We start from the raw sequence: 144,179 nt of genomic DNA, 5'->3' as shown, positions 1-144,179 counted from the left end.
AAACGACGGTGAAATAGGTGAACTAATAGCCGACGCTATGGAGAAAGTTGGGAAAGAGGGTGTCATCACAATTCAAGTAAGCTGCATATAGTTACTCTTTAATCTTCATTATCAGGAATTTAAATTGTTTAAAATAAGATTAAATAATTTACTTAATTAATGCTTTGGCAAATTTTGTATTGTGAACTAATAATGTAGGAAGGAAAAACCTTGTATAATGAACTAGGCCATGTCAACGGAATGAACTTGGACAGAGGCTACATATCTCCACAATTCATTACAAACCAAAAAAATAAAAAATGTGTAAGTTCATGTGATAATTACTTTGTTAGAATATGTATACAGGTTGTGTTGTATTTATCTATTCAAATACACAATATATTCATTGATGTTCACAGGAACTAGACAACCCTTATGTTCTAATTTGTGGGAAGAAGATTTCGTACATTAGCTCGGTTAAAAAAGTGTCAGAGTTGGCACTACAGGTAGTATAACTATTTTCCCCAAATGTGCTTAACCCAATTCACTAGTTATATGAGTTTGTTTACCTTTTTTAGAGTCAGAGACCCATGTTAATTGTCGCTCAAGACGTGGAGAATGTTGCATTGGCCGCCTTAATCCAAAACATGCTTCTTGATTGATCATGGATAACTATTATTCTTAGTTTACTGACTCTTATAGGTGTGTGCTATAAAAGCACCTGGTTTTGGTAAGAATATGGAGGCAAGCTTGCAAGATCTTGCCATTCTTACTGGTGGTCAGGTGAGTTTTAACTTTTAATGTTGTATAAATAGATCAAAACCGGGTCATTTTAGGTAAACGGGACGTTTGATAGATAATTTATGATGTGATGCATTGCATTTTCCTGCAGCTTATAACTGACGATCTTGACAATATGACGCTAGACATGCTTGGCTCTTGTAAAATGGTTTGTTACAGCAATTCAAGCGTTACTTTTAAGAGTGACCGGTAACTAACTAATGTCGTTAATGTTTTAGGTAACTGTATCCAAAGATGATACTGTTGTGATTGATGGTGCTGGTGATGAGAATTCTATACTAGCACGAGTTGCACAAGTTCAGTTTCATGAAAACAAATTTTTATAATATGTTTTAAAATTTAAACAAAAAAATAAATAAATGTTAAGTGTGATTGCTTGATAGATAAGGTCAGAAATTGGGTCTAGCACATCTGATTATGAAAGAGAGATATTACAAGAAAGGTTAGCCAAGTTGTCTGGTGGTGTTGCTGTACTCGAGGTCTCGTCATTTTTTCAATTAGTATTTTCTTTATGCTAAAAATGACCTCTGTTTATGTTTAAATGATGATTTAAAAAAACATAATCAAATTGGAGGAGTTAGTGACACTGAAGTTAGTGACAAGAAAGACAGAGTTACGGATGCTTTAAACGCAACAAAGGCGACTATCGAAGAAGGAATTGTTCCAGGTAAACTGGTTAACATTTTTTGTCTTGATGAATTATTAAAGAATTAATATGAATAAAATAAATATATTTTTACGCAGGCGGTGGTGTTGCTCTTCTGTATGCATCTAGAGACTTGGATAAGCTGGTAACAACCAATAATAATCAGAAAGCAGGCGTTCAGATTATTCAAAATGCACTAAAGGTCACCCATAAACATGTTTTTGTCTATTTCACAAAGTTGTTAACATGGTTATATGATAAATAAGATAAAAAGTTGCTTGTTTTATTAACTCTACTATTTGCAGATGCCGGTTCAAACAATTGCTTCTAATGCTGGAGTTCAGGGTTCGGATGTCGTTGATAAGCTTTTAGAGCAAGATGACCCGAATCTTGGTTATAACGCAGCTACAGGTTTGATCACATTTTTATTCTTTTTTTTTTATTTTGAATTATCACTAGTAATTAACTCTTTTGGAATGAAGAAATGTTTATGTACTCCCTTGGCTGGATATGTAGGTGAGTATGTGGATATGATGGAAAATGGAATCATTGACCCATTGAAAGTGATTAGGACAGCCTTAGGTGGTGCAGCAAGGTTAGTTAGTTAGTTAAACTAACCATAGTTGGGTCGTGTCGGGTTTGATCATATTGTATCTAATTATTAACTCGCTTTCATGTCTGTGTGTAGTGTCTCTTCTTTGATGACTACCACTGAAGCTATTGTGGTTGAACTCCGCCAACCGGCTAGTTAAGTGGCTCCAGGAATGGGCGGCGGCATGGGCTTTTGAGCCACCATGAGAAACTGATACTGCTTTCATTTCAATAACACAGTCTGTCTAAGAAGTATGGTTGGAAACCAATTCGCAAAACATCTATTTCTTATGCTTGATCTTGTTCCTTGTCATACAATTATCAATAATATTTCTGAATAAATAAAGCCATCTTCTCTTTTATTGTTTTATTACAAGTTATGTTTTATCTTATTTCATGCCTAATGGAATTGGTACCAGGTATTGAACATGAAAACGCACACGAACACGAATATTATTATTGAGAAACTTCACAAGATCAATTACAATCTCTAACCCCAAAGCACGGGTATTTATAATCTAACCTATCACATTTAGACTATAACTAGGATTGCTAAATAATAGGACATAATAATTATACTAACAATTAAATCTAAGCACATTTAATTATCTATAATTATCCACTCCTTAAATTTTGTTACTTAACCTTGCACGTCAAGTAAAGCACTTGAACTGAAATTCCCAACAATGTCGACTATGTGTTTTGCATTGACGACCTTAATTATTTGAAACAACATTAACTCGTATGCAATGAAATGTTGTGTTTTTGTGGCTTCTTACACTCAACTTTAGCATCTCTTCTTCACATCTCGATGGCTTCTTGCAATCAACCATCTACAACTGCATGTCCACTCCAAATCCTTCACCCTTTTCATTTTTGTTAGCACCTAACAATAAAATCTAGTTTTCAAAAATGTAAATATTATTTGGAGTTAATTACACGGATGCTTCTTGTGGTTTACACTGATTTCATGTTTGATTCCTAACTTTGAAAAATTGCATTCATGCTCCCTGAAATTTTGAACGGGTAACACTTGTGCTCCCTAACGTAGATGGACATTAAGTTATCCAATTAAGTGGGTGTAAAATTACTATTATACCCTTACTATTTAAACATAATTTTACATGCATTTAACTATAAATCTTAAGGGTATAATAGTAATTTTACACAGTGTTGTAAAATCCCGATTGGTGTCAATTAATCCCCGATTAATCGCTAGTCCCCACTTCACTGATTAATTTTAGGCTAATGGGCCTATTAATCAGTCAATGTCAAATCCAACTGAAATCGGTGGTTTCTGGCAAAATTCTGGCAAAAAATCAGCGGTCTCCGGTAAGATTTCAGCCAATTTCTGGCAAAAATGTGTGTGTGTATGTATAAAACTAAAAAAATTACATATAAAAATGTTGCATGTATATATAAAACTTAAAATTATACATTAAAGTCTGATCCGATTAATCCTGATTAATCGCTAGTCCCCACCTCCCGACTAGCGATTTTTACAATACTGATTTTACACACACTTAACTGGAAATCTTAACGTCCATAGGGAGCACGAGTGTTACTCATTCAAACTTCCAGGGAGCAAGATTCAATTTTTCAAAGTTAGGGACCAAATGTGAAATCAGTGCAAACCAAGGAAAGCATATGTGTAATTAACTCTATTATAGTTGCTTCTTTGACAAGTAGCCAATCTTGAATCTTATAAGACATGAAGGTTATGACTAAACGTTTGAAACTCTAATCTTGCCCAGTAGCTAGTTGTTAAGCTCGCTGAGGTAATATGTGTAGTATAACCTCAAATATTTTTACAAGGTTGTGACAAAGATTCATCAAGAGAAGATATATATATTCAAGATATAATTTTTTCCCGTAACAAAGATAAGCAACGCGTGCCCTCTCATGATAATAAGAATGATATGTTTAGTCTGACTTTTATTTTTTTCAATATCATTCTTTCATAGAGAAATATGACAATTTTTTTATACTCACTCCGTCCAATTATAAGTGTCCACATTTTATTTTTATTTGTCACATTACAAGTGTCCACTTACAAAATTTATTAGCCAATTTTCATATTTGCCCTTAAACACACACAATTAACATTAATAAAAAATATTTATTGACCCACTTTTCAATGGCATTATTGTCATTTGGTAAGAAAAAAAGTAATAATTCAATTCATCTTAAACATTGTGTTTTTCAAACATGGACACTTATACTGGGACGGAGGGAGTATATATTATCAAAATGGGAGCGGCAAATAAGAGATCTATACGTTTAGTATGGCTTTTACTTTATTTTTTTCCTTCATAGAAACTAAATATATTAAAACCAAAACAAGAAACTCCTATCAAGTAGATAGAAGATCTAGTTTTGGTTGGATTGGTGGTTAGGCCCGATTCCATTGTACTTTCGATTTTCTAAACTGTTTTTGATTGAGAAAAGGAAGGATTGTGTTGTTGCTGATAGATTGTTTATGGTGGATGGTTGGGTGTGTGGCCGGTGGGACTGGACCCGTGATCCAATCGTAGGTGAGGAAGTGGAGGAGTTGCGGGAACTTCTTCAATTATGCCTTTAGGTAAAAATTAATTCAAGGAAGGATAAATTGCTTGGAAGGTTGGTGATCTGGAAGAATTTTCAGTTAAGAGCATTAAAGAATGGATCTCGACGAATACTTATACGGCTCCGGAAGTTGCTTTTGTTTAGAACCAGTTGGTTCCAAAAAAAGTGAGTTTTGTGGCTTGGTGGGCGGCACTCGCTCGACTGCCGACGTTCGATGCTTTGGAAAAAAGAAATATCCCGGTTGTTTCGAAGTTTTGTCCGTTTCATGGAGATTTTGAGGAGTCGGTTGAGCATATTTTTGTTTCATGTGGGTTGGTTCAAAGAGAACTTTTTTTCTAACATATCTTTAACTTTTATTTTTGTATTATATATTATTATTATTATTATTATTATTATTATTATTATTATTATTATTATTATTATTACTTGTAGAAAGGGTTAACAACTTAAACCCTCGTATCTCAACTCATCTCTTCTCACTTTTCTAAAACCCTATTCGCCTCTTCTTCCTTCCGGAGTCTTCTTCTTCTTCTTCTTCTTCTTCTTTTCTAAAATCAAGAACAATCATGTATCGTTTCGCCTTAAATCTTGCTTCTAAATCATCCAGGTACTATTATCATAATATCCTTAATAATTTCTCTTTTTCTTCATCTAATTAATTAGCTTATAATTTTCTCTTTTCAGGATTGCAAGCAGAACTCAACAGGTAATGTATCGATCTGTTTTTATACATATATATATTTGTATGATTATTATTATTATTAATTACACATCTGGGTATTCAGATTGGAAGCAGGTTGAGTTCTAGCAGAAACTATGCGGCTAAAGACATAAGATTTGGAGTGGAGGCTAGGGCTTTGATGCTTAGAGGTGTTGAAGAGCTTTCGGATGCTGTTAGGGTTACTATGGGCCCAAAGGTACTTGCTTTATTCTCACAATTTTATTTTCTACTTGATTTACTTTCATTACTGTAAATCTCTGTTTTTTTGACTTTTTCTAACCTGTGGTTTAACTTGTATGTGTCAAAAATCAATTTTTGCATGTAAAAACTCATTTTTACATAATCCTTTTTTTTGAGATTTTGCATATAAACACGCTTAGAAGTCGTTTTAATAAAAAAAGTATATATATATTGATGAGTAAAAACAATATTGAGTTTTCATTAGTCCGGTTTCTACATGTGTTTATACTTCAAGCTTGGAAAAAAAAACAAAAAAACAAAAGCGAGTTTTTTATGACTTTTTAACTTGTAAAACTTATTATTCCTCACTTTTTTGTGGTTCCCAAATGAAATTAAAAAAATTTTGGGCACCTGCAAGATCGGGCCTTAAGCGGTGGCTGGGGCCAGCACACCTCACACTCGCTCCTAATTGGAGTTCTAGTGGATCGTTATACGTTGATTACTGTAAATCTGTACTGTTTGTCGCCCGGATTTTAATTTTAATATTTGGACTTGCTGTTCAAGGCCTGAGACTCTGATTGATCAAATTTTGAGGTTGAATGTTTTAAAAATTAGAGGAAGTATGCTATTCAGTCACTGTATTATGATAAAAATTATATTTTGCAATAATGTTATAGGGGCGTAATGTGGTGATTGAACAAAGTTATGGAGCACCGAAAGTAACGAAAGACGGTGTCACTGTTGCAAAAAGCATTGAGTTTAATGATAAAGTCAAGAATGTTGGCGCAAGTCTTGTGAAACAAGTTGCTAATGCTACGAATGATGTTGCTGGTGATGGTAATATTTCACTTCCTGATGTATATATGCATTGTTATTTTAGTAACTGTAACAATCTCTTGTGACAATTGTTTTGATGATTTGTGTTTCAGGTACCACTTGTGCAACGGTCCTTACATGGGCTATATTTTCAGAAGGGTGCAAATCAGTTGCAGCTGGTGTGAATGCAATGGACCTCAGACGAGGTGTTTCCATGGCAGTTGATGCAGTTGTAACAAACTTGAAGAGCAGGGCCCGCATGATAAGCACATCTGAGGAAATCACGCAGGTTAGTGATTTGGTATATTAAATTTGGTGTGAAATGAGTCTTTTGATGGGTAACTAAATATAATATAACAGGTGGGTACAATTTCTGCAAACGGAGAACGTGAAATAGGTGAATTAATAGCCAAAGCTATGGAGAAAGTTGGGAAAGAGGGTGTCATCACAATTCAAGTAAGCTGTTACTCTTTATTCTTCATTATTAGGAATTTAATTTAATTTGTGTAAATTAACATCAGATAATTTACTTAATGTTTTTTCAAAAATTTTATTATGGACTGATGTAGGATGGGAAGACATTATATAATGAACTAGAAGTTGTTGAGGGAATGAAGTTGGACAGAGGATACATATCTCCATATTTCATCACAAACCAAAAAAATCAAAAATGTGTAAGTTTATGTGATTATTACTTTGCTAGAATATTAGTATACAGATTGTGTTATATTTATTTTTTTAAATTTAAATACTTACATTCATTGATGATTCACAGGAACTAGAGGACCCTATTGTTCTAATATACGAGAAGAAGATATCAAACGTCAATTCGGTTATCAAAGTGTTAGAGTTGGCACTGAAGGTAGTATTATCCCCGAATCTGCTTTATGTGATTAACAAATTGTTAACCAGTTGCGTTTGTTGATCTATTATTTTATTATGTTGCTTTTACAGAAACAAAGACCACTCTTAATTGTTGCTGAGGATGTGGAAAATGATGCATTGGCTGCTTTAATTCTTAACAAGCTTCGTGCTGGAATTAAGGTTTTCATAACTTTCAAGACATTTATCTTTAGATTCATTAATAACTGTCATTCTTAGTTTATGTAACTGACATTTTTTATAGGTTTGTGCTATAAAAGCACCTGGTTTTGGTGAGAACCGAAAGGCAAACTTGCAAGATCTTGCCACTCTTACCGGTGGTCAGGTGAGTCTTGATGTTGTATAAATGTGTCAAAATTTTGTAATTTTTAGGTAAACGGGTCAAAATTGCCATCTATAACCACACGTGTGATGCCTGCAGCTTATAAGTGAAGAACTTGGTATGAATCTTGAAAATCTGGAGCTAGAAATGCTTGGTTCTTGTAAAAAGGTTTGTTACGCCAATTGAAACATTAATACCAGTTTGGTGATTATTTTAAAACTGGCAACTAATTAGTGTGATTAATGTTGCAGGTCACTGTATCCAAGGATGACACAGTTGTGCTTGATGGTGCTGGTGATAAAAAGTCTATCGAAGAACGATGTGAACAGGTGCACTTTCATTAAATTAATTTGTTAAATATATATTTTTAACCAATTGTTATAAATAAAACCTTAATGATATTGTTTAACAGATAAGATCAGCAATTGAGTCTAGCACTTCTGATTACGATAAAGAGAAGTTTCAAGAACGATTAGCCAAGCTTTCTGGTGGTGTTGCTGTTCTCAAGGTATTGCCATTTTCTTTTGAATTAATATATATTTTAGTTTATGTTCTAATGATGATCTTTTAAAAACAATTATCAGATTGGAGGAGCTAGTGATACTGAAGTAGGCGAAAAGAAAGACAGAGTTACAGATGCGTTAAATGCAACAAAGGCGGCTGTTGAGGAAGGAATTGTTCCAGGTAAATTTGTTAACATTTGCTGTCTTCTGTTAATTATTAAATAATTAAATACAGATAAAGCAATCTCATTTTAATGCAGGTGGTGGTGTTGCTCTTTTGTATGCATCTAAGGAATTGGATAAATTGCAAACTGCCAATTTTGACCAGAAAATAGGTGTTCAAATTATTCAAAATGCACTAAAGGTTAGAACACTCGCAACTAATTACCACAGTTTTGCATTTTCACACGGTTGTTAAGTTTGTTATATGGTAAATAAGATGATAAAGCTGTCTGTTTTTACTTGATTACTTGCAGATGCCAGTTCATACAATTGCTTCTAATGCTGGAGTTGAGGGTTCGGTTGTGGTTGGTAAGCTTTTGGAGCAAGATGACCCGGATCTTGGATATGATGCAGCTAAAGGTTTGATAATTTGTTTTCTTTTAATTTATTTCTTTTTTTGTTTTGAAGTACTGTTAATAATTAACTCTCTTGATGTATAGGTGAATACGTGGATATGGTGAAAAATGGAATCATTGACCCACTGAAGGTGATTAGAACCGCGTTAGTTGATGCAGCAAGGTTAGTTAAACTAACTGTGGTTGGGTCGGGGCGGGTTTGGTTACATTATATCTGATTTACTTAACTGCTTTTTTGTTGTGTGTAGTGTGTCGTCTTTGATGACCACCACGGAAGCTATTGTGGTTGAAATCCCCCAACCGGCTAGTGAAGCGGCTCCAGGAATGGGCGGTGGTATGGGTGGTGGCATGGGCGGAATGGGCTTTTGATCCACCATGTGACACTGCAACCGATTGACATACATTCTACTGACAAAATAAACACCAAAGGTTGGGTTAGTGTGATTTTAATGTGACTTTGCTCCTTTTTCTTAGCATTTGGCTTATGAGTGAGTTGATTGACACGCGGATGTTTATTTAAGGTTAAGTTTTATGAACAGCTATTGATCATTAGATTCATATTTTGATATAAGCCCAATGTTTTCTTGATGGATGTTTTTTAGTAAGAAAAAAGGTTGGTGTTGGTTACCAACCAACTTTGAGCTCTGTGAATTATATTCTTTAGTGTTTTTTTTTCTTTTGTGACTTATGAATGATCAAATTCGGTCCCAGTAATCGGTACCAAAGTTTTGAGTATCGGTACATTATGGTACCGGTATTTCCCGAATTTTACCTTAAATACCAGACCAGGCTACCAGTACCAAACCAAAAATCTCGGTACCGTTACCAAGAATTTACGATTTTTGGGATTGGGATTTTCGGCATCGGTCCGGTACCGATCTCATCTCTAGTGTGAGTGTCATGTGCATAAAATACATATATAACATTAGAGGTGCACAAATCGGGTATTTAAAAAACCCGGAACCGGGTAGGAACCGGTTCCGGGTATGGTCAACAAAAGTCAAACCCGGTTCGGTTCCGGAACCGGTTCCGGGTATAGTCGGGTATTTGACCGGGTTTTGACCAGTTCCGGGTCGGGTTTTGACCGGTTCCTCCAGGTTTTTTTCGGGTTTTTGACCGGTTCCTCCGGGTTTTTTCCACCGGTTCCGGGTCGGTTCACCGGCTCCGAGGAGAAATCCTATACCCGGTCAGGAACCGGTTCCGGGTATGGGTTAGAACCGGTTCCGGGTCGGTTCCACCGGTTCGGAACCGAACCGGTTATTTTGTGCACGTCTATATAACATAACAAGAATAGTAAAATTTGATATTTAAGGGAGTATTTGCTTAAAGGTTAAATAAAATCTTCATTGAACGGCCATTGTGCGCTAATTCTACATCATTAAGTGCTATGTGATTTGAATGCTCAATCTCATGAAGAGAGAGATCGGTCAGTACGGTCGGGTGAAATTCGTTTAGGTGGGTCAATCAGGTAGGCTTAAAATCGAGGGGTCTAGAGTAACAGTAAGCTTGCTGCAACGTGATCTAAAGGTCATAGGCTCAAGCCATGGAAACAATCTCTTGCACAAATACAAAGTCTTATATTAAACTCGTTGCCAATAACTCTCATGTATGCGGCGGCTTCATGCATTTGATTTGCCCTTGTAGATATATAATTTTAAAAATATGGGCGGCTTCATGCATTTGATTTGCCCTTGTAGATATATAATTTTAAAAATATGGGCTTCTCTTTGTCATCTTTTTTTATATTTACAAAGTTACGCCTTGATCAACATAGGTTTTTCCGAATCTATATTCACTTCAGATTCAGTTTCAAAGTTTGAATAATTCGATCCGATCCAATTAAATTCGAAAATTTCTGAAATTAGATTCAGTTAACAGTTAATACTCTTGTTTAAAAGTAAGAAGTGTGGCATATTTGATTGATTTCTTGAATAAATAAAATAATGTAACGTGTGATATGTGGTTATGCTTTAAGTTTTTAAGGGGTGATTGTAGAAGTGACCGACACACTTTCAACCACCCCTTTGATACTTCAAACAGGTTGAAACTTGAAACAGAAGGAATTGGTCAGAAAGTGTGACAATCTTTTTATATATATTTACAAGATTTATTTCAACAGATGAACTAACTGAAAGATGCCATTAAATCTTGTTACATATGATCCAACTGAACTCGCAACTCTTTTTACTCATCAAAAAAACCATTTCGATTCATCTATTTCGTATTTTTGGTTAATAGAAATTAAAAATGAGTCTTATGGTGAAGTATTGTAGTTACTCAAAAGGACAAACAAACCTAAACTCAATCATGCAGCACCTAACAATATTAGCATGATTCATCCCATTTATCAACAAACAAAAAACAGCACAACACATTCACAAAAGGAGGCAAGTAACAATCACATTCAGTTTCACCAAAAAGCTTTCATTAAGCAATGAGATTATTTATGATGTTAATTAATCAAATCAGCATGTGGCCTGCATTTGATTATTATTAGTTAGTGAATAGTTTAACTTTAATTAATTTAATTTCTTGAGCACCGTACCGCTCCTAACAACGGTCCTTAACGCTTAATTAGCATTGGGTCAACCTGTTAGGACCTACCACCTTTGTCATCTTCTATTTGGTTTTTCACTTATGGCACTCAAAGCAACATTCTTCATCTTCACATGTACACTTTTCTCATTTTCCCCATTTTTTTAGTATCTTGTGGCTAACATTTTTCACACCATCATACATCTTTGACAGTTGTTATAAATATTTGAGTAAAACTTTACAAAATCTCTTTTTCATGTTCACATAATCTTGAGTCACACCTTTCCTGCTATGGTAAAAAAAAAATAAAGAACACAACTTCTTTTATTTTCTGTTTCCTTGATGGGTTTTGTTTATTTTCATTTCCATAACATGGGTTTATTTTCTTTTATAAATGTAACATGTTTAAAGCAAAAATCAATCCAAACCAAGAAAATAGATAACAAATGGAGTGTCTGCTAATTAACAGTATCTTCTAACCTTACCGACTTAGTTGTTGAGCTGACTTTATAACCCAATTATTACTCTAACCTGACAAATTGTATTCTTGCTACCTTCTACTTGTTTATTTAATTATTAATTAATTAAGGGAAAGTTAATGAGATCCAAGGAACCTCACTCATCACTCCCCTTAACTCCTTAAGAGACACTGCTAAGTTTCAAAGAAATCATACTGCCACAAGTTCAAGACACTTTAAAGGTTTGTGAACCTTCTAATACTCCTTACTCTTACTTTAACCATTTTTTGTTCATTAAGCATGATCACCATTCATGTGCATCGGCATTATAAAGATAAAACCTATAAATTTAATTTTCTTGAACATGAGTTTGATTTTTAACCGTAAAACTTGCTTTAGGATGGTTGAGCATGGAGAAATGATTGAAGATGATGTGTTAGTAGACATCAAACTAACCAATGATGAGCTTATTCAATGGCAAATTATGCAACATAGGAGCATGGAGTGCTTAGTAAGGAAGAAGAAATCATTAAAAGCCCGCTTTACGTATGGCATTATCTTCTCATTGGTAAATCTTGTAGCTTGGTTTCTGCGCGACTATGGCCTAAGGGTCTGCCTTCACTTCAACAGTAAGTTGCTCAAACCAAATTCATCGCCACATTTAATGGTTAGATTTCGGTTACATGTCTTCAACTTTTTTTTTTTTTTTTTTGGTAATTTTGCAGTTCTTGAAGCTTGTGGACCCGAGGGTCATGAATGTTTCCAAACAGTGGGAGTTCTTCGTATGAGTTTGGGATGCTTCGTATCTTTTTTTAAATCTAATGTAATGCAACAAACTTACTATTTTTACTAGACTATTATAATATGTTGAATTAAACGGTAAAAAGAGTATGTATGTTGCGTTAAATAGATACACTTGCATATTAATATTGGATATAGTAATATGTTACATTTAGTGGTTAAATTAAAATATGTGCATAAAAGTGAATCAGTAGGATATTGCATTTTCTTGATGTTGGCCCTAATGTTTTTTACAGAATTCGGGTTGAATCTTTGATTTATGCAATGTGGTGTCCTTAAGTTACATTTCTAGATATTCTTCTTTATATTGTTTATAACCACATGTGGAACAACAAAGTTATTCGAAATTCGTAGTACATGGCATTCTGGATGGTGGACAACAAAGTTTGCTATATTAGTGATCACACTAGTTTTTTCATTCTTAATCCCCTCCGATTATGTTCATTTATACGGTAAGTTGGTCAAATTACTAGACGCTATTAAAGCCAACTTGATCTAATAGTTTCGAGTTTATTGTAGGTGAATTTGCTCGAGTTGGTGCAGGGTAATCCTCTAAAAATCATTTTTTTAAGCGGGTTATAATCTTTTTCATCAAAATCAGTTCTTACCATAATCTATGAACAGGATATTTCTCATTCTTCAACTCATAAGTGTAATCGAGTTCATAGCGTGGTGGAATGCTTATTGGATGCCTGATGACCGAAAGAAACAAAGGTTCATTTTTTTTTATTTTTTATCTTATCAATACCATCGTCAAACTTAACAAATGTTCAACAGTCATCACGCTTTTTATGTCATGCAGCTCGTGTTTTGGATTATTCATGTCCACTCTGTTTTATATGGCCTCTTTATGCGGGATCCTCGCGATGTATACGTTGTACGCCTCCAAACTTACATGCACTCTCAACATATTTTTTATCACATGGACTGCGGTTTTGCTTCTTGTCATGATGGCTATATCCTTGCATTCAAAAGTATGCATGTCCTCCATTAAACTTTCTTAACATTAATCATTAAAAATAAAAGAAAAAGAAAAATAGCAAATAACCCCTAACCGCCACAAGACTTGAAACAGGTGAACAAAGGACTTTTGTCATCAGGGATCATGGCATCTTATGTTGTTTTCTTATGTTGGTCTGCTTTAAGAAGGTTTGTTATCATCTGCATAAAGTTTAGAGTACTTGAAGAGTACAAAGTAATTAGAACACAAATACAAATAAATATATACAATACAGAACCTCTTTAACAATATATTTATATAATTTTACAGTGAGCCCGCCAATGAAATATGCAGCCCTCAAAAGCACGAGAAAAGGCATGTCGATTGGATAACCGTGCTAGTAATTAACCTTAGACCCTCTCTTTTGGAACAAAAACATTAGATAATCAATCTAAGTTGAAGATTTACATTATTATTATTAAATTCTTGTACTTCCAGGGCTTCTTGATCGGTGTTTCAGCGATTGTTATCGCAACATTTTCAACTGGGATTGATTCAGAAACATTTCAGGTTCTTTCTTTATATATATTTAACATAACAAATTTGTTTTTCTTCACAGTTTGTGATTGAATTCTTTTTAAGTTTAGCTCAAGAAACAAGAAGATCAAACGGAGGATGACATCCCTTACAGTTACGGATTTTTTCACCTGGTATTCTCGTTAGGTGCTATGTATTTTGCTATGCTTTTCATCAGCTGGAATCTTGATAGTTCAACCAGAAAGTAAGATCCAGATGCCCTGCCAAATTAATATTTAACAATTATTTACCATGTTTAAGTTTTCAAAATAATAGATGGAGCATCGATGTCGGGTGGGCAAGTACGTGGGTGAAAATTGTTAACGAGTGGTTCGCAGCCACGTTATATTGTAAGTATACATACACTTATGATTTATGAACAAATGTGCATTACCAAAATATGTTGATGTTAACCTTCATAAATGGTTGAATATTATATGCAGTATGGAAACTGATATCGCTGATTGTGAGACAACCCAAGATCATGAATCATGAAGAACCTATGCAACAAGAACACCTGCAGGATTCAGATTGATAATGATAGATTCTAGTTAGTTTATCACTATTGGCTATATTGTTGTTAAATAAGTTGAGTTTCATTATTTTGTTATTTACTAGAACCATAAAATCATAATCTTTTATGTCTGGTTAGTTACAAATGATTAAACTTTTCCATATAATATATATTCATGGTTTTGTTAGAACCACTACAATATAATGAACTAATGGTTTAGATGGATTTGCATATTAATTAATACAAGTCAAAGATTAATACAACTAAATTAAAATATTAAACCAACTCCATCTTTATATTTTGTATATTTAAGCACCATTACCATACCTCATAACTATCCAAAACAACAAGCTTCAATCTTTCACTAACTAATTTCATACAATATCCAAAATGTCAAAGCAATCTTTACCGTTGATCATCGCGATTCTCATCATGCACACCCAAATCTTGAAAATAATCGCCTTAGACCCGCCAACAACAGCGGGTGAAGACCATGTTTTCGAGCTACACATGCACGATATTCTAGGTGGCAGCAACCCAACAGCTAGACCAGTAACCGGTCTATTAGGAAACATATATAGCGGTCAAGTCCCCTTCGCGAGACGCATAGGTTTCCGTGCCCCACAAGGCGGGATCGCCATCCCAAACGCTAACGGTGCAATCCCAACCGTAAACGCCAATGGAATCCCACTTGGAACCGGCTTAGTTGGCACCCAATTCGCGGGAAATGTAAACCAAAACAATGTTCAAAACCAGATAGCAGCCAGCTTGGGACCAGACGGGCTCGGGCTAGGATTTGGTACCATAACCGTGATCGATGATGTCTTGACCATGGATGCTAAGTCTGGTTCACAGATGTTAGGGAGAGCACAAGGAGTTTATGTTGCCAGCTCAGCGGATGGTAGTAGACAGATGATGTCATTTACAGCCATGATGGAAGGTGGTGAGTATGGAGATAGTATTAACTTCTTTGGTGTTTATCATATTGGAAGTGCAATGTCTCGGTTGTCTGTGACCGGTGGGACTGGGAAGTTTTTGCATGCGTGTGGGTTCGCTGAGGTTCGGTCGTTGATACCGGCTGGTCAGATTGTTGCTGATGGTGTGGAGTCCTTGCTGAGGTTGACTGTTCATCTTTCTTATTGAGAACTTGATGTATTAAAGAAAGGTGGCAATGTGCATTCATGTGTGTGGTTTTGTGAACTAAATGTGTTATTTGCTTGTATACTCCATTTGTATATCAATGTTTTCATGAATTGAATGATATGTTTTAAGAGGTTGTTAACTATTAAGAGATAACATTTTAATGACTGTTAAGAGGCTACCAAACAACTCTCTGATCACCTTCTTATTATATATTAACGAATCAAGTTCTTTTTAGTTTATGCTTTTTATTTTTAATCAGCCAGTCAATCAATTCTCAGCGTTTGGTTGTTTAGTTTATTTTGTCAAGTTAGTATAAATAATTAGACAAATAGTGCAATATTGATCATACTATTGTGGATACGATATCCTACTTGTCATGTCTATCTAGATTAATTATGTTTTTGCATGACTTGATCAACGATAATCGGTGTCGCAGATGATGCAGTTTATGTCGTCGCAGTTATGATTGTTTTGGTTTCCACCGCTCAGGTTGTGGCAATTTGCCATATCTATCTAGGTTAATTATGTTGCTACAAGAACCAATTTTATGTTAGGGCAAGAGGAGTGGTTACTCAAGTTACTTCTTTTTCACTAATTTCATGATGTTATGTCATTTACCTCATATGTTACCTTAAAGCCATTCAATAATATGCAACGCTCTACTCAACTACCCCAACTCTCTCTCTCTCTCCACACACACACCCACATGCCATCTTTCTCCTACTAACTTAGTAGTCCACTATTTTTGATACCTTAAAAAACCATTTAAGGTGACAACGACAATGTTAACTATGAAGTATGAGTACCCGATTTAAGGTTGCCGTTGGTGTCTCTCTCCCTTTAAAAAAAATATAGGTCACACGTAATGGCCTTAATATGCTTGAAAAACAAAGTAACCTATTTTATTATTATTATTATTATTATTATTATTATTATTGTTGTTGTTGTTTTGCTAATTTAGGCAAGCTTCTCCTTTCTTAATCAAATTCCACACCCACACAAGAAAGCCATCGATGTCATCAAACTAGTAACCAAACACCCACCAGAGAATGTTGACGGACAATTCACAGCATCACTTTACACCATCTCTCCGACCACCATCCACCACCTAATTACCACCACCACCACCATCAAGATTCAACCTTTACCATGCAAAACTCAACCCCATCATCCACCACCACTCTCTTCACAATCTTAACCCTCACCACCCTCTTATTCCTCCTCTTATTCCTCTCATCCTCTCTCCACTCACCACCACCATCATTCTCCGACCCATACCTCTTCCCACACCGCCCAATACCACAACCACCAGCTCCTCTTCACCACCACCAACAAAACCACCCCACCCACCATCGCATACCTCATTTCCGGATCCTCCAATTCCTCCAACCGGATCATCCGACTCCTATTATCCATCTACCATCCAAGAAACCAGTACCTGCTGCATCTTGACCGCTCTGCCAGTCAGAAAGAACGAGACTTTTTAGCTTTACAGGTGCAATCGGTGCCTGTGATTTGGGCTGCACAGAATGTCAATGTGATTGGGAAAGCTGATCTTGTTACGCCGAATGGGTCGTCTTCGGTTTCGGCTACTTTACATGGTGCTGCTGTTTTATTGAAGCTTAACCCTGATTGGGATTGGTTTGTTAATCTCTCACCTGATGATTATCCACTTGTTACTCAAGATGGTATTAATTAATTCATTTTGTATACCTAATTTTATATATTTACCCTTTTGTTAATTGCCCCCATTTTTGTTGTTCTAGGGTTTATTTGAGTATATTTTGGGCTTCTTTCAAGATTCTTTTTTTTTTTTTTTTTGCTAATTATGAACTAGAATTGGTATAAATTAGTGTTCTTAGAGCCCTATCATATTGTAGCAGTTAGCTTGGATTAATTTGTGTTCTTGTCTTCTTCAAATGATTTTGATTTTTGAATCTTTTAGGTGTTTAGTCACATTCTAGTGTAGCAATTTCTGGTATTTGTTGGTTTTTAAGTTCTTTCACAAAGGCATTTATCTATAGTTATTTTTTTGTTAAATGGGATTTTTTTTTTAAAAAAAAAAATTGAACCTAACTTTACCCTTTTCACAATTGCCCAATTTTGTTGTTCTAGGGTTTATTTGAGTATTTTTTTGCTTGTTTCAGGATTTCTTTTTTTTGCTAATTATGATCTTGAATTGGTTTAAGTTTTTCTGCTTTTAGAGCCAAAACACTGATAATGTGAACAATTTTAGCAGTTGGTTTGGATTAATTTTGTGTTCTTGAATTGATTTTGATTTTGAACCTTTTAGGTGTTTAGTCACATTTTAGTGTAGCAATTTTGTGGTATTTGTTGGTTTTTAAGTTCTCTTTCACAAAGGCATTTATCTGTAGTTATTTTTTTGTTAAATGGGAATTTATTTAATCTTGTGAACCTAACTATACCCTTTTCGCAATTGCACAATTTTGTTGTTCTAGGGTTTATTTGACTATAGTTCGTGCTTGTTTTAAGATTTCTTGTTTGCCATTTATGATCTAGAATTTGTTTAATTTTGTGTTCTTAGAACCCAATCACCCATAATGTGTTCAAATCTATCAGTTAGTTTGGATTAAAGGCTTCTTGATGTGTATTTTTTTTTTCTGAAGTTATTATCCTTGCATTGATTTTGAGTTTTTTGTGTGTTTGGTCAAGTTGTTGGTGTATTTGTGGTATTTGTTGGTTTTTGAGTTCTTTCACATGGGCATTTATTTATCATTATTTTTGTTAAATGGGATTTTTTATTTCATTTTCTTATTTGCTTCATAAAGTACTGAACTTGCATTTACATTTGGTTTTTTTGTTTGTTTGAAGATCTTCTTCACATTCTATCGTACCTGCCTAAAGATCTCAACTTTGTCAATCATACAAGCTACATTGGATGGAAAGAGTATGTCGATGTTATTCTTACTTACTATAACGGGTAATTTGGTAGCTATTATTGAGGTGCATGATAACATGTGTTTTCATTTTTAACAGATCAAGGATTTTGAGACCTGTGGTTGTTGACCCAGGCCTTTTTCTTGATGAGCCGAGTGAGATCTTTTATGGCACCCAAAAACGGCCATTACCAGATGCCTACCGGTTGTTCACAGGTAAGTTTTCAGTTCTTCCAGTTTATTATTATAGTCTGTATACTAATATACCTTTGCAACATGTACAACTTGCCTAATGTTATGATTTACTGAAAACCTAATGTGTGGTAGTAGACACTTTACAATGTGATTTTTATAATCTTTGTGGTAGTACAATTGATGCTGTAAACCTGTTTTTAAAAATATGAACAGAAAATTTACACAGGCAACGCGTAATAAAAGCATTTAGAGTGCTATTTAATTAATTTTACTTTAGAATTTTCTAAAAGAATATATTTTATAACAACTGAATGTTATCGTAAAAGAGGAAAAAGTGGAGGTTTTATATTAGTTCAGGGGCTGTTTGGTCATTTTAGAAAGGGGTAACGTGTAAACAGGTCAATCCGTAAACAGCATTTTTTTATCAAGGCAACCAAACTATTGGATCTACTTATAAATCACTCAAGTTTGTATCCAGTTTCGTTTATACCAAATCAGGCAAAAAAATCTGAGTTATCAAGATATTCAGATAATCGGTTGGATTTCGATTGGTATAATTTTTAATCCTACTACAAACCTAAATCTGAACCTCATTAATTTTAATAAACAGCTTAAATTTGGTCAAATCTTGTTAAAAAGGACATGCTGAACGCATTATTTGAACTTTACATCAAACATTTGATATAAAGGTAGAATCTTTTTATTCTAAATTAGTTTTGTGAATTTGCTTTAGCTATAAAATAAACATTTGCATAAATTGTAGTTTTTTTCTCCCAAATATACACGATAAATATTAAAATCAAACTCTTTTATCTGTTTTAACATTATTATTCAACTTTTAAAAGCACAGTTTATATAAAACTCTGTCACTAGGATTCAACCTCATAACCACCTGAATTACCGAGGCATGGAAGTTACGTGTAATTTGTTTATTATTTTCTCAATTCACTTCAAAACCGTATCTCAATTAGGAAGTAGATGACATTATTTATATTGTGTTTTGTGTGAAAATCATAAAATTCATCTAACACGTAACAAATGTTTTATTTTATGTTCCTGCAGGTGCACCGACATCTATATTAACCCGCAAGTTTGTGGAATATTGCATTTTAGGAACAGAAAACTTACCTAGAACCCTACTCATGTACTTATCCAACAGTCTTTCATCCCAATCTATATACTTCCCGACCGTTTTATGTAATTCTCCTCAACTAAACAAAACTGTTGTAAACCACAATTTACTATATTCAGCGTACGACGCCAAACGCGAACCTAGACCGCTCAGTTCAGATGATTTTGACGATCTAGTCAACAGTGGTTCAGCTTTCGGTTCTATGTTTATTCGCAATGATCCGGTTCTTGACCAAATTGACCAAAAACTACTGAACCGTGGTCAAGGTCAACCGGTTCCAGGTGGGTGGTGTTTAGGTGGGTCTGGTGATGAAGCTTGTAACATTTGGGGTGATGCTGATGTTTTGAAACCGGGAGCGGGGGCTAAAAGACTGGAGCAGCGTATGGTTGAGTTACTGTCGAATGAGACGTTTAGTTCCAGTCAGTGCATCGTTGAATGACGTGGTTTTGCCCTTTTGAGTCGGGTGTCGGTTTTATAGATTTACAGTTGAAATTTTTTGTATATGGGTGGGTATCTGCATCAATCAAAGATGATTTGGTCTCCTTTTCTGTTTCTGTTCTTTGAAGCAATATAGGATTGTAGTTAGACCTCAATTTTAAGAAAACTTGAACCCAAATATTGTTGTCAAACAAAACCAATGTTTTTACCCTGGCTACAATATTTTAAACTGAAGAGATAGGAAGTTACAAATCGCAAAATTATGTTCTCATGCACTAGAGCCAACAAATAAAAATGACTTCTTGGTACAATGGAAAGAGTTTTTATGGAATTAAAAGTCATATGTTCAAATTTCATTTGTGATTATTTTATTTCGTAGCCACTAGCTTGGTCTAGTGGTAAAATGTGTGTGTTATAACTAAATGGTTATGGGTTCTAGTCTCACTTGAAACATTGGTAAAATCTGGAAAAAGAATTGGCTAAACTAAAAAACTATCATGCGTCTCAAATGCGACTAGAACTCACAACTTAATGGTTGTATGGCATACACTTTTGTCACAAAACCAAGCTAGTAGTTGTTAGAGCCAATAAATAAATCGAGCAAGTTTGATGTATCGATAATTTTATTCTTTTAAATATTAATTAATATCAAGCATAAATGAATGTTAAATTTATTGAGTATGATAAATGAATGTTAACATAATAAAACTATTATTTTATAATACAAACAAGAAGTTTAGTGCCACAAAGTTCCGATTGGGCAACTTTGCGGCACATTGTTGGTCATTTTTGGCTTGTTTTAGATTATGTCCATAACAAACGTAACGAAAACCAACCGAATGCATATTTTGTTTTAGTTCTGATACCGTAACGAACATGATGAAAGCCGATCGAATTCGAGTGGACTCAACGCGTTTTGTTTTGGTTATAATACCGTAACAGACGTAATGAAAATCGACAGAATGCTAATATTTTTGTTTTAGTTCTGATACCGTCACAAATGTGACATAAGACAACCGATTTGCGTAGACTCGTTGTCTCAATGCACAGTATCAACAACAATCGGGTTTTACCAACGCCCGATTTAACCGGTTGATGTCACCCTATTGGTCCATCTCAAATTTATTTTGGTTTTGTTTCTTGTACAATAACGCACGTAACCTGAACCAACCGAATTCGCTTCAACTTACCACCTCAACACTTGTGAGCGACAACGCTTGAGTTTTACTATTGCCCTTGCGCCGGTAACACACTAGTTAAATACTAAATACATTAGATGTCATTAAAAACAATATACAAAACTAAGTAAAAAAAATTAAACGATGCTCCTATAGATCCACCGTCAGTTGTTATGCATGTTGTGTAAAATTAGGCAGGTAATTTCTGACATAGTACACCTAGAGGTGCACAAAAAAACCGGTTTCGGAACCTAACTGGTGGAACCGAACCGGAACCGGTTCCAGTTCCTACCCGGTTGGCCCAATACCCGGTTTGGGTATTTTTGTACCCGAAAATCGTACCCGGTTCTCCTATTTGTATGTCCCCATCGGTTCCAACCCGGTTCCTACCCGGTTCTTAATTGTAACCGGTTCGGTTCCTACCCGAAAAAACCGGTTCCGGCGGGTTTTTTTTATTAGTCAAACATTGGGTCAAATTAGCCGTTGGAACCGGTTCCAACGGTAATATAGCCGTTGGAACCGGTTTTTGAGACACAAAATAGCCGTTGGAACCGGTTCCAACGGTAATATAGCCGTTAGAACCGGTTTTTGAGAGAGAATAGAGCCGTTGTAACCGGTTCCAACGGTAATATAGCCGTTGGAACCGGTTTTTGATGCCCGCCGGAACCCAAACATCAGGGCATCTTGTTGTTTCGATCACCATAACAACGTCGTCATTAGTTGCCATTTGTTGTCGGTTTAAGCTTAATTGTGTTTTGGAGTGTGTTTTATAGTTTTGGAAGTGATTTAACAAGTACACACTCATACATTGGTATTTATAGAATGAAAAATGGCTAAATATAGTAATAAAACCGGTTCCAACGGTCAAAAACGGCTATATAGCCGTTGGAATCGGTTTCTAACGGCTATATTGTTTGAATTTCAAAAAAAACCGGTGGAACCGGTTTTTACGTAATAACCGGTCCGGTTCCAACCCTACCCGGTTCCTAAAAGTTTGCATTTCTGGGCATCGGTTCGGGTCCGGAACCGAACCGGTTCTTGACTGGAACCGGTTTCATTTTCTACCCGGTGTGAAAAAAACCGGTTCCGAACCGGTTCGGGTTTTCAAGGTGAACCCGATTTGTGCACCTCTAAGTACACCATTGCTACATCTAGGGGTGTTCATAGTTCGGTTCGAAATTGTGAAACCGTCCAAATCGATCATCGGTTCGGTTTCATGGTTGGTTTATTTTCTTAAGTTTTGGATGGTCGGTTTCAAAAATTTCAAACCGTAGCGAATGGTTTGGTTTACGGTTTATACCGAAAACCAACCGTATAAAACCGGACCGTACTGTATAAGTTAATTATATTTAATTTCTTAATATATCTAAGATTACATATGAATATATTTGTTATTTTAGAACTAGTAATGTGTATAATATATATTAACTGCATACTTGCAATGAATTAGAAAATGTGCTAAGCCAAACCGTTAACTTTTTGATGTATTTTGGCATATTGAAGTTTGGTCACATAGTTATTTTGATGTGTGTTTCGAACAACTTGTGTTTAAACTTAGGCCGTGAACGTATTGTGGTTAAACATGTTTGATATTTGAAAATTATTGACAACTTTACTATAAATATAGCATACCTTTGTTGAACAATTTGTGTAAAAATCCAAAAGGCCCAAACCGTGAAACCAAACCGTTAGTAACGGTTTGGTTTAAAAGTTCTACGGTTTGGTTATGGTTTGTGAAAACTAAAAACCGTTACTAAAGGTTTGGTTCGCGGTTTGACCCAAAAATCGCGAAAATCGGACCGTGAACACCCCTAGCTACATCCATCATTTTTAGCATTGTTAGAGCATTTCTAACCCATTCTCTAAAGTAATCAAACTCACAAAATTTAGGATAAATTTTGAGAAAACCATCAAAAACATCTCTACAATCCATTCGATATTATATGGATGAGTTATATGGCAACTAAAGTAAAACCCTAAATATAGGGTCTCACTTTTGATCCATACCATATAAAAGCATTCACAGCCTATTCCCTACCATATATCCATATATATCATATAATTACACTAAGGGGGTGTTTGACCTAGCTTTTTTAACCAAGCTTATAGCTTTTTTAGCTTTTTTTTACAAAATAAGCTTAACTTGGTATTTGGCTTAGCTTTTTAAGCTTATGCTTATTAGCTTATATAAGCCCATTTGAAGAACCTTAATTGAAGATGGTTTTTTAGCTTATTTGTTAGATGCTTATTTGTTTAAGGGTGTAAATTACTTATTTGTTCTCAAATGGTGGTGGATTAGTAATTATTACTTTAACAAATTAAAGAATGTGGGATTTAACAACTTATTAAGACACATAATTAACTTATAGAATATAAACTAATCCAAACACTTAAAAAGAGCTTATCAAATAATAAAAAAATGCTATATGCTAATTTTATATATAAGTATAAGCTTAAAAATAGAAGCTAGGTCAAACACCCCCTAAAAATCATTGTATTTTCTCTTTTTTGTTTAATTAAATAATACTTTTTATATCTTTATCATTATCTTTTCTCCCTCTTTCACTCACAGCCACTTTTAGAAAATATTATATTGTATGAACAGTGTAACCCCAAATTTAACTTTCTTATATAACATTTTCTCTCTCATCCACTCATAACCATACCATATAACTTACAAAACCCTCTCACACAAATATAAGGAATAGGCTGAGAATGCTCTAATATATCAACTATTGTCCAACCACCATATACTATATAACAAGACAAAAGAGATACAAAATAATAAAAAAAAAATTTATGAATATGAATAGAGAATAGAATGTGGAAGATTTTTGAAAAATGATAGATAAATTTATAGAATGATGTTTTTTAGCTAAATTATATGGAAAATATATGAAATGGGTTGAAAATGCTCTTATATAAGCATAACTTTGGCAAGCTACCCTAAACAATTCATATAACATGTATAAAACTTCATTTATTGTTTTAAAGGTATGGATAACCTGTTTCATATATCATATATGTCTTACGTCTGATAGCCTTATATAACCCGTATGATATGTGAAAAATGTTAAACAATCTGTCAACTTTTTAGTGATTCATTTTTCTTTCTTTTAAGGATTGCTTCATATCAAGTCACTCTACACATTTCTCAACATTTCAAAATTGTAACGAAACTTGTTATACGATTCATTATAAAGGTTTCATGTTTTTAGACGAGTAGGACACTAGACGATTCTTTAATTGTAACGAAACTTGTTATACGATTCTTTAATTTGTTACCGTACGGCTATCTAAATTCAATCACATATATGTTAAATGTATATTAATATATTATAGTGTGCAAGTTTAAGATCACGTATAGAATAATCGGAATAATTAGGGATGAGAAAATGGTACCGTGTACCTATACCGAAAGTAGACATTGTCAATACCAATTTAATACCAAGTGTTTGATGTATCTAGATCAATACGATACCGGTATCCATTACTGAATAAGTGAATATTCCGGTATAGATATTTTAGATACCGGTACCAGTATCTGTACTGAGTTCTTCTGTAGTTGTAACTACAGATAATATTGAGAACCCGATAGAAGTCCAAACCATTAGTATTTTGATTGAAAAGTGAGGTTAGAAGTTAGAATGAGTTAAAGGTGAAAATTAGCGCATGCACCGGGGGTCAAATATATACGACCTTAGAAAAGAATAATTCCAACGTGTCAACATCCCGTTGGCTGACTGACAAGCGAGTTGCATCACGGTTTGGAGTTAGAGCGTAATAGGCGGCCCAACACTTCTATCTTAACTATTATACGATAACCACCCTTATTAATATATCCTCTTAACAATTTCCACCCTTTCACTTTTTGAGTAGCATCACTCTAACTAGGTAATTCTAATTGTTCACTTTTGTTACAAATAGTAACTTATTTAGATAGCACCAAACACACCTAATCATAAATATATGTTTCAAACACTTTTTTTTAATTTATTATTGAATTTTAAAAAAATTACTTCTATCGTCCGAAACTATACCGTATCAAATTTAATTTACAGTTCAAGTCACTATAATAGACAATATTAGTACCGATAAGTTTGCTTCATATATATACTCTTTTTAAATTGTTCTTTTGTGTTGACTAACATAAGCTCAATATTTTCGATAACATATTATAAAATGGAAATTGTATATAATCTAAAACTATTGAAATAATGCTTACATTTTTATAAATGTATTAAGTAGCATTCACCGTGCTTTAGACAAGGGGTATCAAAACGTACGTAAGTCGTTTATTTGTGTACATGTAATAAGTAAAGCAATACACACACCAAATTACATCAAGCACATTTGCAAAACAAACACACACAATAAAAGCTGTACACATAAATACAATAAACCTATGTAAAGAACTAATGTTAAAGATATCATATAGGTTTAAACTACATTGTATAATTACCTACCTATGCATATTAATTTGCTTATGCCTTCCCATTTACATGACAAGCATTCGCTGCATAATTAAAAATGATACAAGGTAAACCCAAATTTATCATTTGTAGTCCCGATTTTAGAAATCCGAATTTGAACATCCTACTAAACTCCAGATATAGTGTAAGTGTACATGTGTTTGTTTAGTTTAGAGTGCAAGTGAGTAGGGTTTGAACATGAGTGTCAGGAAGTGAATATTGAAAGGGGTGAAAGTGAAACCAATGAGTAGTAATGTCCAGAAATGAGACATCCTTTCCTTGCCATTCATCCGTGTCACTCACAACACAATAATAATGTTATGTTGTTGATAATTTAAAACACCCCCAAAACATTAAACCAACCCACCTTATGGCCTCCTCCGACCTTGATTCTTGTCTGATTGTTGACGATGATGACCTCCTTAACTTCTCCTTAGACGATGAAACCAAACCCCCTTCTTCCTTCACCAACCCTAAAACCACCCTTGATGATGATAATTACAACCCTTCTTTTCCTGTAAGTTAATTCTTTTATTAAAGTAATATTAATATTATTATGCTATTTCTTGTTATGTTATGCACTTGTTTGTTATTTATTATCTATATGGTTTTATTTTGGGGGAAATGGTTAAGGATTGAAATAATGTGGTTTAGGAATTAGCAGAAGAAGAACTCGAATGGTTATCGAACAAAGACGCCTTCCCCGCACTCGACGACATCTTTTCCAACCCGAACCAGACCGTTACCCTTTCCGTTATCGACAACAACAGCAGCAGCAGTGGAAACAGCAACAGCCATAGCCATAGCATCACTAGCTGCTGTGGAAGCCTTCAGGTGCCGTTAAATTACCCCGTGCGTAAGCGGTCTAACCGCAGGCGCAGAGGAAGGCAATGCTGGTGGTGGAATCAGGTAATGGAGGTAACGAGTTCGAGTTTGAGTTTGTTATCTAAGCCACAAGCAACGGGTGCGGCTGGACTCGGGAGGAGGTGCCAGCATTGTTTGGCGGAGAAGACACCGCAGTGGCGGGCGGGGCCTATGGGGCCGAAGACTTTATGTAACGCATGTGGGGTGAGGTATAAGTCGGGGAGGCTGGTGGCGGAGTATAGGCCGGCTAACAGTCCGAGTTTCTCGGTGAAGTTGCATTCGAATTCGCATAGGAAGATAATGGAAATGAGAAAGAAGATGCAGGCTGGGTAGTAGTTTTAGGTTTGGTTTTCTGGTTGTCAGCGAATAGTTAGGTTTAAGGGTCAGGGTCAGCATTTCTTCGAGTTACTACTTCGGTTTTATTATTTACTTGTATTCATTGATTTATAAGAAATGGCGAATCGAATGATTTCGATGAATTAACCATTTAGGGGTTTTTCTTCACAAAATATTTGCAGTATGTGATTTATTATTTATGTTTGGTTTAAAAGTAGCAAGCGTAGTGTCACGAAGTGATTTGTTTAGGCGGGTCGTGACATTAGGATAAACGGGCTTGATCGGTTGGGACTGCTTCTTCAAATTAGGACCTGACCAGAACTATTTAGGTGTGAATGTTGTACTTTGTGGTGAACATGTGAAGGGTTGACCAGCTAAGAATGGTGGTTGTCTTGTGAGTTGATTAATTGCTAGTCACACTTTGGTTAGTTGGTTTGCTTTGTGGGTTTTGGTAAGGTAGCATGTGGCCCGTGACATATGGTTACTCGATCAATCTAAGCTAGCCACCTAGGTGGAGTACCAACTGAATGTAAAAGACTAGTATCACAAAACATAATTTGATAATTGTAATGAAAAAATTATATTTTTAAGTACACAATATTAATCATGTATCCTGTTCTCTCTAGCCATCAAAGTCGCTTATAACAATGTGCTCGACTTTCAAGCTCTGATCTTTAAATGAGTTTTGATTACGCTTTTGTGCATCTAACTCATTACAATGATGTGGCTGACTCATTGCATGTGTCCAACTTATTGTCACAAGTAAATTTCCCCAAATATCAAACATTTACATGTAACTTACTCTAAAGTCTTCCTGGGTTTTTTGTAAACAAGAAAAAAAACGTTTATTTTTTACAAAAGCCGGCCCGATATTTGTGGGAGAGCTATGAAATAATTAAAGAAAATTTGAACGTGGACTGGTAGAAGAAGAAGAAGAAAAATACTCCGAAAGATAAAGACTTCAAATTTTTTTATTGCATTATACAATCAAATGTATCCTTCAATGTATATTACTAGTTTGATGACTTGGAAGATTCCAAATAACAGTAACGTTATTCAAGTTAGATTGTGGTTTGTAACTTGAAGGATTAGCTGTGGATGTAGTGGTGCACAAAAAAGCCGGTTTCTCAAACCGGAACCGACTGTTAACCGAAACCGGTTTCGGTTATTAAACGCTAGCACAAAAACCGGTCCCAGCCCCCATTCTAACCGACGTTTCCTAATCGATTTTGAGCATTGAACATCAAACCGGTTAATCAAAACCGGTTATTTTAGATTGTTAATAATTTTTTTTATTAAAATGGCGGTTTTTTATCGGTTAACCGGTTTCGGCTATAGCTTAACCGGTTTGATAGGTTAAGGTTTTTAAGACACGAAAACCAGTTATAAAACGAATCTGTTTTTTTTGCCAAACAGGTTTTGACTATGTTGACAAAAAAACTGGTTCAGTTGATAACCAGTTAACCGTTTTTTGCATCCCTATAAATATAATGGATCATATTTTTTACCCAGGCCCAGCTAAATCATAAACTTCTAAAGCTCTAGGAATAAAATTTAATGGGTTGAAACTTGAAGCCGGTTTAGGCCCAATCAAGTTAGAACAAACCAACAAACAAAAATAGGGGCCCAAAAGCTATACCAATTCAAACAACTTTGATTCCGGCTATTGGCTTATACCCGAGCTTAGAGGTGTAAAAAAAACAGGTTTGGGACTGGTTATATGCAAACCGAATTGAACTGGTTTGACTGTAAAACCGGTGTCACCCAACCGGTTTCCAAACCGACCCAAACCGCCGGTTTTGGGACCGGTTCCCCTTCTGATCTACCAAACCAGTTTTAAAACCGAACCGGTTCTATTAATGGTTTTAAACTGGTTCTAAACCGAACCGAACCAATCTGGACCATGTCGACCTTTTTTACTCTTAATTCGGTTTGGGTCAAACCGGTTCGGTTTGGGGAACCGGTTTTGTACACCTCACCCGAGCAAGTCCTAGCTTGGCCCATAAAAACCGAATATCTCTTGGAGTCAGGGGTTTCTATATTGAAAAATGTATACATCAAACAATTTCAATGCCCGTTTTTTGCTGTAATTTGTTTTGTTTAATGAAAGTTTGTTTTGATAGTTAAAAAAACAATTAATGCAGGTTTGAACTCAAAAGATTTAAGCAAACGGGTTTTAAATAGATTCATAATTCAGGGATAGAACTAAAGTAAAGTTAATGTTTTTATAGCCACTCAAATGTCACGCAAAGGGCAGTGTTGACCAACACCATACAAACTAGTTTCTTCGTTTTTGCTAAGTTTTTCTGCTACAGCGTAAGAAGGTGGTTTGATCTATTGTGAGTTAACTTCTTCCAACCCGCCTCGTACACTTATAGCTTGATTCTTCAGTTTTCATATTCTTAAATTCCATTTATATATATATTGCAAGTAGACATTAAATAAAAAGGTCATAGATCAAACTTCAAAGGCTTTTCGCATTAAAATTGAAATCTATCCAATTATCCATTTATATTCTATTTTGTTGAGTGTATGATGCTTTATCTGTTGATACTTCAATTTTAGAAGTGGAATCATCACTAACATCCAATACTAACCTAAAAGTAAAAGTGAAACAATAACATTAGTCTAGATGTTAATTCATTCATATATTTATATTGTCTCTTTAATTTAGTGTCATCAAAATATCAGTTTCATGTATATAAAATTAAAGTCAGCCTATATAAAGTTTAGCCTAAGACATTTATTTATTAGAATCTCTATTTGATAAGATATTAATAACTTTGGTCCCATATCTAATTAAAAAAATTGTGTCCCTTGCATGATCTTATACATGTCAAGTAACCAAGTGGTCCGAGTTGAGTATGTTGTGGGTATTGTATATATCCGCTAATTTACCCATTGGATTTTTAACTAAATTTATTTATAATTTTTTTTTACATAATTTAATCATAAAATAACTAGAAACATAGAAACCAAAAAGTAGCATACTCACAATTTATTTTATTATCTAAAGAAAAAAGAAAATACAAATAAAGTGAAAATATTTGCGAGGTAGTTAAGATAAACGAATATTATGTTTCGGGTAATTAGAGTAGGTATTATCTAGCTAATAGCATATTTGTCTTGTACCAAAAAAGAAAAAAAACAAACTAAAACTACTATTATACACGAATGTCTCTCCCAACTACTTAGAATTTACCCATTGATTCGAGTTCATTTGCCATTTATTCCTAAAATAAATTCAAAATAATTATCTTCACGTAAAAATTGCTGGTATTAATATCACTTTACGACATGTATACTTGTTTTTAACCAAATACAATATAAACGAACTGAATAATATATATGTAAATGATTTATGCAATATTCTTATTATACGCGGCTTTGATCATTTCAGGTAACCTAATATAAATTATTGATTAAAAAGTACATAGGTAATTATTTAATCTCTATATAATATTAGATTAAACAGAAAAAATATATATATATATATATATATATATATATTAAAGAAAAGATTGGTTGTGACTGGCTAACATGGAATAGGTCTTTAATTAACTTAGATTACAAATTTACAATACAATAAGGAAATCTCAAGACCGGTTTATATTTTGCAACGTATTGCCACAGTCGTAGATGCTTCATGTGTCACCAATGACGTCATTAACCCATCTTTTTACATATTTATAAATTGTTTTAGCTCCAGTTGGCCCATTCACATCCCCTTCATAATTTCCTCTCCAAGATAATTAATAATTGTTTTTCTAATTGATCATTATTATTTATTATATAAACAAATTTATTTACTGTGGAAAAAAACTTACTGAACTTTTATTAAAAGACTCAAATGAAACTTATGAAATTTATAAGTTTTTTATATTAAGAAACTTTGCATAATTCTTTAACATACAAAACTTATATATGTTTTTTTAATATTTTAAAATTTATGAATCACAAAGTTTACTTTTCTCTCAATTGTTATCTACAAAATATTTTTTATTATATTATATTTATTCTTACTACATTCAAACTAAATTACTTATTAAAATAAATAAAATAGTTATAATAACAAATGCAAACATAATGATTATTTAAAAGTTTTAAAAAGTTTATAGGATACAATGGTATGCTTAACAAGCCCTGTGAAGATTAATGAATTTTTCTAATTCGTGAGAAAAGTATAATGTTTTATTAAGATTTTTAAGTTGTTGAGTATCCACAACGGTTGGTTCATTGTAGGCTTTGCTGCTAAAAAACTGGGCTGCATCTGGACTTTATCATTGTGGAAGAAGTTTCCTCGAAAATTTGTATACATAGTGTAAATTTACCTGTTTTTTTGCCCAAATTTTGAGGCCCCCCTCGTTTATGGTTTTCTAAAATACATTTAAGTCCGGTTCTCCGACAAACTCGTTCAAGCTTCGTCATTGTGTGAGAGTTTTTTAAAAATTAAAACGACAGATTCTCTAGCATAATCTAATTTATGAATTAATATATATTAAGTCATGTAAAACTCGGAATCGCATTGAATAAGATGTTGCGATGAAATCAAGGAAGTAGCAAAATTATTTATCACTAAAAGTAAAAGACGGTGTTCACACTTGTACACACGCTGCATGTGATTTTACATAGATAACAGTATATTAAAGTTTTTTCATTTGTGTGACCGTACGCCTTGGATTGCATGACTAATTTGGGAGGAGAGATTTTGATTTCTTGAATAAAATTTCAATGTTTTTATTGAACAAAACGAAAGATTTTCAATCAGGATAAAAACATATAATAATTAAAAAAAACAGTGTAACAAACACGGTTCATGGCTAGGTTTGAGCAGCAACTACGTTCATAATAAGCTCAAGCCTAGCCTAAAACGAAGACGAATTTCTGAACGGCTAATATGAACGTAGTTGCTGCTCAAGCCTAGCCTAAAACGAAGACGAATTCCTGAACGGCTAATTAAATTCCGTATGATTTAAGATTTTAGCAAATCAACCTCAAGTGCTCTGACTAGGTTTTTATGAGCAGCAACTACACTCGAAACATCAAAATAATTAAAAGCCTTACATGTGTAGCTATATAAATAAATTGAATTGGATTGTTACTTGGTGACTATATATTGAAAGCAAGTTGCAAATAGAAATTGTGATGGTACGGAATGAGATACCCCACCAATACACAATATATAATGTTAAACATCAATCTCAATATTAGCCGTTCATAAAAGAAAAAAAAAAGAAAAAAAATCAATCTCGATATTATTAGTGCTATGACTATCAAATATTCACATTATCTTTTATGCTTTTACAGGCATGATTTTGACACTAGCCCACTGTCCATTTCGTATTTTTCATTAGCAAAAGTGTGTTTATTTAGTTCATTGAATTGATACATTTTTAACCAACATGGCTGCTTAGGTGCCCCTAGCGTCGCGTCTCTAAACCGAGGAGTGGCGTTCTCGTTCAACCCGTTTCTCCTCCAGCTTCTCTATTCTTCTCTTTGTGTGATATTATTTGTGTAAATTAAGACTTCAGATATTGTTTTTCTTTTAATAAAGTTTAAAATATCGAATTGTCATATGACATGTAATTAGGATAACCATGTGTCATATAACAGTGACGATATGGCAAACGTAATTACTTCATTTTCATGTTAGAATCTTATTTCCTCTTGTTTCTTGTCGTAACATATAAGATTATAAGACATTCGTCTAACACAAATAATTTTGTCGTGTTCACTAAAAAGTAGTATTAAGGTTTTAAAAGTTAAATAATTGGATGAGATTTGTTTTTGGCTTATAGATATGTGTATCTAAAACAAACACAATCTCTATCAAAATAATGACAAACTAGATCTAGTCATGATGTATTTACTGACTTAATTAATATTAAATTTTAAAACTGAGATCCGGTAGAGATTAATATTTATGTAAACAAACGTAATTGGATGAGAAGCAAACCAGCTCACATGCTATAATGTTGCTAGAAAACGACACCGTTGCAGACAAATACCATCTTTCACTTTCAACTGGTATATGGATCTCTCACTACCCAACCCACCCAAAAACACTAACATGTCACAATCCTGGTAATCCTACATCTTCTTTGTCTTTAAAGAAAAACAATAATGAAAATAAATTATGAGCCAATTAAACCTCCCCAAAATGGCCAAATGTTGCATTTTTATGTTAGAATGTTTTTTAAATCTTGGTTTTGTAATGGGTAGGTTACCCCATTTGTAAATATAAGTTGTTTTAATGCACGTTAGTCACATTGAAGTTATGCTTAAATACTATACTATCAAAGATATTAAGTGGAGATTTAGGATTATTGGTCAAGGAATATATCTTTTGATATTGTTGGATACAAGTTATAATTACTTTTGATGCTTAATTCATATTGTAATCATCATTCTCAACCTTTTTTATATCAACAAAGTATCTAATAATTGTATACTTAGATTTCATCCATATATGTTTCAACTAGTGCACGAAAACCGGCACACCGATGGTTCGATTTTAAGTAAAATTTGTATTAAAATGTAGATAAAAATAATTACACTGTGATATACAAAATTTTGTTTATATTTAAGAAGAAACAAAATATGTTACATCGATCAAAAAAATAAAAAAGAATACTGGCATGGGTTATGATGGAACCGATACGGGTGTCGACGTTGTTTGGTTTCGATGACAATTGGTATTAGCTTGGTTAGTAATGTAACTGGTACGGTATGGCACATGCATTCGATATGGTTTACGAGTTGCTTGCCGAACCTTATCAATATATGTTGTTAGTGTTACATTTGTCCTCGTTGTAAAATAGAATCGTTTTCTTTTTATCACTCTAACATTATTATTTCACCAATCTAACAATCTTCCCTATGCGAAGTGGGCCATGTGAAAGGACTGAATAACGAGGGAGCACCGTCCCCGTCGCGTCTTCATGATGATTTTTCTATGGAATTTGGGATATACAAGTCGTTTTATCCCGATTTCATTTTGAGTAATCTTTGGCCATAACAAAACCAACACTTTTCAATAGAGGGGTCACAGTATAATTTCTTTTTTACTTCTGAATAATTCTTCGTTTGGCTTCCATTTTCGCCTTTTAGGCTCAGTTTATACATTTTAGCTTCCATTTGTGTGTTTTGACTTCTATTTATGTCTTTTGTTCGGGCTCCATTTGTGCTTATGGGCTTTATTTGTGCATTTTAACTTCTATTTGTGTGTTTTGATTTCCATTTGTGCATTTTGGACTCTATTTTTTCATTTAGCTTTCATTTGTGCATTTTGACTTCCATTTGTGCCTTTGAACTATATTTGTGCCTTTTAGCTTCCATTTATTCATTTGTGCGTTTTGGCTTTCATTTATGCCTTTTAAGCTCTATTTGTGTCTTTTGACTTCCATTTGTGCCTTTTAATTTTCAATTGTGCCTTTTGGGCTCTATTTGTGTCTTTTAGTTTTCATTTGTGAGTTTTGACTTTCATTCATGCCTTTTGGGTTCTATTTTTGTCTTTTAGTTTCCATTTCTTTGTTATGTTTCTATTTGTGCGTTTTGGCTTTCATGTTTGCCCTCTAGGCTCTATTTGTGCCTTTAAGTTTCCATTTATGAAGTTTGACTTCATTTGTGCCTTTTAGGCTCTTTTGTGCCTTTAAGCTTTCATTTGTGCTTTTTGAGATCTATTTGTGCCTTTTAGCTTCTATTTATTCATTTGGTTTTAATTTGTGTGTTTTGGCTTTCAATTGTGCCTTTTGAGTTCTATTTGTGTCTTTTAATTTTCATTTGTGTCTTTTGAGCTCTATTTGTGTCATTTAGCTTCTATTTCTTTGTCTGGTTTCCATTTATACGTTTTGGCATCAATTTGTGCCTTTTAGGATATGTTTGTGCCTTAGTTCCACATTTTGACTTATATTTGTGTCCTTTAGCTTCCGTTTCTTCGTTTGGTTTTCATTTGTACGTTTCGGCTTTTATTTGTGCATTTTAGGCTCTGTTTGTATCTTTTAGCTTTTATTTGCGCGCTTTGACTTTCATTTGTGCTTTTTGACATCCATCTGTGCCTTTTAGCTTCAATTTCTTCGTTTGGTTTTTATTCATGCGTTTTGGCTTTCATTTGTGCCTTTTGGACTCTATTTGTGCCTTTTAGCTTCCATTTATTCGTTTGGTTTTCATTTGTGCCTTTTAGGCTCTATTTGTATCTTTTTGCTTCTATTTGTGCGTTTTGAAATTGTTTAAAGGTTCTTCACATTAAGTTTATACTTAACTTTTTATATAAGGTTAAAAAATGATAAATAATAATAATGACATTGATAAGAAGTAGATCAAAGAATTATAAGACTCTTATTTTGGACCATTGAATAAGAGAGAAAACAAGTCTTTAAATTTTTTTGAAACTTCAAAAGAAAATAACTTGGGCTAGAAGTAGAGTTACGAGACACATGACCAGCTAATGAAAATATCTCTATTGGTTAAATCACTTGAGTGTTTAACCCTACAACTTGAATTTTTCGATTTAAAGCTCTAATTTCAGCATACATAGTTTCCCAATTTTATCGATCTTTGATGCTTTGTTGTTTAACTTAAAACATGTAAATTATTAATTAACATAATTTACCCCCCTATTTATGGTTTTAACTTTAAAATTTTCTAGTCAATTTATAATTCTTAAAAATTTGACAAACTAGACAAACTTAGAAGATCTATATAAAAGGTCAATTCCTAGGTCAATTCTTGTAATGATTTATTCATTCAATCTTTTTTTTAATCAAAGTTACATAAATTTATCCTTTGTGCTTCCACTCTGCCTAAAATATTATCTAATGCTCAATAACACACAAATAAATTATACCTAGCAAAGTGATGTTATATATCTTAATACTTAACAAAAACAAATGTACATAAGTTTAGTTGAAAAGAAAGTTTCCAACTTTTTTCTGCCAACCTTTCTCTAGCACTCAAAGAGGAGCTTTTGCCTTTGCCTTTGCCTTTTAGAGAGAGGTGATTCATTCATTCATTGCATGCTTGGTCGGCCATTGCAACTTCATTTCAACACTTCTTAACCCATATCTTCAATTTTCATAATAATAAATAAATAAAACTGTAGCTTCACAAATCATTATTCCAGTTGCCAACAGACGTTTTTTTTTTTTTTTTAAATGTTCAAGCTTTCCTCCTACTATTTACATTATACCGTCAATGCCAGGAATCGAACCCTGGACCTCTCACCCAAAGGCCAAAGCCTTTACCATCCCACCGAAGTGGAGATGGCGAGTTGCCAACAGACGTGCCTGTGTGTAGTTTTGCTTCCTTATTAATCTTTCAGTGCCCCCATATAAATTATTAATAACAATATTTAATAATCTCTTTCTCACACTAATCAAAAAAACCTTTTGATTCATTGCATTTCATTTCTTTTTGGCTTCAAAAGGGCTGCTTCTTTTACCAAGATCATATATAAAGCTAGCTAGCTTCATGGATCTTTTTTCTTTCTTCTCAAATGGGCTTTTTAGCTGCTGCTGATTCTAACATCCCTCAGTTCTTGGATGGTATCTTTCATACCATCTTCTTGTTTCTTTCAATCTTTTTATAGGTTTCTTGAATTTTAACTTTTTTAAATATTATTATTCACTATGGAAAATGACAAAGTTTGCAACTTTTTCTTGTCTTTATGAATCTTTAAACTTTCTTGATTTCTTTGTTTGATCAAAAAGGACAAAACTTTATTTGATTTTCTTGGTTATAAGTTTGGATTCTTATTACCCTTTTAAATATATATATGTTGCAGATTGATTCATCTTGATTCTTGAAGATAATCATGTTGATTATGATAGTTTGACCAAGATTGAAGAATATTATTCACAATGTCAAATGTTTGTTGGTTAACACTGGTGTGGACCATCAAGATTTTGGTTGCAAGTTTATTGATTTATAATTGCAAGGGATTAAATTCAGATGGCAAGTTTCTTTTGGAGTTAAAGAAAAACATTACTGATGAATCTGGTTATTTAAAAGACTGGAATCCATATGATGACACACCTTGTGGATGGACTGGTGTGAGTTGTACATATGATTATTACAACCCTGCTGTCTGGTCTCTTAATCTTTACTCCATGAATCTTTCGGGAACCTTAAACCGAAACATAGGCGGTTTGGTTTCATTAACTTACCTTAATCTTTCATCCAATAGTTTTACTGGTCACATCCCAAAAGAAATAGGAAATTGCTCAAATTTGGAAAATCTTTTGTTAAACAGTAATCAGTTCGATGGAACCATACCGGATGAGATCGGTAAGCTCACTCGTTTAACTCGTTTGAATATTTGCAACAACAAGATATCCGGGTCAATCCCCGAAACGTTTGGTCAGCTCTCTTCGTTGGTTGAGTTTGTCGCATACACGAATAATCTCAAAGGCCCGCTTCCTCATTCGATTGGGAAGTTAACGAATTTGACTACGTTTCGGGCCGGGCAAAATGGTATGACTGGAAGCATACCTGCAGAGATTGGTGGTTGTGAAAATTTAGTATATTTCGGTGTGGCGCAAAACAGTTTTGATGGGGAGATACCGAAGGAGTTCGGGTTGTTAACAAAGTTAACTGATTTGATTCTTTGGAGTAATCAGTTATCCGGGTTGATACCGAAAGAGATTTCGAATTGTACTTGTCTTGAAACACTTGCTTTGTATCAAAACAATCTTGTTGGTGAAATCCCAAAAGAATTGGGGAAACTTAAGTACTTGAAGAAGCTGTACTTGTACCGAAACGGGTTAAACGGGACAATCCCGAGAGAGATCGGGAATCTTTCGTTAGCAACCGAGATTGATTTTTCTGAGAATTATTTAACAGGTGAGATCCCGACTGAGATCAGTCGAATAAGCGGGCTTACATTGCTGTATCTGTTTGAAAACCAGCTTCATGGGGTGATACCGAGTGAACTTGGTACCTTGAAGAATTTATCGAAGCTTGATCTTTCGATAAACTCACTAACGGGCCCGATTCCATCAGGGTTTCAGTATCTGCCTAACATGTATCAGTTGCAGCTGTTTAGCAATTCGTTAAATGGCAGCATTCCGAAATTGCTCGGGTTGTATAGTCCGCTTTGGGTGGTGGACTTTTCGGATAATGATTTAACCGGCAAGATCCCTGCGTACGCGTGTTGGGGTGGGAATCTGATGCTGTTGAATCTCGAATCAAATGACTTGTATGGGAATATCCCGAATGGGATTGTGAAATGTAAGTCGCTCGTGCAGCTTCGGTTAAATGGGAACAAGATAACCGGTAACTTCCCATCGTTAATCTGCAAGTTAGTGAATCTGTCTGCGATTGAGTTGGGTGGAAACAGGTTTAGCGGTCCAGTTCCGCCCGAGATAGGGAACTGTCAAAAGTTGCAGCGACTTGATCTTTCGGGTAATCACTTCTCATCCGAGTTACCTAACGAAATCAAGAAGCTTACACATTTGGTCACATTTAACATTTCTTCAAATTTGATCACGGGAAGAATACCTTCGGAGATTCTGCGTTGCAAAATGCTTCAACGACTTGATTTAAGCGGGAACCAGTTTTCGTACGATATACCTCGTGAGCTTGGCGCGCTTTCTCAGCTTGAACTTTTGTTAATTTCGGATAATAAGCTCTCGGGCAGCATCCCTACGGCCATAGGTAACCTCTCTTGGTTGAGAAAAAATTTACATATTAAACTGTCGTCTGTCGTTTATTACCGTGTACATTACAGTTCACAGTAAAAAAAAGTGTGTATGAAAAAAAAAGGCCTTTTACTTTTTTGTATACCTTTGGAATGTCAGTGATATATCATTTATATTCGATCTAAACTACAAATATCATATATGCCTACTGCCTACTTTAAATGAACTTTTGCCTAATGACTTTTTACCATAGGTAACCTCTCTCGGTTGACGGAGTTGCAGATGGGCGGTAATTTTCTCTCGGGTGAGATCCCACCCGAGCTTGGTTTACTAACGAGCTTGCAAATCGCCCTAAATCTCAGCCACAACAACCTCTCGGGCGCCATACCACCGCAACTCGGGAACCTCATATTACTCGAAGAGCTTCTTCTAAACAACAATAACTTAACCGGCGAAATCCCGACAACTTTTGGTAATCTCTCAAGCTTAATGACATGCAACTTCTCATACAATAACCTCAAAGGCCCAATACCTTCAGTACCATTATTCCAAAACATGGCACTCTCCAGCTTCACGGGTAACGACGGCCTTTGCGGTGGGCCGTTACCTAGCTGCGACGGTTCTTCGAATTCTAACCCAACTCCACCCTCTTCAGACACCTCCAACTCTTCCAGAGGCAAACTAGTAACCATAATCGCAACTGTCATCGGTGGCATTTCACTTATTCTTATCGCAGTCATCCTATACTTTATGAAAACATCTGCAGGACGAAACCACACTTCTCCAGAGGATGATACAGAAGGATCATCACCGAACTCGTCGGATATTTACTTCCCACCAAAAGATGGATTCAAATTCCAGGAGTTAGTTGATGCAACTAGAAACTTTCATGACAGTTATGTCATCGGGCGAGGCGCAGCTGGGACAGTTTACAAAGCGGTAATGCAGTCGGGACAGACTATCGCGGTCAAGAAGTTCGCTTCTAATCGCGAATCTAGCACTATCGAAAACAGCTTCCAAGCGGAAATACTGACTCTTGGAAAGATCAGGCATCGAAACATCGTTAAGCTTTACGGTTATTGTTACCATCAGGATTCGAATTTGCTGTTGTATGAGTACATGGCAAGAGGTAGTTTGGGTGAACTGCTTCATAACGGTTCGTCTTGCAGCTTGAACTGGCCAACTAGGTTCACCATTGCGCTAGGGGCAGCTCAAGGCCTTGCTTATTTGCATCATGACTGTAAGCCTAGCATTATTCATCGAGATATCAAGTCGAATAATATCTTGCTTGACGAGCACGATGAAGCTCATGTTGGTGATTTCGGTTTGGCTAAAGTCATTGACATGCCTCAGTCGAAATCCATGTCAGCTGTCGCGGGTTCATACGGTTACATTGCTCCTGGTAAGTCACCTTATTCATTTTATGACATTGTAATATGAATTAAATATTAATGATCTATGTTCATGTGTTAATGGTTACAGAATATGCGTATACAATGAAGGTGACCGAAAAGTGTGACACATATAGTTACGGGGTGGTTCTGTTAGAACTAGTAACAGGACAGGCCCCAGTGCAGCCCCTGGATCAAGGTGGGGATCTTGTTACTTGGGTGAGAAGTTATATCCGGAAGCATTCGTTAGATCATGGGATACTTGACGCTCGGTTGGATATTGAGGACGATGAGCGTGTGGTGAACCATATGATCTCGGTTCTTAAAGTTGCTATAATGTGCACGAATATGTCACCCTATGATCGACCGTCAATGAGAGATGTCGTGTCGATGTTGATTGAGTCAAACGAACGAGCTGGTAATACTGTTGCTACGGTATATGACGAGCCTTCTCAATGAGCGAGTGTATGTATGTATGTATGTATTAGTTTACATATATTAATTAACCAATATAATTATGATTCTAATTTTCTTGGTATTGGTTTTGCAAACAATATTTGATGAGAATGTACATACATTTCTTCCTCTAGTTTGTGTTACTCATTGTCTATATTATTTAATACTCAATTTTACTGTCATTGTGAGCCCGAATTTGTTGCAGTTTTGTCACCTTCACTAAAACATGCCGTGTGTTATCGTGTCGTGTGGTGTTCTTATACTTGAATTATATCAGAGTCAAAAGTCAAAGCAGGCAAGTCAATATTCTTGAACCAGTACTCCTTGAGTAGTTGGTACAACCTGCAGGAAAGAGACTACTAAACAAACAATGAAGCAGTCAAGCTGATAATGGCTTTCTGCTGCTCAAAAGGACATACTATATTTAAGAAATAATGCAATATTTTTACTGAAAATTGAATGCTTGATAAATATATACATGTTTGGGTTGCTAATTTGACACATATTATGATACATTCACTAATCACTAGTACAAAAATACCACTTCAGAAGCGGTTTTTAGCTCCTTTTGGAGTGGTTTTAAACCCCTTCTGACGGGATCACACTTCTAAAGGGTGTATTCCCCTCTAAGAAGCGATTCTAAACTAAATTCGCTCTTGACTTGAACAATAATATTTTCTCCTCTTAGAAGCGGTTCTAAAACTCGAAACTGCTTCTAACTTGAATAAATTAAATAGATGCTATATTAACAAAATAAAAAAACAAAAAAAAAACCTTTTATTCTATAAAAAATAATAAATTGTTATATTGCCAAAAATATACAAAAAGCTGCTATATTACCAAAACTAGCTTTAGAACCCGTAATACACAGAATAATCCAAATAAAAAACTAAAAATAAAAGTTTGACTTTTAAAGGCAAAGATGAGATTTTCGGATACAAAAATGATTCATATAAAAGAGGATACAAATATCAATATATACATGTAAAATGAGACTTACGCAATAGAAAGTGACTGCATTCTACATTTCTATGTATGAACACATGATATAAAATATCAAGCAAACAAACCGAGTCTAACCAAAATAACTAAAAACCAGCCCGAAATAAAATCCAAAACACTAAAATTACTTATCTAATCGTTGCAATTTGAACTAACTTTCAACACTAAATTCCCATAATACCCTTGGGTAAATAGTTTGATTGTTGCATGTTGTTTACATTTATATTTTTCTTAAATACTCAGATTTATTAATTTCTTGTAACAAATGTATTGATTTAAGGAATATATATATAATTTCCACCATTAAAAGAAAATCAATAAATGATTATTTTTTTGGTTTTTAATATTTTATTAATAACAATTTTTAGATTTTTTTGGATAGAATACCACAAATTGCATCATGTGGAATTTGAACCTTCAACCTTTTAATTATTGGGCACACAACTTGTAATAGTGTTACATGTAGGTTAAAGTATACAATTACAAAAGCAGAACAAACTAGCAATGCTATTAAATTATGCAATTAATTATAATAAGAATAATAATTATTTTTATTAATATGATACATAATAAAGGACTAAGTTATAAGATAAATGACCCTTTGTAATAACATTACTTGTAACAATAATAATAATAATAATAATAATAATAATAATAATAATAACATTAACTGTCTTTACGTTGTTTTTTTATAGTAATAACATTAATTGTAATATTATTATTATTATTATTATTATTATTATTATTCACGTCATAAAACTTAATATGTCACTTGTTTGCAAATTGCAACACCAAAAGGCTTACAAAAGTACAAAACTTTCAAGAATAAAATAATATTATTAGCTATCACTTAAAACAACTTACCTCGGTCAGAATACGTTTCAATTTCGAAATCTAAACACCACGATTTTTTCTTTATTCACAAGAATAGAAAGACGCTTTTAGTATTATATAAGTATTAAAAGAAAGAAAATAAATAAATGGATCTCACTTTCCTTCATTTCCATTCTTTCTTCTTTATTTTCAAAAAAGTTTTCCTTCTTTTTTATCTTTTAGGTTAAAGTAAAAATAAAAAACAAAACAAAATTATAGAGAGAACAAAGCAATCAAATGACCCGCGAGAAGGGTAAACAGGATAGGACGTTACCCTTCTCTACACCCACACCCCATGGCCTAAGTGGACAAACCACAAGAAAAAAATAATCTTTTTTTCCTTTTTAAATGATGAGTAAATAAATCGAGCTATAACAAAATCATTTTTTCTTTGATAAAATGGTTGGGAACCACATACTATTATATCCATAAATAATCCTTAACCCAATTAGACTCGTCGTTGCTAAAATATACCCCGTCTTCCTTAACCAACCACATACATTTCTTACGGGTTCCACACCTGGCTTTGTCTCTGTGTGGCTGAAAAGCTTCAAACGTCTTCCTGGTTGTTTCCCATTTTATGGTGCAAAAGTAAGTCGGGGCTGGGGCCCAGGTCCAAAAAGTTAGCCTAGTGTACCAAGTGTAGTCGTCACCTTCTTGAAGGGCACGACCGCCTATATCTCCATCTTGTGTGGTGCACCAGATGACTAGAGGGACAGAAGAATTGTTGGTGAAACCGTTAACAACACGAATTTCATATTCATAACCTTCTATGACGAAATCTTGTTTGGTTTGGAGGTATCGCATGGACACGAAAACCACATAAAAAGCGGAAAAGAGAATGAAATAAATTTGCCATTTTTTCATGATGTATAGCGTGGGGATTTTGATGTAATGGGAGCATATTTGTAGGAGTTAAGACTTAATTGGCATTAATTATGAAATTTCATTTGATGCAATATATGGCATAGAATTAATGGTCTAATTCCCCAATGCCACATGAACTAAATAACGACATTGAACACCTTACCAGATAAACTTTATTTACCTACGTGAAAAGACATTTTTCACTCTACTGTGGATCCATATCATGTACCCGTTAGTGAACAAAATCATAAATTTATTACGTTTTATTGGTCAAGATTGTGAGTTTTTTAATCTCCCTTAAACGTGTTTTAACAAGCTTATTTTCTTTTCTTTTTTTTTCGAACATCAATTTTTTTTTCACATGTTTCAACACATGTCTTAATCTACACTAGAACCTACAACTATTTGATTGATTGTAAGACCAAGCTAGGGGTAACTTATTTTTGTAAACATATGTGGTTTTATAATATTTAAAAATACTAGGTAAATGATTTGAATAAATAACCAATTATTTTAATTACTACCCGATACTTAATTACGTTTTATTGGTCAAGATTGTGAGTTTTTTAATCTCCCTTAAACGTGTTTTAACAAGCTTATTTTCTTTTCTTTTTTTTTTCGAACATCAATTTTGTTTTCACATGTTTCAACACATGTCTTAATCTACACTAGAACCTACAACTATTTGATTGATTGTAAGACCAAGAAAGGGGTAACTTATTTTTTAAACATATGTGGTTTTATAATATTTAAAAATACTAGGTAAATGATTTGAATAAATAACCAATTATTTTAATTACTACCTGAAGAAACACTAAGTGACCCCGGGCAGATTACGGATAATCTGGGGGTTAAGTAGATGTTTCCCACGAGGGTTAGGTCCGTAAAAAATGGTTATTTTTCTGATGACCTGCAAAACAGACACCGTGAGCTCGTCACTGAGAAGGGGGGGTACCTCCTTGTGACCACCCTCCGGCGTGAGAATCAGACTAGATTGCTCTGAATATAAGTGTATATTAAGAGAAATAGCTAGAGCAGATAAGATACAAGATATACAAGATAATGATACCGTTCCAAGGTGTTGGAGTATTTATAGCCGAAGGTAGGTTTCCAAGCAGGTACAGCCAGCTGTATAATATTCCTTTTCTACCAACTGTGGGCTACGCACGTGCCATGCTAGTAGTTGGTGGGTAGGCAGCGGCTGATAGTGACATGGCCGGCTGTGTACTATTCCTTTTCCACCAACTGCAGGCTATGTACGTGCCACGACAAGGGTTGGTAAGTACTAGAGCGTGCTGCTCGTCGTACTGTTGTCAGTGAGCTGTCGCTGCTTTGGTCAGATCTTGTACTATACCTTGGCAGGTATAGTATAAAAGATCCTCCAGAAGCGTACGGACTGGCTCATTTGGGCGGGAGTATTCCCGGCTTTGGGCGGGAGTATTCCCGGCTTGCTCATTCCTTTTTCAGGTGACATTACTGAATTATTTGAGAGTTAGTGCCTTGTGCGTGTAGCCTTGCTATTAGTGCGGGTAGCCTTCCCTGATGGCTAGTATCCGCAGCTGCGGGAACAGGCGGGGTACGTCACCATTGGGAGGCTTTTCCTGCGGGAACAGCTTGCGTACTGCGCGTAAGGTCGTCATCTCTCTGAGCATGGTGGGTCCTGCGGATCCAGTTGGTCTTTGCGCAGACGTCCCTCTTTAAGGTGAGTCTTGCGGGTCCAACTGCGCAGACGTCCCTCTTCGAGGTGAGTCTTGCGGGTCCAACTGGGCCCTGCTGGGACCTACCTCTTCAAGTCCCCCCAGTCCAATGTTCTTCTCATGAATTGTTAATAAGTGAGGTGAACTTTTGGACTTAAGCAATGGGTTTTGAAAAGGGTTTAGTTTTAAGGTTCTCCGCGGGGATTCTTCCCGCGGGTTTCCTAATGTCACGTGCAGAAATTCCCGACTTTTCTGCTTGATCGTTGGGTATGATGCGGGTAGGTGTGTAACCTCCTCGCAAGTCAGGAGCGTTGAGTTTCACTTGTGTAGATTCTCCACGAGGTTTTGGTAGTTTTAAACATAGTGATCAATTATGTTAAACAACCAATTCCATCTTGGAGCTTCAAACAATCTAGTTCTCAACGTTCCCGCTATGCGGGAATGTTATTTCCCTTTCCGCAAGCATGGCCCAGAAGATCCTTCTTGGTTTCAATTCCATGCGAGTGCTAAGTATGTGAAGGGTTTCGCCTGGACACTGTACCCGCACTCGTCTTATAGTTACTTTACTTCCAAGGTATTCTTGGCTTCAATTCCCTGCAGGTGCTAAGTATGTGAAGGGTTTTGCCTTGACATTGTACCCGCACCTGTCTTATAGTTACTTGGTTGCCAAGGTATTCTTGGCTTCAATTCCCTGCAAGTGCTAAGTATGTGAAGGGTTTTGCCTTGACACTGTACCCGCACCTGTCTTACGGTTACTTGGTTACCAAGGTAAGGGGGTATATTCCCTCTTATTTTTGAATCGTTTTGAAATTCGAAGAGTTGGTGAAAGGATAAGAACAGTCCAAACTGTTGAAGGGACGTTAGCGTCGTCCGACGGTTTCTTCTGACAGTTTCAGGACGTGCAGGAAGTTATGGCGACGTGACAGTATATGGTCATTCCAGACGCTTTTTCAGGCGCGTGGGCGCGAGTTTTCGGGCGCGTGGACGCGAAGTTTACGGCACGCGTCCTGTCGACAGCTGTTGCCAGCTTGCTCTTTCCACGTGTCATAGTTTCATTGCACCTGCGCTTTTCCCTCTCTCCCGCATTAAATTCGTCGCATTCATTGCGATGAGTATATAAAGGGGAAAGAGGATGCATCTCAACTCACACTTTCACTTCTTCTTCTAAGCGATTTCCGGCAAATACTCTAACTTTTGTTGAGCATTCTCCTGAAATCGTTCTTCTTTCCATCCTCCAAAACATGTCTTCCATTCGTGATCCTGAGGCTATTGCCGAGGAGTCCGACGTGTACACCGAGAACCCGATGTCCGCGTCTGATAAGGACGATAAGAGTACTGCTGGCGAGTGCCAGTGTCTTTCCGTCGACCTTTATCAGTACATCGTCAAGAAGTTCATGCTCGAGCCTTTCGAGCCTGAGTTTCCTGAGTCTCACCAGACGGTGTACGATGCCCCCAAGGGCAAGATAGGGGTGTATGCTGCATTCTTCATCTATGGAAATCTGAGGTTCCCATTGACGAAGTTTGTGTACCGTGTTTTGGAGAAACACGGTGTACACTTGACGGAGGTGCACCCGATGGCGATCGCAAAGGGTCGCCACTTTGAATGGGTGTGCCACATTCTGGGCGTTGAGCCTCGCGTCGACCGCCTGATGACCTTCTACTCCTGGAGGTGCATCCAGGGCTGGTACACCTTGATCACTCGGATCAAGGGTTTGAAGATCTGTGCTACCGAGCGCTGTCTTCGGTCTTGGAAGCGGGAGTTCTTCTATATCCCTGCCCGTGTCGTCCCTATTGCAATGACATTCAAGAACGGGAGGGCACTCCCGAACCTTCACGCCTCCAACTACCAGGAGGCGGAATGGTTTACCAAGATCTCCCGGATCCAGACTCCGGTTTACCGCTTTGCGGAGTCTGGGATGGTGATGCTCGGTATGAGCCGGGTATGGAAGGATGCTGGGGCAGAGGCGCCACAGATTCCCACCGTCCTCGAATACGGTTCGAATTCTATTCCCTATGGTATGCTCCATCTCTTTTTGCTGATTTAGGGTTTTTTCTTCTAACTGTTTCTCTTTTATTTTTAGAGGGAAACAACTTGCAATCTCTTCTGCAACCGCGTGAAAGCGGTGGTCCCGCTCGGCTGGGTACTCGTGCTCTTGATGAGAACGAGTTGCCAATCCTGGAGCAAACGGCGGATAGGTTTGTGGAGGTCTACCCGCCGGGCCACGAGATTTTGAGTGCCACGCGGCCAGGTAAGGGATTCTTTAACCCTCGCCCTCTTCATGCTCAAACCTCTGCTGGAGTTTCCCTAATTTTATCATCTTCTGATGAGGGATCCGCAGACGGGCCTTTCTTCGTGAGGAAGAAGAAAGCTGCCGGCGTGAAGGGCAAGGCGAAGGTCGCCTCCACCGCCGATCAGGGGAACCGGTCTGACTCGGATACCGAGAGCGAAGAGGCAGTGGGGAACCTTGGTGATGGTGAGACCACTGTTCCGGAGGTTGAGACAGCTGTCACCTCCGGGCAGCCCAGTACGACGGTGACCGGCGTGAAGAGGCCGGCTCCATCGGGTTCGTCCCCGCCTGTCAGAACCTTCAAGCTCAAGAAAACTCGTAAGTATAAATTAATCTTACCCGCAATTCTTTCCGCCATTGTCTTTAATATTGTCTTCGTGCAGGCGTGGATGCAACCGCATTCCAGAGTGGAGCGGGAAGGAGCATCTCTGGACCCATGACGGTAGGTTTGGTCAACCTACCCGAGGCGATGACCCAGGCGGCTGCGCCTGTTTGCAGCATTGGTTCAGTTGCTCATCCCGTTGAGGCAACTGTTCCAACTGTAACATCATTTCCGCCGGCTGTCAGTGCCATATTCACTGCATCCTTCACTGAGCCGGCGGTGATTTTTTCTGCGGGCTCCTCCGCAGCGGCGGCCACGGTTATGAGTTCACCTCCAGTGAGTTCACCTCCGATGGTCTCTACCGCGGCGGCTTCAACCGTGCCCCCGGCCGGTTCATCAGGTATGTTCGGCGTTGGGGCTTCTAGCCAATCTCTGCCTCATTCCCATCTGCCTGACCTTTTGGATGGATATCCCTTAGGTTCGGGTGATGGGTTTGGCGGCTACCGGCCTGTTGTCGACCCTACAGGTGCGTAGGGTTATTTTGGCCTTTTTTTTATATCATCTTTTCCTAACTGTTTTTTGTTTTTGCAGTTTCGGATTCCAATGAGGTGTATGTTCCACGGTGGAACATCCGCCGGGGAACAACCCTTCGAACGGCTGTGGACTGCGTCGAGTGGGCGCGTCACGCAGCCCCAAGTGGTGCGTTGGGGGGAAGCCATGTCTAGCTACCAGGAGGGTAGGCTGACGAATGAGCTTCGGATTCTCCTTGCCCGGATGCAGCCGCGCGTTGAGTTGCTTTGTCGTGAAAAAGACAAGTTAAAGGCGGCGCGTAGCCAGGAAGTGGCTCAGGCGCGGGCTACTCGGGAGGAGAACAGGAGACTTACCGCCATTGCTGCGGAGAAGGAAAAGGCCTTCAAGGCCCTCGAGGTTGAAGTTCAGACCCGGCTCGAGGCCCGTTCCAAGGCTACCCAAGCTGTTAACGAACAGCTTAGGTTGGCTAAGGAAACTGCGCGGAACGCGACCGAGAGGGCCACCAAAGCTGAAGCCATTGCTGAGCCTCTGCGCGCAGAGAATGAGAAGCTTAAAGCCAAACTAGAGAGGCTCCAGCAGGCTCATGATGCCTTGGCCATGGAAGACGCCAAGAAGCTCCAAGAGATCTTGGACCAGAGGGGTATGCTTGACCACACTGAGCGTAAGCTGAAGGGCATTGAAGAGGCTGCTGCTAAGGAAGTGTTGCTTGCCAACCTTAACAAAAATGAAGCCGAACGCGCCCGTGACCAAGCTCAAGCTGCCCTCCAGGAAGCTCTGATTACCAAGGAATGGCTTCTACGAGAAGCGTTGTCGCAGGTATGCGTAGCTTCATAATATCTTCACGCTTTTCTTTATACTTAGAAAAGTTGATATATTTTTTTTTGTAGGTTGTGCATCGGGTCTTCACGAACACATCTTATGACGATGCCATGAGCGCAACCATCAACGCTTCCCATGAGGATGGGGAAAAGGCTGGTTTCTTGCTTGGTCTGGGGTTTGTTGAGAAGGGCATCCCACCTTCCAACTTCCCTCTTTATGACGTGGACACTGAAGCCGCTTACGACCAAGCAGTGAACCAGTATGCTGCCTTCCCGCATCCGGTGGTGGAGAAGGTGAACGAAATTGCTGCTGCTGATGATGGGCTAACTATTCTCAAGGCTTTCCTTGAACCGCCACAGCCAACTGATGGTGCGGGTTCGAGTGGGTTTGGAGGGAGTGGTCCTGAAGTTTGAACCTTGAGATCCCTTCCCACCGTTAGGATAGATTTTCATTACTGTAGGCGGGTAGATACCTGGCCATTCTTGTAATGTTTGAATTTTTTATGAAATATAAATGTTTGTGCGGGTAGGACCGTCACTTTCACTTAATGACTTGCTTTATAAACGTTATATGACTTACTCATGCATATTATAGTTTAATTTGGCACTTGTTTTACCTCATAAACAATATATGATTCGCTCGTGCATACTTTAGTTTAACTTAGCAATTTTCCAAGTGTTTTGGATAAGTTAACCTTTCGACGCGTGGTTGTCAATAGGTTAGTGTTCAGTTTCCTCTATCATGATTGTGCGGGTAGGACCGTCACTTTCATTTAGTGGGATGACCAATCTTCACCTATAACTGACCTGCGTGAAGGTTGTCCTCATCTTTTCCTTAGAAATTTTTGCCGTTTTTTGTGTTTATGCGGGTTTTGCCGCCGTCCACACGCATCGACTTCCCCACTTATTTATGCGGTGAATACCGGCATATCAGTGGTTTGAATAAGTTAACCTTTCGACGCGCGGTTGTCAAAAGGTTAATGTTCAGTTTCCTCTATCATGATTGTGCGGGTAGGACCGTCACTTTCATTTAGTGGGATGACCAAACTTCACCTATAACTGACCTGCGTGAAGGTTTTCCTCATATTTTCCTTATAAATTTTTACCGTTTTTTGTGTTTATGCGGGTTTTGCCGCCGCCCACACGCAACGACTTACTTCTTTTCACACTTATTTATGCGGTGAATACCGGCATATCAGTGTGGAAAGTTCATAAGTATAAATGTAAGACCATCAGCGTCAATGTGATAAGGAGAATCATTTCCATTAGAAGTGGCTCTAGGCCTTTTCTTTACAAGTTTGGAATTGATCTACATGCAGCCTGCGTAATTGAGCTCCCTTCCATGTTCTTGGGATGGGGGTGTCATCGAGCCTTTCGAGCCGATATGCACCTGGTTCGGAATCTCGTTGCTTACGCAGTATGTAGTCTCCAACATTGAAGCTGCAGTTTCATTCGTGTTTTCCCCAGCTGGGGTTCTACACGCATTAGTCTGCTTAGCATTCATTACGCCACGAGGTGTGTGAGCTTCCCATCTCTGACAAATGCTTCGACGATGTCCTTCAAGGCTACGCATTCCTCCGTGGTGTGGCCTTTTGTCCTGTGGAAGTCACATGATTTGCTCTGATCAGCGTTGTGACGCTGTCGGATTATTGGAGACTTTGGCCATGGGAGCCTCTCGGTGACAAATATCTCGGTGACGCTTTTGGTGAGTGGCGTCCATCTGGAGTTCCGGTTTGACAACTGCATATTATCCTTTCCGCCTAACCGAGGGTGCGAGCCGGATGAGGTGTCAAAGTTTACCCTTGACTGCCAAATACCTAGCTTCCTCTTTTTGTATAGTCGGGCGGTAAGGACGTTGTTTTCTCTTGTTTTTTGAGTGTAGAGGTTTGTGCTCTGGGGAAGATCTCTACCCAGTTGCTTTTCCGTTTCCGCGAAACGTTTAGCTGCTGTCATGATGGCATCCCATGTGGATGGCATACCGTCTTTACCCGTCAATGTGCGGATAAGCTCTAGGTATTCGGCGCCTTGGATGAAAGCTGCGCGAACAAGATCCTCGCTTATGGTGCCCAGACTCAGCTTCTTTGAGTTGAAGCGAGTGATGAAGTCTAGTAAAGACTCATCTTCCTCTCGGATGCAGTTGATGATCGTCCATTGCTCTTCGGTATACTTTCTTTGTTGACTGAAGTGTTGGCTGAACTTCTGTTGGAAGTCTGCCCAATCGTAGATGTGGTGGACCGGTAGACGGTCAAACCACGCTCTGGCTGCCCCAACAAGCGTCATTTGGAACATGTAACACCACGTGGGTTCCGTCCAATTGCTGACGGTTGCCCCCGCTATGAATCTGTTCAAATGATCGTCTGGGTCAGATATACCATCATATGTGCCTATGTTGGACATTTGTTTGGCACTTTTCGGGGCAATTGCTTCCGCAATGTGCCTTGCAAACTTGGACGTTCCCGCATTTGCAACAGTTGGTCTGAAGGTTTTAGAGAAGTCACGTGGGTTTCCACCCGCGTTCCTTGGTTTAAAGGTTTCTCCAAAATTCCTTCTCGGTTGGAAGTCGTTTCTTTGCGCTTCCCTTTCGTCCTATGACGAGGGTTTGCGTCGCTGTCGGACTCCTCCCGATCATCGTCCAAGTACTCGCACTCATTACTCATGTTGAGCTGTTGTCGAGTGCTTCCGAATTCGTCAGCCTGTTGGAGTGAACGTAGGCGTTCATCCAACTCAGCTTGGAATTCTCTCTGACGTGCTTCCGCCCACGCTTTAACTTGATCAAGTGTTTGGCGGGGGAGCCTCGTCTGTTGTCTCTCCAACTGGGTATCGGTGAATCCCAGTGAAGGATTGTTTACTGCACTTGCCCCGGCTTGGGTAACCGGGGTAGTGTTCGTAAAAATTGTGTACTCGACGGTGTTCCCCCCAGTAGCTGGGGTTGTGGTTACCGGGGTTTTGAATCCCAGGGGAGGATTGTTTACTGCACTTGCCCCGGCTTGGGTAACCGGGGTAGTGTTCGTAAACATTGTGTACTCGCCGGTGTTCCCCCCAGTAGCTGGGGTTGTGGTTACCGGGGTTTCTTGGTCACTCGCTGGCTTTGGCACCGGAGTAACCCTAACCATCTTTCCAGAAGTTTTGAAAAAACTGAAAGAATTAGTTCTAGCTTTTATGCACGGATGGCGCCAATGAAGAAACACTAAGTGACCCCGGGCAGATTACGGATAATCTGGGGGTTAAGTAGATGTTTCCCACGAGGGTTAGGTCCGGCAAAGATGGTTATTCTTCTGATGACCTGCAAAACAGACACCGTGAGCTCGTCACTGAGAAGGGGGGGTACCTCCTTGTGACCACCCTCCGGTGTGAGAATCAGACTAGATTGCTCTGAATATAAGTGTATATTAAGAGAAATAGCTAGAGCAGATAAGATACAAGATATACAAGATAATGATACCGTTCCAAGGTGTTGGAGTATTTATAGCCGAAGGTAGGTTTCCAAGCAGGTACAGCCAGCTGTATAATATTCATTTTCTACCAACTGTGGGCTACGCACGTGCCATGCTAGTAGTTGGTGGGTAGGCAGCGGCTGATAGTGACATGGCCGGCTGTGTACTATTCCTTTTCCACTAACTGCAGGCTATGTACGTGCCACGACAAGGGTTTGTAAGTACTAGAGCGTGCTGCTCGTCGTACTGTTGTCAGTGAGCTGTCGCTGCTTTGGTCAGATCTTGTACTATACCTTGGCAGGTATAGTATAAAAGATCCTCCAGAAGCGTACGGACTGGCTCATTTGGGCGGAGTATTCCCGGCTTGCTCATTCCTTTTTCAGGTGACATTACTGAATTATTTGAGAGTTAGTGCCTTGTGCGTGTAGCCTTGCTATTAGTGCGGGTAGCCTTCCCTGATGGCTAGTATCCGCAGCTGCGGGAACAGGCGGGGTACGTCACCATTGGGAGGCTTTTCCTGCGGGAACAGCTTGCGTACTGCGCGTAAGGTCGTCATCTCTCTGAGCATGGTGGGTCCTGCGGATCCAGTTGGTCTTTGCGCAGACGTCCCTCTTTAAGGTGAGTCTTGCGGGTCCAACTGCGCAGACGTCCCTCTTCGAGGTGAGTCTTGCGGGTCCAACTGGGCTCTGCTGTGACCTGCCTCTTCACTACCCGATACTTAATTATCACATTCATTTCGTATTAAAGATCCACTAACCAGAAAAAAATTATATTAAGTTTAGATTAAGACATAAACAAAATATTTTAAATAATTTTGGTTGAAAGCTAGGGTCATTGTGGTCACCCATGAGAGTTAGATATCTGCACCTTACATTATTCAGTAGTGTCCATATTGGATTGAAAGCAAACGGAACAAGTTTTCTTGTTTTAAAAATAAATTCTAACAATTAAAGATTATATTAAAAGATAACGCTTAGAAATGCTAACTACATATTGTGCCGCAATCCCTTTTTTCTGTTAAAACTATATAAATACATAAACAAGTGATTACATAACCAGTGTAATATTTATATAATGTTGATAGATAATCAAACGAGTCACAATAGAACATCGGGTTGTGCGAGATGATTAAATGTATAAAAATGGATTTGCGTCTAGTTATTGTGTAAGGTATTTGGGTCGGTGCTATGTCTATTGAAAGTAGGTTGAACTGGGACCATAAGTCTCGGGCCGGATTATTAAGTTGAAATGAGCTTTAATCAGGGTCGTGGGCTAAACACACATAGAGAACAACTTGGGTTAGGTCCATGTTATATTTTGGGAATTTGGGTCAAAAGGTCAATGTCATGTGATTAATTGATAAGACGTTTTGTTTTGTGCATGGGATTAGATACCCAAACGGTAAAATTATCATGTTTAGTCCTTTTGTGGGATGGATCTATAAGAATTCACCTATTCCGATAACAAAAATACCTGACTTGAATGATCATGTATTTAGATCAAAAATGACTAAAGGTATGGGTCATAATTATTACGGAGAGTCCGCATGGCCAAACGATCTTTATATATTTTTCTGGTAGTAATTCTAGGCACTATTGCATGTAACGCAGGATTAACGGTTCTAGAACCATCAATGATTGATGAACCAGCAGATCCTTTGTAGCATTTATATGCACAAAAATTTTCAAGGTTAGGTCCATCTTTTATAGTATACTTTTCCAATAGTAATTTCGTTTTATTTTGTTAGACCACTTCTCACTTCACTCAATCACAACTTATGTTTTCTCATCAACCTCTTAAATATAATAATATAAAACAATATATCTTAGATATTTAAGATATTTTTTTTATTAATATTATATTTATTCAACTTGTATGTTACACGAGATTTAATATAGAATCTCGTTCTCTATACATAAATAGTCCCTTTTTTTTAAATAGAAACCATATTCCATTTATAAATGGCAAAAGAAAAAAACAATAATATATTAATTGATAATATGATTAGAAGCATAAAATCTTCAAAATTCATAGAGAAGTACAACAAACCACAACAAGTGAGAACTACTCACCAAACTAACCTCAAGAGTCTAGACCACCAAAAATAGAAAAAGGATGACATCATACAACTAGGAATATTCAAAGTACAAAACAAGACATGCAATACGAGGTTATACCTACTACAACCGAAATAACCATAAACCGTTTATAACAAATCAAGGAACTAAGATACCACCACCTTTAACCGCCCCAATCCCACCACCTAGACCACCAAGACCACCGGCACCACCAACTCCACCCACACCACCTAGACCACTTGCACCACCAAGTCCACCTAGCCCACCAAGACCGCTAGCACCACCAATACCACCTAGCCCACCAAGACCACTTGCTCCACCGGCTCCACCAAGTCCACCAACACCACCAAGAGCTGGAAGCACACCCGTGTATCCACCTACACCCGCAAAACCACCAACACCACCATATGCAATGAAATTCTTCTTATCTTCAACACCGGCTCCTCCATTCGGTGCGTTGGCAGCCGCCATCTCCACCTTGGTGGGAGTTTTGTCACTTATGGTGACACTAGGGACGTCTCGCGCATTGCTTTGCACAAAAAGCACGAGTGCAGAAACATATACAACCGCTGTAAAGGAAAACTTCACCATCTCTTTCTAATTCTCTCACTCTCTACCACACAATACACAAGGAGATTGGGAATAATGTATGTTTTGAGTTGATGGTGGTGGGTATTTATGGAGAGATTGAAGGGTGGTGGACAGTTGTATATGGTGAAAGAAGAGGTGCATGGAATTAATGTTGTTGTGAGATCGAATTGAATTGAGTTGCATGGTTTCAGAGTTAGGTGAAGGCAAGTGTATGTAAATAAGAGAAGAGTTAAGGTGGTGTGAGTTGGAAGTCAACTCTTGTACTTTATGAAAACAACGTGGCGTACGTAGATGATATCTTGTTCCAACTCAAACCAGCGGCCAAAGGGTACGTGTTAATATATATATATATATATATATATATATATATATGTATCTTTTTTAATGGCAAAGCATTTATAAAAGAAATTAATCGTCTAGGAAGGAAATAGAATAGGGGAAAACCAGTAAGGATACATGTTGTTTGTTTTCTTTTTAAATGGAGTGAATTACGGTGGTTGTCTATGTGTTTTGTTCAAATCTGTAGTTTTAGTTTAATAGTTTTAAATTTGTGGTTTTCGTTCATGTGATTTCATTTGACTTGCAATTAAACTCAACCACACTAATGTCGTTAAGTCTAATTGTTAAACCCAATGTTTTTAGACCCGGACCAGACAACGACCCGGACAGCTTACCGGGTCACAGGTCGGACCGGACCGGAAGGTCAGACCAGAGATTGACCCGGATAAGTCGTAAATAATATATATAATTTTATATACATATATAAAGTATTTTAGGTTGGTTCATATATGTCCATTTAATTTTAAATGGTAATTTTTCCTTGTTACTGTATCAGCTCTTTTTATACATTTATTATGATTTTAGCCCATGACTCCCTACACATATTATATGGGCTTTTGGTGGTTAAAAGCCGAACTAAACTTATTATATGCTCTTAACCCTACCCCTGTATTCATTTTCACTTCAGCCGCACACTAGCAGTCGACCACCACAGTTGCTGCGGTCAGCCGCCACCGTTTCCAGAATTTATTTTTCGTTCAAGCTCGTTTAAACCGTCTCTTCTTCTTCTTCTTCTTCTTCTTCTTCTTCTTCTTCTTATTCTTCTTCTTCTTCAACACAGAACCATAGCCGAAAGTAGACAACGGTGATTAAGATATCGTTCGAGTCAGTGATACTCACCGGTTTATAAGGTTTTGGTAATGCGTTTAACGACAGAAGGTTCCGATTGATCACCAACTAATGGCCTTCAACGATTGATTTCCAATATTTAACTTCACTGATTTTGTAAGAGAGACATTTTTCCCTAATAGATTACTGACGGGTTTGTTTTTCGAACACATTCGTTTTTAGTTGTGGTGATGTTATTCTAAAAAGTTTTGAGTGTCTTATTAGTGTATGAAGAGATCTTGATAGTTGAATGTGATCATTAAACGGTTGAGATAGAAAGTTAAGATAATTGTGAATGTGTTTTATTTTAAAGGCCTAAAAACATATGCTAAGGGGTATAATAGTCCAGATAATTTTAAAGGTCTTTATGGACCTAACAGATGGATATACTATAGACGGCCCATTGTGTGGCCACATTCATATGGGCTGTTTTTATGGACCCATCTCATGGATTGATCGATAATGAATATACTATTTTACTTCTAATTCAGACTTGCCTTTTGATCTTTTGTAGCATTAAATTTTAAAAATGCTAACTTAATCTTATATGAAATTTTAAAAAGGTAAAATCATACATGTAACAAAATCACACAAACCACAATAATAAAGAATAAAAAAAAGATACGTACCATAATCACATATCCAATTCCAATATACCAATGCTCAATAATACGTTTTCCATCCAAATTCACATAACAAGACTCAAAAGTAACTAAAATGACACAATGTCGATGACACGTACATGTACGTACTTAAGCAACACTTGACAGCTTCATCAAGGTTGCGACAATGATAAAATGATGGAAAGCAATTTGTAAAATGTTTACTTACCAGAGTAATTAATAATTAATCAACTTTAGGTATGAAACTCTATATATTTTGCACCATAGCATCAACAAGATAACCTTTTCTTTTCCAGATGGCTAACATCGTGTGCCACCACGACAGTTAAGAGCCCCGGCAGTGGAAGTCATGACACCAACCAGTGACGATGACTTTGCACCTAAACTCGAGGCCCGAGCATAGCTGGCAGCAGCCCCCGCACCAGAGGGGACGAAAAAAGCTCCATTTAGAAGCAGGTCACCCTCTGACCTCCAGTTCCACCCATGCCAGTGTCTTGGATCCGAATCCACTCTCTTGGTAACCTCTTTTGCAAACGGGTTCACAGGAGCCAGGTATCGGTTTCCTTGACTGTTGATGGTCGGGTTTGCACTTCCACTGATCGCATACATCTCCCAATGTGTGTAGTCATTGTTCACCACGTGGAAATACCCGTGTCTGCATCTGTAAATTGGACACCAAATCGATCAAAATGAGTTCAAACTGACCCGGCCCGAATAGGATATTATTAAAATTATGATAGTATGATATATACCTTGGCATTCTTTGAATAAGACCTTCTCCAAAATGATTATAAGCAATGGTGACTTGCATTAACTTGTCCCTAAAATAAGTGTCACTATGGCCCAACAATATCACCTCATTATGATGTGTGAAGTAATTATTTGAAATGGTGATGGCAGTTGAGCCCATAACCGCATCCACAAGTCCGTCAGCGCAGTTAGATAACGAATTATGATCGACCCAAATATGACTCGACCCGAATATGGATATAGCATCACCATCTGCCATGGTCCGCCACCCGTAATGTGAAGGGGAGCTTCTCACCAACGCGTTCCCAGTCGGTTTACAGTCATGAATATGTAACCCATGAATAATAATATTAGTCACAAACTGGATTGTTAGACAAGCTCCATTAGCAATGTGTACATTAACCCCGCGCGCATCAATTGTTTTAAAACTGTTCATAATAAGTTCTTGTTTTAACTGGATAACCATGTCACGTTTGAACACGATCCACAATGGCTCGTCTTGGATTACCGCGTGGCGTAGGGTGCCGGGTCGTGGGTTGACTGGGTCATCGTCTCAGGAATCGGTCACTACGTAAAACCGCCCATCACGGCCACCAATGGCGTTACGCCCAAATCCAATGCCACAATTAGCCAACCGCGTGCGGTTCCTCTGCCAATTCGGGTCACACCGCCAGCAGTCGTCGATGGGGTTACCCGTGTTACACGAAAAGTATCCTAATTTTCTCCTTGCTGTGCTGTTTCTCATGCTCCTGTTCACAAATTAAATTGGTAAAAAACAAAAACTAGTGTCTTGCTACATGTTTATGTTAGTATGTAATAATGTTAAAATTTGTCATGTGAGTATGGAGGGCCAGTTGAACAGTATGCAATAATTTAAGGAAGGTGCACCACAAAACTAGAAAAACATGAACTATATATTGTTTTAATGTACTTGTATTCTGTCGGTGGCCAAACTGGGACCTTTAACATAATGACCAACAACCAAAATGTGTAACCTAACAGACATGGTCACATTACAGCTAAACCGGCAAAGCGGGCGTGTCAGGTCTAGTAACATGCCAAAACCGACCGTTTTTTAAAAAAATATCAGTTTGGTTCGTGGTAAAACGGGTTTTGACCAAACAGGGCCACCAAATGAAATTACTGCTTTGACCAAATTACTACTTTTACATTCTATAACATACTCTGCAGCTGCATAACACTGTTCACAAATATGCATGTGAATGCAAAAAGTAGTAAAGATATGAATGCAAGAGCCATGTGGGAGGACATAGTGTATGATTTAATTAGGGTCCTGTTGCTTTACATAGCAGGAGCACATGGTGCTACCTTGAATTCTATCTTGTTGTTTTTGTCAATTAATTCAACAAAAATCCTTTTTTTTTAAAAAAAAAAATTCAAAGTGAAAGCAAAATGTCTTAAAGCCATTAAATGTTGGGGTAGATTAATAACCATAAGTGAAAATAAAGATTTTTTTGAGTTAGATCTGTCATGCCAACGACAACTATTTCGAACAGACACATTAAATGTCATTACCAGCACATTTCAGTTTCAACCCAAATACCCAATATATATCAATTCAGTGAGCTAGCTAATTCATTAAAAAAATGAAGGTTTATATATTAATATTAATATTATAGTTATAATGCAACTATATATACATATAAATAGAGTGTGGATTCGTACATTTCAACCATGGAGACAACCTCCTCGGCATCTTGGACGGCATTTTCATTCAATTTTTCAATTTCCTTTATCCTGCACGCATTTGTTAAAATAATATTATATAACTTCTAAAAACAATAATGCTGGAATTAAAATCTAAACATCTTTTTTGAATGACCAACAAAAACAATTACATTCAAAAAAATCTAGCGAGCCGCTAGACCCACCCTTACGACGCCAGCACTGTCATAATAAGGAGGTTTTGAGCTGGGGGCAATTTAGTAAATTAAACAAGATTCTGCACCGGTTTAACACCGTGTAAATGTGTGTGTGAGTGAAAGAGAAAACGGAGGTAGTTTGTTACGATTAAAACCGTTAAATGTTAACGGTTACATAACAGGTGTCAGGCGTGTATTCACTGAATCTATGTGAAATGACGTAATTGCCCTGGAATATGCTGTTTGGGAATTAGCGCGTCATGAATCCAGAGATTAACAACGGAAAGTAACGGCCAGATCTTAACGAACTTGATACACCAACGGCTGAGATTCAATTTCGTAAACTAACAAATCTAACGGTGTAGATCTACCTAATTAACAAAAAATCAACGGTTCCAAAAATAACTGAGTCGACTCAGTGAAATTTGTAATTAACTAATTATTAAGGTATATACCTAGCAGCCATTGACGAGTTGTTCGAGCTCTGCATCTCTTCAATTTCACTCGTCCTGTAAGACAAACAACAAATGCATATCAGCTTTTAGCTTCACAATTGTTAAGTTCAATAAATAGCCTCTAATTTCAACATAACAACGTCAATTTCGAATATAATTCGAACATGACGTCATGAATGAGTAATGCAGACGAGTAAACAAACCTAGAGTTGGTGGATGAAGTGGAAGCAAGTGCGAGGAGTGACGTGATGAGAAGCAGAAATGAAAACAGAGATAAGGCTAGCTTCTTCTTGTTAGGTAGCTCCATTGTAGGAAGATACAGAGAGTAGTTGATTTTGATTTTTGAAGAAGAAGATATTAAGTAGAGAAACACATACACACACAGTTAAAGTGTGTGTGTTTGGGATGAGAAGTGGAAGTAGAGGAAGAAGGTGGAATGTGTGTAGAATTAATAGAAGTGAAATGGGAGGAGTATCAAATGTGCAGCGGTGTCTTTTATAGGAATCTCACTCCCTGTAATGTATTTGTTATATTTTTTTTTTAATTTTTGATAAGTGGATAACGGCAAAGGTAAAAGGAATTAGAAATTTAGTTTTTTATTCGTTTTTGGGAATGTGCTTTTAATATTTACATAACCGTGACACGCGTCTTTATTTTACTCGAGGATATTTTCCGTTACGTAATGTGTATATAAGTATTAGGCGAGGGTTATTTTGAGAACTATGGTGAGTTTTAAGAACTTTAACAACTCAATTTTGGACCACACATTTAATTAAATGGATTGAAATATGTGGTTGAGATTAAATCTGGCAAAAAAGTCAAAGTAGGAGAGACAATAAATATGTAATTGGTTACACTAACTTTTACGTCCATTACACATGTGTAAAAAGTCGACTCGGTGCGTAAAAAATTCTGTAATTTTGTTTACGTGTATGTAACTTACATATATTACGCATGTGTAAAAAAAATTCGAAAAATTAAATCGTTACGCTGAGTTCTTTCGAGTTCTTAAAATTCAAAGTGGTTCTCAAAAGAAATCAATCATGTATATATATATATATAATATATGTTTATATGTATATGGGGCTACAACACCATTACATCCCAAAACAAAAAACTTATCATTTACTGATTGAACGTCAAATAACGCAAATCATCTCATTTTGTAACTCCTCCACTACACATAGCCTTAGACAACATATTAATCGTAGCATGTATTTAACATTACACGATATTATGTTAATTTTTATTAAAATACTAGTATGATACTAGAACCAACATCTGTGTCCACCAATAATCTAATGCTTTAGAAAACTGAATGAAATAAATTTAATATACTCTTTTAAACAACTATATATTGTACTCTAATGGGATATAATAAACCATTCACCTCTTAGAGCATCTCCATTGGTGGTTTTTGTTTGGTTCAAACCAACTAAAATCAAGAAATCATTGGAGAGCTTGGTTTAAATCAAAAACCAATGTTTTAAGTTTGGTTTTTTAAACCACCAAAAACTATTAATTGTGGGCCCTCCAACATCACATCTTTCACCCCCCCCCACACATATATATATACACACACACCATATTTTTATTTATAAAATATATTAAAAACTTATACATATATACAAATATGTATTTTTTAGTATTTCTATTTTTAACGTAACAAGTTTAACGGTTAAATATTTTCTTTTGAATCGCTAGTCTCTTCGGGTTCATATGTGAGCGATCCGCAAAAAGTATGTTCATATCTTGATGATATATTTTATAGTATTGTGAAATTCTTGTTTAAAAATAAATGTAAAAGTAAGTGATGATGTGGAAATGTAAAGATGGTTTGAGAATGTGTATTGTTGGAGTAAAAAATGTGGTTTTAAGAAAGCTAATTTGGTAGTTATGTGGCTGGTTTGAACCAAAAACTACTGGAGATGGTCTTATTTTCCACCTTAAATTACACCAAGAGTTTGTGTATGTCTCCTCCAACATCCTTTTTTTTTTTTTGTAAATTGCTAGCTTTATTGTTAAAGATGTTATCATTTTTTCGCTTTTCAAATCGTCCATGGCAAGATTTATTAACCTAAATGAAGGTCAACTTAAGGAGTTTACACCAATGAAAACCATTAAGATATTTTCGCAAAAACCACTTTTAAACAATAACAGTTTGGTTTTAGACCAATTATAAATCGTAACAATGGAGGCTTCTTGTTTTTCTACTTACAACCAATTTTTACTTTTTATTATTTACAATCTTGTTATCGTCTAAAAATTAACAATTGAAAATTCTTGATCTAGTTAACTTATCACACTTTGAACCATTTTCTAACTTTCTATATGATACAAATTAGTTACCAAACATATTTAAATCGAGGTAACAAATAGACTTTTTATAGTTATTGAACTGTTTTTCCAAAGATAATAATGTCAAAAACACAAAACACAACATTGAGTAGCATGGTAATTTAAAATTCTCGTTGTGTAGTTTGGAAGTAAAAAATAGATGAATGTGTGAACTGTTCAATTTTTTTTACATAACATGTTAATTAAGATTGTACTCGGTGGTAAAAGATGTCCAGGCCCTTTCTCTCTTCCGGAATCCCGTCCATGACGTCAAACATTATGTATTTAACTATTTATGCATGCTACATAATATGGTTTAGTTTGATCAAAATATGGTGTGAAACTTAAACCAAATCACAATAGATCGATTTTTTTTACGCATGTTCTTGGCTTTTTACAATTCAGATCAACTTCGAACCTATATGATTGGTTTTAAACTAAAGAAGAACATTCGGCGGTTGGCGGATAACTCATTGTATATTAATTGATAAACTGATTTAAAACTAATCACTTCATGATTGTAAAATCTTGGTGCATTTATTTATGATGGAAACGTATCAGTTTAGAGGTTCGAATTAATTTCTAGATGGTGTGATTAGACAATTAGTTATGAATGATTTCACACTCTTAAAAAGATTATTCATTTTAGTTTAACTTAACAGACATTTGCATTTACATTGTTAAAATTATTAGAGTTAATTACATAAATAATCATATGATGAAGTTTACACAATTGGTTTTTGTCTCAAAATTTTAAAATGTGTATTGATAATCCATAGTGTGCTCATTAGTGAATAACATGTTTGATCCTTGTTGTGGTCATAACGGTGTGTTTTTAACATTAAATTTTAGAAAGTGACTTCGTTATACCCTTGTACTTAAACATATTAAATAAACCATGTGATCAGTCAGTCTGTATCATCTTTGTGCCCCTAATGACTGGCCAATAAATTTTTTTTCATAGGTGTTAGTATTAAAATTTTACGGGGTCGATCGTGATTTTAACAAATGAGACCAAGTGAAGAATACGATGTACAAATCAAGTGAAAATCAACATAGATTTGAATATGATTTTTGTTGGTCTTGCCACTTGTCATGATCAATCACTTAATTAAAAGAACAAAAACTAAAAGACCTCACTATTGACATTTAATAGTCAACAATTGCACCTTCAAATCTCCGTTGATTTGCTAATATGACAATTGCACTTTCTAGTTGGCTTTTCCATCTAACATAAGATGAGGGTGTTTCACCGTCCCCAATTTATTCAAAGTAAAATATCGATAGTTAGTGACTTAGATTCGAATTATTAATAACCATGAGGAACCACGGTATGTCTTGTCAATATAGTGATTTTTCTTTTATCAATATTATTATTGTCATTTATCGTTGGCGGTGAAGAAATATGACACCCGATATATATTATTTTTTGAGGTGTTGCCTCCGCACATAAACTTTTTTCGAATTTAATCTGGTTCATCGATAACTAAAGTTGGGTGTTTTCAATGCAACCATGCAAAATATGTTATTACAAATTTAAATCTAGGAGTTAGAGAAGTTCAAAATGCATTTCTGAATACGATTAATTCTCATTTAATAAAACATGTATCCATAAGGGGGTGTCCGGGATACCCTCAATTTTCACGGCTAAGTATTCAATCAAATACCCTTGTGTTCAAAATTATTTTTAGAATATATTTAAAAAAAAAATTCTAGACCTATCACTGCATGTATAGGATCTCAATATTTTTTAACCATCAGTTGTTATAATAATTGCAATTTACTCATTATTTGTGTTCAAACATCATCACTTAATCTATAATATATATAAACGAAAACATAAAAATCCTACGTGTCACGATGTGATCGTTTCTCTTTTTTTTGGAGTCACCAGATTTGCTTGATTTTTAAATGGAGGCTTCTCATGCATTTGACCCGAATTCATGGGTATGGGTCTTACCAAACCCAGATATTCCTTAAACGGGTTATAACATATTCATAAATAAAAAATTATTCTTACCAAATTATTGATGTAAAAATCCTATAAAATAGGATATACTAAAAATTAATATCTTATTTATTTTAAAAAAGATATATATATATATTATTTAAATTAAAAAACCAATTTGATAGTAAAAAAATAAACGGGTCTTGATTCTCATCAAACCATAAGTATATTATTAACTTTCATAAATATTATTCATAATTAAAAAACCAATTTAATAGTAAAAGAAATAAACGGGTCTTAGGTCTCATTAAAACCATATAGTTTTTAAACCGAGTTATAACATCTCATTTATTTGTCAAACAATTTATCATTAAACCATAAGTATATTATTAACTTTCATACAATAAAAAAATATAAATACAAAAAATAAATAAATATTAGAACAAATAATATAAAACAACCCCCGTAAATAAACGAAACATTTAAGTCACCATATTGTATTATTTGTAACTGAAGACTTCAAGTGCATTTGACTCGAATTCACGGTATGGATCTCACCATACCTAGATAACCTTAAATGAGTTATAACCTCTCACTGTTTTAAAAATAAATCTCACCAATTATTTTATATGTAAATATTATAAAGTAGGGATATACTAAATATTAATATCCAACTTTTTAAGAAAAATATATTATTTATATTAAGAAACAATTTTATAGTAAAAAAAAGCGGGTCATGGGTCTCATCAAACTCATAGTTTTTAAACGGGTTATAACATGTCATTTATTTGTGAAACTATTTCATCATCAAATCCTAAGTATATTATTAACTTTTTTAATACATAAAATTAAAATGCAAAAAAAATATGAATATTAGACACGAAAAAAACACCCCCGTAATACGGGGAATAAAAACTAGTTACTTAATATTTCGTAATCATTCTCTTCTAAGAATCCCACTCCTTCTCATGTTCTTGATTGTTACGTGGAACGAAAATGGTGACTTACTCTTGTCCAACGACATGCCAATATCCTTGTCTCGTGGAACAAATTTACGTGATTGCAATGGACACTCCACGCCATAAAAGTCAACCTATAAGAATATATATTGAAACAAAACAATCTAATTATTGTAACACAATAACTTATTATTATAAAAAGTTTATACAATCATCACTTATAACTTAGATGCTGTTATGCATATTTTAATTGATGTGAATGTCGTGCAAACCTTCTTGCTAATATGGAACAATGACTCCTCACTTTTTAGGCATTTTAATTTATTTTTTTTTTAAGAAAAAAAAACTACTTAGTTGGACGTTTTGGTTGTGTATTAAAAATGTGCAGTTTCTTGACAATTATGAATTGAGATCCTTTGATTGAGGAAAGGATTTTAATTCCATCACTGACCAACTAAACATGTTTGTTTTTTAGTTTAAAACCCTTTGACTGAGGAAAGAATTTATTTCATCACTCACCAACCAAACATGCTTTCTAGTAATTTAGTTTCATTAAATTTATGACAAATGGAGCCTTAGCATTTACGCAAACTGTAACATTACCTTATCAAAGTTACACTCATTCAAGCGAGTTACAAAGTCATTTTACTATAAACATGTGTCTTCTCAACGGCTTCCTAGCTTTCTATGTTGGTGTTTTTTATAATGGAGTAAAATACTAAAATCACACATTATTAATCTAAATAAATAAATAATTATGTGGTGGTAGTGAGATAATTTCCGTCTCAATAATTTCCTTCATTCTATTTCCCAAAAGACGGCCATACAAATTAAGTAGTGACGGGTATAGAACAAGAAAGTTGAGTGATAGCGCTAGCTAAAAAAATATTGTTTATGAGTATGCGATACATAAAACGATAAAGAAAAATAATATGAGAAAATTACTGTTTTAGTCCTTGTGGTTTTTAAGCGGAGTCACTTTTAGTCCCTGAACAAAAACTTGAACTGTTTTACTCCTCGTGGTTTTTAATCGCCGTCACTTTTAGTCCCTCCGTCAATTTCAAGTTAAATATTTCTATCCAAATATGTCGGCATTTACAATTTTGCCCCTTATTAATTTTTTTGCAATTTTCTTTTGTTCATGCATGTCTAAAAGACGTAAAAAGTTATAATATCTAAGGGAGGAAGAATGACAAGAAAAGGAGGCATAATGGTGGTGGATTGGTGGGGGACATAAAAGTTATATTGATAAAAATGACATTTTATAAAAATGTTAGAACTTCTTACGTCTTTTAGACATGCATGAATAAAAGAAAATTGCAAAAAAAATCAACCAGGGGCAAAAATGTAAATGCAGGCATGTTTGGATGGAAAAGATAACTTGAAATTGACGGAGGGACTAAAAAGTGACTGCGATTAAAAACCATGGGGAGTAAAACTGTTCAAGTTTTTGTTCAGGGACTAAAAGTGACTCCGCTTAAAAACCACAGAGACTAAAAGAGTACTTTTCTCTTATAATATTTTATACATTGAGCTTCATTGACATATGTGTACTGTTTTGGGTAAACTTTTTGATAAATACTTGTGTAAATTTAGTATCTACATTTAAACCACTATTTAAAGTTCATACCGTTATTTACTTTTAGTTTAAGATTAAACATGGATAGTGAATTGTTGATCAATGTTATGACCCGAAGAATGGAAGATATGGTGTTCAAATGGGACTTTGAAAATTATATTTGACTTAATCTTTGAATCATATGATGGTATTTATGTAAACTTTATTTTGGATACTTTTATTTACTTTAAAATGTTGGATAATATTGTTGAATAATCTGATATGATATTTAATCTTTTATTTGGACATCGTTGCTATTTCTAAGTGGTCCAGTATATATGGTTAATAGGAGTAGATTAGGATTGAGAGTTGTTAAAAATAAAAGGTCATATGATTGTTAAAACTTTGAATTTTGCTAAAATGGATTTGAAGCCCTTATTCGAAAGTAAAGGTGGAAGACTACACCTTTCTTCTAGTCACGTCTATAACGCCTCTTTCATAGTCACGATCTATGGAACTACAGTCTCCAGATATTCAAGTTATGATTACACAGTTTTTTATATAAATAAATAAATAAATAAATAAAAACTAACAAAAAGAATTGAAGACACCTAAGTATACCAACCACCCTTGAGATGTGGCGGAATTGGAATGAGCAATTTAAGGCATGACATTAAGATCAATAAATTGATATTGACCCACCATCTCTTCATCCAGCCAAATATCTATGTATCATGTCACCAGATAAATACACAACTACAACTAATACATATATACAATGTAATTTCAAATGAAATAAAAAATGATTTCTCCCAAGTTTATAATGCATAATTACAACTCTAATAAAATTCATTATGGTTTTACAAATCCAAATGGCCCAACCAGTTTCAATAAAAACGGATTAGATACAGTTATAAAATTTCAGTTTAAACCAATGAACCGAATTAATGATAGGTTAATGTTTGATTCAGTTTTTAAAAGATTGCTTGCAAGTAATAAAAAGTAATGGAATAAATAAAGCAAGCAAGCAAGCGAATGAATTAAGCATAGCGGCCAAACATGTGTATAACGTTACAACCATGTGAGCAATGGGGTACAACTCTGTTTATGCGTCCTTATCACCTCTTACCAATTTCTTTCTTATCCTATTTCATGTCACCACCATTTAAGACCAAACATATGCATAATTTAATACTAGTTGGTGGCCCGCTCTTCACAACGGATTCGTAAGAATTAAATCTAACTTGACTTGCCTTAAACACTTATTATATTTGGGTATTATTATTATCTAAATAATAATTATTATCGATGACATTATACGACAATAATTAACAGAAATTCACTGTTTAAAAAAAAGGAAAAAGGACAACATGATGAATGAAATATGATTACTCAATATAACTCAATTTTATTAAAAGACAATTTTACCCTTTAAATTTATTATTTTTATTAAATTTGTTTTGAATGTCAAATCATACGTGCAAACCTATCTTTTCAAAACCTATCTTTTCGGGGCTATGTCCAATGTCGTCTCCTCAACTGCCGTGAGACCGTACTTCCTGATGCGTAGGAAACGAATGAAATCCGTAAACTCTTGCCCATGTCATGCTCGAACATGGGACTAAAGCCCCGATTCACCCCTTTACCTAGATATCCTTCGAATCAGTCCAAGAGAATCGAACATACGTCTGCACTAAATAATGGCGTGTCTCTTACACTTGACCCACTTCTCAGGATAAAAAAATATTACTTAAAGTGAATGAATTAATTGTTATACTATATGAATAAAACTTCTAAAAAATTAAAAAATTAACATGCCTGTCTAAATGCATTATAATATTATATAAATATAAACATAGTGTTTGAATCAAATACAACTGAAATTAACGTACTAAACGTGAGAATCAAGTAGAGTTTTTATATATACAAGTAGATTAATTATGTAATTACTGTATGATGTAATTACATAATTATTCTACTTGTATATATAAATATTTTATTTGATGTTCACATCTAGCACGTTAATTTCATGTGTACGTTAACATTCCCCTATAAGCATAAAAATAGATAATATGCAACTTTTTTTTTTTGCAATGTTTTCCGCTTCATAACGTAATGCATGGAAAAATAATAGTATTCACTTTTTAATAATGAAATCGATTATTTTCATATACATTATTTATGCAAAGTTGATTTTATGTGTATGATTTTGTTTGGATCAAATTCGACCCAAACTGAATAGTGATAAAAATACCATTTAAAGTTTTTAAAAGCAAAAAGTTTTGTATTGACTTAATGCAAAGCGACTACGATGTGTCGATGATGTCTTTATCATTTTACAATGCTTTAATTAACATAGATTATTTCTAGTTTGGTATAACCGAATAAAAATACGCGTGTGTATAAAATTGTTTTCATGCTCAAGTAATTTTAACATGAATTATTTCTAGTTTGGTATAAGTAGGGGTGTCAAATATGACACATTGGGTTCAATGAGTTCTATTAAAATGTATATAATGGTTCAGAATTGGTCAAACTAAAAAAAAATTTGATTGAAACGAGTCAAAATGAGTTGTCATTTCTCAAGTTTTTTTTATTATTATTATGAAAAGAGAAAAACGGAGGAAACTTTTTAGTACTTTTATTTTTTTTAGTTTTGATTTGTATATCGAGTTATGATTTTTTAATTATTTTATTTGAGTTTTTTAATGATGGATTTTTGAAATTGGTCAAAATGGGTAGAGACTTCAAAAATACTTCATTAAAAAATTCAAAAAAATAATTAAAAATTATAACTCGAAATATAAATCAAAAATTTAAAAAGTAAAAATACTAAATTCTTTTTTTAGTTTGACTCTTTCTGTCCCATTATATACATTTTAATACAACTAATCCAACCCAATGGGTCACAATTGCCACCCCTAGATAAAACCGACAAATAATTCGAAAAGACAGGTTTTGACTTGTATTATTTACACGTCTTTGTTGTTTATTTAGAAGCAAAGGAACGAGCGGGCCTTCTATAGTCAGAATCTTTCTACCGAGTTCATCGTTGAAGAAATTAGTCTCTTTGGTTGGATAAATCTTAGATCCAAGCCCAACCATAAGGTTATTGATTGTCTGTTTGGGTTGTACCCCCTTTATCTTGTCTTGTTGGTTAAGTGAACTATGTATTGTTTTTTTTTATTGTGTTTGTATCATGCTTTCCACCGGAGGTGTGTTCATGCCTTTAGTCTATCATATTAACTTCTTGCTGTGCAAACAAAAAAGAGGAAAAAAAAAATAATCTTACAAAAATAATAATATAATACTTTGTTGACATGTATAAACATGTAACTACACTATCCATTTCAGAATATATTTGAGAGCATTCACAATAAAAATTCACAAAAATACTAAAAAAAACATGTCTAGTCAACTGCAAATCACAAAAGCATCATATTTTAATAACATTCAAAACTCACCGAATAAAAAATCTTAAAACACCCTCACCCCGCCCCTACCACATGCACACATCACCTATTTTTCTAGTTTTTGTTAAAGAACATCTTAAAGAAATGAGCACTAAGAATGACTCCCACATTAAACAAAAACTAATAAAATAGAAAAATACATAAAAACAACCTCTAAAAACATGTTATTGTGGTTACTTTTATATTAATACCACATTTAATTATTATACAATGATTCCATAAAGATTTAATACTATGAATTTATGTTGTTGGATAAATCATAAGTCAACCTTTAATTTTATAACTACAATAATAATTGTTTGCTTTTAATTAATAAACCCAAATCAAGCTGTTACTAAATAATAGAACTGACCCACCAAACTATCATATAGCACCAATCATGGTGATGCAAATGGCCAAGTGATTGTGTTCACGTATATATGGTGAAAACCTTGTTATTGAATCTCCCCATGTGGATGTGGGGTTGTACGGTCTCGGAGCCCATTGTTTATTATCATGCTATCATGTTTTTCTCGTATATTTAATAACAGAAAATTAAAATGGCATTGTTATAGTCACTACCATCACTTAATATGAACCTCTTTACCCACTACTAGTTTCTTGTTAGGCGAAAATATTAATATAAAGACAAAGAACGTGATTAAGAATGATATCCAGTCAGACAACGTCTAAAAACACTGTTTTTTATTGTTGTCTGTCTATTATATGTAAACTGTAATTTACTTCCATGTTTGAACTACACTTGTGTTATATTAATTTTTATATATTTTTTTCAAAAATTGGTATGTTAGAAAGAGTATGACTGCATGAGCTATAGTTTTTAAAAGATTTACAAATGGGTTGTGCTCCTCGGCAAGAGCAACAATTTTTTTAACTAACGTTTGAAATGAAATTTAATGAATTTTGAAGGGTTCATCTATGGTAAGGATGTTGAATTGCTATCGAGAACTCGAGAAGAGAGAGGATAGTTTTCTTCCTTCTTTTTACGTGGCTTCGATCTTGGAATGACCTATTGCGGATGGGCTTAATTACATGTTTAGACTGCCCGTAGTTGATTAACTAAAAGTGTAAAAGCAATTGTCACGTCCATGCTAGTGTTATGTAGGTAGTTGGGCTTTTACAAAACCACACATTCACTGTTAAACTTTGAGCAAGCGAATCAAGAACACGAACACGAGATTTGATCAACACACGATCGACTCTTTTATTAAGAAAACGACTAACGAGAAAAACTTAATAATTAACTAACACATTGAACCTAGGGTATATATATAAACCTACTGTTCCAATCCTACACTAACTCAAATACGTAATTTGAAACCAAATACAGTTAGGATTAAAGATAAGACTGACTTATCTATAATTATAAACTAATTATTATTATATTAAATATTCTCCAAGATTCTAAAAGTCTTTAATCTGGTTTGGTGTTGGACACATTTAACATTCACAAGTGTATGTGGCGGGCTAAATAAAAACATAATACACAATTTTTGATTGGTTTGATATTGATTTGCCCCCAAACCCTCTACGCTCATTAATGGGATAACGAAAATTGAGGAGTGAGGCCCTTGGCGCACGCCCCTCTCTTTGGTGCTAGTTTGGATTAACGACTTAACGACGTGACGGAGGTGACGTGGAATGCATATTAAGACCCACTACGGGAGTCTTATGCTAACTTCTAGCATCTAATCCATTGCGTTATTATGTCTCTTTGTCACTTTGCGTGTAAAGCCATATTGCTTGTAGCTTGTTTGTAAAATAGTATAAAGCCACATTGTTTGTTAACGTGTGAAAGTAAAAAGTTGGTCTGTCTAATGGATCATGTAATGAATATTCTTCTATTAAAGCTTTACATACAATTTTTATTTTATCAACTAATATTATACTCCTAAATCCACCTAACCCATACTTCGGGATTTAAACCGTTGACCTCTACAGAGGTTGACCTACCCTTATTGTACGGGAGTCGGTTGTCTCCTATGAAAAAAAAGAAGTATTATAGTGTTAAAATACCGACTGATTTATGTGAAATTTTGATACCTACACCAGTAAATTTCGAGAATAACACCATGAAAGTTCAAGACCGAGTATAGTTCTAGAAAGTTGGCTTGCTGGTTTTCCCGGTGCTCAGGGTGGCAAAAATAAAAGAAACGTTGATTGATGAAGATGACCTAATAAAATAAAGGTTCTTGTAGAAGACTAGAAGATATTCCAACGAGCATCCCTTTCATTATAGTAAAGGTCCTTGAATAAGAATTAAATTTAAAGATACCCATATTGGGCCTGCACAACGTATTTCAGCCCAATTAAATTTGACCTCGTACTCCCTTAGGTCCGTTGACCCGATCTACAAAATTAGACTATAACTCTTATAATTTAGGCACACTTTAGTGCTTTACAGTTACATAGTTAAACTCTCTATACTTGAAATTTCATTAGGGCTTTGGACTCCAGACCAAGTGTAGAAAAACCCATCACACGTTCATGAGGTCAAACCCAATAACCTTATTTTAGAACGAACACCAAAACATGTTTAATTGTTGTGTGAATATTATATAGTTAATTGATGTACGTAAGGTAATATAATTAACATGTTTTGTATTGATTATCCAAATCTTGGGTACCGATAGATAATAGCATTCACGAGTCACGACATTCAAAAAGTAATAATAATAGAAATGGATAACAGCATTTAATTTGTGGTGTTTTCGGGGAGAAAATGGGATGAATGTATGATCTCTACGAGAGAGTCTTGTTTGAGTGAAGGATTGAGAGATGGTGCTTTTGTCAGATTTTTAAGTCGTGAGAAAGAAAGTTGTTTATGGGACTCGATTTTGAGGCTTTCCAGAGTCTCATTTAACGAGGGAGGGGAAGGAAATTAAGAGAGAAAAGAAATGAGACGAAAACTTTTTTTTGTGTTCCCGAGTTTAATGAGAAGGAAAGGAAAATCAAGGAATTTACATATTTCATGTGTTTCCGAGTTGAAAGGAAAAGAAAAAAAAGTTATACTTTTACTATTATACCCTTTAAGTAAAACTAAAATTAAATTAGTTTTGAGGGTAATTTAGTAATCAATAAGATTTTCTCTCATAATCTCTCCAATTTGAGAGGATGATATTATACTCAAATTTTCTAGTTTTTTCTCTCTCTTTTTCCCTCCCCTCCCATCTCTTTCTTAAAAAATCTCTGGAACATGATTTTTTCTTATTTTCCTTTCTTTTCTTATCTCCTCCCCTTGTTAAATGAGACTCAGGAAACTATTAGTAACATATAATGATGTTTGTATAATGTGAACTAGTGATATGATTAGCTTCAAATACAAGTAATTGAAACAGACAATTAACTTCAAAGTGAAAGTAACTAAAACATCAAAGCGAAAAGATGAGATAAAAGTACACTTTGAATATAAATATTGTTAAGCATGTGGCTTGCGATACAAGGAAAGAGTCTTAGAGTAAAGTTAATTAAAGTGTTATATATAATTATAATATTTGGAGTAAGTTTTTCTATTATTTTTATTAGAGTCCTAGTTATAGTCTAAACAAGTTTATGTTTATCTATGTATTTTGAGTCATGATAAGGGTTGTGTAATCAAGTTTTGAATTATTTTCTTGGAAGATTTTATTTCTAAATTAGTCATTTTACTCTAATACGATATATTAATTCACAACGTGAAGAAAGTTATCAACTTATCATTTGGCTGTACATGATAAACCAAATTCTACCCATATATCCTTCTTGTATTTTAATTTATTAAATGTTATGATTTCAAAATGTACTTTTAAAATGGGGCTTTCTCAAAATAGTGACAATACAACTTAATGAGATGTAGCAGTAGTTAAACATAAGAATGATATCGGTACCGTATATGTACCCAAAAAGTATTTGTATCGAATATATGTAAATTTCGGTATCCGTACTCGTACCGAGTTTTATGGTACGTGTACTTTAGATACGGTACACGCTTTGATCCCACTTTGTTCTTTTTTTTTTAAAAAAAAAATCTTCACTAAACTTTGTATCGATACTGGTACGGTACCGACCACCAACCAAAACATAATACCAAAACTAAAAAAATTGTGGAGCCGCATGTTTGATAGTGTCACGTTTAATGGTGGATGTTACTAGTTATTGACTGGCATAAGAAGATATGAGAACTAGGGTCTCATTGGTTTGATTAGAATTGTTATTGAGTACTTAATATTTTGATAATCAATGGTTTTGAATAGTCAACTTGAAGCTTTGAGGATATCTCAGTAAAAACACGGTTAGAATTATGAGTTTGAAAATCCCAATAAAACCTCTATATATTTCAAATGGGTACCAGGTGCCCGTAATACCTATACCTGAAAATACTTGTACATAAAATCAGTAATCTGGATACTCGCACTCGTAAAACAGGCGTATACATGATAGAAATTGGGCCCTTCATGGTTCATATTAATATAAGTATTAAGACTATAAGCCCAGGACAAATAGGCCAACTAATCACTAAACTTTTAAATAATAACTAGAACTAAAAAGTATCGATATATGTTAACATTTTAACCAAACCAATTTGGGTCATCAGTTTGACACTTGAGTTCAACTACGAATTGTAGCACGTGCCACCGACATCTTGGATAGCCACTTTCTTCAACGGCTATTTTATCATTGTTTTTCCAAAATATCTTCCCACTATTGCACATTGCTATCAATGTAGGACTCAAAACGATACAATATGACACATTGCTAAAGATTTGATGTATAGTTATAGCTATCCAAGTAAAAGCTCTTACAATAACGCATTAAACTTAAAACGTTAATTTGACATATTGATGAAATGGTTGACACTCCATTATAATCCCACAGACCCTTAACCTTGTTTTTCTTTAAAATTTACTTACTAATATGGTGTCAAACCATGTTAAAAAGATGTCGTTTAAGTAAAGTATAACATAGCACATATCAAATTAAAGAGTATAAAAATATTGATTTTTCTGTATGGTTTTTCAAAATTTAAAGTACTTCAACTTAAGAAATCAATAAAATATATTTTTAATTAAGTTTTAAAAGAGACAATACTTGTTTATTTTTACATTTACTATTTCTTACATTTTTAATACAAATTTAATTGATATTAGTTATAATTTGTTATTAAAATTGATTTCTATATAGAGTTAAAATAACCTACCTCCTGTATATTTATAAAATTAGTTTGTTATACATATAATAACCAAACAAATGCTTGAGTTGGGTTTCAAATTAGTTTGCTACACACACTTTTGTTTATTGAACGAATAATTTTTTATGTTACTGGATCTGAATCCGGCTATGACATCCTATTTCACACTTTAACCACACACACTTGCACATGCTAGATGAGGGTTAGATTACCCCCACCCCACCCCCTTCTCTTTTCGGTTCAAAGGATGACGTCAACACGACTATTGGTGAAGTCGCCGCAAACTCAATTGATAGTATTTTGTAGGTATGAAAGTTTTAACGGTATTTGAGTTTTGGATCAAACCAAAAAGACGAAGGCTAAAGTTTACTCTTTTGTTTAATATTTATTTCAATACAGTCGTTTCTTACTTTACCTTTTCTATAGAAAATTGTTTTTAACACCTTAAATCTTTATAAATATTTGTAGGGTATAATTATTAAAATATTTGTTTCTAAATGTACCATCGCAACAACGCACACTTTGTCTCAACACATGGATATAGTTTTATTTCTTGTGTGGTTATACAACAAAGATGTATTTCAATTCATTCAAACTACCCTAGCAATCAACCTGTATTTATCGTCATGTGTTGACATCCGTTCGACTCTTTAGGTAGGAAACCTACACAATTCTATGGTAGGAAAATGACAACTTTCATCACAAGGAAAAAATATCCGAACTTCTATAGTTAAAAATTTCTTTTTTAAGGTTAATTTCTTTTACTTTCTAAAACTCGATCTTAGAATATTTGTTTGCATATGAGACTCTGTACAAAAAAATAACATCAAAAACATAAATAACAACAAATTATAAGTTTGTTTATAAATTACCTTTCCTTTTAGTATAGTTCACTTGAAATGTAATTTTTAAATTTTTAATAAATAATGTGCGAAATTCAGAGGCTGTAATGTTGATAAAAGTATAAACCATATACAATTCTTTATTAGATTTCTAATCAGGTTAGACATTTAACTCCATAATGTTTATTGGTGGAGTTATAGTTGGTAACTAAAAAACAAAATAATGAAGAAACACTAACCAGACCCCAGACAGATTACTGGTAACCTGGGGGTTGGAGAGATGTTTCCCACGAGGGGTTAGACCCTTGGAAGATGGTTCTTCTGATAACCTGCAAAACAGACACCGTGAGCTCGTCACTGAGAAGGGGGGGGGTTCCTCCCCCCTTACCACCCTCCGGCGTGAGAATCAGACTAGATTGCTCTTTAAATATAAAAGTATATTAAGAGATTGCTAGAGCAGATATCAGGTATAATATGATGATAATGTCGTAAGATATGATCATACCATTTGTGGTATTTATAGCCGAAGGTAGGTTTCCAAGGGGTTTAGCCGGCCCAACACGCTACCAACTGTAACCTATGCACGTGCCCTGCCTGTGAGTGGTGGATAGGTAGCGGTTGACACAGAGCAGGCGTGTCGTGCACTCTTCCTCTTCTGCCAACTACAGGCTAGGCACGTGGTATGGCAGGAGTTGGTGGGTAGGCGGCGGCTATTGGTCACAGTGCTGTGGCGTGCTGTCTGCCATGCTGCTGTCAGTGAGCTGTCGCATTCTTGGTCAGATCTTTTGTCTGTACCTCGTCAGGTATCACACAAAAGATCCTCCATCATACGGACTGGCTCATTTAGGCGGGAGTTTTCCCCCTCCCGCCTTTGCTCATTCCTTCAGGTGACACTGGGGAGAGTTAAGTGCCTAGTGCGTGTAGCCATGCTGCGCGGGTGGCCTTCCCTCATGGCTTGTATCCGAGGCTGCGGGAACAGGCGGAGTCCTTCACCATGGGAGGCTTTTCCTGCGGGACCAGCTTGCATACTGCGCGTAAGGACGTCACTTCTCTGAGCATGGTTGGTCCTGCGGATCCAGTTGGTCTCTGCGCAGACGTCCCTGTTTAAGGTGAGTCTTGCGGGTCCAACTGGGCTCTGCTGGGACCTACCTCTTCAAGTCCCCCCAGTCCAATGTTCTTCTCATGCGTGTTTAATAAAGTGAGGTGAACTTTTGGACTTAAAAGGGTTTTGAAAAGGGTTTTGTAAGGTTTTCCATGGGAAGTCCTTGTCACTTGCAGAAATGCCCGAGTTTCCTGCTTGGTCTTTGGGTATGATGCGGGTAGGTCTGTAACCTCCTCGCAGGTCAGGAGCATTGAGTCCCAGTTGTGTGGATTCTCCATGAGGTTTTGGTAGTTTTGAACATAGTGATCAATTATGTTAAAACCACCAATTCCATCCTGGAGCTTTAAACAACGTAGTTCTCGACGTTCCCGCTATGCGGGGATGTTATTTCCTTTTCCGCAAGCATTGCCCAGAAGATCCTTCTTGGTTTCAATTCCCAGCGGAGCGCTAGGTATGTGAAGGGTTTTGCCTTAACACTGTACCTGCGCTCGTCTTACGGTTACTTTACTTCCAAGGTATTCCTGGCGTCAATTCCCTGCGGGTGCTAGGTATGTGAAGGGTTTTGCCTTTACACTGTACCCGCACCTGTCTTATAGTTACTTGGTTGCCGAGGTACTTGGCTTCAATTCCCTGCGGGTGCTAGGTATGTGAAGGGTTTTGCCTTAACACTGTACCCGCATCCGTCTTATGGTTACTTGTTCGCCAAGGTTTTCTTGGCTTCAATTCCCTGCGGGTGCTAGGTATGTGAAGGGTTTTGCCTTAACACTGTACCCGCATCCGTCTTATGGTTACTTGTTCGCCAAGGTTTTCTTGGCTTCAATTCCCTGCGGGTGCTAGGTATGTGAAGGGTTTTGCCTTAACACTGTACCCGCATCCGTCTTATGGTTACTTGTTCGCCAAGGAAAGGGGGTATTTTCCCGCTTCTTTTTTTTTTTTTTTTAAATTTTGAATTTTGAAATTCGAAAGGTTGGTGGAAAGATAGGAACAGTCCAAACCTCTGAAACGTCGCGCGACGGTTTCTTCTGACTGTGTCAGGACGTGCAGGAAGTTATGGTGACGTGACATTATATGGTCATTCCAGACGCTTTTTCAGGCGCGTGGGCGCGATTTTTCGGGCGCGTGGCCGCGAAATTACCGGCACACGTCCTGTCAACAGCTGTTGCCAGTCTGCTTTTTGCCACGTGTCATAGTTTCATTGCACATTTGATTTCTCTCTCCTCCACATTAAATTCACCGCATTAATTGCGATTACTATATAAAGGGGGGGAGGGTTATTTGCAATCCACACTTTCCACTTTCATCTCTTCTTCTCAAGTAATTTCCGGCGAATTTTTCTGTTCAGTAAAGCATTACCCTGAAATCTCTTTTTCGTCTTTCTTCCACCATGTCTTCTCATGATGCTGATGACCAGAGGACTGCTGGCGAATGCCAGTGCTCTCTTCCTGTCGATCTGTACCAGTATATCGTCAGGAAGTTCATGCTCGAGTCTCTCGAGCCTGAGTTTCCTGAACCCCACCATACTGTGTACGATGCCCCTAGTGGCAAGATCGGGGTTTATGCTGCATTCTTTGTCTACGGAAACCTTAGGTTTCCGTTGACAAAGTTTGTGTACCGTGTACTAGAGAGGCACGGTGTGCACCTGACAGAGGTGCACCCCATGGCCATTGCCAAGGTCCGGCACTTTGAGTGGGTGTGCCGGATACTAGGCCTTGAGCCCCTCGTTGACCGCCTGATGACCTTCTATACATGGAGGTGCATCCAAGGGTGGGACACTCTTACAACCCGTATCAAGGGTTTAAAGATTTGTACCACCGAGCGGAGTCTTCGCTCATGGAGAAGAGAGTTCTTCTTCATATCCGCTCGCGCCATCCCCATCGCCATGAAGTTCAAGAATGGCCAGGCGCTTCCGAACCTTCCCGCCCTCAACTACGAGGAGGCGGAATGGTTCTCGAAGATTTCCCGGGTCCAGTCCCCGGTTTTCCGTTTTCCGGAGTCGGCGATGGTGATGTTGGGGATGAGCCGGGTGTGGAAGGCGGCGAATGCGGATAAGGTTCCGATCGTCCTTGAATATGGTTCGAACTCTGTCCCTTATGGTACGTCTTGTTTCATTTTGCTGACTTCGATTTTTACTAACTTTCTTGTTGATTTCAGAGGGGAACGATCTTCAGTCGCTCCTGAACCCGCGGGAGGAAGATGGTCCCGCGCGGATGGGTACTCGTGCTCTGGACGAGAACGAGTTGCCCATCTTAGAGCAAACCGCGGGTCGGTTCGTGGAGGTTTACCCGCCAGGCCAAGAGATCCTGAGCCACCGACGGCCAGGTAAGCCTATCTTCTACCCTGAACCTCTCAATGCTGTGCCTGCTGCTGGAGTTGACATTTCTTCTTCTGAGGAATCCGCAGAAGGTCCTCCACTGGTGCGGAAGAAAAAGGCTGCCGTCGGGAAAGGCAAGGAGAGGGTGGCCTCTACGGCCGACCCGGTAGTCCTATCTGACTCGGAGTCAGATAATGCAGAGGTGGCGGGGAAGCCCGGTGGTGAGGAGACCACCGTTCCGGAGGCTGTAGCTGTTACCTCCGGGGAGGCAGTGACGACGACGGTTGCCGGTGTCAAGAGGCCGGCACCATCGGGTTCGCCCCCGCTCGTCCGTGCGTTCAAGCTCAAGAAACCCCGTGAGTACCCCCATAATTCTTGTCTAGATTTGTTGTTTCAAATAAATTTTTCTAACACTTTTGCTTGTGCAGGTGTGGATGTTGACGCATTCCAGGGTGGAGTTGGAGCAAGTATTCCCCCGCCAATGACGGTAGGCTCGGTCAGCCTTCCCGAGGCGTCGACCCAGGCGTCTACGCCTGCTTCCGCTGGTTCCAGCCTTCCTGAGGCTGTTCCAGCTGAGAAGGTGTCTCCGCCGGCCGTGAGTGCAATTTTTACAGCATCTTTAACGGAGCCGGCGGTTACTGTTGCTGAGGAGGTGGCGCCAACCATTGCTGCCACAGCGGCTGCCACTATACCTGCGCCACCGGCACCGACGGCCGGACCATCAGGTATGCGCCAGGCTTCCCGCCGATCTATGCCACCTTCCCGTCTGCCTGACCTGTTGGATGGATTTCCTTTAGGTTCAGGTGATGGGTTTGGCGGCTATCGGCCTGTTATTGACCCTACAGGTACGTAGGGTTCTTTTTCCCTTACATATTTTTATCATCTTTTCCTAACTGCTTTTGTTTCTTTTGCAGTGTCGGATTCCAATGAAGTGTGTGTTCCAAGATGGAACATACGCCGAGGAACAACCCTTCGCACCCCTGTGGAGTGCGTGGACTGGGCTCGCCACGCTGCTCCTCATGGTGCGTTGGGGGAAGCCATGGCTAGCTACCAAGAGGGTAGGCTAACCAATGAGCTTCGGGTTCTCCAGGCCCGAACGCAGCCCCGCGTCGAGCTGCTTTGTCGTGAAAACGACAAGTTAAAAGCAGCTCGCGCCAAAGATATATCTGAAGCGCGGGCTCTTCGGGAGGAGAACCGGCAGTTGGCCGCTGCCGCAGCCGAGAAGGAGAAGGCATTCAAGGCCCTCGAGGTTGAAGTCCAGGCGCGACTCGAGGCCCGCTCCAAGGCTGCCCAAGCTGTGAATGAACAGCTTCGGCTGGCCAAGGAGACTGCGCGAAACTCAACTGAGAGGGCTGCCAAGGCTGAAGCTGTTGCTGAGCCACTTCGCGAAGAGAATGAGCAGCTTAAATGCAAATTAAAGGCTCTTCAGCATGCTCATGACGCCTTGGCAATGGAAGATGCCAAGAAGCTGCAGGAGATCCTTGACCAGAGGGGGGTGCTTGACCGTACTGAAAGGAAACTCAAAAGCGTCGAAGAAGCTGCCGCCAAGGAAGTTCAACTTGCCAACCTTGATAAAAGCGGAGCCGAACGTGCTTACAAAGAAAGTCAAGCTACCCTCCAATGGCTGCTTCGAGAAGCGTTGCCTCAGGTATCCCCTTTTTTTACTCTTTCTGCTTGTTAATTAGAAAATGTTCTAACTTGTAATTTTCTTTTGTAGGTTGTGCGTCGGGTCCTTTCAGAGACCTCTTATGACGATGCGATGAGCGCAGCCCTCAACGCTTCTCATGAGGATGGGGAGAAGACTGGCTTCCTGCTTGGTCTAGGGTTTGCTGAGAGAGGCTTTCCGCCCTCCAACTTCCCTTTATTCAATGTTAATACTGAAGCTGCTTATGACCAAGCTGTGAACCAGTATGCTGCCTTCCCGCATCCAGTGGTGGAGAAGGTGAATGAAGCTGCTGCTGCTGATGATGGGCTCAACATCCTTAAGGCTTTCCTTGGGCAGCCGCACTCTGACGGTGCTGGTCCAAGCGGAGGTGGCCCTGAAGCCTGATCCTGAAGATCTCTTCCTACCGCTAGGATAGACTTAGCTTTGTATAGATTTCTTTTAGGCGGGTAGTTACCCGGCCACTGTTGTAATATATCATTGAAATATTAATCTTTTTGCGTATAAGATTGTTATTTCCTTATTTGGGTTCCTTGCTTTATAAACTTATGACTTGCATACTTAGTTTAAATTAGCAATTTTCCAAGTGTTCAGAATAATAACCTTTGAACGTGGTTGATAATAGGTGTGAAGTTTTGCTTCCTCTTTCGTGATTGTGCGGGTAGAACCGTCACTTGTACTTAGTAGGATGACAAGACTTTACCCTTATCTGACCTGCGTGTAGGTTTCTCTTACCTTTTGAGGATAAGTTAACCTTTGAACGTGGTTGATAATAGGTGTGAAGTTTTGCTTCCCCTTTCGTGATTGTGCGGGTAAAACCGTCACTTGCACTTAGTAGGATGGCAAAACTTTACCCTTATCTGACCTGCGTGTAGGTTTCTCTTACCTTTTGAGAATAAGTTAACCTTTGAACGTGGTTGATAATAGGTGTGAAGTTTTGCTTCCCCTTTCGTGATTGTGCGGGTAGAACCGTCACTTGCACTTAGTAGGATGGCAAGACTTTACCCTTATCTGACCTGCGTGTAGGTTTTTCTCATCTTTTTAAGAATTTTGTTTTGAACCGTTCGACGCGCGGTTGTTGGTGCAGTTCCCTCGAATGATTCATGCGGGATAGACCGGCACTTTCATTTAATGGGATGAACTCCTTCAACTGACCTGCGTGAAGGTTTGCCACGTTATTGGGTTCGTGCGGGTAAGACCGCCTTCCCACGCAACGACTTCACGTAATGTGAATGTCGTCCAGTGTTGGATAGTTTTAACCGTTCGACGCGCGGTTGTTGACAGGTTATTATTCAGTTTCCTTAATGATTCATGCGGATAGACCGGCACTTTCATTTTTGGGTGCTGAACTTTTTCCCCTTCAACTGACCTGCGTGAAGGTTTGTCACGTTATTGGGTTCGTGCGGGTAGGACCGCCTTCCCATGCAATGACTTCACGTAATTATGCGGTGAAAACCGGCATATTAGTGTCCAGAAAAGTATAAATGTAAAATCATCAGCTTCGATGTTCTAGAGAGAATCATTTCCATTAGAAGTGGCTCTTGGCCTTTTCTTTACAAATTGGAATTGATTTACATGCAAACTGTGTAAATGAGCTCCCTTCCATGTTGTTGGGATGGGAGCGCCATCGAGCCGACACGCACCTGTTTCGGGATCTCGTTCTTTACGCAGCATGTAGTCTATTGAAGCTGATTTTTTATTCGTGTTTACCCCAGCCGTGGTTCCACACGCACCTGTTTCGGGATCTCGTTCTTTACGCAGCATGTAGTCTCTATTGAAGCTGATTTTTTATTCGTGTTTACCCCAGCCGTGGTTCCACACGCACCTGCCTGCCTGCTTAGCTTTTATTTCGCCACGAGGTGCGCGAGCGTCCCATCTCTGACGAATGTTTCGACCATGTCTTTTACGTCTATGCATTCTTCAGTGTTGTGGCCTTTTGTTCTGTGATAGTCACAGTACTTGCTCCGATCAGCATCGTGACGATGTCGGATTTCTGGAGGCTTTGGCCATGGGAGCTCTTCAGTAGCAAATATGTCAGTGACGCTTTTGGTAAGTGGCGTCCATCTGGGGTTCCGGTGCGGCTTTACATTATCCCTTTCACCCAATCGGTGCTGTAAGCCGGATGAGGTGTCAAAGTTTACCCTTGACTGCCAAATGCCTTGCTTCCGTTTTTTGTTCAATCGGGCGGTGAGGACGTTGTCCTCTCTCGTCCTCTGGGTGTAAAGGTTTGTGCTCTGCGGAAGGTCTCTACCTAGTTGCTTCTCCGTTTCCGCATAGCGTTTGGCTGCTGTCATGATGCCATCCCATGTGGATGGCATTCCATCTTTACCCGTTAGGGTCCGGATAAGCTCTGGGTCCTGCGCGCCCTGGATGAAGGCTGCGCGAACAAGATCCTCGCTGATATTGCCCAAACTTAACTTCTTTGAGTTGAAGCGAGTGATGAAGTTTGGCAGAGATTCATCTTCTTCCCGTGTGCATTTGAGGATTGTCCATTGCTCCTCGGTATACTTTCGCTGCTGGCTGAAGTGTTGGCTAAACTTCTGCTGGAAGTCTGCCCAGTCGTAAATGTGGTTAACCGGTAAACGATCAAACCAAGCCCTAGCAGCCCCCACCAGCGTCATTTGGAACATGTAACACCACGTGGGTTCCGTCCAATTGCTAACGGTTGCCCCCGCTATGAACCTGTTCAAATGGTCGTCTGGATCAGATAGGCCGTCATATGTGCCTATGTTAGGCATTTGTTTAGCACTCTTCGGGGCAATTGCTTCAGCAATGTCCCGTGCAAATTTGGACGTTCCTGCATTTGTAACGTTTGGTCTGAACGTTTTAGAGAAGTCTCGTGGACTTCCATCTATTCTTTTTGGTTTGAAGGCTTTTCCAAAATGCCTTTTCGGTTGGGTTTCCGTTTCTTTACGCTTCCCTTTTGCCTTATGACGAGGGTTCGCGTCGGAGTCGGATTCCTCCGAGTCATCCTCCCAGTATTCGAATTCGTCGGCCTGTTGCACGGAACGCAAGCGTTCGTTCAACTCAGCCTGGAATTCCTTTTGTCGTGCCTCCGCCCATGCCTTGACTTCGTCGAGAGTCTGGCGGGGGAGTCTTCGTTTTTCAAACTGGGTATCGGTGGATCCCAGTAGGCGGTCATTTACTGCACTTGCCCCTGCTTTAGTAAGTGGGGTAGTGTTCGTAAAATTTACTTCACTTGCTCCGGCTTCGGTAGCCGGAGTGGTGTTTGTAAAAACTGTGTTGCCGGTATTCCCCCCAATAGCTGGGGTTGTGGTTACCGGAATTTCTCTAACCATCTTTTGTATAAAGTTTTGAAAAAACTGGAGAAAATTGTAGTTCTAGCTTTATGCACGGATGGCGCCAATGAAGAAACACTAACCAGACCCCAGACAGATTACTGGTAACCTGGGGGTTGGAGAGATGTTTCCCACGAGGGGTTAGACCCTTGGAAGATGGTTCTTCTGATAACCTGCAAAACAGACACCGTGAGCTCGTCACTGAGAAGGGGGGGGGGGTTCCTCCCCCCTTACCACCCTCCGGCGTGAGAATCAGACTAGATTGCTCTTTAAATATAAAAGTATATTAAGAGATTGCTAGAGCAGATATCAGGTATAATATGATGATAATGTCGTAAGATATGATCATACCATTTGTGGTATTTATAGCCGAAGGTAGGTTTCCAAGGGGTTTAGCCGGCCCAACACGCTACCAACTGTAACCTATGCACGTGCCCTGCCTGTGAGTGGTGGATAGGTAGCGGTTGACACAGAGCAGGCGTGTCGTGCACTCTTCCTCTTCTGCCAACTACAGGCTAGGCACGTGGTATGGCAGGAGTTGGTGGGTAGGCGGCGGCTATTGGTCACAGTGCTGTGGCGTGCTGTCTGCCATGCTGCTGTCAGTGAGCTGTCGCATTCTTGGTCAGATCTTTTGTCTGTACCTCGTCAGGTATCACACAAAAGATCCTCCATCATACGGACTGGCTCATTTAGGCGGGAGTTTTCCCCCTCCCGCCTTTGCTCATTCCTTCAGGTGACACTGGGGAGAGTTAAGTGCCTAGTGCGTGTAGCCATGCTGCGCGGGTGGCCTTCCCTCATGGCTTGTATCCGAGGCTGCGGGAACAGGCGGAGTCCTTCACCATGGGAGGCTTTTCCTGCGGGACCAGCTTGCATACTGCGCGTAAGGACGTCACTTCTCTGAGCATGGTTGGTCCTGCGGATCCAGTTGGTCTCTGCGCAGACGTCCCTGTTTAAGGTGAGTCTTGCGGGTCCAACTGGGCTCTGCTGGGACCTACCTCTTCAGGTACCAATGTACCATATAAACATTTTAGAATATTGAGGTAAACTTGTAAAAGATGTTATTACTATTTTTTAAATTTTGAGATAATTAGAAGTTTATGTTATGAAATACTTTGTGGGTTTAAATTCTTATAAATACAAGACAAATATTGAATTTTGTTGTTTCACAAAGAGTTACTTTTTCGAAGGAAAAAAATCTTTAGTTTAAGTTAAATGCTATTTAATTTAAATGAGATTTCATATTGAAATATGTTTAAAGTAAAATGTTGTCTTCAACTAAGTGATAAATCATAAAAGTTTAATGTTGATGCATGAGATACTAAAAAATACAGGCAATTTAATTATTTAAATGTGTCTTTATCACTGTTATTTTATCCTTTGAAATCAAATTTTGTTTTATCATGATATTTTAATTAGTATATAATCATTAAATATTTACGATTACATACTTAAAAGTTGCATGCTTATTTTTAAACGTTTTCTTTTATTTAGCCTTCTCTTTTGGTATTAAATTAGTTGGTGTAATCCTAAATAGTGTGGCATATTGATTGAAGGCTTGGGTTGTTCAGTAGAGACTCAAGTTCGAATCTTACTTGTGCACTTTTGGGTGGTTATTAACAATGAATGATTTGAAAGTTCGAACCTTGAGTCGCCCGGGTTTTCGTCCCACCGTGTGTTACGCTAGAGAGTTCTGCTTTTGTGCTGGCACAACGACTGTCAAGTGGTAGTCAGCGGTATGGTTTCCACGGGGAATGCCCAAACAAAACTCTAAAGCCAGCGTGAATCTGGTTAAGACAATATAATCTGACCATAGTGAGACATCGGTGCTCTTCAAATTTAAACAGTGCGCTAGTTCAAATACAAAAATATCGTCGTCCTGAAAAAAATAGTTGATGTAGTTTTGATATTTGTTTGATGTATTAATTTATATCAAATTTTTTATACCTTCAACACTTTCATTTCCATTATGTTATTGTCCTTGTAAAAGATTTACCCATAAATCCTCATGTTTTTTTATTGTCCCTTTTCTCACAAAATCAATCCTTTTTATATTCTTAAGTTATCATTTTTTCTTTTTTCTTTTTTTCATTTTTAATAGGCCGACACCATACAAACATCATACCTATATCAAAATACCTTTAATAATGTGATTCTTTATTACACAAACATAATCATTTAGTTATAAAAACTTACATCATAAACTATCTCAACACCAATTTTTGGTTAATCAAATCTTCAGTTTAAAGTTAGGTGTTTTCAACACAACCTAATGAGCAATATTAAGCCATGTTAACACCAATTTCTCAGTTGCATTACTATTACACCATATACCAAATTTTATTCAAGCGTTTTAGAGTTACGAGACGTAAGATTACTTAAAAAGAATTCTTCTTTGTTCTATAGACTAATGTGAACCCTAATGCTTGATTATCGACTTTAAATTGAAGCATTTTCTGCCTCTCTTTCGTTTTTCTCCCATCCCTGTTGATCCACCAATCATTTTATACACTTAACAACTAACCCATGTAGTAAGGTACTTAATAAATGTTCGCCTAAAGTTATAAAGATTCAACTTCTAAGTCATTTAAATGAAATGACTTAGAAGTTGTGGTATCTATAGTGGCCTTGACTTGTACCTCCTTTTGAAATGTTCGTCTAGAAGTGTGCGTTCTGTAGGAGTGTTCCTTTTTTGGCGTTTTCTTCTTATTGTTTTAGTTATTCTTTAATTCAGATCAAGACTTAACCCCCAAGTTTTGGATCATATCTTTCAAATAGGCAAGTTGGTAATTGGTATTCACATTTGGAAGTCACGTAAAATATGCTAAGCGTAACGCTATGAGGATAAAACATAAAAGTAACGTTACTTTTAGTTTTTAAATTAAATAAATCTTTAATCGTGAAATTAAGAAAGAAATCCTCTCGTATGGCCACACCGCAGTCATACGTCAAAACAGATAAGTATCATATATCACGCATACCACTGTTCAACCATTACACACTAAATAAATATATATATATATAAATAATTATATATTTCTCTCTATAAATACATCGTTACTCACACATCGTGAATATCTAGAGTTAACAAACCCATACGCAACAGCAATAGCAATCAATCATCCCTTTGAGAGAGAGAATGGAGAAAGCAATCGAGAGACAAAGAGTCCTGCTGGAACACCTTCGTCCGTCTTCGTCCTTAGAAAACCTCGATTCTTCAATCGCTGTAAGTGTTGTTTTGACTTTGAATTTCATTTCCAACTCTAGGTTTTGTGATCGTTTGAACTTGATTTGATATTTCTTCCTACTTGACTAATTTATTGGAGAGTTGATCTGTAATTATGTTGTAAATTCACTACAGATTGATTAACGTGACATGTTTCTTCGGTTAAACGTATAGATAGATCTAATATTATGCAAAAAGGACGTCTGCTGATAATAGGTGAATGGGATTATTCCAAGTTATAGCTGAAAATAGAACTAAAGAATATATTCAGCATGAATGAAATAGGTTGGATAAGGAAGGTAGTCAGTCTTGGGCAGGGCATGTGGAAGTTAGGTTTTATGTCCCTAAACCATAGGCTTCAGTTTAGTTGACTCTTTATAATTTCTTTGACTTTTACCTGTTTCATTTTTGTCTCTGATAAGTTAATTGTTTCTGTACTTGTGACCATCAGATTAAGGTTTGGGATTTATAATTGATGCTTATTTGGCTAGTGTTTGTCTAATGATTAATTTATAGTTTAGTAGAACTGAGCAAGATGATTGATGCAGAGCATCCGGTCCGTTAAGTCGGCCCGGCCCACATGTTTATTTTTGTTTATAAATATAGTTGTTAGGTCTTTTGTTTGCTCAGTTAATTTTTTTTAATTAAAGAATTTGTAAGCTTTAAGCTTGTTAACCGAATCGTTCGAATCGTTTGAATGAAATCATTGTGTTGTTGAGCAATTTGGTTGCACTTCCAGAAATTGCGTCAGTTGGTATTTTGTTTGCTCAGTTAGTGTTTTTTTGAATAAAGAATTTGTAAGCTTTAAGCTTGTTAAGCGAATCATTCGGTTCGAATCGTTTGAATGAAATCATTGAGTTCTTGAGCCATTTGGCTGCGCTTCCAGAAACTGCATCAATGATGATTACTATTTTAGCTATTAGAAGGCATATAGGGTTTCATTTTGTTGACATAGGTTATTTTTCTATATGTTAATGTTTTCTGCTTTGAATCAGGCATCAGTCTGTGCAGCTGGTGATAGTGCTGCGTACCAAAGGAATTCTGTTTTTGGGGATGACGTAGTCATTGTAGCGTAAGTAATTGTTGTCGATTATGTATTATCCCTGTATTTTACCATTTTTTCTTTTGAAATCGTGTTACTGTATGTTTATGCTTATGTTAACTAAATTTTCACCTTTTTATGTAGTGCGTATCGGTCTCCACTTTGCAAAGCAAAGAGAGGTGGCCTCAAGGATACATATCCTGATGATATCCTTGCCCCGGTTTTAAAGGTGTGCCTTTTTTACTTCTGTTTTATGGCTGTTTGGGATTTTGCTAATTTAAAAAGCTTATCTAGTTATTGCACCTTTAAAGCAGAATAGCACTGTGTGTTTCGATGCTGAAGTACTTAAACTCAAAAACTGATTTTTTTTGGTGGATTTCTAATTACAAGTGCTAATCATAAGCTGTCTAAATTAGCAATCCCATAACCCCTTTAGTGATATGGTTTGATTTTGTTTTTGGGAATCTGGTAAAAATTAATATATATACTTGTACTTGATCAGGCATTAATAGAGAAAACAAACCTTAATCCAGCTGAAGTTGGAGATATTGTTGTTGGATCAGTTTTGGGAGCAGGTTCCCAAAGAGCAAGTGAATGCAGAATGGCTGCTTTCTATGCTGGATTTCCTGGTATGTGCAAAACAAAAAATTGCATTTCCCATTAGCATCTGTATACCTACTTCTGATAATTAACCAATAAATATGCCATTTACCTGTTTTTCAGAATCGGTGCCAGTTAGGACTGTCAATAGACAGTGTTCCTCAGGTCTTCAGGCAGTTGCTGATGTAGCTGCAGCTATAAAAGCTGGATTTTATGATATTGGTTTGTTTTTTTCTTTTTACCTTTTCTTTTGGCGCCATCTTTGCTTATTAACTGAATCTGTTCAATTGTTTATGAATAGGTATTGGTGCTGGATTGGAATCTATGACCTCCAATCCTATGGCTTGGGATGGATCAGTTAACCCCAGAGTACTCACTCTCTCTCTACGTGTGTGCGCGCACACACATACATTTGTGTGTGTGTGTCAATTGTTTGCTTCTTTTATTTAATTGAATGTGATTGGGTATTTGACCTCAACATTAACAGGTGAAAACCATGGCACAAGCTCAAGATTGTTTACTTCCAATGGGCATTACATCAGAAAATGTTGCACAACGGTTCAGCGTAACGAGGCAGGAACAAGATCAGGCGGCGGTGAGTTTAAAGAATTTGATTTAGCAGAATTTTCTTTTTTTAGATGTGAGTTTTTGGTGTATTTAATTGTGTTTGTATTGCATAGGTTGAGTCCCATAGGAAGGCTGCTGCTGCAACTGCTGCTGGAAAATTCAAAGATGAAATCATTCCAATCAAAACTAAGGTAAAAATGAGTCTCTTTCCATGAATTTCCCATTGTTATATTATTTCTATTTATTCTAACATAACCATTCATATCAAAAAGATTGTTGACCCGAAAACTGGAGATGAAAAGCCCGTTACCATTTCTGTTGATGATGGGATCCGTCCAGGAACAAGTTTGGCAGATCTTGCAAAATTAAAGCCCGTATTTAGGAAAGATGGGACAACCACTGCTGGTACATATCAATAAAGATTTAGTCATTCATAAAGTAGTCTTTTTGGTATGGCATTTTGTGATAACTTTATTTTTTTTTTTGCTTTCTAAACAGGTACTTCTAGCCAAGTGAGTGATGGGGCTGGAGCGGTCCTCCTGATGAAGAGAAGTATTGCTCTACAGAAGGGATTACCAATTCTTGGGGTATTCAGGTATGGAGTTACTTCTTTGACTAGTGACTTTCTACTAGAAAGTAGAAATAGTCTGTTTGACAGCTTCTAAACGTCTAGAGAGATGGATTTTGATTTCACGTTGTAGGTTCCCTGGATGGATCTGCACGGGATATCTCGATCTACACAGGTGCGGAATCCCTGCGTAGGTCGTTACGAGCGTAGAACACGAATCAAACAAACATACGAGACGAATAAACAAACACGTTATATTATAACCAAACACGTGATATAATCACTGAATACAGACTCAATACTCTCTGGTTCTCACGTCTCTCGACTCACACACGTCTGTATACGATAACTTCAAAACTCTCTAAGCTAAGCCGTAACCTAGCATATAAATACACGACAACTTCGCCTGATATGTTCAGGCGAAGTTGTTGCTAACTTCGCTTGACTAACAAGTTCGCCTGATAAGCGAACTTGTCAGCAACTTCGCTTAAACATAAACAAAACACAATTAACATTACAGACTCGATTACAGACACTAGACTATGAACTACTGACATTATGCACCAACAGACTCCCCCTTGGCAGTAGCTTCATATCTTTATCTTTAAGCACTTGTCTTGTAATCTTCATGCATGCACTCCCTCTCTTACACAGACCGTGACTACTCGCTGATATTTTCTCGCTTCGTCTTTACAAGCAGGAATATAGAATATCTTCTTCTCGTTTAACACCTGCAGATCAGCTTTAGATAAATTAACAAGATGCATCGGATCATACACTCTTAGCACTTCTTGTTCGTCTTCGTCTTCCATCACGGCTTCAGCAGTCTGGCAATCAACATACCACCATTTAAGATCTTTCAACACATCTTGAGGCATAGTCTTCATTGGAACCTCTTTCATGCATCGAATCGGTTTGTACTTCATTACCATCCATGGCTTGCCATCTGCTCTCATTCCTCTTTCCTTATCTTCCACTAGCTTTCCTTTCTGTGGCTTTAATAACTCAAACTTCTTTTCTTTAATACTTTCTTTCCACACGATCTTCTCAATAACTCTGGCCATATTATCATCACTTCTATTGATCAACCCCAATCTGGCCAAATCCTTCACCTCACACTCAGGTAAGGTATTGAGAGATCTCAACGTCCTCTTAAAGTATTGAATCCCATCAAAACGTTTCACCACAAATTTAGATATTAAAAGTCTAAAAGCAAAACTAGCTGAAAAAATACAAGTGATTGATCTAAGCTATGAAATTTTGGAAGAAAAAAACCAAGCTAATAGCTGAAAGAGAAAAACAGATTACTGATCCCCAGGTGAAAGTGGTGGAACTGAATAGAAAACTTGAGCAGTTCAGAAATTCCTCTGCTATTCTTGATCACCTTGTTAGTGATCAAGGTTCCTCTGTTAAGAGGGGAGGAATTGGTTATCATGAGGTTCCACCACCTTATAATCACAATTACACTTTTATTACACTTTTAATCCTAGTAATCAAAAATCTGTTGACTTTGAGGTTGTTCAGACAGTTTCAATTAAGGTAACTAGTAAAGAACCAGATGTTAGTAGAGGCGAAACAAGTCCGCCTGTGTCAAGTGTTAAAATTTCTGTTCCGAGTCCAGTCTCATCAGATTCGGATAAGTCATTCGAGTCGGGTAGGACAAAGGAGGATGTAGTATTACCAAATAGTGGAGAGAAAGATAAAACAACTAAAAAGAGTTCTCCGCTAAACCCGTATGTCCCACCATATGTGAGACGAACGGGCGGTAGTACAGCCTCGACATCCAAAACAACTGTTGAAAAGAAAGTTGAGCATAGGTGTTGTTTTAGGTGTAATCAATTAGGGCACCTAGTTGCAGATTGCCCTCTGAAGCAGCGATTCAGAGGTGTGAGGCATACCAAAACTGAGACTAAGCCTAATAGTAATTATAATACTGGTAAAAGTGAAAACCATTCAAAATTCAGAAATCAGACTAATTCAGGTTTTCAAAGAAACCAATCTCAGTTTCACACTGCTGATAACCAAACAGTAAGTTATAATTCTTTCAATTCACAAAGGTTTGGAAGGCCTCACAATCAATCTACAAGGAGGTATACTAATAGGACTTACAGGAATTATACAGAGACTAACTTTGGAAAGCCAAAGTTCGGGATGTATAGATCCAAGACCAATTGGTCTTGGGTCTCTAGATTCTAATCTTTTGCTTTAATCGTGCAGGAACAGTTGAACAGGGCTGCCAATAATCTTTGGGTTGTGGATAGCGGCTGTTCCCGGCACATGACGGGTAACAAAATCTTGTTACCCGATTTGAAACCTGTTCAAGGAGGGAGAGTGAGCTTTACTGGAGGATGTCAATTTCTAGGAGGCAGATTAGTGTCCTGGCAATGCAAGAAGCAGACATCAGTCGCCATTTCAACATGTGAGGTAGAATACATGGCAGCATCCAACTGCTGCTCCCAGGTTCTGTGGATTCAACAACAGTTACGCGATTATGGTCTGAATTTCTCACTTACTCAAATTTGTATTGATAACACTGCTGCGATCTCAGTAACTAATAATCCCGTAAAGCACAGTAAAACTAAACATATTGACATACGTCATCATTTTATACGGGATTGTGCTGAGAAGAAACTGATTGTGCTTGAAAAGGTGGATACGCTTGATAATTTTGCTGATTTATATACTAAAGCGTTTGACAAATCAAGATTTCAAAACCTTGTTGAGTTAAATGGGATGATCAATCCCGAGTAACCATGCTTTTTGTGCATAAAAAAAAAATGTCACTATCACTTAAAATTATGTCGGTTACCTCAGTTTGAAAGACATATCCTTGGATATGTTTGGTCCTCATTTTCTACTTGTAGAGTATGAGGGTTGCCATTAACCAGATGACTGAAAGTGACCGGGGCGATTATGATGTCTTTTTATTCTTTCGCTGAAAATTAGTCGATCATACTTAGTTAGAATGACACATACTTGTATGTGGTCGGTCCAGCTGATCCATTGGATCCTCAGGATAACCGTTTACCTGAAGACTTTGAACTGATCGGGACGATTGAAGTCAAAATTTTTTTAAGGGAAATGAAATTATTTTTCAAGTCTACTACTTCGTAAGAAGTTCGTTTGCTATGTTTAACAGAAAATTGATCCAACCTTGGAAAATGATAGATATACTGATTCTGTGTGCTTAACTAGTGAAGTTATTAGGCTTAAAAGGCTTTAGAACAGTCATTGTATGTCATGGTAGCTTTTTATGGTGCGTAAAAGTAGATGTGATACAAACTAAATCTACTCGATTTTACGTGGAAACTCCTTAAGAGTTTTGCATGTCTTCATATATATCTTTCCGAATGATAGGCAGAAAAGCGATTACCCAGTCATACACGAGCCCGTAAGTGTTCTGATTCCCGTAAAGATAGTGTGTGAAGAAACTGCAGTGATCCAGATTCGGGACTTGCAGTTGTTTACTACTCTGAAGTCTATGTAAATGTTTATCGTAAAAAAAAAATAAAAAAAAATAAAAAAAAAAAACATGAGTTATTGAAACATTATAGAGCTGACAATGTCAAGACTTCTCAATCATGGAGTAAGAAAGAGAACGGGAAGCAGATGAAGAGTATTTACAAACTTAATCAGACACTATGGGTCGAGGTCAATTCGGGGTGACTTGGGGAAAGCCAAATACGCTTTGAGAATAGATAGGAGGCATCATAATCTCTGAGTTGTTGCCCACTTAAATTTTGAGGCATAATTGAACCTAACTCGTATCACAGAAACGATGAAAACCATTTTAAGTTATTTACCTGCTTACAACCTGTTTCTTTATGTCATAATACAGCTAAACACGGATCTATGTGACAGTCACGTAATTAGTATGATTCCTGTTCGGATCTTTTCTAAAACGTAGTAGTCCCTGTCGAGACTGAAATTTGATCCCTTGTACTTTAATTTTTAAAAGTTTTTCGTACTTAGGTAGTTTTATGATTTTATAACTGGTTACTTGGTCTTGATTGTATCTTTTAACTCTTTAAAGGAAGTTTTTAAAAGTTAATTGCAAAATGTTCAAAGTATAAGGTTTGGTTTTGTAAATAATAGGCGAAGTTGTTAAACATGCGAACTTGTGCATAACTTCGCCTGTATAACTCCGCCCATATAAAAAGGATTTTAAAAGGTCAATCGTTCATTATTTTCAATATCGGCGATCTTATCTTCCGAAATTCCAGCGAACTTATCCAGTTTCGGGCGAACTTGTTTTTCGACTTCATCTTTGTTATCTTTCTTCAGTTTCTATTAACGATTCAAGGTGTGTAAGGTTATTATATCGGACATTAACCGTAATTTGATGTTTATCAACGGTCGTTTCGACCCGATTCATTAACCGGATATTTCGATACCTTAACACCCGATTTCAAACAATTTTTACGTGGTCATGAACAAACTAATCGTCCAGATTGTTTCAAAATCATGCGTTTTTGAGTCCTCCATCTCCAAAATCGCCAACTGCACGTCGTTCGAAATCATTACTGTCGCCGATTCAGATTCAGGCGAACTTACGGTTTGGGCGAAGTTATCCGTAACTTCGCCTGAGGCGATGTTGTAGTAGATGACGAGGAGATGGATCTGATACCAATTGTAGGTTCCCTGGATGGATCTGCATGGGATATCTCGATCTACACAGGTGCGGAATCCCTGCGTAGGTCGTTACGAGCGTAGAACACGAATCAAACAAACATACGAGACGAATAAACAAACACGTTATATTATAACCAAACACGTGATATAATCACTGAATACAGACTCAGTACTCTCTGGTTCTCACGTCTCTAGACTCACACACGTCTGTATACGATAACTTCAAAACTCTCTAAGCTAAGCCGTAACCTAGCATATAAATACACGACAACTTCGCCTGATATGTTCAGGCGAAGTTGTTGCTAACTTCGCTTGACTAACAAGTTCGCCTGATAAGCGAACTTGTCAGTAACTTCGCTTAAACATAAACAAAACACAATTAACATTACAGACTCGATTACAGACACTAGACTATGAACTACTGACATTATGCACCAACACACGTGCATTTCCATCTATTCTGAGTTGAACCTTTCCTCACAAAAGTTTGTAGTTCAATGGACTATAAGTTTGAATTTTACATTTAAATGTAACAGACTGAGTTCATTACCATACGACATGAAATGGGTCATTTTTAACTTTTTGTACACAGCGTCCCAAAATTATTGCTCACCCAAAAAAAAAAGAACCCCTCAATTTGTGATGGTGCAAGTAAAGCATTTTTATTATTTTATCATTGCATTGTATCTGCTTGCAGGACTTTTGCTGCTGTTGGTGTACCACCAGCAATAATGGGCATTGGGCCTGCTGTTGCAATTCCAGCTGCAGTCAAAGCGGCTGGGCTTCAAGTGGATGATATTGATCTTTTTGAGATCAATGAGGTGATAATTAGAAAATTAGAGGCCAGATTATATTGTTCTAATTTTTGCTGTCAAAGTTGGCTAATAATAAATTTTATATTGTTTGTTATGTCAACAGGCATTTGCATCACAGTTCGTATATTGCCAAAAGAAGCTCGAACTTGATCCACAAAAGATTAATGTCAACGGAGGTGCAATTGCTATCGGACACCCTTTAGGTGCAACAGGTAAGTTCAAAAACACGCACAATGATATTTATCTTTGGACATCTGTGTTATATATGAATCAATTTTCAACTTTTTGCTATGTAATTTATGACAGGGGCTCGTTGTGTTGCTACTCTATTGCATGAAATGAAACGTCGTGGTAGAGACTGCCGATTTGGTGTTGTGTCAATGTGCATCGGTAGGCCTAGTTTTGATCTCATTACGCTCTCTTTTGCGTATGTATGCGCGTCGACTAATGGTCAATTTTTGCAATGTAGGTACGGGTATGGGCGCAGCAGCTGTTTTTGAGAGAGGTGACGCATGTGATGAGCTCCGCAATGCTTAGTAGGTCGTCATCTTCCATCAGTTGTTGCATTTACAGGAAAAGGAACATTGTTATTAAAGTGGGATTTTTAAAAGAATAATATGGTTGTAGCAAGTTACTTATTTTGAGATATATTTTTATTTGTGTAATGGTGAAACAGTTTATTTCGTTGCTTGCTGAAATTGATAAATTTCTGTCAAATTATAGTTTCATGTTTTCTTTCGGCATCTGATCCTCCCACATGCCAATACGGCTCGTATAGGATATACATGCCTGACAAGAGGACAAGAAAAAACAGCTTTTTGCATCCTATACGACCGTATAGGCATTAATGTCTCGTATTGCATTCAGACAAAACCATAAAAGCTATACGGTCGTATAGGGCTATACGACCGTATTAAAAACATTTGCAGAAACATTCAGACTGCTTTAATCGTTGCCGGAAAACGATTTAAAAAAAACCTCAAATTTTGGGTTGCATTTTTATTTGAATGTATGTTGACTAGATGTTAAAAAAACCTCAAATATTTATTATACGTAAGCAACAAATATGCCTAGACAGTCTTGAGCTTTTGACGAGCTAAGCTTGAGTTCAACATTTAAACCCGTTAAGATAAATGAACCAAATACAACCCGTATAAATAACATATATTGTATATATGGTCATCGTTTTTTTTAAAAAAAAAGTGTCTATAAACGAACCAAATACGGCCCGTATAAATCACATATATTGTCTATATGGTCATCATTTCTTTTTTTTTTAAAAAGTGTCTATACGGCCGTATAGGTCGTATAGGCCTATACGAGGCACAATAAACGATGGCAGACAACCTCTGACACGATTCAGGTCCTATACGACCGTATAGCCCTATACGAGCCGTATATGACAAAAAAATGGTGTATGAAGATCCAGGGTGGTGTGGAAGGATCCCTTGCCTTTCTTTCTATATTAGCCATTTTTGTGTGCTTATGTTAGGGTGTTTTGTGTGTGTGTGTGTTTTTTTTTTTTTTTTTGAGTTTTTGGTGTTGATAGGATTTTGTTAGTGTGAGAGAAAAAAATATTTATAAAAAGTGGTGTTTGATTTATCTTTGTATTTTGACTAGTATTTATTTAACCAGTTTATTATCTATTGCCTTTCATTTTTCGTTAATACTTTTTATTAATCAATCAATCAATCCAATATTTTAAAAAAAGTTCTTCTCATAAGCCCAACCCGAAACCAAACTGTTTTGTTTTGTTTGGTTTTTCCGGTTTGGATTTTCTATTTTGGTTTGGTTTTTTCAGTTTCGGATCGGTTTTCTCGCGCACCCCTACAATCTATTAAAGATTCTTTTAATTCTGTCGACACATTAGGCTATGTGTAGTGGAAGGGCTACAAATTGGGCGAATTGCAACACGGGGCGTACAGTCAGCAAATGGTAGGAATTTGTTTTTGGGGTGTAATGGTGTTGTAGTCTAATATATATATATAGGGGAATGTTAACGTACAAATGAAATTAACGTGTTAAACGTGAGAATCAAGTAGAGTAATTATGTATACAAGTAGAGTAATTATCATAGAGTAATTACATAATTACTCTATGATAATTACTCTACTTGTATACATAATTACTCTATAATTACTCTATGATAATTACTCTACTTGTATACATAATTACTCTACTTGATTCTCACGTTTAGCACTTTAATTTCATTTGTATTTGATCCAAACCCTATATATACCACACAACAAACATATATAATAATATTAACACACACATTCACCGGCGACAAAAGGTCCCCCCCCCCGCCTTCACCCCTCTTATGGCCCCACCTTTCGCCGGGGGGGGGGGGGGGGTTCTCGCCCAAAAGTCACCCAGTCGGCCAGCCCCATCACCCATTACGGGTAGTCTTACAGCTCATTGAAAGCGAAACAATACACAAGGAATGTTTGCCTTTCTAAACTACTTCAAGTTTGTCGTCTCACCTAATTCATTTTCTTTCAGAATTTTGCATGTTTAGTTGTTTTAATAACTCAACTTTGAGCAAGGATAGCTCCTTCATATTAGCTTAGACGTGACTTGGTTCATTGTGAAGCTCTCACATGCGAGACTACAAAGTCCAAGATAATTATTATCTATATAACTTATATATACAATTATTTATGTAATCAATAGAACTCAAAATAAGAGAGTCAGGATAACAAAGTGGAGACTGTTTTTGTTGGGGCTGATTCATGAGCAACCAAGACAGTTTTTTAAACCATCTACGTGTCGCTATGTGCTTTAATCGAATGATCAAAGATGAACGACATAACTTGATAATATCTTGTGTTTATAAACATTGTGCTTAGTCGTAAAGAACACAGTTGATTAAAAAAACTATTATCAACTTTTGCAAGGCTAATTTAAAAGATTAGGACTTCTTTTTTAGTTTGGTTCATTAAGTGTTTAGGGACATGTATGCAACATATAATCTACGTTAATGAACAAGTGACACTACAATTGTACAAGAGATTATAATCTAGATCATTATCAAAATCAAAGCGATTAGTAAAGTTAAAGGTTGTTGGTGCATTAGTTAACACCAAGGGCATCACCCTAAACTCAAACAAGCCTTTACGAGTGCTTAAAATGTCTTGTGAATGTATGGTTTGCATACTAACCATAAGATAACCAGAACGTAGATCAAGCTTTGAATTCTTTAATAGCACTTTAATTGACGGAACGAGATACTTGATTGTGGATCACTAAGTTGGCAATACTCAATACACATACGCCAAGTGTCGTCTTTTTTTTTTTTTTTACTAAAACAATTGGAGCTACAAATGTATAGTGATAAATGTTTTTAAACTTGGACCGGTTATCTAAGCGACCGTCAGGATCGACCCAACCCTTTTAAAGGCCTAAAACAAAACGAGAATTGGGGGTACATGGGTGGCTCAATGAAGGAAGGCTGGGATCTTTGTATTCTCCAGTTCGATCCTAAGGGCATCTGGGTTTTACCACAAGTGGGCATTCGGGCGGGTGGGTTCCATTGGGTTTTACCACCAGTGGGCATTCGGGCGGGTGGGTTTCTCTGGAACTGAAGATAACTTGGAGTCGCTCAAGGGCTCCGTACGGCTGGGTTGAGCCACCTGGCTACCATTGGGTCACCCCGTACGAAGTACCTAGACATTCTATATTTGTTGGCCGTTTTTTTTAAAAAAAAATATGTTTTTTTGTCTAGCTTTGATTTAAACTTGATACCCAATCTAAGTGAGGGTCTATAACCCTAACTTTAGTTTACTCTCCTTAGAGCCATCGCTGTCAAACAACTCACTTTTTCACAAGTCGGACCTGTTGAATTGGTCGGACTGCTCTCAAGAACTGGATGTTGTCTTTTCATAACATGTAAAAAAAAATCAAAAATATGTACGGAAAATATTTATAAATATAAATAGTGTAAATTAATTATAATTTTAGTTAAAACTAACATTTAAAAGCGAGTGTTAGAAACTAGGCAGCAACCCGCCGCGTTGCGCCAATGAACACGAATTCTGTTGGTATCAGCTAGGTTCGTACCTATACATACATTAACCCCAAAACACAAAGTAGCAAACACCTAGAATAGTACTAGTGACACCAGTATAAAATATGATGTAAAAATTTTACATATTTAAAACAATGTTTATTCGGTCGATAAAACACAGCCGTTGCATTTGGTCGGTATCATCTATTTTTGTTATGTTTCAGAACTAAACCTAAAAAATAGTTACGTCAAGTTACCATTATTAAGACAAAAACATTGGCGTTACGGCGACGACTTAATGCAAATTTCATCGGTATCAATTAGGTTCTTTACGTGTACGAAAATTAAACCTAAAAAATAATTTTGTCATATTTAAAAAAATAAAACATAGTAACATTTCCATAAATCATCAAACCAACTGAACAATTTGAATAATTCTTGAAACGAAGTAAATAAATACTCAAAGTCTTACCTAAAACTTTATGACACCAAAGTTCTCAATTATAATAATTTATAATGTTAATATTTTAAAAATAGTGCCATACAATGTAATGTTATTTGGATGTTTAATCTTGTAATACATACAAAACAAAACGATAGTATATCCATTTTGAGTTTATATATATCACATTGAGTTTCCTGATTAAACTATAACTATGATTTAGGACCTGTGCTTCACGGCGGAACCACTAAACCGATTAAAAAAACATACAGAAAAACGTTAAACCATGAAATGATCAAAAAAGCAAATCTTAAATTTACATTACGCATAAATATTTTCGAACGAAAAAACGGGTGAATTTACACTAATGCGGGCGGGGGTGTTGACCCCTAGCCCTCACTATCCTCCGCCTATGTTTGAATGTGAACATCATGTATGTAGAGATTGAAGAAGAAACCATATGAAAAAGCAATGAGATGAAATGATCAAAATACCCACATGAATCATACACGATGAGCTTAACTACTACTATCACATACATCATACATGATCCATATACCCATCACACCCAGTCATGCATCATACATGATGAGCTTAACTGCCGCCATAACATGCATCACACATGATCAAAAAATCACATGCATTACAAATGAAGATACCAATGTCTAAAGAAATATATTTTACTGTTAATAAAATATAGGATACGTGATTATAAAAGTAAACATGACATAAAATACCACCACATTAGCCACCTACGTAACCGGTACAGTACATTATTTTTAAACTTTGGGTCGATCGGATAAACCGGGTCGAAACTCAGTTGTTAAACTGATTTTGAAAGCATATATGGTTTTTCTTACTGTTTTGACCTTATACTTTTACTTGTTACAGCCTTCTTATTATTTATGAAGTCATCGAGTTTTTAGAAACCGATCCCAATCAGTGCTCGTGCAAAGCAGCCAATTCAACGACTAGTCCCTTTACAGAATATTGTGCATAACGTATTTTTACATAATCCAGAATTGTTGATCTTCTAACCAACGGGTGTGATCGACGTGATTGGACCAACCAAGTTTGCTTTTTCCCGTTCACAAGAGTCCACGATTAAAAACTGAGCTACAATAACTGACCATTATTAAAACGTTTAGTAACAAGTACACAACACAAACATAATCATCCTTCTAACAATCCCGGTGAGTTAAAAACTCAAATCAATAGAGCGGAATTTCAATAACTCTCTATATCTTCCTTAATCATTCTTGATTCTACAACTCATCGGTTACACATCCTCTTGACGCCGATTGAACATTCCTTATGTACTGAAACCAACAAGACCATTAGCCCACTAATAATAGTGGTAATAATAAAATATGAACAACCCATCACAGTTTTGACCACAAAAAGTCAAACTTGATACTTTTCACCCAAATTTTACATGGCAAAGAAATTGTACCTTGTAAAGAACACCTCTTTCAGCCTTGTATGGCGGTGGGGTCCATGCCTTTCGCCTCTCGTCAAGCTCTTTCTCAGTTAGTTGCACATCCATTCGTCTCTTGGTGATGTCTATTGTGATTATATCCCCGTTTTGGACTAGACCAATCGGACCACCTTCCTGCACCCCAGTTACATTTGGCTTTGTGAGGGCTCCTCGATGATTACCAAATTTTTTTTCTTGATTTTCATTCGGTAAATTTCAGGAAATGTTCGTTATAATATGTGTTCCATAAATGCAAATTGGACAACAAGAACAAAGTTTATATCTTTTAAAGGGTAGTTAAAACACTTTGATAATCTTTTAAAGGGTAGTTAAAAGTTAAAACACTTTGATTAAACTATGCGCAGATTCAACGACAACTAAAAATAAGAAAAAGATGAAACCTGTGCTTCAGGGCAAATGTGTCCAACAACATATCCATGTGAACCGCCTGAAAATCTTCCATCAGTTAACAATGCAACTTCCTGCAAAATTTTAACAACTTACCTGATGAAACAGTCCTTAAGAACACCCCATATTAGAAACTAGAAAAAACTCTAACGGGTCAAGAGTAAAATCAATAAGATCAGATTAAAAAGAACGGTAAAATGGGTCAACTAATTTAAAGCATGGTTGTAAAAATCGCGCCTAGGCGCCGAGTACTCAACGAGTAATCCCCGCCTAGGCCGAGTTCTCGGTGAGCCATCCCCGAGTTCTTTCCGACTAAGGCTGAGTACTCACCGACTAAGGCCGAGTACTCCCAACTCCCCAGTCAACCGCCTAGGGTCCGCCTAGCGACTTTTGCAACCTTGATTTAAAGTTACCTAAAGTGTATTTTTGATGCATACAACCACCTAATCACTTTGTTTAAAATACTAGATTATTATTGTGTAGCACTCTTTGTAATTATACTTAAGGCGTTAATTAAAACATGCAAAACATTGTATGCCAATCTGACCCATCCTTTTCAACCCACTTCCCTACCCGCCTATAGAATTTATATGGCTTAAGAAAGTACCTTGCCGAGACCAGCGCCCATTATTGCACTTGTCGGTGTGAGCATTTCCGGCATACCAGGTCCTCCTTTAGGACCTTCTCCTCTAATAACAACTACCTTCCCCTGAAACACAATTTCAATAGAAGAAAGGTTAAAACTTAAAACTTAGATGACAAACAAAAACATATATTTTATTTAATGCATTTTCATCAACGCTACTTGTTTCGCCATATTAGCCTCTTAATGACTTGAAGAGGTAGGTCCCAGCAGAGCCCAGTTGGACCCGCAAGACTCACCTTGAAGAGGGACGTTTGCGCAAGGACCAACTGGTTCCGCAGGACCCACCATGCTCAGAGATGAAGACCTTACGCGCAGTACGCCAGCTGTTCCCGCAGGGAAAGCCTCCCAATGGTGAAGTACCCCGCCTGTCCCCGCAGCTGCGGATACAAGCCATCAGGGAAGGCTACCCGCACTAATAGCAAGGCTACACGCACAAGGCACTAAATAATTCAGTGTCACCTAAAAGAATGAGCAAGGCGGGAATACTCCCGCCCAAATGAGCCAGTCCGTATGCTTCTGGAAGATCTTTTGTACTATACCTGCCAAGGTATGGACAAAATAGACAAGATCTGACCAAAGAAGCCCATGAACCAATCACAGGGTGACAGCTCACCGACAAACAGTACGAGGAGCATGCTCTAGTACTGTTTGTCACTATTAGCCGCTGCCTACTCACCAACCCTTGTCGTGGCACGCACATAGCCTGCAGTTGGTGGAAAAGGAATAGTACACAGCCGGCCTGGTCACTATCAGCCGCTGCCTACCCACCAACCAGCATGGCACGTGCGTAGCTCATAGTTGGTAGAACAGGAATATTCTACAGCTGGCTGTACCTGCTTGGAAACCTACCTTCGGCTATAAATACTCCAACACCTTGGAACGGTAGGATCATCTGGTATTTTACCTTCACTAGCTATTTCTCTCAATATACACTTATATTCAGAGCAATCTAGTCTGATTCTCACGTCGGAGGGTGGTCACAAGGAGGAACCCCCCCTTCTCAGTGACGAGCTCACGGTGTCTGTTTTGCAGGTCATCTGAAGAACATCCTTCTTTGCCGGACCTAACCCTCGTGGGAAACATTACTTAACCCCCAGATTATCCGTAATCTGCCCGGGGTCGATTAGTGTTTCTTCATTGGCGCCATCCGTGCATAAAAGCTAGAACTAATTCAGTTTTTTCAAAACTTCTGAAAAAATGGTTAACGTTACTCTGGTCCCAAGGCCAGTAAGTGACCAAGAAACCCCGGTAACCACAACCCCAGCTACTGGGGGGAACACCGGCGGTTACACAAATTTTACGAACACTACCCCGGTTACCCAAGCCGGGGCAAGTGCAGTAAACAATATTTCACTGGGGTTCACTGATGCCCAGTTGGAGAAACAGACGAGGCTCCCTGGCCAAACACTCGATCAAGTTAAGGCGTGGGCCGAAGCACGTCAAAAGGAATTCCAAGCTGAGTTGGATGAACGCTTGCGTTCACTCCAACAGGCTGACGAGTTCGGGAGCACTCGACAACAGCTCAACATGAACAGTGAGTACGAGTATTCGGACGATGATCGGGAGGAATCCGACACTGACGCAAACCCTCGCCATAGGGCGAAAGGGAAGCGTAAAGAAACGGACTTCCAACCAAGAAGAAATTTCGGAGAAACCTTCAAACCAAGGAACGCGGGGGGAAACCCACGCGACTTCTCCAAAACCATTAGACCAACTGCTGCAAATGCGGGAACATCCAAGTTTGCAAGGGACATTGCGGAAGCAATCGCCCCGAGAAGTGCCAAACAGATGTCCAACATCGGCACTTATGATGGTCTATCCGACCCAGACGATCACTTGAGCAAATTCATAGCGGGGGCAACCGTCAGTAACTGGACGGAACCCACGTGGTGTTATATGTTCCAAATGACGCTGGTTGGAGCGGTCAGGGCGTGGTTTGATCGTTTACCGGTCCACCACATCTATGATTGGGCGGACTTCCAACACAAGTTCAGCCAACACTTCAGTCAACAGAGGAAATATACTGAAGAGCAGTGGACGATCCTCAACTGCGTGAGAGAGGAAGATGAATCTTTACTAGACTTCATCACTCGCTTCAACTCCAAAAAGCTGAGTCTGGGCAACATAAGTGAAGATCTTGTTCGCGCCGCTTTGATCCAGGGCGCCGAATACCCAGAGCTTATCCGCACGTTGACGGGTAAGGACGGCATGCCATCCACATGGGATGCCATCATGACGGCGGCCAAGCGCTTTGCCGAGACGGAGAAGCAACTGGGTAGGGACCTTCCCCAGAGTACACATCTCTACACGCAGAGGACCAGAGAAAACAATGTTCAGATCGCCCGACAGAACAAAAAGAGGAAGCTAGGTATTTGGCAGTCAAGGGTAAACTTTGACACCTCATCCAGCTCTCGCCCTCTTGTTGGCGGAAGGGATAACACACACCCTTCAAGCCGAAAACACCGGTGGACGCCACTCACCAAAAGCGTCACGGAGATATTTGCCACCGAAAAACTCCCATGGCCAAAAGCTCCAATGATCCGGCAACGACCTAATGCGGATCAGAGCAAATTCTGTGACTTCCACGGGACAAAGGGTCACAGTACAGAGGAGTGTACATCCTTGAAGGATATTGTTGAAACATTCGTCAAGGATGGAAGACTTGCACACCTTGTGGTATCAATCAAGAATGGAGGAAGGAATGATAACCGGTATAAAGGCAATGGACGAAAGCCCGTTGACATCAGCATCCACATGGTTCATGGCAACATCAGAGGAAGAAAAAGACGAACGACAGAACCATGCGAATGGAAGGAAGCTGAGGTGCGCTTCCCGCGAGTGCCAGGAGGACCCAGCAAGGAAGGCCCTATCGTCATCAAAAGCCAGCTGGGGCATTACATAACTTCCCGCACTCTTGCTGACAACGGCGCCTCGTCAACGGTTATGTACAGGCAGTTCTTCGACAAGCTAGACGACGAAGACAAAGAACGTCTGGAAACGGTTTACGCCTCAATGGAAGGGTTCGACGGCAGCACAAACACCCCCCTGGGTATCCTATCTTTCCCCGTAATTCTCACGGACGGGAAATACTCCTGCATAGAAGACGTGGACTTCGTCGTAATGAGGAAGCCACATCACACATACGACATTCTCTTCGGGAGAGACGGGATGGCAAGATTCAACGCCGTGGTATCTTCAGTCCACGGCATGATGGGATGGCCAACTGCTGAGGGTGTAGCGATGATCACCGGTATCCCCCAGGTATGCATCGCATCCGTCTCATCTAAACCCAAACCAAAGATGGCTAAACCAACCATTACCGAACCAGAAAAATGGGCCCTCAATGGCAGATACCCTGACCAGGCTGTTACAATTGGCCCAACAATCGCTGATCCTACGCGCACCTTACTCAAACGCTTACTACAGAGAAACGCTGACATCTTCGCGTGGACACCAGCTGACATGACCGGTGTACCTCGAAGTAAAGCAGAGCATAAGCTCAAGTGTGACCCGGCTTTTACGCCAGTCATACAAAAGCGCAGAGTAATGGGGGCGGAACAGGCTAACGCGTGTAGAACCCAAGTCAAGGAATTCCTTGACGCGGGCATCGTACGCGTTAGTAGATATCAAACATGGGTTGCAAATCCCGTTATGGTACCGAAGGCTAACAAACAATGGCGCATGTGTATAGATTTCAAAGATTTAAACAAAGCATGCCCCAAAGATTGTTACCCGTTACCCGAAATTGACCTCAAAGTGGATTCATTAGCACCGTTTCGCCTTAAATGCTTCCTTGACGCATATAAGGGGTACCATCAAATCCACATGGCTGTAGATGATCAGGACAAAACCGCATTTCGGACGCCCGATGGCACATTTTGTTATCAAATGATGCCATTCGGACTTAAGAATGCAGGGTCCACATACCAACGCCTGATGGACAAAGAGTTTCATGCCCAAATTGGGAGAAACTTGGAAGTCTACATGGATGATTTGGTCATCAAAAGCCCTGAGCCAGAAGCGATGTTGAAAGACATCGAAGAAACTTTCAACACGCTCAGAAAGATAAACATGAAGCTCAACCTGAGCAAGTGTTCCTTTGGGATGGAAGAAGGGAAGTTCTTGGGAGTCATTGTTACTAAAGATGGCTTCAGAGCGAACCCTGAAAAGGTCGAAGCCATTATCAAAATGGAATCACCTACTACCATCAAGCAAGCTCAGACACTGAATGGACGCCTAGTCGCACTTAACCGCTTTTTGTCAAACCATGCGGATAGGTCGTTCCCATTCGTGTCAACATTGAGAAACTGTTTAAAGAAAACGCACTTCCGCTGGACACCAGAAGCGGAAAAGCTTTTCAGGAAATTCGGTCACGCTTGATCGAACTCCCAACGCTCACAGCACCAGAAGCGGGGGAGGAATTAATCATATACCTTTCTGCCACAGATAGAGCAACCGGGGCAGTCCTGCTAGTAGAGCGGAAAGGTATCCAGGTGCCTATTTACTATGTTAGCCGTGTCCTAACAGACGTAGAAACCCGGTACTCCACCCTGGAAAAATTAGTCTTAGCACTTGTACAAGCTTCATGCAGACTAAGACGATATTTTCAGGGTCACCCAATCACCATTCTCACCAACTTCAAACTCGCAAACGTTCTAGGCAAACCCGAATTATCGGGACGTCTAGCCAGATGGGCAATTGAGTTGGGGGAATATGCGATAAAGTACAAGCCAATACCAGCTATGAAAGGCCAGGTCCTGGCCGACTTTATTGCAGAAGTCCCCGCTTCGCGGGAGAAAGAGTGCCAGGAGGAGGCTCAACCCTCCCCAGCACAGGACATCAATGATGTCTGGCGACTCTACACTGATGGAGCAGCCAGCAACGAGGGTTCAGGCGCAGGGTTGAAATTAACCAACCCAGCAGGCCAAGAATACACTTACGCTGTTCGACTAGATTTTCCAAGTACGAATAACGAAGCCGAGTACGAAGCATTCTTGGCAGGGCTGAGAATTGCTCGTAAAATGGGAGTGAAAAACTTGGAAGCCCACGTGGATTCCATGTTAGTAGCCAATCAGATAAACGGAACGTACACGGCCGTGAACGACACAATGGCCCTGTACCTCGCACAAGCAAAAACCCTTATGCGCGATTTTAATGATTGTAAAGTCATACACGTCAAGCGTAGCGAAAACAAATCTGCGGATGCGTTAAGCAAGCTTGCATCATTAGCCTTCACCCATTTGGGAAAGGACATCCGCATTGAACTCCTTGAAGCACCATCAGTCCCGCACAAGGAAATTTGTGTCATCCAAACCGGTACAGAAACGTGGATGACACCAATAATAAATTACCTTGCAGCGGGTACACTACCAGAGTCAAAAACACAGGCAAGAAAAATACGTTGTAAAGCATTAAACTATCAACTCATCGATGACATCCTTTACAGACGTAACTTTCTTGGCCCACTCTTAAGATGCGTGGACAACCAAGATGCTGACTACCTCCTAAGGGAAGTACACGAAGGCATCTGTGGAGTACACGCAGGTCCACGCGCTGTTGTAGCTAAGCTAAACAACGCGGGATACTTTTGGCCGGGGATGCATACGGATGCGCTGGCATATATCAGAAAGTGTAGGTCTTGCCAGCTCTACGCACCCAACACGCATCGCCCGAAGAATGAACTTGTTCCAGTCACCTCTTCATGGCCATTTCAGAAGTGGGCCATCGATGTGACAGGCCCATTTCCTACCGCAGCAGGAAACGTTCAGTTCCTAGTGGTAGCCATCGACTACTTCACCAAGTGGATAGAAGCAAAACCCTTAGCCCAAACAACCGCAAAACATATTAAAAAATTTATTTGGGAATTTATTATTTGTCGTTTTGGACTTCCACAGACTTTGGTGAGTGATAACGGCACCAACTTTGCTAACAAGAAGCTACAAAAGTGGCTATAAGAACTTCAAATCACCCACACCTTTACCTCAGTGGCACACCCACAAGGTAACGGTGAGGTGGAAAGAGCAAATAAAAGCATCGTCGAAGGCATAAAGAAAAGACTCCTGGAACACAGATCCGGCTGGGTAGACGAAGTTCCACACGTCCATTGGGCGAACAGAATGCTGAAAAAGGCCAGTACGGGAGAAACCCCGTTCAGCCTCACTTATGGCACTGAAGCCATGGTCCCAGTCGAAATTGGTTTGCCTTCACCAAGGGTCTTGATTCAGCCAGAAGACAATGATGCGGAAAGACGGTTAGACCTTATGCTAACCGAGGAACGCAGAGACTTAGCCGCAGCGCGTGAAGAAAACTACAAGCGACAAATGCAAAAGTACTACAACACGCGGGTAAAACTCTGCAACTTCAATGTAGGAGACTACATATTGCGTAACAATGAGGCTTCAAACCAAGAGCGCCCGGGAAAACTGGCACCGGTCTGGGAAGGACCGTACATTATCAAAGAAGTTTTGGGAAAAGGCGCATACCGGCTCGAAAGGCTCGATGGCACTCCTATCCCAAGAACATGGAACGGAGCTCAATAACGCAAATGTTACATGTAGATCAATTCCAAACTTGTAAAGAAAAGGCCTAGAGCCACTTCTAATGGAAATGATTCTCCTTTCACATTGTGTTGATAGCCTTACCTTTATACTTATGAACTTCCCACGCTGATATGCCGGTATTCACCGCATAAATGTGGGAAGAAGTAAGTCGTTGCGTGTGGAAGGCGGCAAAACCCGCATAAACACATAAAACGGTAAAAATTTCTAAGGAAAACCTTCACGCAGGTCAGCTATAGGTGAAGTTTGGTCATCCCAATAAATGAAAGTGACGGTCCTACCCGCACAATCATGATAGAGGAAACTGAACATTGACCTATTGGCAACCGCGCGTCGAAAGGTTAACTTATTCAAAACACTTAGAAAATTTCAAAGGAAAAGATGAGGAAAACTTCCACGCAGGTCAGATATAGGTAAAGTTTAGCCATCCTACTAAGTGAAAGTGACGGTCTTATCCGTACAATCACGAAAGAGGAAGCAAAACTTTAACTTATTATCTGCCACGTTGAAAAGTTAACTTATCTAAGTACTAAAGAAATTGCTAAGTTAAAACAAAATATGAGCGAAATAAACAAGGCAAGACATTAACAAATAATTTTTATTCCATCAACATTCAAACATTACAAGAATTGCTGGGTACATATCCGCATACAAGATTAGAAGTCTACAAACATAAAAATCTACTCTAATGGTGGAAAGGGATCTAAAGTATCAAGCTTCAGGACCACTCCCACTTGGACCCGCACCATCAGTAGAGTGTGGCGGTTCAAGGAAAGCTTTGAGGATAGCTAGCCCATCATCAGCAGCAGCAATCTCGTTTACCTTCTCCACCACCGGATGCGGGAAGGCGGCATACTGATTCACTGCTTGGTCATACGCAGCTTCAGTATTCACATTGTAAAGAGGGAAGTTGGAAGGCGGAATGCCTTGTTCAACAAACCCTAGACCAAGCAGGAAGCCAGCCTTTTCTCCATCCTCATGAGAAGCGTTGAGGGCTGCGCTCATCGCATCATCATATGATGTGTTCGTGAACACCCGATGCACAACCTAAAAAACAGAAGTATATCAAAAACTCTTCAAAGTGTAAGGAAAAGCTTAAAGAAATTGTGAAACTGCGCATACCTGCGACAACGTTTCTCGAAGAAGCCATTCCTTGGTAACCAGAGCCTCCTGGAGGGCAGCTTGAGCTTCATTACGGGCGCGTTCGGCTTCGTTCGTTGTAAGGTTGGCAAGCAACACATCTTTGGCTGCAGCCTCTTCGACGCCCTTTAGCTTACGCTCAGTGTGGTCAAGCACCCCCCTCTGGTCCAAGATCTCTTGGAGCTTCTTGGCATCTTCCATGGCCAAGGCATCATGAGCCTGCTGGAGCCTCTCTAATTTGGCTTTAAGTTCCTCATTCTCGATACGTAGAGGCTCAGCAGCAGCTTCAGCCTTGGTGGCCCTCTCGGTTGCGTTCCGTGCAGTTTCCTTAGCTAACCGAAGCTGTTCATTAACAGCTTGGGCGGCCTTGGAACGGGCCTCGAGACGAGCCTGAACGTCAACCTCAAGGGCCTTGAAGGTCTTCTCCTTTTCCGCAGCAACGGCGGCAAGCTTCGCATTCTCCTCCCGGATAGCCCGCGCCTGAGCCACTTCAAGGCTACGCGCCGTCTTTAACTTGTCGTTTTCACGACAAAGTAGCTCGACTCGCGGCTGCATCCGGGCGAGGAGGATTCGGAAATCGTTGGACAGCCTACCTTCCTGGTAGCTGGCCATGGCCTCCCCCAGCGCACCGCTTGGGGCGGCGTGACGCACCCATTCGACGCACTCCTCAGCAGTCCGGAGGGTCGTTCCCCGGCGGATCTTCCACCAAGGAGCGTACACCTCGTTGGAATCACGAACTGCAATAAAACAAAAAACAGTTAATAAACATGAATGTATAATTCGAAACCTATATAAACCAAGGTCCGAATTCCGGGTAAGTTTGTACATCAAATTTGTTCTAATTCATCATAAGATCAAAAGCCCTCATTTAATTTTAAATGATTGAGGGATTACCATGTCCAGTTTAAGCGAATTCATTTTAAGGTTTATGTTATAGTAAAATTGGGAATTTTGCAATTAACGTATCTTCTGGTCAAAATTAGTTTTGGTCCATAAAACTTTTATGTATATTTTCACATTTTACATGTGAAAGACCAAAACCCAAACTCGTTTTCACTGTTCAGATTCTGACCCATGCATCAGCTCGCTTAAAACTTGTTTCATTATAACTCATAAACCGTGAATGATTTTAATAACTATTTCAGTTGGATTCTTCGTGGTTTTAATGCAATTTTCACATATTTAATTTATAGTATGTTTTGTGTCGGATCAGTCAGCTCACTTATTTTATTTGCTTATTTCTTTCGCTCGCCAACTTTCTAAGGTGAGTAATTCACACCACATTTTCATCTTTTACTTTTGAGGGTAACATGCGTAACACATATATCAACTCTATATATTTACATCTATACCTCATCAATCACAATTTGATATATGTGTTTGTGAATTTATTGCTCATCGATGACATGCTATATAGTTATGTGTTTATTTTTATGGTTTGGCGGTTGAGGCACCCCATCTTCGTCTAGTATTCAACAAACATTTGAAAAGCGAAAGAAAATACTTGAATGATTAGTGTTTGTTCAATGTCAGGTTTTAACTAATTGTTATTGTATAAAGTCTACCTTCTTGTTAGCATCTTTTTAAAATAAAGTCTATCTTGGCGATAAAAAAAAACACGCAACGAACATGCGATGGAGTCAGTGGCGGACCCATGAATTATTTTCTTAGGGGCGACATCGAAAATTAACACTAATTTTAAGGGGAACGATCGAGATTTTCACATACAAATAACACTAAATAAATTTAAGGTGGATGGCCGCCCCCTTATCAGACACATAGGTCCGCCTCTGGATGAAGTATCCATGCTCGTTTATACCATATAAAATCCTTGTAAAACTGTGATGCTGAAATTTATTATATTTTTTAAAAGTGAAAATTCCCAAAATAAGCGTTTATGACAACGTTTTTTCAGGTTTTGGGTGCCATTTGCAAGAAATTCCCAAAATATGTATTATAAACTAGTCGTGACGAGTAGTTTGTGATTACACACGAGTAGTTTGTAGAACCAGTTAAAACTTGTCGTGTGCCCTTAAACTAACCGTAACGAGCAGGTTCACTAACCACTTACTCGTCTCGACTAAATAAGTTTCATGTCTCGTAATCAACGCCCACGAGTAATTCATAAGTCATTTAAACACGACGACTAGTTTACCTGGTTTACATTCCCTACACGAGTAGTTTATTAGTAGTTAACTCGTCGCCACTAGTTTAACCTTACAATCTACTCGTCGCGACTAAAGAACTTATGAATTACTCGTGTGCGTTGATTACGAGGCATAAAACTTATTTAGTCGTGACGAGTAAATGGTTAGTAAATCTGCTCGTTATGGTTAGTTTAAAGACACGTGTCAAGTTTTAAATGGTTGTACAAATTACTCGTCACGACTAGATTATAGAACCTATTTTAAAAATTTCTTGCAAATAACACCTAAAACCTGAAAAACTTTTTCATAAACGCTTATTTTAAGAATTTTTCCTTTCTAAAAAGTTATTTTGAACATGTAACAATCTTCCTATGTTATAGTACTATGCTAGAAATTGGATAAAGATGTGAATAAAATTTTCTAAATCAAATGACGTTTGTATTGATTTATAACAAATAAACTATACTTGTAAATCTATCTATTCTAATAAATGACTACTTATTTTTGCCACTTGTCACTCTCATAGTTCTCTTTCTTTTTTTTTCAACATTTCAATATTGATCCTTATATTTTAAGTCATTTCAGTATATGAATTGAAATTTATTTTTCTTAAATGTAAATCATATTCGATTCATTTATTAACATTAATGGTGAAAGATAATAAAATAAGGAATATCAAAATTAAAGTTGCAAACATATTAGAATAAAATTTTAAAATCATATGTATTTGAAATCAATGTATAATTCTTTAAAATCAAGGTAAACTATAACTTGAGCAACAATGCATAATTTTTTATATAAGATTGGTTTCAAATGTAGATTAAAAATTTTCTCATATGTATTTGAACTCGGGAAAATATGTATTTTCTTAATTTTCTTCTACCATTTTATATAAATATTGCAAACATGAAGAATACGTTATATATATATATATCTCGATTTTTAGCATTAAATCATTGAAGTTGAATATTATAATTATAATCCATATAAATAACGATTTACTATATGAACTATCTATCATTTATTTGTATGACTTTTTTGTGTAGAATAAAATGTTAGCAACAAAAAGATCAATATTTAGTTTTCAACTTTTTCTTTCATAACTCAAGACAAAAATGCTCCAGAAACATATATTTTATGACTTAAATTATACTTTTTTATACATTCAAATATATTTAATTTAATATGTCTAATAAGACAAATTACTTAATTAAAAGCATTCAAATTTTTAAACAAAAAACCTGTTTCAATCCATTTCCACTATTTTCGCTTTTCAAAAATCATTTAGGATATGAAAACTTAGAATATCGTTTTCATCAGTTATTTAAATCATTTAAATATTATATTACTTAGTAATTTTATTTTAGACAAATACAATGATTTGAGATTATGTTAGTGTTACCCGTTGGGTAGTACATAATTAAAGTATCTATTATAGTTTATATTCAAAATAAAAGCTATACATAATTTTTTTAAAAAAAATTTACTATTTAATTTAATATGTCTTATAAGACAAATTACTTAATTAAAAGCATTCAAATTTTTAAACAAAAAAAACCTGTTTCAATCCATTTCCACTATTTTCGCTTTCCAAAAATCATTTAGGATATGAAAACTTAGAATATCGTTTTCATCAGTAATTTAAATCATTTAAATATTATATTACTTAGTAATTTTATTTTTAGACAAATACAATGATTTGAGATTATGTTAGTGTTACCCGTTGGGTAGTACATAATTAAAGTATCTATTATAGTTTATATTCAAAATAATAAAGCTATACACAATTTTTTTTTAAAAAAATTTACTGTTATTTGAACGTGGCTTTAAGGTTAATATGCCTGTCATTTTCCATTCATATGAAATGAAATGAAACATTTTGTCATATTTAAATTTTGGGTTTTATATGTTTCTTGATTTTATAATTGTTAATTTTAATATATAAAATTAATTAAAATTTGTCATATGCAGAATATTAATAACAACAAATAATTTATCATGGTCAATCAATTTTAGATTCTAAAAATTCTAAGGATGATTATATCATCAAAGTTTAGGTAATCTGTTTTTTTGGGATAATCATGTTTTTTTTTTTTTGATAATCATGAGCAAATGATCTCAAATGACATCATATATATTAATTGATCAAAAGGTATGCTGTTTTATGTATATGAATATTTTTTGTTAGTTTCATGGATATATATTATAATTTATCCTGGATCACGGTATGTACTTGAATAACCTCATTTGTCACACAGACAACTATACATCGCTATATCAAGAGTTATAAGCAGACATATATGTTACCTTATAAAGAGTTATAAGGTAGACATGGATTAATGATTTTAATTTTTGATAAACGATGTATACCAACCAATACAATCACAAATGCAGTGTACAAGGAAGGTTTTACTCCTTCCGTCCCATTAAAAGTGGTAAGTTTCTTTTTTTGTTTGTCTCGTTACAAATGTCCACTTTCAAAATTTATTAGTCAATTTTCAAATTTACCCTTAAACACACACACAATTAACATTAATAACAAATATTGTTGGACCCAATTTCCAAGGGCATTATTGTCATTTGGTAAGCAAAAAAAGTAATCATTCAATCTACATTAAACTTTGTGTTGTTCAAACCATGTGACAGTTCTAATGGGACGGAGGGAGTACTTATTTGTAACATATTTGTGTAATCTTAGTTATGTAATTTCTGTAATTTTCATATAAATTGTAATTGTATTAACAATATATGAGCATTTTATTGACTGTAATTCACTTAATGGTTAAAGTTTAAAATTTTCATCAATTACCCGTGTAATACATGGGCCTCAATCTGATCTTACTTATAAAGGAAACTGTTTTATATGCATTAATGCATACTTAGGCTGCAGGATATGCTAAAAGGCCGTAAATGACGTTTGTGTCTAAATCATAATATTACACACATGTTTTGTTTTTTTAATATCATTTGGAAATAACCCCAATACTCAATCAAGTCTTTCTGAGACGGAATATTAACCGTCTATACTGATTTTAACGTTTCAGCATTGGCTCACCTAAAAACACTACTAAAGAGAAAACCTATCATGGAAGAAGAATCCCTTAAATTTTAAATATAAATCCATAAAAATTTAAAGTCTTAACCATCCCAATGCGTCAATAAGCACGATAGGCAATTGCATTATGCACATAGGCGTAACCGTGTAACAAGTCACCCCACACATTTTATTATAATATATTTTAACGTATAACAATAAATAAATACGGTGGTTGATATAGAAAGTTATGAAGCGTCGGTCGGGTCGGGTCGGGTCGGGTCGGTTCAAGTTAGGCGACACCTATCTGGGTGTGCCACCTATAGACTTCCTGTAGCCACCCAATAATACTCAACTTATTACATTAAATTTGTTTATATAATAATAATAAGTTATGTTGGAATATGAAAATTCTGACCAATCAACACATGATAATATATGAAGAAAGCAAGGTTTCATCTTTCTCTTCTCACCTGCATCCCTTTCCTTTGCCGTGTTTCGACCTCCTCATCATATTCTCGACTTCTACACCAAACTTCTTTCTTTTATACTTTACACACCACATACATATACCAAAGACACCAAGTATGGTATCAACGTCTTAAAGGCCACTAGCTCATCACAAAACCGTATTTAATCAATGAAAGATTCGTCTTCGAGTTTTCGAGTGTCAAAGTTGGGCATGAAAAACAGGCCTTTATAAAAATAAATTTCAAGATGAGTGCACCTTAGCCTCTTGTGAGTCTTGAATTCATGATATATACGACCGTGGATTATGTAATTGCAAATGGCTTTATTTCAAGATGAGTGCACCTTAGCCTCTTGTGAGTCTTGAATTCATGATATATACGACCGTGGATTATGTAATTGCAAATGGCTTTATTTCAAGATGAGTGCACCTTAGCCTCTTGTGAGTCTTACATTCATGATACGACCGTGGATTATGTAATTGCAAATGGCTCGGGCTAGATCATTTACGAATTAATTAGCAGTGCTAAGATTTAGGCACAATTTATCAATTCAAAAAACTGTCAGGTCCAATTTATCACTAATCTATTAAAACTTAGAATAACAAAATCCATTATTTTGTTTATATATATGGACATTTGGATAATTTTTAAGCCCTTTAGATAAACCTGTGCCCTTATATAAACATAACTTTTGTATATAATATATTTAAAAAACAATTAGGCCCCTCGTTAAAAACGGGTCCTAAACAAAAGTTGAGCCATGCAAGAGAGTCTAGGCCAAGCCTAATTAATAGAGTTGCATAAATTCGCCGATAACATAATATCACGGTCACCAAAAATTTGGTATCAATTGAATCAATAGGGTTGGAACTCTAATCTTATGATAAAAAAAATTATAAAATAAAAAACAATGTGTTCATTGAAATTAAAAAAGAAAAAAAGAAAAAACCTTATTAATTCCTAACATATATGGTAAGGTACATATATTAGGATTTAGGTAACATAATCATAAGATTATAGAGTAAAACAACATGAAGCAAACCATTTACACCTTTCCAAGTGACAAAATTAAAATCTTTAATCAAACTACATTATGCAGAAACATACTTAAACTTATACCATATAGGTTAGGGTATCATTTTTGTAAAATAACAAAAGTTGAGTGACAATATTCAACAAAACATTATCTTCCAGATTTTAAAAACGCTCTTTTTCTCTCTCTTAGACTAAGGGGTGTGGGGGCTTTAGTGGGGGCAAGAACCAATAATATTATGACGTGTGGCAGAGAGAAACTGGATAAGGGGGGTGTTGGAGCCCCCGTTGGAGCCCCTGGCCCCTGGTGTGGAGGGGCTCCAGTAGGGCTCAGGCGAAATTTTTTTTTTATTTTTTATAAATATATTCAAACAACGTATTATTAAAAAAACACACATTAATAAAAAAACACATTAATATCTAAAAATAAAAAAAACACACATTAATAAAGAAACATTCTTCTTATTCTTCGGCTTGGTCTTCTTCGATCAACCTCTTTCGGATACGTTCCTTTTGCTTTTCCATTAGCATTTGATCGACCGGATTTAGGTTACTGAAGTCTCTAGTAAAAAAGTCCAAATATCTCATTCGAGTTTTTTCCTTTTTGTCATAAGAGACCACCTCCATGGTTTTGTTGAATTTATTGAGGGATTCAACAAGATAATCTGAATCAAGGTTTGGGTACCAATTTCCAGCCATTTTTTTAAAAAAAAGTTGAGAAGATGAATTGATTTGGGGTGAAGTTTTGAAGTTTTGGTATAAAAATGGGTGAAATAGAGTATAATTATATAGAAAATATATATTTTTTTTGTTTTTTTCGGCTCCCAATGGTCCAAAAAACCTCAAAAGATGTGCTTTTCTCTCTCTTCTCCCGCTAACCAGCTCACGCCTCCCTTGTTTTCCACGCTAGCGCCCCGTTCGCGCCCCTGGTGGTGTGGTGTTAGCGCCTGGGGGCGCGAGCAGAGGGACTCTAGCGCCCCGTTGAAGCCCCACACCCCTCAGTCTTACAAGACTCATTCCGGTTCTTATCGCACCATAAATGTAAAAATAAACCTACAAAAATATATATATAAAAATAATAATAATAATAATAATAATAATATCCAAAAAATAAATGTTACCCTTATCATCGTCTTCTTCTTGTTCTTGTTCTTCCACTTTCTTTCTCACTCTGTCAAAATCCATGCTTTCTTTCATTTTCTTCATTATTTAATTAATTACTTCAATGGCTGCCTTTGGGCTTTAATATTTTATACCCTCTGATTATTTCAAGATTCCCAAAACCCTCCAAAGATCTCTCATTTTCTTTCCAAATATATATTATTAATAATAATATTATTATTTATTTGAACCCCACTTTCCCACATGTATGTTTTGCTGGTTGTCTGATTTGGATTGGATCGCAAGTCTCTCGTAGTATAATTATTATTAATATTCTTGTGGGGGCACTCATCAATCTCAAATCAACCCAATATTATTATTATAAGGTCAGATTTCACCCATTCTTCATACCCTTTTCACTGTTTTCTTTAATTCGTTCAATTGGTGATAGATTGGTACTTGTTTAGGTCTAATACATGTAATTGGATTGAAAAGCTTTGAGATTTGCGGTTCAATTGGTGTTAATTTGAATCTGTAACGGCTGTTAGGGTTTCTAATTAGGGTTTCGTTTTTTTTTTAATTTTAGGTTAGTGATGGCGGCAATTGACGTTACGAAATACTCTCACAGTCCAACGCATAAAGCTGTAGCAACTAAAGATTACACCTTGTTGAGAAAGATTATTTCGGGTCTGCCACGGTTATGTGACCCGTCTGAGATTCATACTGAATCGGTCTCGTTAGCGGAGGAGGCGAAAGCGGAGGCTATTTCGGCTGTGATTGACCGCCGTGATGTCCCGAACCGTGACACGCCGCTTCATTTGGCGGTTAAACTCGGTGATGTGACCGCCACTGAAATGCTCATGCTTGCGGGTGCGGATTGGAGCTTGCAGAATGAGCAGGGTTGGAGTGCGTTACAGGAAGCGATTTGTAACCGTGAAGAAATTATTGCTAAAATTATTGTTCGGCATTATCAACCGATCGCGTGGGGGAAATGGTGTAGACGGTTGCCTCGGTTGGTCGGAACTATGGGACGTATGCGTGATTTTTACATGGAAATCACTTTCCAGTTCGAAAGCTCGGTTATCCCGTTTATTTCACGAATCGCGCCTTCGGATACTTACAAGATTTGGAAACGTGGGGCGAATTTGAGGGCGGATATGACATTAGCCGGTTTTGATGGGTTCAGAATCCAACGGGCTGATCAAACCGTTTTATTCCTCGGTGACGGGTTGGAAGACGGTAAAGTTCCTGCCGGATCGCTTTGTATGATCTCACATAAAAACAAGGAGGTGATGAACGCTTTAGATGGCGCTGGTGCACCGGCTTCTGATGAGGAGGTGCAGCAGGAAGTTCAAGCCATGTCACAGACTAATATTTTCAGACCCGGGATTGATGTCACGCAAGCGGTTCTTTTACCACAGATGACATGGAGACGCCAAGAGAAAACCGAAACTGTGGGTTCATGGAAATGTAAAGTGTACGATATGCATAATGTGGTTGTGAGTATAAAGTCCAGGCGGGTCCCGGGTGCCATGTCAGACGATGAGTTTTTTTCGTCTTGTAATGAGAACGAAACGGAAAGTGAAGAGCTAAATGATATTTTAACAGACGAAGAACGGAAGCAACTAGAAGCTGCACTGAATTCCGATGCTGGCCACGAAAATAGTGATGGTAATAACGGGATAATCGGGCACCGTCATAGTTGTTATGAACAAAGAGATATCCCGATTGAGGAAATACCGAGTTACAAAAATGTCGAGATTAAGCCTGAAAAAGACAAAAAAGGGTGGTTTGATGGATGGAGAAAACGCGATAATATTAATAATAGTAATAAACATGAAAGAGGTAGAAAGGGTGCACCGGTCCCACCTCGTGGGTCGTTATGTTTAGATGAGAAGGTTAGTGACCTACTCGGAGACTCCCCATCCACAAGTCAAAGTCAAAATCATATTCATCCGGGAAGGCGGTCGATGGAGATTACTCCAAAAGAAAATGAAAACAGGAAAGTGAAAGATTTGAAACCGTCGTCGTCTACAATTTCGAGCGTGAATAAACGAAAAGACGGGCCCCGTGAAAACGAGTATAAAAAAGGGCTGAGGCCTGTTTTATGGCTTGCACCTAATTTTCCATTGACGACTGAAGAACTCTTGCCTTTGCTTGATATTTTAGCAAATAAAGTCAAGGCAATAAGAAGGTTAAGAGATTTGATGACGACAAAGCTTCCAATGGGCACATTTCCCGTTAAGGTATTCGTTTAATTCTTTTTACTATTATATACTTTTAAAACAATTATTGATAGGTGGTAATGTGGTTTCAGGTTGCAATTCCAGTGATCCCCACCATACGGGTGTTGGTTACTTTCACAAAGTTTGAAGAACTGCAACCGTTGGATGAGTTCACAACGCCTCCTTCAAGTCCAACAAGCGGTGATCATGATAGCCCATCAATGACAAATCAGTCTGGACCATCTTCATCTTGGTTTCAGTGGATCAAGACGCCATATCATCGTGCCAACTCAGCATCCAACGCTTCAAGCAGCAGGATAGAAACTACTCCAGACCCGTTTGCAATTCCTGCTGACTACACGTGGATCAGTGCCGAGGCAAAGAAGAAGAAGATGCAGGAGAGGAACAAGTCAAAGAAAGGAAGAAGCCAAAGTCAAAGTCAGAATTAGTAGTCAAAGAATGAACGGGGAGGTGTTTGACAGGTATACCAAGTCGGTAAGATTGTTTTTATTGAAATCTTGACTAATTTGCACTAGTTTTATGAACAAATTTGGAGCCACTTTGCTCTCTAGTAAGTTGTTAGGGTTGAGACTCCAGTAAATCATTGTGGGGAGTATAAAAAGTTGAAATTGTGATTCTTGAATTGATTCGTAACCATTGTTGAATTTGATTGTTTGACTTTTTGGTCAATGCTTATGCATTCAGTATTCTTGGGCCATTTATTGAGTTTTTTTTCGTTACATTTTACTAATTGCACTGGAAGCCATTACAGTATACACAGGTGAATTTAGAAATCTGCTTTGACTTGCAAAAAGTCAAAAACCAGTGTGGAGTTTGATTATTTGACTTTCTGGTCAATGCTTATCTTTCACTGTTTATGGGCCATTTATTGAATTTCTTTTGTTGACTATTAATAGTTGCAGAGAAAGTCAATACGGTATACACAGCTGGTGTTTAGAAACCTGCTTTGACTTTCAAAAGATCGAAAACTGTATTTTGATGTAAACACTATTATATTTTAATTTGATATAATCACTAGAGCAAATGATTGATATAAAAGAACCCTAGTAAAAAATCATTGTGGAATTTGATGGTTTGACTTTTTGGTCAATGCTCATGCTTCCACTATTTATAGGACATCCATTGATTTAATTTTTCGAAATTCAAATTTTTAATAATTGCGCAGGAAGTCAATGCAGTGTACACCGTTAGAAGTTTAGAAATTTTCTTTGACTTGCAAAAAGTAAAAAAACCTAGTAAAAAACAATTAAGGAATTTGATTGATTGATTGATTTTTTTGCCAATTCTTATGCTTCTACAATTTCTATAGAATTCTTTCTTGACATGTTACTAGTTGATCAGGAGCATATATTGTTAATGCAGCATACACAATTTCAGTTTAGAAATCTGTTTTGACTTGAAAAGTCAGCAAATAGACAAACAACCTAGTTAAAGTATTGCACATACACATGAATTGCGTACGCCCGCTAGCTCTCCGTCATCCGACACACTACCAATTAAACAAAGATCAAAACTTTAGTTTGAAACTTGATGAATCCGAAAACCAAAACATCAAAGGAAGATTGTTTTAAGGTTTACCTGGGCTCGAATTCTTGAACGTGTGCAATACTTTTGCCATGAGCATCAGACCAGGTAACTTTTCTTATTCCAGAACTAATTTGATCACCATCTTCTTGTACTAAAGTTCTTTTGAAATTACTCTTGATTAATATTACCCTATGATCACTTCCATACACCTTAACCCTGCTCCCACCGCTAACACCGTTGATCTTCCCTTGTTCATCTTTCATGATCACATGTTGATGATTTTTGATATTTGATCTGTTGCTGCTTTTTTCTTCCGGCGTTCCTTTGTTGGAGCTTGACGGTGCATAGCATGCACACAGTCTGGAGACGTGCATCGGTTATGTGCCAACGAAGCTTAGCGTACAACCCGATTTTAGGTATTTGGAGAAAATTTGGACTAAGAAAAGTGGAGGTTTTGAGCCTGTGTTTAAGTATTTGAATGATGAGTCCAAATTTGGTTTTAGGTAGTGGTATAAGATTTTTGGTAGGGTATAATGCAATCATATTTCTTCCACCAAGTGGTGGCTTTTTTTTGACATGAGTGGTGAGGTGAGACATAAATAGTTTGCTTGCTTTATCAAATCTTATCATTACTATAGTTTAAAAGGAGATAAATAGGTAATTTTATTTGTTTTGAGGTGATATTTTACAACTAAACGTGTCGAGATTAAACTTATATACGACACAAAGTGCGTTTTAGCTGATCCCACTTGTTAAAAGATATTTGTAATTGTTTATCACCTAGTCCACAATTTGAGACAGTTTTATATACACGTCTTAATTTGTTAGAACCTCACTACGATGAACGAAAATCTTATCCCCATTTTTTTAAAATATCGCTTGCGATCTTGACCGTGAAACATCCAAGTCTCTAAGGCATCAAACGATCTATAGAGAAACGATACCTATAAAGTTAAATGAATTTATGTTTTTTTTTTTTTTTTGCTATAAAGATAATAGTTATCTAAATATCATCATCATCATCGTACTCAGTATATCCCACCAATAGCAATGCTATGGTAGGGTCTGAGGAGGGTAAGATGTAGACAACCTTACCTCTACCCCATAGGGATAGAGAGGCTGCTTCCGATGAGACCCCCGGCTCGATAGTAGTTTTGCATCAAGCCTTGGACATAAGGCACATAGCACTCAATCATCGGGACACCGGCTGATTGATGCATGTGCCCTTGTCTTTCGGCTATCAACGCCACCACATGATGCCTGATTAACCTTCCCCCACTTTTAACGTTATTTTCACGAGATTAGTAAAATAACGTCAAAATTAGTGCAATTTTACTTTTGCCCACCCGAGAGTTCACACATATATACATTATATGCGTGCACCGCCAGCAGGGCATATAATAGTTATCTAAATGTGATTTAATAAAGAAATGTAGTTATGATTTTGTAAAGCAAGATGCGCATGTGTTATAGTAAATGTGAAGTACACATGCTTCAATTATGATATATGAGTTATGATGTACCATCACATCAACATGCCTCCAGGAAACCTGTATAATATTCACATGTCAGAAACAAATAAGATGCCTTTCTAAACATAAGTTTTATTATTATATATTTTCACTCCTGAATCAAATACAGGTATATTGTATATTCCTAATCCTAACTAAAAAACAAGTAATTGGTTATTGAAAGAACTATTCATATTCACTCCTGAGTTTAGGAAGGTTGCTAAGCATGAGACATCGTGTTTGGAGAATCAGCACGTGTTCATTCCATTTGCCTTCGACACTTTTGGATCTCTAGCTCCCGAGGCGGTTCGCTTCTTGGAGCGGGTGCAGAAGGTGGTCCACAGTGACTCGCAGAGCCCGAGGAACCAAGGATTTATATTTAGTAGAATAGGCTTTGCGATTCAAAAGGGGATAACGGCGCAGCTTGTTGCTCGCTTACCCATTATCCAGATGTAGTTCAGTTTGTGTTATATATAAAAGGAGAATATTATTTTAAAATACAGGTTGTGCCAACACTGGAGTTACAGTCGTTAGCACCTGATTCTCCCTAGAGGTTTGAATCTTGCTTACACTAGTTTCCTAAACGGAAACTACAATTTACCTGATCCTGTTGGTTAGCGGGATATTGACGGGATCTCATGGTTACTATAGAAAAAAAAAGAAAGAAAAATACTGATGTCATTTGAGGTACTGTAATACATAACAGTCAATTCAATGTCTATATTTTTTAAGTACATTCCCCTCTAATAAGGTTAAACTCTGAATACTAGTAAAAAAAAGAAAAAAACCCTATACTTTAGCAGTGTCATCTGGTGGCCTGATAGAAATCCAAAGCAACGAAACCGTAATAGACAGAATCCCGGTCCACACGTAAATAATAGTCGTAACTTTCCCTTTTCTACCCATCAAACCTTTCATAAAAGGATACATATGAGCCAAAACCCAAAAGCTAAAAAACGCGCCACCAACAAGCTTATTCCATTGCGGAATCACACTAAAAAGAGTCCGTGCAGTCCCCATGATAAGCGCTATAATATTCGTAATACAAATGGTCAACGGCATCACAAACAGACTCGACCACTTAACCACATACAGATCAGCATAAATATCATCTTCATCTTCAGCTGCTGACTTGGAAGTCAACGTGAACGATATCTCAATGCCAGCTGTCACCTTTAACAGCCCTTGGATCACGGCTGCAAGATGCGCACTCGACCCACCAATCGCCCAAAACTGCTCGTTTCTCCACCATTCCTCTAAAGCTATCCCGGACCACTTAACTTCAAGCAGCGATATTAAACAAAGTGTGAGCGTCATAACTAATAAATACGTTAAAAACGTTGCATCAATATTTGGCACGATAAACTGGCCCGTGAACATGCAGAGTGCTGGGAGGAATAAATAAGCGACTAGGAATATAGACGTGAACGGGTATATACCGACATTTAAATATGCTATGCGTTGTAGGAACTTGAGACGTGAACTTGCTAAAAACGCGTTGTTTTTAGAGAAAAATATCTCGACTGAACCAGTGGCCCACCGCAGCACTTGGTGCAACCGGTCAGTTAAGTTGATGGGTGCGGTCCCACGAAACGCGTCACGTTTTGTTATGCAGTAGATTGACCGCCAGCCACGGTTGTGCATTCTGTAACCGGTTACCACATCTTCTGTTACTGATCCATAGATCCACCCTATTCTTTCTCCCCATTCAGTATTTTCTTCATACCTGTATAAAATGTGAATGGTTTAATGGTTTTGGAATAATTACATAAAAGTTGTCAAATTTTGTAATGTTTTAGGTAACCAACTTTTTTTAAGCCTGTGACAGTAAGTTTGACCATAGTTGACCAATATTTAAGGTGACTGTGGTTACCTGGTGTAAGTATTGCATGATGGCTTACTGTTGGTAAATTTGATCAATTTTGACGTGGCATGTGGAAACCGGCTAATTCATATTCTCGGGTCGGATTTGGGCTCAAACCGAACCAAAAATCAAAAAATTGGTTTGAATAACCAGTTTCCAGGCGAAAACTCGGTTTTCAAAATCTCAAAAACCGAAAATTTGGTTTTTGAGTTTTTAAATACTGTTTTTTCAGTTTTACCAGTTGGGCTTCAAACTTTTGGGCCGAGATGAAATTTGGTTCAGAATAATGAATTTTTGTCTAAAGATTTTTTTATAGTTAATGACTAATTGATAATTAAACATTTTAGTTATACTATTTATTAATTTCGTATAAATTACTTAATATCCAAAATAAAAAATGAAAATCCATAAATTCGGTTTTGTTAGGTTTTACTTGCATGCAAAATCGTAACCGAACAGAAAAACAGTTTTTACTAAATTATATAAACAAACCATCGGTTTTTGTTTGGGTTCAATTATTTAGGTTTATTCGACTAGGTAAAATAAGTTGGTTACCCCCAAACTGAAATTTGACTATTTCGCAACAGAACAGTTACCAACAAGAAATAACACCAATAGCCTCGGCTACAGTGGGTGCATCCAGTGGGGGCCGTGGTGCAAGGAGGGCCCCAGCAGGACGGCCATTCTTGACTGACACATGGTCAGCCAATGGCCGTCCTTGATACTCAGCAACTGCTATAGAGTCAACAAACATGGCTGAATTCCCAAATTTTTTCGGGAGGTTTAAATCCGGGTGGTCTTCGTTTGGGACCGCGATTTCAATGTCAGCATCTTGTTGACGCACGACTTGCAATGAGACACTTGGCGAAAGTGTGGCGGCCGGTTTCTTTTTCTGGCCCACAATTCCGCTATACTCGGTGGCTCGTGGTGGACTAAAACCGTAGAGTGCATAGCGTCTGAACATGGTCCCGGTTCCTACATACACCGGACCTTGTAGACCATCTAAGGCTCTCATATTTCCTGTTTATAAAAAAAAACGACTTAATTACATATTTGTCACATTTAAGCTGAAGTTTCTATAAAAAACATACCATCGAAAAAGACGGTGTTGTGATTAGCATATCGATCAGAAGGATCGATGCCTTCGAATCTTTGTGGAAATTGTATGAAACAAATACGATCACCACCGCGGTCCATCATGAAACACATGCCTTCCCTTATAGCCATGGAGTTATATATGTAATGGTCACAGTCCAAGTTTAGAATAAAGGGTCCATTAGAGAGTATAGCTGATGCTCTAACCAGTGAGTTCATGGCTCCAGCCTTCTTCTCATGGTCATAACCGGGGCGTTTTTCACGTGACACATAGACGAACATTGGAAGTCGAACATCTATACCTGTGAAATCTAGTTTTCCTTCGTCTTCTTTGCCCATTACCGGCTCAGCTTCTGGTACCTTGCTCATTAACTATGTAGAAAGATTTAAATTCAAGATTTAGTCTCAAACAGGCTGCAAGTCTTTTTGTAATATGACAGTTGATTAAAGCAGTTTACCTGTATAATCCCGGCATGATCACCCTTTTTGTGATCAGCTATAGGGTTCAACCACGTACCGGGCCAATGTGTACCATCTGCCATCCAAGTTGCCTTTGGGTTCTGACCGGTCTCACCCGAACCTGTACCGTCACTCTTTTGTCTAGATAGGCTTTTGTCCTTCATTTCTTCCCTGTGACAATACCTTTCGCAGCGTTTTCTTATGACATCTGGAAGACCATTGATCCTGACCTTGAACTCATCATACTCTCTTTTAATCCAACGATGGTCCTTCACGAAATCGGCCCGTTTCTTGTTCTTAGTTGGGTCTGTTTTCTGTGTGAAATAACTCTCCGGGTTTCTCGGTTCAATGTTGTGTTTTCGGCAAAAGGGTACCCAAAGCTGCAGTTTTAGTACTGGTTAGTTGAACGGGTCAAAAGTTAGCAAGCGCTAGGAGGTGTAAACGAGCTAAGCCAACCCCGAGCTCAACTAGACTCAAGCTCTATTTCTAAAGCTAAAGTTTGGCTTGTGAATAGTTTTTCAACCTCGAGCTCATCTCGTTTATTATTTATTAGTTAAATATATGTATTTTTAATCATTTTAATTATAATTTTATATATAACATATATATATTATTTAGTTAATTTTGTCACTATATAATTAATATATTCATTAAAAACTATACAAATAATAGGCCCAAAGCCTGCTCGAGCTCGATAAGAGAAGCTTGGGCTCCACTCATTTATTAAACAAACTTATTTATAGCTTCGAGCCTCAAGCTCGTATGAGATGGGCAAGTTGGATAATCGGTCAAAGCTGGTCGTATATATGCGTTTGACACATTTTCTATACGATTAAGCGATTATATGTCACATACATTACCAAAACTGACGGCCTCAGCCATTGCCTCAAAGTTCAAAATGGCACCACCGTCGTCTGAGATGTAGATGGAGACCTTCTCGATAGGATATTCAACTGCGAGAATAGACAAGATGGTGTTGGCAGTAACTAAAGGCGGTTCCTTATCCGGGTCAGCTGTGGAGATGAACACGTCTACTCCAGGGAGATCAGACCGACCGGTGGGGTTAGTCGAAGACTTACTCTCGAACTTATCCTTGAGAGCAGCCAAATCAGTTGCACGGTTTATAGGATTCAGCTTCGGTAGCTGATCTAGCAACCAAGAGATGGCGAACCAAATCTCGCATGATATTGATATCGCCCATAGCCACATCGCGTCCAAATTCGGGTTTTGTAATCTCCATGATAGAAAGAAGAATTGTATTACTAATCTGATTGCAACTAGTACCCTGTTCATCAAAGATTATAAATCAAAATCAGCATGGAGATGGCTAACCAAATAATAACTTTCATAACTGTTTTATCTAACAATAAAATAATATTGAAACATAGAGTTTTATTAGTTTCAAATATGGTTACTGTTTCATATTTTTATCCTATTGAGACAATCTATTCTTTCTCAAAATGTTTATGTTAAAACCCGTTGGCCCGTTGACTTTTTAATCAATAACTCAACGTGATGCCAAAATAATCTCGTCGGATCCCAAAACAGTCTTGTCAAATACCAAAATAATCTCGTCGGTGGTAGAACAGGTGGGAGAATCTGGTTGGCTAAAATCAAGTCGAGTTAAGGATTAAAAGTCAGTGGGCTGACAATCCGGACATGATTTAGCATGGGCATTTTGGGAAGAGGTTGGTCAAATGATTATTGTCTTTCTTTTTGACTAGTCAAATGAACATTTTGGTCATCGTCCCTACATTTAACATACTTATTACATGTTTCAACAAAAAAATCGTACTTGATCGTTAAACTTTTATGAGTTTTGACGAAAAACCCATATGGACCGACCGAGTACCGAAGCCGGAGGTATCGAGAGTGCACCTATATGGGCTAAGGACGCTGGCTGGAACCGAAGTCTTGCGGGTCAAAGGCTTCCATGGTTTATCCATGAATTCAGCCAAGTTTGTTCCTTTCTTAGGGCCCTTGTTATTATTATCATCATCCTGCCAACATGCATTTCCAATGCCATACTTGCCTTTGCTTTCGAACAACCAACGTTGGTGATCAAAATCTGTCGGCTGGTTTTTTAACATCATGGATTTACTGTTTCCTCCCAATAACGATACCTGCCGGTTTGACTCGTCATCACCCAGGCGGGTTATTTTTTTCGCACCTTTTGGCGAGCGATCACCGGGTGGTGGAGCAGCCATTATTCATGCAAATGCAGATTATGAAGCATTATTTTTTTTGGTGGGCTGATCTTATAATTATCCTATGAAGAAATTAAGGTGGTGTGAATATTGACGTAATCATAAGACATGAGGAAAACAAAAGAAAAGAGGGAGATGATTCGGTCTTACGTTGTTTGTCTATGTTTGTTGTCCCTTATTTTAAGCCTTAACTTTCGTTTTGCCCATGATTGTGGATGTTTGTAAACAAGAATGTTACGAACTTACCCTTTTGTTTTTATATGTGTAACTAGGATTTTTAAAGAGAACTCATAAAATTATGGAAATAGAACCAAAACAACATAAGTGTGACAACAAGTGTCTTTTGGCACGGTAGATTTCATTCTGGGCCTACTGGCGCAATATATTTCAATCCGGTACTGCATATTGAATACTTTCGCGCAACTAATTCAAAATGGCAAAGCAGATTCGATCATTTTGACGTGGTAGATTCATCTTGATGCAATCGATCCATGCATGACGCAACAAATTATATATGACGAATAAAAAATATACTTTTCTTTTAAAATTACGTGACGCAGGAGATTTAAAAGTGGCACATGAAATTTTACTTCGGTGTATTAAAAAGATGAATTTAAACACGTATACGAGAAAACAATGAAAAAAAAAATAAAAAACTTTCAGCAATACACAATGGGTAACAATAGAAATTTATGTCGGTAAGAGAGAACAACTTTAAAGAGTTAAAACTAAGAGAAATGATATGAGAGAAACCAGGACTAAAAGCAGACTCATTAATTCATAACATGATAAAAAAATAATAATAAACATAAGTTTGGTGTTTGGGATTGCTTATTTTCACCAACTTATAACTTATTAACTTTTTAAAAGCAATAAGGTGTTTAGGATTGCTTATATTGTGAGAAGAAAAGTTTCATAAGTTACACTTATGTAACTTATTAACTTAATGAAAAATTATAAGGAGGTAAAATAAGGAATCCCAAACACCCCCTAAGTTTAGGTTATAATCAATTTGGCATGACTACTTCACCGTTTGTCAAATCCCCATTCATAATGGTGACATTTAAACCAACAATTTTAAGCATAAACGAGATGCTTACTAATATAGATTGCATACCATGCTTCTGAAAACAGTACTAAATATACTCATAAAATGTTACACAATAAGCATAAAGGGGAAGAGAATGTATTGAAAGTTAACATCATACAGCTAAATTTGTCACTCAAAAGAAGTGCAGGCGCACAAAGTTACTTTGTAGTGATTTATAGCAACAGTGAAGACCCGCCCTTCTTGACCATCATTTGCTAGGAGCAATACAACGCTGTCAGTTATCTGCAATAATAGAGAGAAACCACCAATTTAGTTACTTTTTTCTTTAAATAATTGTTATAGCGCTGATAATCCGTATGTTCCACGCAAATCAAGCCACACCTAAGGCATAATACTATATAAAGTAGTTACAAATATACATGACTCTCTCCGTTCCGCCTTCCTATGGAAATTTTGAAAGTAAACTTACATATTTGTTCAATGTAATCATTACAAAAATAAATAAAATTAAGTATTGGACTTCCCTTGAATTATGTGTCCAAGTAACATCAATCAATTAAATTTCCATTAATAAATTTTGCTACAGTGGTGGCCAACTAATATGTTAAAGTTGCAAGTCACAAGACTCACAACACATAATCTGTATGCAAACTTCCAACAGTAAACAAGGCTACTTCAAAGGGTAAAAAGAAGTAGACAGCATGTGGTTTGTTAGAATTGACAGGAAAGTGAAAGCAAGATAAAAGAACGAAAATTACCTACCTCCAAGACCTGCTGCGGCCTGCGCTGTAGGCATAGGTGAAACCAAACTCTCAACAAAGGTAGAAGCATGGTGAAATATATTAAAGTTTCGATTTTCTGAAAATGAACCGTTCTTAGAATCATAGACAACCAATATCGACCGACCAAAATGCCCAAATTTCAACAAAATTTTTCCATCATTTGAAATACACAAAGGCATTAAAAACCGATCCATCCCAGGATCAGTCAAATAGGGGTGATGACCGTCGTTTGAGTCAATCAAAAACCTAATTATTCTAAATAGTTAGAGCAAGTAGGGTATCGTATCACAAGGAGTATGTGGTCAATGAATTCGTGTACAGACTTAATATTATGAAGTGAATGGTTTTAGTGCTGATCACACAAGCAAATTTAGTGAAAGTAGAGAACTAAGCAACGAACAAATAAACGAGTTGTAAACAGTTAACAAAGCAAATCACACCCGGGAATTCAAGTAAGCAACCAACAGTATCTCATGCAACCTAAACGATTAGCTATTAACGATTAACTGAAAACTGATCAATCAGACAAAACCTTAGACATCAACAATTACTTTACACACGTCACTGGTTATCAAACAGTCCATGCCAGTGTGACTCAGTTAAGGGTAATTGTATGTTTTATCGTATTCAATCTAACCAAACAGTTATATGACTAATTATCTAGCAACTGGTAACAGATCGTTTAGACCAACGTAAACCTAAACCGACCGAACACTCAGAAATACCAAACATCAATAATCATATATTAATCATCAATAACAAAACATAAGTATTCTTAATCACATGAGAAAAACTGTAAAAGGTTACAAACTATACATCCCGGGTGCGATTCTAGGAGATTAGCCGAGCCGTGACATCATCAAATCTTCGATACGAATGATATCGATCATGCGGAAGGTCTTGGCACAAGCTATAATGGTGGAAATCGCCTCTTGGAGCTGCTGGAATCGCCTATGTTTCGTCAAAACGGAGTTAGGGTTTTCCAAGATGTAAAATACGATATAAACCAAAAATCCCGTCTGCACCCCCCATCGCGATACGCGATGGGGTCTTCAACAGTCCATCGCGTATCGCGATGGACCAGAAAGTCAAAGATAATTAACACCCCATAGCGATACGCTATGGGTCTTCATAGGAGCCCATCGCGTATCACGATGGGTCTCCTCACCAGCAAAAATCATTAAACTTCTTGTTTCGCGTGCTGGACATCCCGGGTCTTCATTCCGTGTCACAACAGGTCCAAAATAAGTACTTTAACGCCTGTGACCTGAAATCCAATAACACATGTATGAAGTATCGATAGTTCTAAAATAAACAGTTAAAACTAAATAATAAACGAACTAAAACATATACAAATTAACCGGCCATCAAGGGGATGGAAACCAATTTAGTCCAAGAATCTTTGACTCCATAAACCTTCATTACCCACAAATCCGCACGAACTCCAGGAGAATCACAAAGCACACACAACCATTCTCTCAAAGCCCCCAGTATGAAATGCCTATAAAACTCATCATAATCAGGCTGAAAAACTTCCTCATAAGTCTCCTTTTCCAAATCCAATGCAACTATAATGGCCGTCCTTAAATCTTTACCAGCAATCCAATGAAGAGCCCCATTAGAGAACTTACCAAAATCAAAGAATGAAAACACACGAGGATAAACACCCATTTCCTTCCAGTTTCCATTTTTTAACGAGTATATCTTGACCAAGGTTACTCTATCTTTATGTTTAGGAGATATTTCAATAACTTTGTAATCACCGGTAGACTGTTGGTACCCGAAACCATGCAACGCAAACAGATCAAGCTGTTTTTATAATCACTGGGTGGTAATCTGTGGGATTTTCTAGTACTCGGGTTCCAAATAAACAGAGCAAATCCGTAAACGGCTATGCATACCAATCCATTGCAAGAACCGACAACCGAAACACGCTTACTCAGGTGTTTGAATGGATAATCAGGCTCTAAAGCATTAGTGGGATTATCATACAACACATCATAAAGATTACAAGATTCAATCCGTGTTCTTCTTTCAGTTCTACAAATTAATCTATGTTGAGTATACTGATTATTGCTACTTGATAAAGCAAGATGAGACTTTATAAAATGAGGATCAGATATTAAAGAGTGCCATGATTTGCAAACAGACTTACACCGTAACAGTGAATCAACCAGAAGCTTTAGAAGAATTTCAACAGCAATCTTCGTCGGAACAGATTGAGTCTCGGAGAATTGCTGCAATGTACTGAGAATTCTCTTTGGTTGTTGCTGGTGATGAGGCTCCATTTTAGCCAATTAACATACTAGGGTTCTTCGGTAATTGTAATTGATTTGGGGGAAATATCAGGTTATATATTTCTCTTCTTATTTTAATTTTCTTTTGAACGGAACTTGTTACTATAAGTTCTTATTGCCTTATTCTAGCCCGACTATGTTATCTTAATCTGTTTTACGCTAACTTCAGAGTTTGGCTTGGACATTTTCCCGGGAAATCATAGCACCGACTTCCACATATCTCAAGTAACACACGGTGGGATGAAAACCCGGATGAACTTGAGATTCAAACTAACAACCTTGCATAAAGCTTCTATCAAACCCTTAATTGTCATAATATATCAATAGTAATATAAATAGGGATCGAACTTAAGTTTCCATTGGAGTTTCTATTACTTATGAGTCTTATTTGTTGTTTAACATACGGTCAATTAAATATTTTTTTTTAGAAAACATTAATTATATCATAGAAACATCCAAACGATTTACTAATTAAATTAGTAATTTTTCCGGCATAAAATATATTGTTACTCCATAAATTAGTAATTTTCTTATGACTCTTATTATTGTTACTCCATCCGTTCCATTAAAAGTGTTTATATTTTCATTTTTGTTTGTCCCATTATAAATGTCTATTTTAAAAATTTATTAGTTAATTTTTATATTTACCCTTAAACACACACAACTAACATTAATAAACAATATAAATGGACCCAAATTTTAAGGGCATCATTGTCATTTTGTAAGAAAAAAAATAATAATTCAATCTATCTTGAACTTTGTGTTTTTCAAACCAAGACACTTTTAATGGACGGAGGGAGTATTATATTTGTATAAATATAGTATTAAAAATGTAAAGTTTAATATGAGAGTAATAAGAACTTACAGCCTTTTATTATAGTGTATAAGTATATATTTAGGTGTTGTAGGTGAACCAAATCTCTGCAGTCTGCAAAAAGAAGATTATTTGTTTTTTTAATGTCTGTAGATTGCTAAAATAAACTATTGATGGTGTATGAACTGTGGTAGTGGGCGGTGGTGGTGCTGGATTTTACTTTGGTGTATTGTAAAGGTGACCTTAAACACGTTTACGAGAAAGCAATGAAAAAGCATTTTAGAAAAAACGCAATTGGTAACTATAGAAAGTTATATCGTTAAGAGAGAGCAACTTTAAAGAGTATAAACTAAGAAAAATGGCGAGGGAAACCAGGACTGTAAGTAGACACAAATGATACAAACTTGATAAAAAATAACTAAATAAACAGGTGAGGGCTGAAGTTGGAACAAGTTTGGGTTATAATCAATTTGGCATAATTCATGAATACTTGACCGTTTCCCGTCAAATCCCCATTCATCAGTGACATTTAAACCAACAAATTTGACCATAATTGAGATGCTTACCAATATAGATTGCATACCATGCTTCTCAAAACAGTACTAATCATACTCATAAAATGTTACAAAATAAGCATAAAGGGGAAGAGAATGTATTGAAAGCTAAAAACATGCAGCTAAATTTCACTCAAAAGAATTGCAGGCGCACAAAGTTACTTTGTAGGGATTTATAGCAACGGTGAAGACCCACCCTTCTTGACCATCATTTGCTAGGAGCAATACAGCGCTGTCCGTTATCTGCATTAATAGGAGCAATACAGACCAATTTAGTTACTTTTTTCTTTAAATAATTGTTATAGCACTGATAATCCGTACGTTCCACGCAAATCAAGCCACACCTAAGGCATAACATTATATAAACTAGTTACAAATATACATGACTCTCTCCGTTCCAATTTTGAAAGTAAAGTTACATATTTGTTCAATGTAATCATTACAAAAATAAATAAAATAAAGTATTGGACTTCCCTTGAATTATGCGTCCAAGTAACATCAATCAATTAAATTTCCATTAATAAATTTTGCTACAATAGTGGCCAATTAATATGTTAAAGTTGCAAGTCACAAGACTCACAACACATAATCTGTATGCAAACTTCCAACAGTAAACAATGCTACTTCAAAGGGTAAAAAGAAGTAGGCAACATGCGGTTTGTTAAAATTGCCTAGAAAGTGAAAGCAAGTTAAAAGAACGAAAATTACCTACCTCCGAGACCTGCTGCGGCCTGCACTGTAGGCATAGGTGAAACCAAACTCTCAACAAAGGTAGAAGCATGGTGGAATATATTAAAGTTTTGATTTTCTGAAATTGAACCCTTCTTACAATCATAGACAACCAATTTCGACTGACCTAAATGCCCAAATTGCAAAAAAAATTTTCCATCATTCGAAATACACAAAGGCATAAGAAACCGATCCCCCCCCCCCCCCAGGATCAGTCAAATAGGGGATGGAAACCAATTTAGTCCAAGAATCTTTGACTCCATAAACCTTCATCACCCATACATCCGCACAAACTCCAGGATAATCACAAAGCGCACACAACCATTCTCTCAAAGACTCCAGTTTTAAACTCTTTTCACCTTCTTCATACACAGGCTGCAAACCTTGACCATAAGTGTCGTTTGCTAAATCCAAAGAAACTATAGTCCACGGCCCTAAATCTTCACCAGCAGTCCAATGAATAGCCCCATTAGAGAACTTACCAAATTCAAAGAATGAAAAAGCACGAGATAAACACCCATTTTCTTCCAGTTTCCATTCTTTAACGAGTATATCCTAACCAATGTTTCAAGCCTAAAGTCACAACATACTTCAACAACTTTGTAATCATCAGTAGACTCATCATACCCAAAACCATACAACGCAAACAAACCAAGCTGTTTTTTATAATCACTGGGTGGTAATCTGTGGGATTTTCTAGTACTAGGGTTCCAAATAAAGAGAGCAAATCTGACGTAAACGGCTATGCATACCAATCCATTGCAAGAACCGACAATCAAAACACACTTACTCAGGTGTTTGAATGGATAATCAAGCTCTAAAGCATTAGTGGGATTATCATACAACACATTATACATTATGTTCGTTCTCTATAAAAAAAAGTTATATGTACTATTTTAAAGTAGCTCGGCTTCATAACCTCATAATCCTGAAAAACTTCCTGCCACCACCTCCATTACCCACCACCCTAACCCACCACCTCCATCTCCGCCTCACAGCTCCACCGTAACCCTCCCTTTCCGTCTCCGCCTCTCACCCACCACCGCCACTACCGTTACCCCCATCTCCACCTCACTGCTCCACCCTTATTTTGCCACCGTCATCACCCATTCTCGGTTTTTGCTTATTTGGTCTTCTAGCATTTCATTTTCTGGGCGATTTGTTTTGAATGGCATTAGTTTGGAGGTTTTGCTAGTAATGCCCGCCAGGTGTTTGATTAAATGCCAACACCAAATTTTATTTTAATTTCCTTTGTTTTCAAAAACAAAAAACGTTTTAATTTCTTAAGTGATTTATGAGGGCATGTGGTGGAGAGCCCGGTCCTAGCTCGGGCACGGGGATTTGGCGTTGCCCCTTTAAAAATTTTCATGTTTGCAAAGATGGTATCCCGGGATACAAGGGGTACTCTAGGTTACTCATGCATTTTCAGCGGGATCACTTCAATGTAAAGGAAATGAGAGATCAGTTAAAGGAGCGTCTTGCTTCAGACTTGGAACTCTACAATGACGTTGTCGAAACCTTGCGCTTGCTTAAGAACTGGTTATGCGGGGAGTGCATGGCCCTGCATGCCTTGAATAGGCCTTGTCTGCATGGAAAAGAAGTTGTTAAATGCACCCCACGTGCAGGAGGCGACTTTGATTTTATTGTGGGGATCCCTCAACCCCGCGATTCGCAGGTGGAACTTGGGAGTAGTCAGCCTGAGACGTTTGTGGTAGATGTCGCTCTCCTTGAGCACGTCCTCGCCATTCCTATTGCCACTGTCAAGAGTATCCCGCCCGCGTGTCGCATGGCTTTTGCCCAGGCTTTGTCAGGGGGGCTCCGTAAAGTGGTGGATGCCCCGAGGTCTATTGAGCCTTGGGTTAAACTTTTGTTGTTGCCTCGTTGCACGTTACGTGTTGTCAAACCGGCTACTAGGCAAGAATGAAGGTCCGGTAACAGGAAATCGCTTCAATGTAGCTCCATTATGCGGGCTTTGGCTGTTTGGAAAGATGGGGCAGGTTTAGAATAGTTGGTGCTACCGCTCCTTGAACTTCGAGTGATGTGGGATTGCCAACATAAAGAAGAGGGAGGGGGCAATATCAAGCAGTGCCTCCGGAAGGTAGCGGACGACCATTACACAGCGGCGATCAAAGTCCTGTGTTCATCCGGGGTCGCGCTTGCTGGGGGGGATACTTTGAGAGCATTGATTGATAAACATCATGTGGTGGACCCCCCAACCATGCCCTCCGTCGTGCCATCGGAACCAGCCTTGCAGGTGGACGGTGATTGTGTGTTGGAATGTATTAAAACCTTCCCGAAAGGTACATCTTGTGGGATGGATGGTTTGCGGGCCCAACATATTTTAGACGCTTTCTGTGGCCAGGGGTCTCCGACCGCCTCCGGGCTCTTAAAGGCCATCACTGATGTTGTCAACTTGTGGCTTGGGGGGCTTTTTCCAAAAGTTCTAGCGGAGTTCATTGCTTCGGCACTGTTGACCCCCCTGTTGAAGCCTGACAATGAAATTAGACCCATCGCAGTGGGGGCCATTTGGAGAAGATTGGTGTCGAAAGTCGCTATGAGTAAAATAGGGAAAAAGGTTGCTGCTTATCTAGGGGATTTCCAATTCGGGGTTGGGATCCCTAATGGGGCAGAAGCGGTATTGCATAGTGCTAACAGATTTTTGAGCGCGTTTCATTCTGACGGGTCCCTGGCTATGCTCACTGTTGATTTTTCTAACGCCTTTAACGAGGTGGATCGGACGACCCTTCTCAGGGAAGTTAGCTGCATATGTCCATCCATCTTCCCATGGGTCCAGTTTTTATATGCCCGCCCCGCCCGTTTATATGTGAGGGATACTCATATCGGGGCTTTTACTGGGGTGCAGCAAGGGGACCCCCTTGGCCCTCTTCTTTTTGCGCTGGTCCTTCATCCGCTCATCCTTAGGGTGCAGAGGACCTGTCCCTTGCCCTTCCATGCTTGGTATTTAGACGATGGCACTATTATTGGTAAGGCTGAGGAGGTCGCTAGAGCGTTGGGCATTATTCGCTCAGAGGGGGCGTCTCTAGGGCTTAGGCTTAATATTCGAAAAACAGAGGTTTTTTGGCCGTCATGTGATGATTTGAAGAAAGTGTCGGGTTTATTCCCTGGAGAGATTAGCAGGCCTGCGATGGGAGTTAAACTCTTGGGGGGGAGCGGTTAGTCGGAATGCTCGGTTTATTCGGTCTTTGGCAACTAAAAGAGCTTTGAGGGCGGTTGAACTTATGAAACGCCTGCCGGACCTGAGGGACCCCCAAAGTGAGCTCCTTTTTTTACGTTCGTGCATGGGGGTTGCTAAGTTAGTGTTTGGGCTCCGGACCTGTCAACCTGAACATGTCAAAGAGGCTGTGTCCATCTTTGATGCGGGCCTGTGGGGGGCAATTGAAGATATTGTTGTGTATGGAGGGCCGCATTTTGGGGACCTCCAGTGGAGGTTGGTTTCCTTCCCTATGCGTTGCGGAGGCTTAGGAATTTTCTCGGCTGAGGATGTCTCCGCATATGCATTTGTGGCTTCCGGGTCTCAGTCGTGGAAATTGCAAGACCACGTCCTGCGAAACGCTGGTGTTACGGGGGTAGATCCTAACTACTCTTTTGCACTTGGTAATATTGTAACAACTCTCCCGAACCTTGATATATGCGGTTTTACTGATAAGGAGACCGCCCCCAAGAAACCTCAACAAACCTTGGCGAGTGCTCTTTATGGTAAACACGTACATGATTTGGAGGAGCGATTCGATATGACCCCGAGACAAAAGGCAGTTTTAGCTTGTCTCAAGGGTGCTCATGCCCAGGATTTTTTGACTTTTGTGCCCATTGAAGGTCTTGGGCAACGGATGTCGGCAGTTGAATACAGAGCCATCCTTAAATACCGGCTTATGATTCCCCTTTTCCCTCCAGATGAATTATGCCCCATTTGTAAAAAAGCTTGTTTGGATAGATTCGGTGAGCATGCCCTCCACTGTAAGGAATTGCCAGGATTCAAGTATCGTCATGACTGGGTTAGAGATGTGTTATGGGATGTGCTTAGACGTGCCGGGATCTCAGCCAAGAAAGAGGCACCTGTTAACTTTTTGACTGATCCGCGTGAGGGAAGATCTACCCTGCGTCCTGCGGATGTTCTTGTGTTTGGCTGGGCAGGGGGTAAGCATGCGTGTGTTGACCTCACTGGGGTGTCCCCGTTGGTGGGGCTGAGAGACAGTGGCTTCGTACCGGGACAGGCGGTTTTGAGAGCGGAGTCTAGGAAGGTTGCTAAGCATGAGACATTGTGTTTGGAGAATCAGCACGTGTTCATTCCATTTGCCTTCGACACTTTTGGATCCCTAGCTCCCGAGGCGGTTCGCTTCTTGGAGCGGGTGCAGAAGGTGGTCCACAGTGACTCGCAGAGCCCGAGGAACCAATGATTTATATTTAGTAGAATAGGCTTTGCGATTCAAAAGGGGATAGCGGCGCAGATTGTTGCTCGCTTACCCATTATCCAGATGTAGTTCGGTTTGTGTTATATATAAAAGGATCAATATTTTCATCATAAAGATTACAAGATTCAATCCGTGTTCTTCTTTCAGCACTAAATATTAATCTATGTTGTCTATAGTGATTATTGTTTCTAGTTGATAAAGCAAGATGAGACTTAACAAACTGAGGATCAGAAATTAAAGAGTACCATAATTTGCAAACAGACTTACACAGTAGCACCGATTCAACCGGAAGCCTCAAGAGAATTTCAACAATGATCTCTGTCGGAACAGACTGGGCTTCAGGGAATTGTTGCAATGTACTGAGAATTCTCTTTGGTTGTTGCTGGTGATGATGAGGCTCCATTTTAGCCAATTAACATACTAGGGTTCTTCAGTAATTGTAATTAATTTGGGGGAAAGGATCAGGCTATTTATTTCTCCTCTTCTTATTTTATTTTTCTTTTGAACGGAATTTCTTAGTATAGTTGTATAAATTTCGGTTGTCCTGCCCTGACTCGACTATGTTATTTTAATCGGTTTCATGCTGGCTTCAAAGTTTTTCTGGGACGTTTCTTCAGGAAATCATAGCACCGACTGTCACTGACAGTCGTTGTGTCACCACAAGAACAGAAATCTCTAGCGTAACACACGGTGGGATGAAAACCCGAATGAGCTTGAGTTTTGAACTGATAACCTTGCACAAAGCTTATCTCAAATCCTTAGTTGTCATATCAATTAATCAATCATACCCAGTAAAAATCTCATTAATAACATATCTATTAGCACGGTTTGGGATGGTGGGACGTAGGCAAATCATACCTCTATACCAAAGAATAAAGAAGTTATTTCCAGAGAGACCCCCAACTCAAAAATTATATATATATATATATATATATATATATAGTGTTTGGATCAAATACAAATGAAATTAATATGCTAAACGTGAGAATCAAGTAGAGTAATTATATATATACAAGTAGAGTAATTATCATAGAGTAATTACATAATTACTCTATGATAATTACTCTACTTGTATATATAATTACTCTAATTGATTCTCACGTTTAGCATGTTAATTTTATTTGTACGTTAACCTTTCCCTATATATATATATATATATATATATATAGGGTTGGTATCATTTAAGAACTCTAAAAAAGTTAAGAACTCTTATGAACCCTTAACAATCAAACAATTTTTAAATATTTTTTATATATTAACATTATTTAAGATTAGCTTTATCATATTTTATATAAAAATTTTTGATTACATATATTAATCACATGTTTATATATGTGACACTCGTCAATTTCAGGTTAACTCCGTTAATCCGAACTCCGTTAATTCAAACCTAAGATCACACGAACTGTAACGCATATCTCATTACATTTAAATTAGGGTTTTAAATGACGCATGACAATCACTACACAAGTAGTCTTTCGGAATTGCACCGAAACACACACGAGTCGACTCAAACCGTTGGTGAACAAACGACAAATATCAAAACAATAATTATTTGATAATTATGTGCTAAGTCTATGTGTTACTTGATATTTATATGTAAGACATTAATTCAAGAAGCAAAAGTCTATTGTTTATACTAGAAATTGATTTACTAGAAGTTAAGGGGGCTAAGTGTAACAAATTAATAATTATAATCAGATATTAAGTAACCCTAATCCCCTACCCCCTACATACGATCGTTTCCCCCTCCCTCTCTTCCTCTTGGCAGCCGTGACCTACACACACACACATACAATCTCTTTTCAAGTTTCTTTGAAGGAATCAAGGTGCTAGCTAGGTAAATTATATCCTATCTAGTCTATTTCATTGATTTGATTGCATGATTAAACCTGCAATCATAAACCCTAGGTGCTAAAAATATTGTTTGTTGATGAACTAGGGTTTACATGCATGATTGTTAGTCATATGTTAATTGTATGTTGAGTTTTGATGAAAACTTATGCTGGACAGATTATTGAATTCGTGTTTGGACGACTGTAACTTGATGTTAATATTATGTTTTGATACGATTGTTGATTCTATAATATACTAGGTCGAGTCTAGTTTCTGAGAAGTCCTAGTTTGTAATTTTTGGACGTATAAAAGTTTGTTTTTATTATTTTACAAAACTGTTGTGCAAGGCTGATTTGGGAGACCTGCTGTTAGGCTGTTTTGCGACTAAGATATCTCATAAACTACATGACCAAATGAGTTGGTTCCACTTCTGGAAGAAAATACATTGAGTTAGGAACCTAACCCAATTGGTCTTGCATTAATTGGATTTTTCATTTAACAGGAATAACAAATAACATTCTGTTGCGCATGATAATGATTGTTGTGTGTTTGCTATGATGTTTTGATCTTTGTGATAAAAAAATATATGATAAAAATATAATAAAAATATGTTTAGAAACCTAACTCACGTGTGCTTCTGTGACGATTTTTGGTGATTTATTTGACTTGTTAGAATTTATTAATAAGAGTAATCTTGTCGAGTGAAAATCTGCATGGATAATTTAGCTGCTGTATTATTTAAATTGTCATGAAAAGTGCATAACCGATCGATGTTTGCTATGTTTTGACCAAATTGCCCTTGTGGGGGATAATTGCTAGTAATGTACAATGTTAATACTTGACACTTAAGTAGTTGTTCACACATGTAACGTATCACCAACGTGTTTGTCGAGTCGCACTTATTTCACAAACGAAACACGAAACGCATCTCATACATAATTTGTATGTGCTGAGTCTAGGGACTCACTCGTAGTATAAATACTTAGAAAATCTCGTTTTTGTTTTTAGAACACTAGTGAGGATTTTCTGTGACGCACACCTTTTTCTCGGATTTTTTTGGTTATCTTCGCAAACAGTGAGTTTCACGTCCTTTTTTTACTCTTTTTAAACGCTTTTAATTGGGGGAGATAACATACTCCAACACTATAGATTTTGTTTAGTTTTTATATATCACTTGTAAGGCTAAGTGTCAAACAAACCAACCAAAGTCCTTCATAACATCGAACCGGTTAATATTTGGATAATAGCGAGTCACTGTTGAGTAGTACTACTGGGTTTGACAAACCCCACCCAACTCTAAACTCGACTGTAGGTTGAGTGGGTGTAATTTTGGCTAACACATTACCATGGTTGTGGTTGACATGGTGGCAAGGCAATTGATAAACAGTCAGCTTCGATGTCGAACACTTAGTAATACTTGTTGATAGGTTAGCTACCTATTGATATATAAATTGACTTAACACTATCTGGTAACGCAAACGCAAACGCAAAACGTAAACGCAAACACTTTATTTATATAAACTTGTGAACTCACCAACCTTGTGTTGACACTTTTAGTATGTTATTCTTAGGTAGCCGAGGCGGGCGCGCGGTTTAGGACATGCATTCGCTAAACATCATTGTTTTAAAAACTGCTTTTAATTTCTGTCTTGACAACTTGTGTTTTTAAGTCGTCCTGTGTGGCGCATTGGTTTACGATTTACGCTTCCGCATTTCTACTTAAGACTTGATGTCTTGGTTGTTTGAAAACTTTGTTTTTGGTGTTTGATTATAACTAATGATTCCGATCCTGTTAGTTCACACTCTCTGACGGTAAAACTCTGTTAGTGGATTTTGAGGGTGTGACAACATATATGTAAAATTTTTGTACTAACAAATTTACATAGGTGTAAAACAAAACATAGATATGTATAAAAACTAATTTTCAAAATTGCAATCGTAGATATAGATATAAAAAATGATAAAACTACTCTCAAAGAACATTAACATACAAATTTTTTTATAAAAAATGTTAGTTTTCAAGGGTTCCTTCAAGTTCTTAAATAATTTAACAGTTCTGTAATGATACTCATCCTATATATATATATATATATATATATATATATATATATATATATGTAGGTAAATAGATAAACGAATAGGTAAGAATAATACTAGTGGTCATAATAATAAGTTAAAAATACACTATTAATTTAAAAATCTTACAATAATATACCATTTAGCATTGAAACTATACATCGTTCCTAGAATGAACCACCTAAGAAGCGTATTTAGTGAGAAACTATA

General features: G+C 37.4%; 9 protein-coding genes and 6 pseudogenes across 14 annotated transcripts in view; 9 read left to right on the top strand and 6 right to left on the bottom strand.

Moving 5' to 3' along the window:
• The window catches only part of LOC143620282 (chaperonin CPN60-2, mitochondrial-like), a 4,335-nt pseudogene extending 2,033 nt beyond the window's left edge, over nt 1-2,302 (top strand). The window contains exons 5-16 of the transcript XR_013151314.1: nt 1-76; nt 199-303; nt 399-485; nt 558-636; nt 674-762; nt 872-928; nt 999-1,076; nt 1,164-1,255; nt 1,344-1,447; nt 1,525-1,628; nt 1,732-2,021; nt 2,115-2,302. The exon at nt 1-76 is cut by the window's left edge and continues 17 nt beyond it. The product of XR_013151314.1 is annotated as a chaperonin CPN60-2, mitochondrial-like (transcript). The remainder of the gene's footprint in view (nt 77-198; nt 304-398; nt 486-557; nt 637-673; nt 763-871; nt 929-998; nt 1,077-1,163; nt 1,256-1,343; nt 1,448-1,524; nt 1,629-1,731; nt 2,022-2,114) is intronic.
• A 2,738-nt stretch (nt 2,303-5,040) lies between these two features.
• On the top strand, nt 5,041-9,142 carry LOC143620371 (chaperonin CPN60-2, mitochondrial-like). Its single transcript, XM_077092079.1, has 18 exons — nt 5,041-5,189; nt 5,267-5,288; nt 5,368-5,499; nt 6,161-6,320; nt 6,413-6,588; nt 6,660-6,755; nt 6,869-6,973; nt 7,075-7,161; nt 7,254-7,343; nt 7,426-7,506; nt 7,603-7,671; nt 7,755-7,832; nt 7,916-8,011; nt 8,088-8,187; nt 8,267-8,370; nt 8,483-8,588; nt 8,669-8,747; nt 8,833-9,142. Exons 1-18 carry the CDS (start codon nt 5,149-5,151, stop codon nt 8,951-8,953), a joined length of 1,743 nt encoding a protein of 580 aa, XP_076948194.1. The 5' UTR covers nt 5,041-5,148; the 3' UTR covers nt 8,954-9,142.
• Nucleotides 9,143-11,671: 2,529 nt separating this feature from the next.
• Nucleotides 11,672-14,453, top strand: LOC143620202 (uncharacterized). Its single transcript, XM_077091938.1, has 13 exons — nt 11,672-11,819; nt 11,977-12,206; nt 12,303-12,379; nt 12,671-12,830; nt 12,898-12,922; nt 13,003-13,092; nt 13,181-13,352; nt 13,454-13,527; nt 13,649-13,718; nt 13,817-13,888; nt 13,966-14,099; nt 14,171-14,244; nt 14,338-14,453. The coding sequence occupies exons 2-13, from the start codon at nt 11,978-11,980 to the stop codon at nt 14,427-14,429; spliced, it is 1,269 nt and encodes a 422-aa protein (XP_076948053.1). The 5' UTR covers nt 11,672-11,819; nt 11,977; the 3' UTR covers nt 14,430-14,453.
• A 151-nt stretch (nt 14,454-14,604) lies between these two features.
• Nucleotides 14,605-15,612, top strand: LOC143620203 (dirigent protein 16 pseudogene; annotated as a pseudogene).
• A 921-nt stretch (nt 15,613-16,533) lies between these two features.
• On the top strand, nt 16,534-20,276 carry LOC143620201 (beta-glucuronosyltransferase GlcAT14A-like; annotated as a pseudogene). The gene is made up of 4 exons (XR_013151304.1): nt 16,534-17,239; nt 18,384-18,459; nt 18,549-18,664; nt 19,706-20,276. The product of XR_013151304.1 is annotated as a beta-glucuronosyltransferase GlcAT14A-like (transcript).
• Nucleotides 20,277-26,032: 5,756 nt separating this feature from the next.
• Nucleotides 26,033-27,096, top strand: LOC143620200 (GATA transcription factor 1-like). Its single transcript, XM_077091937.1, has 2 exons — nt 26,033-26,380; nt 26,518-27,096. The coding sequence occupies exons 1-2, from the start codon at nt 26,234-26,236 to the stop codon at nt 27,058-27,060; spliced, it is 690 nt and encodes a 229-aa protein (XP_076948052.1). The 5' UTR covers nt 26,033-26,233; the 3' UTR covers nt 27,061-27,096.
• Nucleotides 27,097-36,759: 9,663 nt separating this feature from the next.
• On the top strand, nt 36,760-40,827 carry LOC143620370 (uncharacterized). Its single transcript, XM_077092078.1, has 3 exons — nt 36,760-38,715; nt 38,953-40,101; nt 40,182-40,827. Exons 1-3 carry the CDS (start codon nt 36,921-36,923, stop codon nt 40,547-40,549), a joined length of 3,312 nt encoding a protein of 1,103 aa, XP_076948193.1. The 5' UTR covers nt 36,760-36,920; the 3' UTR covers nt 40,550-40,827.
• Nucleotides 40,828-54,431: 13,604 nt separating this feature from the next.
• Nucleotides 54,432-55,317, bottom strand: LOC143620199 (uncharacterized). Its single transcript, XM_077091936.1, has one exon. It carries the CDS (start codon nt 55,045-55,047, stop codon nt 54,595-54,597), a length of 453 nt encoding a protein of 150 aa, XP_076948051.1. The 5' UTR covers nt 55,048-55,317; the 3' UTR covers nt 54,432-54,594.
• A 1,454-nt stretch (nt 55,318-56,771) lies between these two features.
• On the bottom strand, nt 56,772-60,237 carry LOC143620369 (putative pectate lyase 8; annotated as a pseudogene). Its single transcript, XR_013151326.1, has 5 exons — nt 60,129-60,237; nt 59,926-59,979; nt 59,274-59,345; nt 57,590-58,336; nt 56,772-57,498 (listed from the first exon to the last, which is right to left on the bottom strand). The product of XR_013151326.1 is annotated as a putative pectate lyase 8 (transcript).
• Nucleotides 60,238-87,680: 27,443 nt separating this feature from the next.
• On the top strand, nt 87,681-96,681 carry LOC143620368 (3-ketoacyl-CoA thiolase 2, peroxisomal). Its single transcript, XM_077092077.1, has 14 exons — nt 87,681-87,807; nt 88,803-88,879; nt 88,994-89,078; nt 89,352-89,478; nt 89,573-89,671; nt 89,751-89,818; nt 89,937-90,044; nt 90,130-90,207; nt 90,289-90,421; nt 90,515-90,611; nt 95,914-96,037; nt 96,135-96,243; nt 96,338-96,421; nt 96,501-96,681. Exons 1-14 carry the CDS (start codon nt 87,721-87,723, stop codon nt 96,566-96,568), a joined length of 1,344 nt encoding a protein of 447 aa, XP_076948192.1. The 5' UTR covers nt 87,681-87,720; the 3' UTR covers nt 96,569-96,681.
• Nucleotides 96,682-101,474: 4,793 nt separating this feature from the next.
• Nucleotides 101,475-118,596, bottom strand: LOC143620281 (dihydroxy-acid dehydratase, chloroplastic-like). Its single transcript, XM_077091990.1, has 5 exons — nt 118,512-118,596; nt 102,972-103,114; nt 102,358-102,438; nt 101,933-102,091; nt 101,475-101,798 (listed from the first exon to the last, which is right to left on the bottom strand). The coding sequence occupies exons 1-5, from the start codon at nt 118,594-118,596 to the stop codon at nt 101,745-101,747; spliced, it is 522 nt and encodes a 173-aa protein (XP_076948105.1). The 3' UTR covers nt 101,475-101,744.
• Nucleotides 118,597-118,621: 25 nt separating this feature from the next.
• On the top strand, nt 118,622-121,673 carry LOC143620367 (uncharacterized). Of its 2 annotated transcripts, XM_077092076.1 has the most exons (3): nt 118,622-118,877; nt 119,078-120,737; nt 120,809-121,673. In XM_077092076.1, the coding sequence occupies exons 2-3, from the start codon at nt 119,085-119,087 to the stop codon at nt 121,163-121,165; spliced, it is 2,010 nt and encodes a 669-aa protein (XP_076948191.1). In that variant the 5' UTR covers nt 118,622-118,877; nt 119,078-119,084; the 3' UTR covers nt 121,166-121,673. The 2 variants fall into 2 exon arrangements, with proteins under 2 accessions (XP_076948191.1, XP_076948190.1); XM_077092075.1 differs by lacking the exon at nt 118,622-118,877 and having other exon boundaries at nt 118,924-120,737.
• Nucleotides 121,674-124,372: 2,699 nt separating this feature from the next.
• On the bottom strand, nt 124,373-129,602 carry LOC143620198 (cellulose synthase-like protein D1). The gene is made up of 6 exons (XM_077091934.1): nt 129,072-129,602; nt 128,049-128,478; nt 127,193-127,573; nt 126,731-127,106; nt 126,236-126,659; nt 124,373-125,501 (listed from the first exon to the last, which is right to left on the bottom strand). The coding sequence occupies exons 1-6, from the start codon at nt 129,398-129,400 to the stop codon at nt 124,565-124,567; spliced, it is 2,877 nt and encodes a 958-aa protein (XP_076948049.1). The 5' UTR covers nt 129,401-129,602; the 3' UTR covers nt 124,373-124,564.
• Nucleotides 129,603-132,589: 2,987 nt separating this feature from the next.
• LOC143620280 (F-box/kelch-repeat protein At3g23880-like) lies at nt 132,590-133,570 on the bottom strand (annotated as a pseudogene).
• Nucleotides 133,571-134,813: 1,243 nt separating this feature from the next.
• On the bottom strand, nt 134,814-140,564 carry LOC143620197 (F-box/kelch-repeat protein At3g23880-like; annotated as a pseudogene). The gene is made up of 3 exons (XR_013151303.1): nt 140,161-140,564; nt 135,607-136,475; nt 134,814-135,141 (listed from the first exon to the last, which is right to left on the bottom strand). The product of XR_013151303.1 is annotated as an F-box/kelch-repeat protein At3g23880-like (transcript).
• Nucleotides 140,565-144,179: the final 3,615 nt, after the last annotated feature.

The sequence above is a fragment of the Bidens hawaiensis genome, unplaced genomic scaffold, assembly GCF_021521415.1.
Source record: "Bidens hawaiensis isolate Kalapana, Puna unplaced genomic scaffold, B.hawaiensis_p1.1 tig00002553_1, whole genome shotgun sequence".
Classification (NCBI taxonomy): domain Eukaryota; kingdom Viridiplantae; phylum Streptophyta; class Magnoliopsida; order Asterales; family Asteraceae; genus Bidens; species Bidens hawaiensis.
This window is presented reverse-complemented; position numbering and strand designations above follow the sequence as displayed.

Excerpts from the sequence above, each read along its gene's own strand:
- LOC143620202 (XM_077091938.1), top strand. The coding sequence starts at position 11,978 with ATGGTTGAGCATGGAGAAATGATTGAAGATGATGTGTTAGTAGACATC. Across the intron at positions 12,380-12,670 it reads GTATGAGTTTGGGATGCTTC|ATATTCTTCTTTATATTGTT; the intron begins GTATCTTTTTTT and ends TTACATTTCTAG. Across the intron at positions 13,353-13,453 it reads CTATATCCTTGCATTCAAAA|GTGAACAAAGGACTTTTGTC; the intron begins GTATGCATGTCC and ends GACTTGAAACAG.
- LOC143620368 (XM_077092077.1), top strand. The coding sequence starts at position 87,721 with ATGGAGAAAGCAATCGAGAGACAAAGAGTCCTGCTGGAACACCTTCGT. Across the intron at positions 89,079-89,351 it reads TCCTTGCCCCGGTTTTAAAG|GCATTAATAGAGAAAACAAA; the intron begins GTGTGCCTTTTT and ends GTACTTGATCAG. Across the intron at positions 96,038-96,134 it reads ATCTTTTTGAGATCAATGAG|GCATTTGCATCACAGTTCGT; the intron begins GTGATAATTAGA and ends TTATGTCAACAG.
- LOC143620371 (XM_077092079.1), top strand. The coding sequence starts at position 5,149 with ATGTATCGTTTCGCCTTAAATCTTGCTTCTAAATCATCCAG. Across the intron at positions 5,289-5,367 it reads TTGCAAGCAGAACTCAACAG|ATTGGAAGCAGGTTGAGTTC; the intron begins GTAATGTATCGA and ends CTGGGTATTCAG. Across the intron at positions 8,748-8,832 it reads GCGTTAGTTGATGCAGCAAG|TGTGTCGTCTTTGATGACCA; the intron begins GTTAGTTAAACT and ends TGTTGTGTGTAG.
- LOC143620370 (XM_077092078.1), top strand. The coding sequence starts at position 36,921 with ATGTCAAATGTTTGTTGGTTAACACTGGTGTGGACCATCAAGATTTTG. Across the intron at positions 38,716-38,952 it reads CAGCATCCCTACGGCCATAG|GTAACCTCTCTCGGTTGACG; the intron begins GTAACCTCTCTT and ends TTTTTACCATAG. Across the intron at positions 40,102-40,181 it reads ATACGGTTACATTGCTCCTG|AATATGCGTATACAATGAAG; the intron begins GTAAGTCACCTT and ends TAATGGTTACAG.
- LOC143620281 (XM_077091990.1), bottom strand. The coding sequence starts at position 118,596 with ATGAAGAAAATGAAAGAAAGCATGGATTTTGACAGAGTGAGAAAGAAA. Across the intron at positions 102,092-102,357 it reads ACATTTGCCCTGAAGCACAG|GAAGGTGGTCCGATTGGTCT; the intron begins GTTTCATCTTTT and ends ACTGGGGTGCAG. Across the intron at positions 101,799-101,932 it reads AAAGAGGTGTTCTTTACAAG|TACATAAGGAATGTTCAATC; the intron begins GTACAATTTCTT and ends TGTTGGTTTCAG.
- LOC143620199 (XM_077091936.1), bottom strand. The coding sequence starts at position 55,047 with ATGGTGAAGTTTTCCTTTACAGCGGTTGTATATGTTTCTGCACTCGTG.
- LOC143620367 (XM_077092076.1), top strand. The coding sequence starts at position 119,085 with ATGGCGGCAATTGACGTTACGAAATACTCTCACAGTCCAACGCATAAA. Across the intron at positions 120,738-120,808 it reads TGGGCACATTTCCCGTTAAG|GTTGCAATTCCAGTGATCCC; the intron begins GTATTCGTTTAA and ends ATGTGGTTTCAG.
- LOC143620200 (XM_077091937.1), top strand. The coding sequence starts at position 26,234 with ATGGCCTCCTCCGACCTTGATTCTTGTCTGATTGTTGACGATGATGAC. Across the intron at positions 26,381-26,517 it reads ATTACAACCCTTCTTTTCCT|GAATTAGCAGAAGAAGAACT; the intron begins GTAAGTTAATTC and ends AATGTGGTTTAG.
- LOC143620198 (XM_077091934.1), bottom strand. The coding sequence starts at position 129,400 with ATGGCTGCTCCACCACCCGGTGATCGCTCGCCAAAAGGTGCGAAAAAA. Across the intron at positions 127,107-127,192 it reads ATCATGCCGGGATTATACAG|TTAATGAGCAAGGTACCAGA; the intron begins GTAAACTGCTTT and ends CTTTCTACATAG. Across the intron at positions 126,660-126,730 it reads CAACACCGTCTTTTTCGATG|GAAATATGAGAGCCTTAGAT; the intron begins GTATGTTTTTTA and ends TTTTATAAACAG.